The sequence below is a fragment of the Saccostrea cucullata genome, unplaced genomic scaffold, assembly GCF_032062105.1.
Source record: "Saccostrea cucullata isolate Sc308-1 unplaced genomic scaffold, CSIRO_AGI_Scuc_v1 ctg748, whole genome shotgun sequence".
NCBI classification, from domain to species: domain Eukaryota; kingdom Metazoa; phylum Mollusca; class Bivalvia; order Ostreida; family Ostreidae; genus Saccostrea; species Saccostrea cuccullata.
This window is the reverse complement of record NW_026924513.1, coordinates 1-128,681: the sequence shown is the minus strand read 5'-3', so window position 1 is coordinate 128,681 and position 128,681 is coordinate 1. Positions and strand designations below refer to the sequence as shown.

Sequence of the window (128,681 nt, the reverse complement as noted above, 5' to 3'; positions counted from 1 at the left end):
AGTTTACATTCTTATTTCTGACTTTAGATTCCCCACGGGAAAAAGAGGCGGGAAAAAAATCAGTCATACGGTTTTAATGATGATCTGAGAGAAACCGAACAGACACAGAAAGAATTGGAAAGCAGTAAGTCCTAAATCCTGGGATTGAATTATTTCAATCGGGATCTGCAGCCTTTAAATATCTTCTCCACAAAGCCCACTAGAACAATATTGTGTCCTGTAAGCATCACCTGTAGGGGATCTTCATGGATTGGATGCTATTTAATTGATATTGGAGATGGTGTGGAGAGAGGGATTTGATTGATTGATGATACAATGTGAACGCTACATGGCTTTGTAAAAAGTTTTTTTAGTTGTTCTATGAAGATAAGATAGGCCGTTCGTTTACTGCAGACGTCCATGTCTTTTCTATCAGTCTGACAATTTTAATGACCTGTTGTACTTGGCTACAGACATTGCAGGGGCAACGTCTTAGATTTATGAAATGAATGACTGGCTAGATTTTATCAGGTCTTTCAAAGTGGCAATATCTGTCAGCTACGCTTCATAAATCCAATGTTATTGTTAACATGTTGATATTTTTATGGTTTCATTATTATAAGTGCATTGCCTGTACAAACAAAGCTTTGTCTAACTATATGCTCATCATTGTGTGTTTTAATTATCATTTTTTGTATATCACCAATGTTGATTTTTTTAAATCACCTTAAACTTGAATGATGATATATTAAAAAAAATATCATGCTTATGTGTCTTGAGCAAATCATTCACAGATCTTCGTATATTGACAATTGATTAATAGTAAGAATACATGTAAATATTGATGTCAATCATAATCGTCATAATGATAATAATTATTAGAATGTCGATATATGACAGCCAATATATATTGATGGAAATGTGGACTCATGTAAATCTTTGCACATTTGTTATTGATTTTTTGGACCCACATAATTTACAATTTGAATTTGCTTAAAAGAAGTAAAATGTCAAACATTAGAAAGTGCAGTTTGTTATGCAATATTGCATTGTATTTGATTTTAGAATCAATAGGAGTTCCTAGTACATTTGTAAAAATCTAATTAAATGCTATCTATATAAATTAAACAAAGATAACTTAAGTAAAACATGTTAAAGAGCAATGAGAAGTATATATTTTCCTCTTTTTAGTAGAAGAGAAATTATAAAAGAATTAGAAAGGCTTCATTATTAAATTTTCGTTCTATTAAACAGTCTTTTTAATTCATCTTTGCCTGATTCTTACAGAGTCATATACTTATGAATAAAAACTTCTTAATCAGGTAATCTATATTTTAAGGGGACAAAGGATGTATGGTCACATGACTCAGTTTAATTACGTCATAATCTCTGATTAAACATGTACAAAACAAGATTGAAAACAGAGTTCGTGTATAATTTTTTGACTGTTTGTTAGCGTTCACCATCTTGTAAAAGAATATTTAAAACATTCATGTTTTCTTGCAAATATTATCAAATTACGGAAATATATTGATCCACTCTTCTGTTTCCTACACTGCGCGTCCAATGACGTCATAGTGGATCTCTTATTGCAGTAAGATTATACACGGTGAAACATGGGTAGTATGATATCATACAATCTATAGATATATATCTATGGATCGACCTCATCAAAGGATTATATTTATATAATAATACAACTCCAGTCAACGGGCATAATTTATTGTAATATTGACAATACTGTATCATCAAATATCCCATTTATAGCTGATAACCAAATTAAGATTCTCAAAACCTTTAAAAGTACCTTTTACTTGTTAACAAAAAGTGAAAATGTAAAATATTTATATGGAAAGAAAACGAATATTTCCCATTTTATACAACCATTACTCACACCAAAGAATTCATTTTGAAAAAATTGTAAATATTCACTTTATGTGATTGGTTGTCTATATTTAAATTCATTTAATTATGTTCCTTTTTAGACCTATTGCCATCCGTTTTTACCGTCGTTGTGCGCTGTGCGTTCACATTTGAACATTTTCAGCTTCTCCTCTGCAACCCTCAACCAAACTGAACCAAATGTGGCATAAAGCAATATGGGTGAAGGGGAACATTAATTGTGAATTTCATGGTACAAGCCCCATGGGGACTGAGGGGTGGAACCAAAACCACTAAAATTAATGCAGTCTTTGAAAACGTTCTTCAATTCTCCTGGACATCAAGCAGTCAAACTGTTGGCATGAATATAATAAGCATTGATTCCTCTACCATAGTTGTGAAATTCGTGGCCTCAGGTTCTGGGATTCTAGTGCTAGGGCGGGGTAATTGATTATATACGAGGGGTTATAAAAAAGTTCGTGGACTGAGGCTATAAAATTAGTACTATGTAGTCTGTGCTTTCAAAATCTATATGGAACATAAAACAACAAAAAATAAAGAAATGTTGAAAATTTTAGCCTGATACGTTAATTATTTTCCAAATTATTATAAAATGAAAACGACAATATATGATCACCCGGCGCTGTCGTCGTTTATTTTCATGACGTCCGATAACGTCATTGTTTTTTCATTGTCCGCTTCTTCAACCTCATACACTTTCTTGATGAGAAACCCTGGAGCTGAGTAAGGACTTAAACCCGCCTTGTTTATATGACTTTACAATGTCGTGAACAGTGGTCTTCAATGAATATAATATTCCAAATGGATTAATACATTGGGAGAGATCCGCGCTTGATTGTGCCGGCATATTTTTGCTTTTGAGAGTTCAATATCTACAACGCATGATCAACGTCATTTTTTGACGTGATTGATTTTTCACACCTTGACTGCACATCGTCATTAACTGTGTATCCCTTTTCTCTCTGAATCTATTTTGACATTAAAAGACAAGTACTCTGGATTCATTTTATTTCTCTGTAGCCAGTTTCAACATATTTTAGGTCTATACCAGTTTTTTCAGGGCCAAAACTTAATAGAATGTTGGAAACGGAAACCCCTCCCCCCTTTTGACGTCATTTTCAAGGCCTCATTTGTTTGGACATTCCGTGTAAAAATTGCGATAAAATTTCATAGAACTTCCAGAATGAAGTGAAAATTTCGTATTTTATGGAACAATTTTGTCCAAACACATACCTGTTTTAACGGGATTTTTGGATGTCAAATGACCATATCAAAAGAGTTTTTCTCAGTTACACATAGGTCGCAAAAACGTCGTGTTCGAGGTTGCGCCGCCTGGACATACCATTGCTTACAAAAACATCGGTAATTTATTAAAAAATACGATTTATGATTTATGGTTTATTCTTTAGATAGAAAAGATTATGCTTACTAGATATTTTAAAATTCATTGATGTGCTTAAAGCGGTTTTAATTTTATGACGCTAGTCCACGAACTTTTTGATAACCCCTCGTAGTGAAAGTGCAGAAATTCTTTGAAAATCTTCTCTGCTCCTCGGAATTAAATAAACTAAATATTAAGTACATAGTTATAATGAGCAAGAATGCCTCTTCCAAAATTGTGGATTTTATGTCCCCGGGGTCAGGAGTTCTGGTGTTAGGGTAGGGCTTTAGTGACTATATAGTGAAAATACATTAAATCTTTGAAAAGCTTCTTCTCTACTCCTAGTTTTTAAATAAAACAAGTACATAGTTAAGAGGGGTGATCAAAAAGTTCGCGAACTAATTAAATAACTTCCAGAAAAGAATTGATATAAGGATTCAGTGTTAAAAAATTTTCAAAGCAGTCCTCTTTTATTTTAATGGGCATCTGCAATCGTTCTGCCCATGCACGGATCATGTGATATAGGCAGTCACGTAACAAGCTCCTTGGCTTTCTGTCACAGAGACTAAAAATTTGTAAGTTATTTTTTGCAACAAAAACTGTCCATTTGTCAGAAATGGCTAATTATCAGCAATAGTATGGGTGGATAATAATATCCTTTTCCTGAATGGTCTTGGTGTCCATCAAGACTCCAGTCAACTGTCTTTGGAGCGTCGTTTATTCAATAAGAATAAAGTATGTGTGCCTTCTTTTTATCATATCTGATATGTTTTTAGTCTAAAGTAAATGATATTTTAGGGATTTAATAATATTAATTGTATTATTGTAAAGATTTTCAACTATTTTTCAAATTGTAAGTTGGCGATCTTTTATATCAAATTGCTTAACAAATGATACATCTCTTTCCCACCTTGGTTTATTCGCGATAAAACAAACAGCATTTTTTGACATCTCCCTTCCTTCACTTTAATAATTAATTCAACGTATGACTCTATGTGTGCCAAATTTAATTTTGATCTGAATTGTGGCTTTGTAACACAGGCACTTGTTTCTGTAATAAATTTTTGACCCATAGTATTATAATTACGGAAGCCCATTTAGGACCTATCAAAAGTATTTTTGAATTCGTTATAACGATTTTTAGAATTCGTTATAACGAATTTAATTTGTTATAACAAATTTTTAGAATTCGTTATAACGAATTTAATTTGTTAAAAACGATTTATTGAATTCGTTATAACGAATTTATATAATTTGTTATAACAGATTTATTGAATTCGTTATAATGAATTCAATTTGTTATTATTCAAGAATTTGGTTATAACGAATTCAACAAATCTGTAATAACAGATTAAATTCGTTATAACGAATTCAATAAATCTGTAATAACAAATTAAATTCGTTATAACGAATTCAATTAATCTGTAATAACAAATTAAATTCATTATAACGAATTCAATAAATCTGTTATAACAAATTAAATTCGTTATAACGAATTCAATAAATCTGTTTTATCAAATTAAATTCGTTATAACGAATTCTAAAAATCTGTTATAACAAATTAAATTCGTTATAACGAATTCCAAAAATCGTTATAACGAATTCAAAAATATTTTTTGATAGATCCTAAATGGGCTTCCGTATTTAATAGCACAAGGTATCCAACTCCAAATTACACGGAGTACCCACCTCCCTTAGAATCGCGCTCATTTGCACTTTCAAAGAAAAGGCAGTGGCAAGCTGTTTATATTATATTTTCCATAAAAACACTACGATATTTTTCCGATGTAATTTTAGAAACAGATTTTTAGCCAATCAAATTCTTTGCCCGGGACTAGAACATACCATTCTATGGTTGAGTTTCACTTTCCACTTGGCGAGCAGAGTTTTGAAGCTGATTACGGAGATAAAAGAAAACAAAGACAAGCAAGCCATATATGGTTGTGTAGATAAATTATTGTAGATGACATAGGTATTAACAGTTTGCCACTGCCTTTTCTCTGAAAGTGTAAATGAGTGCGGTTCTAAGGGAGGGGGGATACTCCGTGTAATTTGGAGTTGGATACCTTTTGTTATTATTATACTATGGATCAAAAATTTATTACAGAAACAAGTGCCTGTGTTTTGTAAATACAGAGATACTGTATACAGGGAAATTTTCGCCCCCGTTTTATTTTCGCCCCTTTCGCCCTTCCCTCAATTGGGCGAATTTAAAACGGGGCGAAATGAAATAATACAGTATAATTTCTTCAATAAAACTATGATTGGGCGAATTTAAAACGGGGCAAAATTGTTTGCAAGTGTGAAAGTGCGAAAATAACCCTGTATACAGTAATTCGCAAACTTTTTGATCACCCCTCGTGTTGAGTTAGAATGTCTCTTCCAAAATTGTGAATTTTATATCCCCAGGGTCAGGGGTTCTGGTGTAAGGATGGTGCTCCATTGAATATATAGTGAAAATTTATACATTAATTCTTTGAAAATCTTCTTCTCTGCTCCTGGGTATTAAGCCGATGAGCTACTTAATATATAGCTATGATGAACAAGGGCCGTTCTTCTAGAATTTTGAATTTCAAGACCCCTGGGTCAGGAGTACCATAGAGGGAGTGGGGCTATACTTATATTCTGAAAATGAATTAATTGTTTGAAATCAGCTCCTTGGTATTAATCAATAATTTTTTATATGTGGACCTAGGGTCATGGGTTCATGTGTGGTAGGGGCAGTACTGATATTGCTGAATATTACTGATTAGTTGAAATGCATTTTTTGTTCCCCTACCCTGCCTATGGGTATTAAGAAACCAAACTAAGCAATTATTAAGTGGATAGTTATGATGAGCAATGGTTCCTCTTTCAAAATTGTGAATGCCAGGCATCTTGTTTAAAACATGAACCAAATTCAATCTTTGGAAAGTTGTATCATGATGCTCAGGTGACCTGTGTCCCATGGGCATATTGTTTGAAGTAGTAGTTCAGATTGAGTTCGCTCCATATCCGTTTCTTTTGTGTTATAGAGGCTTGAATATTGTAGATTTCTAAAGATTTTTTACTATACTAATTTTTTGTCTTTAGCTCACCTGAGCTAAAGGCTAAAATGAGCTTTTCAGATCAAAATTTGTCAGTTGACCCCCGGGAGTAGTTCGGAAACATCAGAGTTTTGCATAGGTATATTTAGAAAAAAATATTTAAATCTTTAAAAGGTAGACTTCTTTTGTTCAAATCATGACCCACGGGGGTATGGCGGGGACAGTATTGAAGATCAATCATTTACATAGGAATATATATTGAAAAAGTCTTCTAAACTACCTTTTCCCAAGAACAGCAAAGCCATAATTGCTCATATTTATTTGGAAGCATCGTTAGGTTGTGTAGATTAAAGTTTGTTCAATTTTGTTCCCCAAGGTATCACAATGGACCCACGGGGGTTATTTTTTTCATTTTCCGTTTTCCTAGCCAATTTGCTCAGTTTGGCAAAATGATCATTTTGATTTGATTGATTCCGGGGTGATCGTTATTAATGATAAGTTCTGTTTATTGATTATTAATTTTTCTCCTGAACAGCAAAGCCATAATTGCTCATATTTATTTGGAAAAAGCTGTTGATTAATTTTTACGCTTCAAATTTTTGGTTGTGTAAAAATAAAAATCACTGAAGATTTTCATAAGTTTGTTTCACATCATATGCCTCCCCGAGCAACGTGGCAAGATATTTCAAAATAGCTCCGAAACAATTTTGACAAAAATACAAAAGGATTTGCACTGAAAACAATTTCTTAATCAATTATAACAAACATTTTAGAGGTTGTGTATGCCTTTTAACGTATAATCATATAACTAATTTTCTGAACGTTTGGAGTATTTGGAACTTTCTAGTAAATGCACTATTTTCGCCCGTGTTGATACACGGTTTTTTTCTCTCTTTATTGTTAATTGATGAAAATAATTAAAAACCTAGCCAATTTGCTCAGTTTGGCAAAATGATCATTTTGATTTGATTGATTCCGGGGTGATCGTTATTAATGATAAGTTCTGTTTATTGATTATTAATTTTTCTCCTGGCGGAGCTGCGTCTTAATTATTATGGCCCTGATTCTAAACATCAACTTTTCTTAGCTGTCACTGATTTGTACAGCTAGAAAAATAGCCCACTACTTAACACACCAGAAAACAAGGAAATATAAGCATGTCTAACCAAAATTTGTATAAAGGCTTTTGAAGCATTAAATGTTATAGCTTTATTTTAAATTTCTGATATCACAAATGTTAAAGATAAATTCATACAACAATGTCTTGTCCTCTATGTTTATCTTGGTATGGTACCGAGAGGAAGAAATACCACTACAGAACGATACAATGAACTTAATGAAATAAATCAGCTATCATTACACAGCTAAAAACGACGTTTTCCCGAAAGAATTTCCCGGCCATCATATATCAATTCCTTAGACAATTATTCAAAAGATTTCTAAGACAATTAAGTCCCAAATCAGCTTCAATTTGTTTAGAAAGTTCCTCTATCAAAATGAATGGTTCCTCTGCGACAACAGATGAACAAGATTAATCGACCTGGACCATCGTCAACTTCTGTCAAAAGTAGGCCTTTATATGATGGAGTTCTGTGTTTGCTTCATTCTCTAGGACAATAAACAACTACAAGGGTTGCTTAAGCAATGTATGCTGTGTATATCTTGGAATCATTGGCTTCAGAATCAGCAAAGTAAACTCTGTATCATTAACTTTAAATTTTGTTTAAAGTTCTAAATTTATGTTTCCTGGTTTTTGTTTATTGAAACTTATTCATTAAGTCAGAAATGTCTCCTCAAAATCAAAAGGATGCCAATTCTTTCTTTTTAAATCATAAAAGCTGTAACTCTTTGTGTATATTAAAACCACATTCCTGCGTAGATTAAAGTCCTTTTTAAAAAATTGAAAATTCAGAGATAACGAACAGTATTGAAGTTCGAACATCCATTGTTCAAAATAGGAGCAGAGCGAACACGGACCTTGAAAACATTAGAGTTGGGATACGATGCAATAGAGGAGTAAGCATCCCCTGCTGACCTGTCACACCCACCATAGGCTCCTTGTCATGATTGCGATATAACGGGAAAATCTGTTGTCAATTCAGTGTAAAAAAAATAATGGACTAACAATTAGTATAAAATATGGCAGCCAGCATTTGACTCAATGTTAAAATGGAATTACTGACAGGGTCATTGTCTCGACCATAAAACTTACGAAATAATGACTTAAAACGAGGCTGCTAATATTCTTGTTTCATCATATTTTTGTCAATAATTAATCTCGTTTTACAAATGTTTATTCGTAGATCATGTTCTTGCGTGTCGAATCAAAGGAGACGTATAAACTCCTTATGCAGGTGACGAAGGTATATTGTACGGGAAGTTGACGATTGAAAAGTTAAAGCAACCAGTTTATCATAGAGCTTGGTTGTTAGATTACCATTAACGTCTTTTTCAAGTAATATATCCAAATATGAAACAGATGTGTCAGACTCTGTGGCATCTTCTATCTCAAGCTCACCAGAAATATCGCCTTAGAAACTCAATTACATATGCAGATCTTAATTAGAGTGTTAACAAAAACCTTGTCTGAACGCCCCACAAGTTGTAAATAGCACTTTTGGTAACACAACAAATTGGTAATTACTTGCATTATGATAATGCATACCTATAGTACCCTTCAATACTTTTTTAAAGATATATTATTAGAAATACTCCAACTTCCTTTGAAACAGTGCATTTTTAAAATGAAGTTTCTGTTTTTCCCTCACCGCTCAAATGTCTAAAGTGCCCACTACAGGCCTTAATCAGCTAGTTAGTCTGTAGTCCCCCACCAGTTAGTTGTGGCGCTTCTATATGAGTGAAAAGAGCTCGTCGAAGAGGATGTTTTTATAAACAATGGTAAATAGGCTAAACGCTTTGAAAGTAAAAAAAAATTGCTTTATTTCCAAAGAACTTAATCCAAATTCTCTTTGGGATAGCAGATTTCTTCAGGAAACTTCTTTTACCCACCTCGTTAAGAATAGATGCAATATATTTGAATAAATTATTTCAAATACATGTACTACATATAGACTTTGAAACAGAGGAGTATATTTGTTATGCTCTCTTGTATGCCAATTATCAGTTATCTCCGATATTCGGGAACGTATATTTCAAACGAAGATCCATTTGTCAGATTTTAACGATCTGAGGCCTCCCTGTTAATGCTGAAATCTCGTCTAATTGATCAAAGAGGTATCGATGTATTCTACCACAATGGTTCATTACTCAGTAATATTTCAATGTATGAAATGTAAATCGATCAAAAATTTGCAATTCCTCAAGCTAGAGATAAAAAAAATCGATTTATTTTCTTTCCAAAGTTCTTTTTAGCAAAGGTTAAAAAATGTCAATAAAATTGAAAGATTTCTTAGTACCAACCATTACGTTTTACAATTTCTAAAAATACAATTAATTTTTAAGTCAAATGTTGACTGATGCTTTTCATACATGATAAGGCAAGTATATTCACCAAAATTGTATGGAATTGCGCATTTTACTGTAGCCTGATAATGTCAAGGAGCACACGACCGGCGTGACTGGTTGACATTCTCCATGTTGCGTTTGTTCCTTAGTTGTTTTGTTTCAGAAAACTTCGTGCATGATTTCAGTTTTTTCCTATTTCATCTGACACATGTACTGTTTATCTTAATTATGCATAGAAATGATGCTTAATCCCTATCCCAGGATACTGGTAAAAGTTCCTGTTTTATTTTGAAATCAATCGAGGAACAAGGCGTTTGTTATGAATTTATTTTCCATGACAAAGAGAATACCATTACCTACGTACTCAGAGTGAGTAGCATATCTGACAAATCCTGTCCAAAAACGTTTGATATTCTGTCAGATAAATGAAGAAACGTTGTGCTATTGCTCTGAAGTAATAATGGCAGTTAGTTATTGGCACTCTATGGAATTGTCCTTTACAGATTCAACATTGTCATCTTTAACCCTTTTCCGTCTGAAAAATAGTACTGTCTTTTTTAAAAGCAGTCTTATATTTTATGTCTATCTGAGTAGATTTGCAAAGATTGTTCCATATCTGCCAGTAAAAATGGTTAACAAGAACAATTCCAATTACATTTGTAAACAATTATTCAATATGAAAAAGGTGGAGATGCCGAACAGCGATCGATCTCCATAAAACTATTATCATTAAATTGAATACTGCGCGTTAGCGCGGTATGATAATTTATCGGCACGGCCAGGTGTGTTATAGGACCGAAGACATCCAAAAATATTAATTCAATGCTTATATTTACATTCTCGAATTTTCCTTTTTCATAATTTCTTATTTCGTTAATCTTAAATGTGAATTTAGTGCCCTTCAAAACTGCCCAGGTTAATAGATGTAAGAGCCGTTTGTGACGTCAAATGACGTTAAATGACGTTTCAAAGTTATATAACGCAATCAAACATTGCGAGGAAAAAAAGTGACAAATTAATTCTTAATGCACATTACGTTAATTTTTACGTAGAGTATTGAAAATGCATGTAGTTCCTACTGTGTATTCTAATGCGCGGTGACAAGGTTTCGCGTATGTTATAGAAATTTGAACGTCGTGGATTTCTAATAGATGTCGTGGATTTCTAATAGATTTCATAAGGAAAATTACACTGAATGTAAATATAATTCTGTAAATAGGGCATTAACACAGATCAAAAAACTCCAGATTAAGGATCAGGTTAGCCCAAATCTGTACATCAACAAAAGTCTAGGAATTGGCATGAAAAAGGTAGCCAAAATGCAGCCCTGTGACAGGTAACATTTTCTAATAAAGTCATAAAAATCACCATAAAACTACAAATGTTTAATTTTTTTTCAATGACATTAAGCCTCTTTGATTGAATGATTCATTCCTTGTTGTTTAACGTCAAATTCGAGAATATTTTTCTCATATTAAGACATATTTTCCGATGAAGGGCTTCAAGTTTTGACCTCTACTCAGCACTTAATGAGTTTGAGAAGAAGGGATCTTTATCTTGAAGCGAAACCTCGATTTTACGGAAGGTCTCCTTAGAAGGACCTGCAACTTTACTTAAAAGTGCCGAGTGCCTGGCAAAAGAACAGATACTACCTATTTTTTCTCGACTTTTTTCAGACGAGACCGAGATTCGAACTACTGATGTTTCTAACACGGAGCGAGTGCTCTACCGACTGAGCTTCTGTTACGGTTAAAGCTCCTTTGAAGAGAAATCCACGAATCTCATTTAAATTCAAAGAGAAGGGTCTGAAATACAATACCTGTCTTAGTTTTACACACTTTTTTTCAGAAACTATAAATTTGGCGTGTAAATGTGAATGGTTATAATGATTCATTGGACTTTAAAGTTTTCGAAGAATATCTCAAATTTGTATGAACATCTTAATGGATATATTGGAACAAGAGTTACATGTACACTTTAAAGTCCGTTTTAATTAATACCAAAAAAAAATGGAACCTTCAAAACGGACGTGGGATCCAGGTGCCATGTGAAAAAATAAGCTGTATGGTGGAATTTCGTTCGAAATCTTTGTTCCAGCTCTCCAATATACAACTTTGAACCCATTGATTGGTTTTGTATAATACCTTCAGGTCGTGCATTTTATGGCCTGTCTGATTTTATTCTATTAATTGGATACTTTAGCCTTCAGAAACAGATCGAATCCGATACAGATTTCATTGGAAGTTTGGAATGAGTCCCATTTGTAATTGAATTTCATTTCTATTTCTCTGAGGAATTCAAAATAATTAGAAAAACTAACCAGCAAATTGTTAAAAAGAAAAAAGACTTTAAAATAAATTGAAGTACTCTCTACATCTAGTATAAAACACAATCAGTATCTCAATTAAAAAAACAAAACAATCGTTGTTTGGTCGTATACTTTTAAATGGGTGCATGTCAAACTCGTACACTGAAAGAAAAACCTAGTGAATTTAACTAGTGTGTTTCGTAAAGCGTTGGTCGTGATTAGTAAACTTTCAGTTTACTGGTTAAGATAATGAGTTGTGGAGCGGGGGTCGTAAAGATACTTAGATACCTAGTGAAAGTTACACATCAACTCTAAATTTACTAATCTTATCTAGTAAATATACCAATATCTGGTAAAACTACTATTAAGGTAGTGATTGTATGGACAGTGAATCTACTAGTTTTCTTCGTGACATTAACTAGTTATTTTTTTACAGTGTATTGTCTCTTCTTATCACCAATTAACTGTCGTCCGTCCGTTTATCTGTCCGTCCGTTTGACCGTCCGTCTGTAAACTTTTCACATTTTCAAATTCTCATCGACAAGAATCATAACGCCAATTTTTACCAAAACTTGATACAAAGCACTTTTGGGTGAAAGGGAGTTTAAATTGTTAAAATAAAGGGCCAAGTTCATAAGAGGAGAATTTTTTTTTTAAAAAAGGCAAAAAATATTTGTTCATTCAAGAATCATCTACGCAAGAACCACTGAGCCAGAAAAGGTGAGCCTTATATGGAGGCACATTCAGGTAGTGTAAATTCTATTGAAATATCTATACGTAAAAAAATTAAATATTTTCCTCAAGAACTACTGGGCCAGGAAAACTGAACTTATGTGGAGGTATCTTGGGATAATGCAAATTTTAGATTTTTCAAAATATTACCCCCACCCCCGGGAGTAGGGCGGGGTAACAAAAGGGAATCCAAGTTTTACACTGAAATATATATTGGAAAAATCTTCTAAAGGCCACTGAGCCAGAAAAGCGGATATCTTTGTGGGAGCATTCTTGATAAATGAAGATTCTAATTCTTTTATAATTGTTTTAAAAGTTATACTCAGGTCTCACCGCTCCATGGTCCTCTTGGTATAATGTTATTGCTATTTTTATTGGATATTTCCTGCAAAGAAAATCATACACGAAACGTTCAGTGTAGTTACATGTACTACATTTATACATTTAGTTCATTAATGAAACAACTTACTTTCAATTTGATATTGTAAGCTACATGCATAATGGTGTTGATTCGTCATGAATTTTGACACCGAAACATTTGCAAAGGTTAAAATAAAAATACTGTCCCTTTAGCATATCTTTAGGGATTTGGTATTTGAACCAATAGGTGATACTGTCTTCTGAAACAAAAGCCATGCTTAATAAATATCTGCAAATTTCAAAGATGCAAAACAAAACAAAAACAACTTATCTTGTCACGAAATTTGAAATTTGACCACAATGGTAATCCATATTCTACGAGCAATCAATACATTTACCGTGACAAAATATTTCTAACTCTTATATCTAGTGCTAGGTCTATACTGTTTTATGTCCCTAGTAATCAAAGATTCGGGGTATAAAGTTTTTGGCCTGTCCGTCTGTCTCTTTGTCTGTTTATCTGTTTGTCCGTAAAAAAACGATCACCTTGTCCATAACTGTTAAGTGGTTTGGGCTATGGCTTTCATTTTTCACAGATATATTCCTTGTGACAATACATTTTGTTGGTACCATCGAATTTGACCTCGTGATCTTGAATTTGGATTTTGATCCACTTTAACCCAAACTTTCCGAAACATTAATTATTGCATGAAATGTTGAATAATTGGATCAAAGGCTTTCATACTTCACATGTGTATTCAATGGAAAAAGATCTTTTATTTGGTATATAAATATTTGACCTTGATATTTGAGTTTTGTCCACCATAAAAGACATAAAACCCGACCATAACTTCTGAGCCATATAGCATAAGAGCTTTATATCTCACAGGTGTATTTCTTGTTACAAGTCCTTCCTTAGAATATCAACAATTTGGGCCTTTAGGCCTTGACCTTAGAGTTTGTCCCACTTAAACAAAATTTTAACCTTGACCATAACTTTTGAATCTTGAAATAACTTTTGATATTATGAATATCATATTTCACATTCAAATGCCTTGTAAAAGACATTTTATTGGATACATGTACAAACAATTTCAACCTTCTAACCATGGCCTTGGAGTTTAACTTTCATTGAGAAATTTCAACCCTTACAATATGCTGCCGTATTGGGGATTCAGTGTTTCATAAACAAATCTCCTTTAGAATGATAAAATTAGCAATGTTTTTTTTATATATAATGATTGTGCCTTGACGTTGAATGATATGTTTTCTTCTTTATATGCAAATATTGTTGGCGATAAAAGGTGTCTTAAGCTAATGGATATTCAGAGACAAAAAAGGAAAGATGAAAACCTGTTTCAATTTTTTTTACATCTATAATTAAACTTAATAATTAGATCTGTATTCAAAAAGCGCGAATATGAATCCTATATGTCAGTAATGTGTGTTTTAGAAAATATTTATAGTAGTATGGTTATTTTATGATTGCAAGCAATCCAGACTCAAGCTGACACCAAAATTGATCGATTTTTAAATAACATTTTTATATATATCCGGGTTTCAAATAATGGTAATTTCAGTTTATGATTTCAATTATGACGGCACCGTTTTACATGTGTTTTATCTTTATACATGTTGTACTTGGACTAACTGAAAAGAGGAATTTAGGGAATGATTCAGAAGAGCTATTGTCTCAGATTCAGGACCTAAACAGAAAATATGAAGATTTGTTATCCAAATATTCCGATATGTCATCAAAGTATTCGGAAGTGTCAACAAAGTATTCGGAAATGACAACAAAGTATTGCGATATATCCATGAAATATTCCAATATATGTAAGGAGTATTCAAGCATGTCGAAAAAGTACTCAGAAGTTGTGACAAGGATAGATGAATACGATGTGAAATTTAATGTTACGTCTCCAAAATCTCAGGGTAATGTACATTTTCAGATATACGTTATAATTTTAAGCTTCTAGAACTCATTTGAAAAATCTAGTTTTTGTTTTATAAAGGACAAGCAATTATGATTTAAAGGTTATCTTCAAAGTACATTGCGCTCTATAAAAACTTTTATTGCATCGGAAATTGGGATAAACTGCTTAGAGATGCCTCTACCCTTAGAAGGGAAAAAACAACAGAAGTTTTCGGATCTTTTTTCCGGAATTGATAGTAATGGCTTTGGTTGAAAAACACATCATTTTTAAACTTACCCTCTTCAACATGTGCATAAGCATAGGCCAGGCCTTTGCATTAAGATACCTAACGCTATCAAACTGCTAATCATGGAGGTATTTTGTAATTTTTCCTCCAGATTTACATTTCGCTAAGCCTGAAAATATCAGTTTTGGAACTGGTGGCATGTGTTTTCTTTTGAGCTGCATAGCATTCATGGTTCTATGCCTTTCTGGATTTTTTATCAAACGATTTTAACTCCATAGTGTTTGATATTCTTCTCTTTTTTATCATGAAATGTTTTTAATCTGCCCATATTATCGATAATAATTGGATTCGATGATACTTAAATAATTTGAAAAAAGACTTCCTCTTAAAAATACGCTTGATGTTCAGGAACACCTAGACAGGAGCATGTATTTAAAGTTTCCATCCTTAACTTATTTATAGTTTTCTGAAAATTATCATAAGATTCTGATAAATGTATTAAAATTGATCCTAAAAATTTGTCTGATCATAATATTATTAATTTTTAAATTAAGTATCAGAATCAGAACTAGAAAATTTGCTATTGCAAGCAATAGCTTATGTCGCCCTGAACTGGACAGGACTTTCATTTTTTCATCACTTAAACAATACCCATTAGCAAAGCTTGGACAACCATCAACTCTTATCAGTCCTTTCAGTACTTTGATTTAAAAATCAAAGTCAAAGAATTTTCACTTTTCCCCTGTTTCCAAGGCAACTATTGACAATTTGCAATTTTAAAATGCAATGAGCACAATTACAGATACTAATCATTACATCAATAAAATTTAATGACGAATGACCAAGGAACCAGAGAGAACACTCGCGGACAAAATTCGTCCCTTTTTGCAGGTTTCCATAGCAACGGTAGATATTTTGAAACTGAATGACAACACAACACATCTACAACCAGTGATCGTCCTTTGAGGAAATTTTCAGGAAGATTCTCCCAGCCATCAACGAGAAACAGCCTGGAGAACAAAAACATGCGTACAATCGCAATATGTCGCCCGACTTCGTTCGGGGCGACATAATTAGAAAAAAAATATTTAAAATCGGATTTTTAAAACAAGTATCATAATAAAGTTAAGCTTTGTAAAGCTTTTAACCGACATAAATCAATGCTTTTACTAAAATAAATCAAAGTAAATTTGGAATATTTACATTTTATGTTCCATATTTTATCATTTGTATAGATGTGCATTACGAAACATTAAAGTTCTAAATCTTCAAAAAAAGTGCTAGAGCAACGCGTCATAGTAAATCATAGTTTTTAATTTAGTTAATAATTGTAAATGTAAATATAGCAAAAGAGTAAAACAATTTTGTTAGGATAACAACAGATAGAAATACAGCATATACAGACGTATTTTTTTTTTTAAAATTACGACTGGAAACAGACACAATCTAGTCTGAAAGTCATCAGGCTGCAAGAAGTTGTGCCCTTTACAAACAAAAAAGGGAAATTTTAAAGAGATTCTTACTTTTACGCTGGTTGTCTTTTCCTCTGCAATAGCTGCGCCATTAATTATACTTACAAACAATGAAAGCATTACATTAATTAAATGTATTTAGATTTAAGTTAAAGATCTTTAGTAAACGAGATTAGACCGTCCTTTTAGTCTTCATTATGAAGTCATTAATGATTTAATTTTTTTACTATATATTACGACAGCAATAAGATTATGTAGAAAAAAATTCTTGGAATTAAACCTCATGTAACTAACCCCGCTTCCTATCATCATGTTAATACTATTTAAGAAGAATCAAGAAGATAAGAAAAACCGTTTCCAACTTCCGAGATTGAAAAATAATCCCAAATTTTCTTTTAGATTAGATTGGCTATTTACACTATTTATTTTCAATAAATTAAGTCATAACGATGCAACTCACATTTGTAAAAGATCATCAGAAGATTTTGTTTCTATGTTTTGTAAAATCTGTAGACACCTTTCATTCACTAGATTTGGGCCTTGGATGGGCCTCATTGAATAAACTCCAAAGTTTGTATATTCTGAATATTTTTAATGGCTCTGTGACTTTTTGGCAATCGCTTTTGATAGAATCTTTCTTTTTTCAAAGATATTTGATTACCTTTAGAAAAAATAATTATATACAAAACTTTTCATTAAATAGTTTACAATAATTACAGCCAGTGGAGTGTTTGTTCGATGGGGACGTAAGGACTGTCCTTCGGATAACGAAACAGAACTGGTTTATTCGGGTAAGTTGAGAGAACTTTTATCATTTTATCACCATATCCATGATTAGGAACAGGTGGTACAAACAAAAAAAGGATGCCTGGATTGACAGATATTTCTGGGCCTATTTTTGTCGCAAATGATGCAAAAACAAGTTTCTCAAATACTAAGAGATGGTAAACTTTCGATGTTGTTTACAATTCTACTTTTCTGCAACTATCCTTATCAATCTTCACAAATATTTTTATCATTTTAAAATCCCATTTTTGTGAAACTTTGAATGAAATATAAAAAAGAACCAAGCAGTGAATTTTGTCTATTTTATTCATTAAGACATGACGTAAGTTGTCATTTTCATTGTTTTAGAAAAAATTCTGACCTTAAGGTTCTCTTTCTGTGAAATAAATAATTTTTTTCTTTCAATTCTGAAAGTACATACAGTGTATAGATTAAACTGATATCAAAGTATGTTAAATAATACAGTCATATATATGTACATTGCTCAGGATTTGGTGGTGGATCTTGGTACGACCATATTGGCGCTGCAGCTGAGTTTGTTTGTCTACCACGCGATCCTAACCTGACTACAAAATTTACAACCTCCAATGCATTCATGTATGGCGCAGAATACGACTCCACTGACTTTGATCATCAGAATGGGGACGACTTGCCTTGTGTGGTTTGTAGAAGGAAGACGCAATCCAGCGTATTGATGATTCCAGGAAAGAATAGCTGCTACTCTGGGTGGACCGAGCAGTATCGTGGATACCTGGCAGCGGGATACTATGGAAGTAAAGCTGCCTCACAATACATCTGTTTGGATGAACACCCTGATGTTCTTACGGCAGGACAACGTAATGACAACGGAAAATTGATTCATCCGGTTAAAGCGGTATGTGGGGCATTGGCCTGCCCTCCGTACCACAATAATATGTACCTAACATGTGTCGTGTGCACAAAATAAACACAAGGAACAGAAATGTCAATTATGTATAGTTTACATGTAATATGAAATAAATTTATGAAAACTGAAGCTTTCTAATTACATTTATTCTAAGGGGGCTAAGTAGCTAGACTAGACGTGCCAGGTAAGCTGGTAATATTTCTATTGAAATCTAGTTTCTTAATGCAACCAAGATTTCAGATGAAGTAAAAATCCATGCCTTCAATTGTGTACATCGTTGCTTGCAGTCTTTCTTTTTTCATTCCCGGTTTTTGTAAAGAAAACATGAAATCAAAGAAACATCTACAGTTGCAAGAGGCCTAAGAGAACGTCTAGAAACTGAAGCAGAATTAGATACCATGTCCTCTGCAATTTCAACAATACTTCCACGGTAGATAAACAGCGTAGCAAATGAACTTGATGTTGATGCTCCTTTGCATGGAGATACATCTATCAAAAGACTTGCAGTCAACATGAAGGTGTCGAGTTATAAAATATTGATGAATATTGCATTGTATTAACTTTTTGGGTTTTGTTTTAAATTCTAAATATTATGAACACCGTATCAAATACATTTCCGACATTTGAATGTCATAAAAGTTTACAATTAGGAAATTTATTGACAATGCTTTATTCATAGGCAAACTGTGTCACGGAATCGAAAAGCAATATCTTCAATAGTTCTGCAACCACAAATGTAAAAGTTAATAGTTGTAGAAAAGAAATTTTTCAATTATTTTTATGGATTTTTTGTGATATATTTGAATGTTCTGTTTTTTCTCAAATAATATTCGTGTATTTTTTGTTTAAGTTAAAATAAATATAATGGGATATTCGCCAAAAATAAAGGAGTAACAAACAGTAATCTAGCTCAAACCTCCAGTACAAAAACGAGCGGAACAACCACAGGCCTTTGAAAACATCAGAGGTGGCAGCATATAGTGTCAGGTGTCATGGAGCAGTAAGAATCCTCTGTTGACCGGTTGAACCTGTCGTTGGTACCTTGTCATGATCGGGCAAGTATATTTTAATCCGTAGACAATCGGTGTATATAAACAATGGCTTAAATATTCGTATGAAAAACATAGGTCACAAGCCAACTTCAGGAAGTTTACATGAGTTTTTCATCAACTTGTATGTCAGCATTTTGGTTTGTTTTAAATATTGTTCGTATACGGAGCGTAAAGGTCCTTTCACAATTGGCGCACGACCACTTTACAACACTTGGCGATCGGAAAATTTTAGCTTCGCACGAGCTATTGCAAACGTTGCAAGATGTCTCGCATTCATTGCATGTGTTTTAGTGGTCGCATCAAGTCTCCTCAAAATAGTCAACATGCACACTATTCACACGCGACCAAATGTGATCAAAATTATCGCAATTCAACGCAGGAAAACATCTTACAACGTTTTATGTTGTCGTAAGAGTGATGCACGATTTTTTAAGATCGTACGATGAATCGCAGCTGTCTTTGGGTGTGTTCTGCGACCATGAGACTGTTGCTCAACATGTCTCATGTAAACTTGCAACGTTCTACTATCATTGCTTGATTTATCACCTTAAATTGCCATGCTTTGCAACAGGTATATATACCGTGTATAATTATAAGCATCTTAACTATGTCTACTGAATAGCGTCGGAAACGGGTTGTATATATACTCGGCCCTCTGACTCGCACGAACATTCGTACTATGGAATGCATGAGCGCACGAGCACCGCACGTCCAATCGTTTTGTCGCACGTTAAATCGTCCGATTACCTGATCAGTCGTGCAATCCTATCGCATTATCTTACAACACTCGCTTTCATTCTACAACAGTCGCATATAGACGCAAGATATATCGCAAGATTTAATGCACAACAGTCGCTTTAGATCGTACAAATTTCGCACGAACACTTTTTTCATATGCGATTATTTTGGCAACAGTTTACGATCCTAACCAAAATTATTAGGTCGCACGAATATTTTGTCGCTTCTGCTCGTGCGCCAATTGTGAAAGGGCCTTAAGGAAACGATATGAAGACAATAGCGTCCAAAGCGACGATTGAAAAAGCTGAAACAATATAAACTAACTATTATTCGCTTCATCTTGTATTCGCGATTTGTCAGTTAGAAATCAATCTACGACGATTGATTTTCACTACTGAGGAAACATTTTATCAACATACGTACACTTAGCTAAATGGTTGTTTCTCAGCGAATAATATTCGTGAATAAAAAAGGTCGCGGAACTCGTAGATCTTTCTTGCATGCGAATAATAATTGTTTTCAGTAATTACATTTGCTTTATAAAGTTTAATTGTTAAGTTACAACTAACGTCCTTCTCCATTAAAATCTCTTAGATAGAAACATGTGAAAGACTGTGTTGCATCTTCTGTTTCTTTTTCATTTGATATGCATTGACAAAACGATCCTGGTTCAAATTTTGCAATCTAATTTCAGACAATACTCCTACTGAAAAAAAGAACAGTTTGAGGAAAAGTTCACTTTAAGTCAAATGAAATAAATTCTCAAATTTCTTCTAATTGCATAATACATTTATTGACTGAGTTCGAGGGCAACACGCGTTTTGTCGGACCCAAGAACCAAACTGTTTGTCTGAGGCCATAAGGCCGAATCCAGATAATTTGGTTCGATGGTTGACAACCCTTTTTGCATGAAAACCCAGTCAATAAATGTTATGTTACGTATATCTTTCATTTTAATATTGTTTGAATATACATGTATATACATTGAATACACATGTATCCTGTACTGTTTTCCGAGATGTAAACCTCAGATTTAGCTTTGCCCATTTTGTGAAGTAAGAGGTTCAAAATCATATCAGGTCTAACATCTCAATGAGCGGTCAAATATCGATTTCTTTTAAACCCGCTCAGTAAAATATTATAAATGTTAGATTCTTTTGGTAAAGATTTGTATTGGAACAGATCTTAAAGGAATAACAATTGTCATCGCTATACTGTAGTTATATAAATACATATTTTACTGTTCTTATGTTAACATATTATCAAAAGTTTTTATCAGTGCTTAGTAACCTACGAATTCACAAGTAACAGTACATAATCGGGAAATACACTTTTCGTTGTCTTATCTGTCATTTGTGCACATTTCTTTCATTTCGGCTGATCTGCGTTATATAGCCCGATCGAAGACATGAAAAACCTTTGCTCTTTATTCCTCCTTATACAATTTCTAATCGGACTCGCTGAGAAGAGGATTTTACTGAATGACCCAGACGTGATCCTGTCTCAGATCCATGACCTGGAGAGAAAGTATCAGGACATATTAGTAAAGTACTCTGATTTATCTACAAAGTACTCTGATTTATCATCAAATTGTTCCCATACGTCAACAAAGTATTCCGATTTAACTACCAAGTATTCCGATATGTCGACGAATTATTCAGATTTAACTACCAAGTATTCCGAAATGTCGACGAAGTACTCAGATTTAACTACCAAGTATTCCGATATGTCGACGAAGTATTCAGATCTAGTGGCCAAAACATCTGATCTTACTATGAAATATGATACTTTGTTGCCTAGATCTACTGGTATTTTTTTTTCTTTAACAATCATCAAATACTTATTTGCATTCATCAAGGAATGGCAGTTTTTCAAAAGAAACTGATTTTGAGTTTGATAATAAGGATAGATGTGAAATTTGGATTCTATTCAGCTTATGTCTATTCGTTTAGCGCTTCTGTGTTCAAGACTCTCAATTCCCTTGAAATTCTTATGAAATGTCAAAGCAACTAAGTGATACACTGTACCCCTAGCAATTTCTTACTGTACACTAGTGTATAAGTGTTTATGTCTCATGCAGACAAAGGAAGTTACGATAACTGACTTATCCCCAAGTACAGCTCTTAAATTCAGTGGCATAGTTGCAAGTAATTTTGCAATAAATGGCCCACGGATAACGACCTGTATAAACGGTGGTTAGATTACCTGTAGATATCAAAGAAGGGGATATTCATGGCGATTGCCTGCCTACTTATTATACCCGCACTTTCTAAAGAAAGTTCGGGTATATTGTTGTTACTCATGTCCGTCCGTCCGTCCGTCTGACACACTTTTCTTCCCTGAACTCCTCCTACATTTTACACAGTAGCCTAATCATCTTTTGGGAGATGGTTGGTGGTGTCATGTAGATGTGCAATAGGTTTTTTGGAATTCTGATTTTGCCCCGGGGGGTCAAATGGGGGTCGAAATATGACGGTTTTTTAATGCAAAAAGCCCCGTCTTCCCTGAACTCCTCCTACATTTTACACAGTAGCCTAATCTTCTTTTGGGAGATGGTTGGTGGTGATATGTAGATGTGCAGTAAGTTTTGGAATTTTGATTTTGCCCCGGGGGTGAAATGAGGTGGAAAAATTACGTTTTTTTATGCAAAAAGCTCTGTATTACCTGAAGTCATCCTTAATATTACTCAGATTTAAATATTTTGAAAATTAGATAAAACATCAACGTCAAGGGGTAAAAAAGCATCGCATGCTGGGAATCATCTTGAATTCTTATGAGTAATTAATGTACATGTCAAATGTGAGAGTCATATTTCTTCTCAATCAAAAGTTATAAGCAAATGCAACATTTTTGAAAAGTAGGTTAGGCTTCAAGGTCATGGTCACAGAGTTAAAAGTCATGATTTATTTGGAAAGGTCTTATCACAGGTAATGATATACATGCACTATAATATGAATGCCCTAACTTTTCTCTTTCAAAATGATGAATTTATAACAATTTAATTTTTTTGCTAGTAGGTCAAACTTCTAAGTCACATGTAAAAAAAACCATGCCATTCTCACAGGTAAATACATGTACTAGTACATAAGTTTAATATGAATGCCTTGTCCCTTCTCATTCAGTAGATATGACCGTGATGACCAAGGTTAAATTTATTGAGACAGATGGACAGTCTGACATACAAATGAACATATTTCTATATGAATTGGGTAAAATTGGCCCAGTGGTTCTAGTGAAGTTAAAAATGTAAAAAGTTTTCAGACAAACAGATGGATGACACATCACAACAGACATTATATGATAAGGAAACCAGAAAAACTCAAATGAGTGTTTTGAAAGGGTTACAATATGGTTACAGTATTTGAAAAGCTTTTTTTTTTTTTTTTTTTTTTTTGCAGAGATATGCATAACCAACATATTCATGTTTTACATTTTCTTTAGTAATTTGTTTGTTTGTTGTGAATACATCTCTCTCGGAAATTTTTCCCTCATATGGAGACACCACCAAATAATAATGAAGACAAGATTTTGTGTTTGTGAAACACTGATGCCCCTGTATGGAAGCCTATGGCGAAGGTGGAAGTTTCTCAAATATATGTCAAACTCAAAGGTCAAGGTCAAGTGGTTCAAATTGTTGGTATCAGAAGAAAGTCTTGTCACAAGGAATACACATCTGAAATAAGTAATCCCTAGTACTTCCTGTTCAAAAGTTAATTGCCAAGGTTAATGTTTTTTTTAAGTGGTTCAAACTCTAGGGTCAAGGTAAAACATATTTATACCTGTTGTCAGTTCACAATGAATACACATGTTAAGCATGAAAGCCCTAGCACCTACTGATCAAAATTTAGGCCAAGTTTAAAGTTTGGTATTTTTCTTGCAAAAATGTGTAAAAATCCTAGGTCAAGCGATCTGTGAAGAGGTCAAAATTAATGGTACCCAAATAAAAGGTCTTGTCACAAGAAATAAACCTATGAAATGTGGAAGCCATGTGTATAGCCCATCCCACTTAAAACTTATGGGCACGGTTAAAGTTTCTGCAGACAAATAGACAGACATATATAAACACAAGAAACAAAATATGTATAATTAGTCAAATGGGAAAAATCTACTATTTAATTGGAATCACAAAATAGATTGTTATTTCAGGGACAGGGAGTGGGTAGGGATATTGGACACCCCCCCCCCCCCTGGAATTTGCTTTGTTATTTAAACAAGACTATATATATACTGAAGCAAATAAAAAATGACTTTGGACATCCTCCCCCTAACTTAGAAAACATTGACCCCACTGTCGTTGTTTTTATTTTGTTTATTTGTTTTCAGTTTTTTTTTCTTCTGCTTGTCAGGAAATTCTGGGCTGGATTTTTTTTGACTGAGATGTGAACCCCCCCTCCCCACTCCCGAAAAAAAATTCTGGATCTGCACCAGTATTGGCAGTAACTGAATGTCACATCGATAACGGGAGATAACTTCACAATATGAAATTCGTCTAGTGTGGCATGCGATGATCTTTGACCCTTTTTGAACTTTAACCCAGTCGTTTGGGTTTATTTTACCCCCAGTTGTACTTACCGACTGTCATGGGTCATGTCAACTTCATGAAATATAATCCCATTATAACACAAAAGGAATAATCCAATGCACACCAGACTGCAGCATGTGCTGTTGCTGTCCCATTCGGCAAACCTTATCAGATGAAGTGGGAATCGGCCGAGGTGTGCCGAATGGTGTTTAATCTAAGAATATGATAATATGGGTCATGCAACCCAATGTGATGTTAGAAATTTTCCAAAAGGTGTTTACATGTTAACATGTATAGTACAAGAACAAATTTTAAATTAATTCATAACAAGCAATGTTTTAACAAAACTTTTCCATCTAGCCTATTCCCAAAAAAGTATGTGCTGTGTGTTTGTGGTGTCGAGGGGGGATTAGTAAATTAAAAAAGGTCCTATTATGAGCAAAATTTATCAAAATCTAATTTACATCATTAATTAAATTCAAAATGGTAATGAATTAAGCATGTAAAATACATATAAGAGGTTCTGAGTCATAGGTCAAAGGGTCACAGGGTCTGAGAATTTCATACTCAGTTTTACGAATACATGTTCCGTGTAAATTATAGAATTATTTTGACTTCCTTGGAAAGCCGCACAATATGTAGGAGTATGTATTTAGAGGGAAACACCTTAGTGCGGGTATTACTGTCTCATGACACATCTAGTTTATTTTTTATTGTGGATTCTTTTTTTTCTTTTTTTTTTCTTTTCTAGTACTTGTTTGTAGTAATTGTTTATTCCTTGGGTCTTAAATGTTACCACACATTTTAGTTTATGATTGTACGTCAACGAACTAATAAATATTTATCATTACATGTATATATGCATTTCTATATCTTCATTTTTTCTATAATGAGGATAAAACATTTTCAAAAATTATGTAATTGAATGAACCATTTTTTAAGTTAGCGGAGTGTTTGTACGTTGGGGGCGAAAGGATTGTCCGGCAGATAACGAAACAGAACTTGTTTATTCGGGTACGTAAAAAAAGAACACAATTTTACATTATTTGTTATTAATAAACGTAACCTAATACATGTACCTGAGATTCTACAAGCACCTGCATTTACATAATTGTCTTTGGCAGAATTCATTAGTTCAATTTCTTTTATTCTAGACGTTAACTCTTTTTCTATCATCATATTTAATCATTCTGTTTTTAAATGTACATTGTTCAGGATTTGGTGGTGGTTCCTGGTATGATAATACGGGTGCTGCAGCTGAGTTTGTTTGTCTACCACGTGATCCAAACCTGACCACAAACTTCACTTCCTCTGGTGCATTCATGTATGGCGCAGAGTACGACACAACTGACTTTGGTCATAAGAATGGGGATGACTTGCCGTGTGTGGTTTGCAGAAGGAAGACACAATCCAGCGTATTGATGATTCCAGGAAAGAACAGCTGCTACTCTGGATGGACAGAACAGTATCACGGATATCTAGCAGCAGGCTACTATAATTCTCCAGCTGCCACACAGTATATCTGTTTAGATGAACACCCCGATGTTCTTACAGCAGGAGAAAGGAACGACGATGGGAAATTGCTCGTCCCTGTGCAAGCGGTATGTGGGGCATTGGCCTGCCCTCCATACCATAATAATATGTACCTTACATGTGCTGTGTGCACAAAATAAACGCGTGTAGCAGAAATACATAAGTTTCTTTAAATTTCAATTAAATACTTATAAATTCTTGACATTTATCGCTTTTCTTTTTATATTTGTCCTATTCGACATCGCAAGTATTATTATAGATGTCAGACGTTAGAAAGCATTTTCTGACAAGACAAATAATTAGTACACAATACTAGCAGATTCAGCTTTGAAATGGACTTGCTCCTTGGGTTCATGACCCTGAATATTAAAAAGGTTGGGAGGTATATATATATATATATATATATATATATATATATATATATATATATATATATATATATATATATATATATATATATATATATATATATATATATATATATATATATATAGTCTCTCCATTTTGTTTAAAACACAATCAATTTTTTTTAAAAAACTGAAGTATTTCACCCTTGTGTAGAGCCGTATACTTTTAAAGTAAGGACATGATATAGTTTTTTTTAATGTTATCGCTAATTTTCATTGGATGTTTTCTAGCAAAGGAAATCATACATGAAACGTGCTATATAGTTACTTTATATTTAATAAATAATGAAACAGCTTACTTTATATTTGATATTTTAAGCAACATGTACATGTATAGAGCATTCTCTACTTATGAACAAGTTCTAAAACAAGATAAATTATTGATAAACAAGTTGATGAAACAAGAATATCAACTACCTCGCTTTAAGTCATCATTTCGTAAGTTCTATGGTCGATACAATTACCGTCGCGTTGTCATCAAATACAATTAATCATTGAGTCAAATGCTGACTGACGTTTTTCATACTAATTGTAACTCCATTGATTCACTGAATTAACGACGGATTTTTTAGTTGTTTCCCGATCATGACAAGGAGCACACAGCAGATATGACCGGTCGGCAGGGAATGCTCACCCCTCCATGGCACCTGATCCCCCCTCTGATTTTTTGGAGGTCCTTGTTTGCTCTGCTCCTATCTTTTATTGTTTTATGGACATTGATATTGATTACTGTTCGTCATCTTCATATGTTTCATTCACAAAGCTTAATTATATATTAAATAAATTAATCGAGACTGAGGGCGCACTTGATTTGTCTACACCTTACTACACCCGGTGTAGACGATTTACACCTTATTAACAAGTGAAATCGGGTGAAGTGTATAGCAAATTCAACAGGGACGTCAAAATTTCAACCAACTGAGTGGATCCTATTTGCAGAAGATTTTTCAATAAAATATTTGTTGCGACTGAGAACATTTTTAAAAATCCATTTAGAAACAAAACCTTTTATGAAAAGGCAAAGAATTTTTGTATAAAACATTTTCCTAGCTACCCATAATTACCCATATAACTAAATTTCTAGCCATAGTCAAAAATATCTAGAGACTTTATCACCCAAATTTGCCAAATTTGCTCATTTTTTATTTTACAAATTTTGAAGTTTTTCATTTTCCATAAAATGCACAAAACACGGTCCACTAAATTACTAAAAACTATTCATCACAATCAACCTATCAAATACTTGACAATAAACTCAAATACAGAAAAAGAAATATTACCGTCTCGTCAGCGCGCTGGCCATATTGAATTTTCGGTGCAATTCCGTACACAATACCTGTACAGGGTGTAGATGGTGTACACCTAAAGTGTACACTTTTGCACTTAATTATGGAAAATTGTACACCGGGTGTATGGTGTAGACAAATAAACCGCGCCCTTTATTATTTCCAACTATTTTATATTCAGTGATAAACTATTTTATGCCCCCGTAATCGAAGATTCGGGGTATGTAGTTTTTGCCCTGTCCGTCCATCTGTCTGTTTGTTTGTCTCTTTGTCCACAAAATCTTTAACCCTGTCCATAACTTCTGAGTAGGTGGACTTAGGTTTTCATATTTCACAGATGTATTTCTTGTGACAAGTCCTTTCTTTTTTGTACCACCAAATTTGACTTCGTGACCTTGAACTTGGAGTCTGACCCTTTTCTACCAAAAATTTCCGAACTTTAATCATAGCAATAATTTTTAATTGTTGCATCTAGGACTCTCATGCTTCACAACCATATTTACTGTAAGAAGACTTTTATTTTGTACATAAATATTTTACCTTTTGACCTTGACCTTAAAGTTTGGCTCCACTTAAGAAATAATTAATCATTACTATAACTTAATTGTAAACCGTAAGTATTAGGGTTTTCATATTTCACGGGCGTATTTCTTGTGACAAGTTCTTCGCTGAGATACAAATAATTTTGGCCTTCTGGCCCAGACCTTAATTAGAGAATTAATTGTTGACTCACTTAAACAAAACTTAAACCTTGACCATATCTTTTGAACCGTTAGTATTATCATATTTCAGATGTGTATGCCTTGTGAGAAAAAAACTTCTATTAGGTACAAAAAAAAATTACTAGTTCTAAGGCTTTCATTTTTCACGGTTGTATTTCTTGTGACAAGTCCTTCCTTTGGATACCAACAGTTTTGGCCTTTTGGCCTTGACCTTAATTAGAGGAACCTTAATTATCTTTTGAACCTTTAGTACTGTGGCTATCATATTTCGAATGCGTGTGCTTTGTGAAAAGACACCTTTGGTACAAAAAAAATCTTTTGACCTTGACCTTGGAGTTTAACTTTCATTTGTGAAATGACAATGACAACCCATAAGCTGCCATACGGGGTCATCAGTGTTTAACAAATACATCTTGCTAAATGTTTTTAAATAAAGATTGTGCCTCGACATTTTATGATATTTTTTTCTATATATGCAAATATTGTAGAGAATAAAAAAAGGTGCCTTAGGCTCATAGATATAAAGAAACAAAATAAAGGTGAAAACCTATTTAAATTTCTCTTACATATTTCATTACAGTTAATGATTAGATCTGTATTTAAAAAGAGCGATTGCGAATCCTTCATATTGTGTGTTTTAAAAAAATATTTATCGTGGTAGGATTTTTCTTGATTGCAAGTAGTCCAGACTCAAGCTGACACCAGAATTGATCGTTTTGTTTTAATCTGACATTTTTATTTATCCTGATTTGAAATAATGTAAGTTTTAGTTTTTGATTTCAAATATGGCGGCAGCGTTTTATGTGTGTTTTCTCTTTATACATATGGTACTTGGACTAACTGTAAATGGGAATTCAGAGAATTATCCGGAAGAGAGATTGTCTCAGATTCAGGACCTAAAAAGAAAATATAAAGATTTGTTATCCAAGTATTCTGATATGTCATCAAAGTATTCTGAAATGTCAACGAAGTATTCTGAAGTTTCAACAAAGTATTGCGATATATCCATGAAGTATTCCAATATATCTAAGAAGTATTGAAGCATGTCGAAAAAGTACTCAGAAGTTGTGACAATGATAGCTGAATACGACGTGAAATTTAATGCTACGTCAACAAAATCTTACGGTAATTTAATTTTTTTTAGATATTCGTTATATTAAGCTTTCAGAATTCATTTGAACATTTCATAAGGGAAATGCATTGTAATTTAAAGTTAATCTTCAATGTTCATTGCGCTCTAAAAACATAGTAAAACACCTTAGAAGTACCTCTACCTTTAAAAAAAGAAAAACAACAAAAGTTTTGGTATCTTTTACGGATTTGACAGGAATTGTCTGGGTTTTGAAAATTTTGAAAGTTACTCTCTTCGCCATGCCAGAGGTCAAGCTTTGTCAGCTAGGTTACCTTATACTATCAAGCTGTTATCCATGGAGGTTTCCCATATTTATACAAGAAATTAAGTCTTGATACACCTTATATAACAAAGTTGCATTTGCAAACGATCATTAGAAGAATTTGTTTTTAAGAAATCTGTAAGCGTCTTTCGTAAAATAATTCTTGACCTCAAATTGGCCACTTTGAATATACTCAAAGTTAAGTGGTTTGAGATGAATTGTGTGTTTTCCAAGTAAATATCTAATGTTGTGCGGTGTTGTAAAGTGATCGCCTCAATTGCTAATCCATGTTTATTATTTTTTTAATTTGCTTTTCATTCATCTTTTGCAATTTTGAATACATTTATCAAAGTAATATCATCAGATATAATGATAGAGAGCTTCTTTCGTTGTTCAACCCTGGCTGCGACTGACAAAGGTCAATACAATGTACAAATATGTAACAAATGTTCCTTGTCCAAGCTCTTTGGGGTAAAAGTTGCATATCTTTTGATTGATCGATTTTGTATAGTTATAGAATAATCATTCGAGATTTTTTTCATTGAGATATAGATACGTTATCTTATGTATTGAAGGGCTTCAATTTATATGTAAACTCTGTACTTATAACCATTTAGCAGTAAGGGTTCTTTATCATGCTAACGCCTTGTTTGACATGGGAATCGGTTTATAAGGTGTCATCCGATAGACCAGCGGTATTCCATTTTAGTGGCGGGCGCTTGACAAAGAAACGTCTTTTCCTTTATTTACGTCTTTGGTTTTACATGTACGTGGCTTCTCGAACCTGGGACTCCCGATCACGAAGCAAACGCCCAACCACTAGGCTACATGTACCATGATTGGTATTTTAAGGTGAAACAAATTTACATGTATCATCAAAACATCTTAATTCAATTTGTTTTATTCAGTGTTACATATAATATAAATATACATATTTTGTGATATTTTAATGTATATGAATCATAAATTTCTCCATATTCAACACTCCTTTATGTGATTTTGAAATTCAATTGCAAGATTCACTTTGTAATGACAACAATAAAAAAATCATTTTCTTTAAAGGTGCTTGATTACATGTACAATGATATATATTTCAAATGATTATTTCAATTCAAGTATATTACCATTATTCAAACTTAATTTATGCAAAATTCTTTCCAGCAGAATTAACAAGCAACAAAAAAGATTATGCTTTTCTGTGTAGCTAAAAACTATAGAAAGATTTATATTGATTCTAACAAAACAAATGGTTGATTTATTAGTTTACAATACTAGAGTAATTACAGCCAGTGGAGTGTTTGTACGATGGAGACGTAAGGACTGTCCTGATAACGAAACAGAACTGGTTTATTCGGGTAAGTTAAAAGAACCTTTTATTAGTTCAATACTTTTTATCATCTTGTCACGATACTAATTATTAAGGTTCCATTTGGGAAATGATTTTAATTTTCTCTCAAAACTTACGTGTATATTTAACTACTATCAAATGTGTACTATTTAATGCATATGTACATTGTTCAGGATTTGGTGGTGGATCCTGGCATGAACATCGTGGTGCAGCAGCAGAATTTGTTTGTCTACCACGTGATCCTAACCTGACCACCAAATTTACCTCCTCTGATGCATATGCATTCATGTATGGCGCAGAATACGACTCCTCTGACTTTGGTCATCAGAATGGGGATGACTTGCCGTGTGTAGTTTGTAGAAAGAAGACACAATCCAGCGTATTGATGATTCCTGGAAAGAACAGCTGCTACTCTGGGTGGACTGAACAATATCATGGATATCTGGTAGCGGGATACTATGCAAGTAAAGCTGCCTCACAATACATCTGTTTGGATGAACATCCAGATGTTCTTACAGCAGGACGACGTAATGACAACGGAAAATTGATTTATCCTGTTAAAGCGGTGTGTGGAGCACTGGCATGCCCCCCGTACCACAACAATATGCACCTAACATGTGTTGTGTGCACAAAATAAACACATGGAAACAGAACTGTAATTTTTGTCTAGTTTACATGTATAATGAAATAAATTTATGAAAATTGAAGCATTTCTTATTACATTTTCTCTCAGGGAGCTAAGTGACAAGACTAGATGTGCTAGGTAAGCCTATAGTATTTTTATTAAAATCCAGTTTCATGTTGCAATTAAGATATTTCAGATTAATCAAGAATTAAGAATTCATCTTTTATAATGCCGTCAACTGTGTACATCGTGACTTGCATTTAATTCAGTATTTCTTTTCCCAATCCTGGTTTCTGTAGGGAAAAAATGAAATCAAAGACAAAATCCACAGTTGAGATATAACAGATCTTAGAGAGAGGCTTGAAACTGAAGTAGAATTGACATCATGTCTTCTGCAATTTCAACAATACTTTCACAACAGATAAACAGAGTAGCAAATGAATTCGAAGTTAATGCTACTTTGCATGGTAATGTAGAAAAAAAATTCCAGTCCGACTAAAGTGATTGGTCAAAAAATATTAATGAATACTGCAGTGTATACACCTATTGGTTTTGTTGAAATTCTAATAATATTATGAACATCATATCTATTATGTTTCCGACATCTGAATATCATAAAAGTGTACAATTAGGAAATTTATTGACAATGCTTTACTGGTGAGCAAACCGTTTCACGGAATCGAATAACAATATTGTCTAGTTCCGCTACCACAAAAGTAAAAATAAAAAGTTGTAGAAAGCAAGTTTTTTCCAATAATTTTAATGGATTTTTTGTTATATGATTTGATTTTTTCCCAGTTGTTTCCCATGTTGTGTTCTTTCTTAAATAATATTCGTATAGTTTTTTGCGTAAGTGAAAATAGATTAAATATTATAGGATATCCGCCAAAAATATGGAAGTAACAAACAGTTATCCAGCTCAAAAATCCAGAACAAAAGAGAGCAGAAAAAGCACAAGCCTTTGAAAAATCAGGGATGGGATCAGGTGTCTGGAGTAGTAAATATCCTCTGTAGACCAGTTAAACCTTTCATTGGTCCCTTGTCATGATCATGCAAGCATATATTAACCCGTAGACAATTGGTAATGTAAACAATGGTTTAACTATAAGTATCAAAAACGTCGGTCACAAGTCCATGGCAAGGTTTTTAAGCATTTCTAGACAAATTGATATTAAGATTCAATTCATTTTTGGGGCATTTCTTGTAATTTTTGTATAAACCAATGCATAAATATTCTGAAAGCAGGTATTGCATAGTTTCTGAAAATAATTATTGAAATATCATTTCAGTTGCCATGGCAACGAAATACACCTGTCCATAATCATGCTAGAATTTCCACTTATTTAGGAATGAGTTTCATTCCAGTTTTTTTTTTTGCTTAGTTTAATATATTAAAAAATATTTTATTGTTGTATTGAAAATCATAAGCATGTTGTACATTTTTTTTTTTACAAACCAATTTTAAGTATTTGGTGGGAATGGGGTCGGGTTGGGAGGTAATCACCAGAATTTAGCTTTTTACATATAACGTGTTACCAACGATTGATTCTGATAATGGCAAAATCGCTCAAATAGTTTAGTTCAAGCTAGCAAAATACTGGTACAACCAATGAAATTTTTTTTCTGTATATTATTTTATCTTAATTATTTTCTCTTTCCAAGGTGCAAGATTTATTCTGATATATCCAGTATTAACGAAGTTATGAATGTTTTTTCACATTATGCTCGTTTTACAAGTCAGATGCGTAGAAATGCGTATATGCCATGTAAGGGGATTGTATTTGCTGATTTGAATTGCAAAATGATGCAAAATGATAAGACTGTTTATAAGTCTTTCTTCAACTTGTCTGTCAGTATTTCATTGTTTTAAATATTGTTCGTATACGGAGCGTCAAGAAACAATTTGAAGACATAAACGCTAATTATTGGTCCTTATTGTATAAGCGACGATTGAAAAAGCTGAAATAATCACATCTGCTTTATGATGTTTGTTAGGTTAACACAAACGTCCCTCTCCATTAAAATGTCCAGATAGAAAACAGATGTGTTGGACTGTAATGCATCTTTTGTTTTCTCTTCAATTAGGGTGCATGCATGCACATATGGAATAAAGAAACTATTGTCAGTAACATTTTGAACACCAATCGGAGAGGAAAAAAGGTTTTGTACACTTTGATAGGATAAGGTCGGAATAAAGTTCAAACCAACCTACACGGCAAAAGTGTTTGTTCATTGATAAATCGATCCTGGTTTAAATTTTGCAATCTAATTTCAAACAATACTCCTACTGAAAAGAGAATAGTTTGGGAAAAAGTTCACTTTAAGGTAAACCTTTACTCAGACGACTAAAAATTCCACTGATAAGAACGAAAAAACCCCTATGCCACATTGTACAACTATGACTCTTGTGTTTAATTTCAATTTCAAATTTTTAGGTCAATGACCCACTTTTCATGCTGGTGGCACTTGAGTATTTCTCGGAAAATACCTCAATTTTTCACACGATGACCTTTTTCCTTTCCTTACAAAATATTACAAGCAACACAGCTCTTTAAATAATGAAATATTATAGCAATGGAACAGCGTTGTTTTATAAAAAGAAACAATTAGAGTTTGGGCCATAAATATAAACTTAATAATTCTTTCAGTCCGAATTTCCTCAGTAATAATTATATTTTTTCCCAATTTTTAATCGAATATTTAAAAAAAAACTAAATGATAAGAACTTTAAATTATTTATAGCATCAGGTTACGTTTGTTGCCCTAATTCTCATGGTAATAATATTATATGGGATCAATGATCAAATATTGAGATATATTGTCTGGAATGGTTTCTGTGTATATTTTTGAATTTCTTTATTTCATAACATTCAATTATTTGAAAATATTTATGAGCATTAACACATATATTATTTTCAAAATTATGTTTAAAAATACGGGTAATCTTTACATTGTAATTAAAATTGCAAGAAATAATAAATTTTGACAAAAATGAAAAATTTAGTCCGAATTTCCTCTGCATTACCATACATTGACTTTTGTTCCTGTTTATTTCCTTCGAATAATTAACAATCAAATTTTTCATTGATATGAGTTAAAACTTTGTTATTTTATCTATTTAGAACAATTGTTGATGTAACATATTATTCTCCATAAATTTCTTTTCCTGTTTTCTGAAACCTAAGTAAACGTCCCTTAAGTCAAAATGTAAAATTTTCAAATTTCTTTTCTCGTCAAAGATAAAGAGAAATTGCTTTTCATTTTTAGGTCTCACAATATCAATTATTGTATATTAATTCAAGAATATATTGTTCATGTTGTTTCTGAAGAGGAATATTTAAAACTAACGTATTCTCGACAGTGTTGTTCAACTCTTTAAGCTTTAAAAAGAGAATGCAGGTTGGAGATTGCATTCTACAGTTATTGACCGAGTTCGAGTGCAGCATGCGTTCTGTCGGACCCCAGAACCAAACCTTTTGCCTGAGGCCGTTAAGTCGAATGCAAAGAGTTTGGTTCGACGATCAACAAAACACAATTTGCCCGAGAACACAGTCAATAAATGTCTTGTTATACCTTTAATTTGAATTTATTTTTGATATACATGTATTCTGTGCTGTTTCCCAAGATGTAAATCTTAGACCCGTCACTGTTGAATATAACGAATGCAAATGAGATTTAGCTTTGCCCGTTGTGTCACGTAGGAGTAAAATACAAAATCTCACTCAGTGGTCAAATATCGATTTCTTTTATGCCCGCTCAGTAAAATATTAGAAATGATAGACTTATTTGGTAAAGATTTGTATTGGAACAAATTTTTGAAGGTGTAACAATTGTCATTGCTATACTGTAAATATATATAAATACGAGGGTTGTCCTGTAAAATCGTGGACAAAGCGTTTTTCTCGAAAAGTAATGGGCGCACTAAGCTGAAAATTTCAGTAAATGTTTATTTATCATATTTAAGTGCATGATAATTTTTTGATGAAATAGAGACAAAAATAAAGATTTTATTATGCTTGAATGTGCACGAGGTATTGTCCTACGGCGCACGGTCAAAAAATCAAGGGTTTATTAAAGAATACACAAGTTTGAATTCAAAATAAAAGTTTTAAATACATAAGATTTGGATTGAAATTATCCTAATTCAATTTCACAATCAATTTTGTAGTCTTTGTAAAAATTTTAAGGCATTTGCTTAATTTTTGGCAGTTTCTTGAGCATTCGAAATGGGAAAGTTGTAAACACAACACACGAAAAATGGCGACATTTTATGACGTTAACGGCGCACCGGAGAACAGTTCAGTTTTATTTCGATGTTTTAATGACACCTTTAGAGACTTGAAATGACCATAGAAGAAAAAAGATTATTAAAATATCACCATATCTTAAGCATACAAATGAAATAGGAGTTTTCTTAGCGAAGTTTTATTTTGATCGAATCCCCGGGGAGTACAAAACATACGGACAAATAGCAAAAGATGTTTTGAGAAAGTATCAGGATATATTAGTGAAGTACTCTGACTTATCTACAAAGTTTTATATATTTTTGATATTATTAATTTCAGACAAAATATATGCATAAATAAACAAATTATGAGATTTTATGCCATGTATTGTATCACCTTACGGCGCATGGATTATAACGTCAAAGTGGCTAAAACAGCGTCACGTTTTATTTCTGCTGAAAATGAAGTTGGATGAGTCCCACTTAAATTTAGGAATTTCATTGATACACATTCTTTAGTCTCCGTAAACAGCCGAAGAACCATTTGGCACCCTCATGCGATCTTCTGAAGATTTATTAGTAAGTTACGGAAAATATTCTCACCATCGTTCAACTAATAGCTTTTAGGAATACTGCTGTCAATGATGAACAACTGCTCAGCTTTTAAATTTAATTGTATTGCAAATAATTTTACAATAAATGATCCACGGATAACGACCTGGATAAAACGGTAGTAAAATTACCTGCAGATATCAAAGAAGGGGCTATTCATTGCGATTGCCTGTCATGTTCTTTATTTTTTATTGTGTATTTTTTTTTCTGCTTTTCTAGTACAGTTGTAATTGCTTATTCTTTAGGTTTATTCTTAATTGTTTATTCTTAAATGTAACCATTTTGATATACAGTGGACCTTCAGATATCCGGACGCCAGATATCTGGATGCTTCAGTATCCGGACAACTTTTCATCGGAACGGAATTTCAATTTCTAAATGTTATTTTGTCTTGTTTAACTGGTAATCCAGACATCCGGATGCTTCACATATCTGGACAAATGGACTAGGAACCAAAGCGTCCGGATAAATGACGCTCCACTGTATATGACTGTTGGTGAACGAACTAATAAATGTTTTTCAGTATACATATTTTTCTATATCTTTCTTTTTTCTAAAAAAAGGATAAACATTTTCAAAAATTATTTAATTAAATGAACCATTTTTAAAAGTTAGTGGTGTGTTTGTACGTTGGGGGCGAAAGGATTGTCCTTCAGATAACGAAACAGAATTTGTTTATTCGGGTACGTAAAAAAAAAGGAACAATTTTACATTATTTGTTATTAATAAAAGTAACCTGATACATGTACCTGAGATTCTACAAGCACCCGAATTTATGTCGTTGGCAGTATTCATTAATTTAATTTCTTTTTATTCCAATCTCTTTTTCTAACATCATATTTAATCATTCTGTTTGTAAATGTATATTGATCAGGATTTGGTGGTGGATCCTGGTCTGATCATCGTGGAGCTGCAGCTGAGTTTGTTTATCTACCACGTGATCCAAACCTGATCACAAAATTCACCTCCTCTTATGCATTCATGTATGGCGCAGAATACGACTCCACTGACTTTGGTCATCAGAATGGGGATGACTTGCCTTATGTGGTTTGTAGAAGGAAGACACAGTCCAGCGTGTTTATGATTCCGGGAAAAAATTGCTGCTACTCAGGATGTACCGAGCAGTATCATGGATACCTCGCAGCAGGATATTTCAATCATCCATCTGCCACACAATACATCTGTTTGGATGAACACCCTGATGTTCTTACAGCAGGACAACGTTATGACAACGGAAAAGTGCTTCATCCTGTCAAAGCGGTGTGTGGATCATTGGCATGTCTCCTTACCGCAACAACATGTACCTTACTTGTGTTGTGTGCACAAAATAAACACAAGGAACAGAAAGTAAATTTTCTCTAATTTACATGTATTATGAAATAAATTCATGAAAAATCCAGCATTTCAGATTACAAGTTGTCTCAGGTCAAGGATCTGCATGTAAGTATCTGACGACTAAACGTGCTAGGTAAGTTGATGCTATTTTGATGCAACCCAGATTCTTATTGCAGCCCATATTTTAGCGTTGGCTATGTGATCGGTTGGCCCGATCGAATAGTTACTCAGAGGATCAGTATCAAGTAAATGATATGAATATAAATAGAAAAACAGCAAATTTCATTCAAAGAAAAGAAAATAAGGTTTGTAAAAATTAAAGTCAAAAGTATGTGGGAATTTTTTTTTTAAATCGTGATAGCCATTATTTATTATGCAGTTCGTTTAATATTTTTTGTGAATAATAGAGAAAGAAGTTTATATACTCACCGTCAATAGAAACGCAACACCCTAATTTTAGGATGAAAATTATATACAGGTTATAACTATGTACCAAAAAAGTTAGGACATCTTTTACTTTGCCAAATCAGTTATTCAACGGTTGAATGATTTTTTTTCCATTACCGGAAGTTGCTTTTTAGCCCTCTTAACAGAATTCAAAATTTTAACAATATTTTGGGTTTCCAAGGATTTGAAACTGTTAATCATAAGTATTGTACTTATTGGTATTGGTTTTTCTATGAATAAAGATTCCATATTTTCATCAAATAACAGGGATTTTTCCACTTCTTGCAGTATCTCCAAAATTTTACAATTCGTTGAAAATTGTATACATAGATATCCCCAAGTAGCATGCCCAACAAAAATCTGTCACAGTTTTGGGGGATTTCTTTGTCAATAAATATAGATAAAAGACACAGCTATGTGCATTTTGAGAAACAAAATAGTATGCCATGGAAATTTGTGGGAGTGGGGTTAGGACACTCGGTACACGTAATACTGCTTTCAATTCTGAGCAACTACTCAGCTTTTTCATTCTTTGGTATTGCAAGTAAGGTTACAATTAAATGATCCGCGGATAACGACCTGGAAAACACAGTAGCTATAAATAGTTTTATTTATATGATTTATTGTGTAATTTTTTCTGCTTTTCTAATACAGTTGTAAGTATTTATTCTTTAGGTCTTAAAAGTTACCATACTTTAACCTAGCACGTTCTTATATATATGATTGTTGGTGAACGAACTATTGAATGTTTTTCAGTATACATGTATTTCTGTATCTTTCTTTTTTCTAAAATAAGGATAAAGCATTTTCAAAAATTATATAAATGAATGAACCTTTTTTAGTTAGCGGAGTGTTTGTACGTTGGGGGCGAAAGGATTGTCCTGCAGATAGCGAAACAGAACTTGTTTATTCGGGTATGTAAAAAACAGAATAATTTTACATATTAATAAGCATAACCTTACACATGTACCTGAGATTCTACAAACACCCGCATTTATGTCTTTGCCAGTATTCATAAATTTAATTCCTTTTTATTCTATAGGTCAACGTAAACTCGTTTTCTATCATCATATTCTGTTTGTAAATGTACATTGATTAGGATTTGGTGGTGGTTCCTGGTATGATCACACTGGTGCTGCAGCTGAGTATGTTTGTCTACCACGTGATCCTAACCTGACCACAAAATTTACAACATGTATGGCGCAGAATACGACTCCACTGACTTTGGTCATCAGAATGGAGACGACTTGCCTTGTGTGGTTGTAGAAGGAAGACACAATCCAGCGTGTTGATGATTCCTGGAAAGAACAGCTGCTACTCTGGGTGGACTGAACAATATCACGGATATCTAGCAGCGGGTCAATATAATACTCAAGCTGCTACACAATACATCTGTCTAGATGAACACCCCGATGTTCTTACAGCAGGAGAACGGAATGACAATGGAAAATTGATTCATCCGGTCAAAGCGGTGTGTGGGTCGTTGGCATGCCCTCCGTACCACAACAATACGTACTTAACATGTGTTGTATGTACAAAATAAACACATGTAGCTGATTTTGCATTTGTATTTTTCTGATATTACATCTTATGAAAACTATGTTGAGATGACATAAGATAAATAGTAGTTAATGAAATTAGAATGAATGATAATATTGTGTAAAAAGGTGGATTTGAATACAAGTATTCGGCAGTTTCTACCTCATTTTATAAATCCATCACTGACTGCGAGAATTAGTAGAGTGACGTCATACATTAATGCAGCTTCATTAGTATAAGGTGAAGGTAATGAACAACTGTGTGAATGAAAAAATTCAAGTTGTGAACATGGCAGAAACAGTGAAGTTTTAAAACACTAAAAATGGGATCAAGTTACGATGAGAAGTAAGTCACCAATATCGACCGTCTACGCATTGGTCAGGAAGAGTGATTTATTGGTCCTCTGCCACCCAAAGCGGAGGAGATTCTGTTTCGTCTGTCATCATCCAACTGCGTATCTCTCTGTTCGTCTGTCCATGTGTTTGTCTGTCAGTCTGTCTCACTTGGTTTTCTACACTTTTTTCTAGTAAAGGCTTTCAGATAATGAGCTGATTTTTTATATGTGAATGTATCTTGATGACGTTTGCATTTCCTTTTTGCTTCAATGATTTTTAAGGATTTACGACATTTTCCTTAGTAAAACTAAGAGGGGGGGGGTAAAAGGCCTATGATTTCCAATACCCATAAAAACTGATTCGAGCATATACATGTATTCTGATGTTGAAGAATGAATAAAATGGCTTTCCTTGGCCTTTTCAAGAAGACTATTTAAAAATTTTAAAGGGATAGAGAAAAGTTTGGTGCAAATATGATTTAGTCCTACAGTTTAACTGTTGTTAACCTAGCTGTTCATTAACATAAGGTAGTAATGAATCAAGAGAGGCATCGTGTATTATTGATTGGTTGATTGTACATTGTTTGACGTTCCTCTCGAGAATTTTTAACTCATATGGAGACGCCACCACATGCCCGTGGAGAGCTACAAATGTTGACCTTTACTCAGCACTTATGGCCATTGGGCAGTGAAGGATTTTTTTCCTTGCCAGCACCTTCTGCGACACGGGACCTCGGTTTATACAGGCTCATCCGAAGGACCAGTCTCCACGTCCCACAGTTGGATTGGAACCCGCGACGTAAGGTTCAACTAATTTTGCGACTCTAGACCAGATAATTCAAACCACTGCGCCACGTGGACTATTGAAAGACCGATGCCCATTTCTGTGTATTGTTAAAAAGTCCCATCACATTTACGCTGTTATACTGTGGACTGTAAAGATATCGAACACTATCGACATTGGCATTACATTCACAGGAAAATGATGTCCCAATTTTTCTAATCCAAAATTCTTTTAATTATCTACGAAACGGTGTACTTATTGATGGCCTGTTTGTGTGGTTCTATTTTTCCCCTAGAATTCTAACTTTTATAGACAAAATAGAATGATAAGGTAAAGTAAAATGTTTGCATAAAAGCTGCTGACTCCCTTTTTTATTTGAAATGTATGACTTGATATTCTTTTATCATGTGATTCCTTGGTTTCACCAATATAAACAACTTCACATTCTAAGATTACAAAGATTAATTGTATTCCGTAGACAACATTAGATGATTTGCAGTTCAGATTTTAGCCAGTTTTGGTATTGAAGCTCTATCCAGTAAGATTACTGGTGAAGAAAATGTTAGCTATCATAATATCACAGGTTTAACAGTTTTTCGCAGAACATTTTGAAAAGAAGACATGGGATAGAAAAGGAGACTTCAAATATACCTTTAAACAAAACAAAAAAAAACCAGCAGCGAAGAATAGGAAATATGACTTTTAGACTGATCTATTTCATTTTCTCCTAGTGTTAGATCGCAATATATTTTTTTATTACATAAAATATCAATTTTGTATTCACCTCTAATTTTGGAAATTACAAAGATTTATCAAGGTTTATCAAGGCCACAGAAGGTGTTTTCTTCTTTTCACACAAAAGACTGTAAACAAATTGTGCTTCATATGAATACAAAATAGGTCTACTAATGACGGGGCGTAATTGGTTCCCAATGAAATTCCAATAGATTGTTGGAAGACCTGGTGTCCAAAAAAACAAAAAAAAAAAACAATGATATTGACAATCAAAAACTCAAGCATCTTTTTTATGTCAACTTCAGAGTACTTGTCTGTACGTTTTTCAACAAAATGAAATTGCAAATAACCAATGACAAGGTAAGTTAATTTACGAGTTCCACTTTTATTGAAAAGGCAGTTGTCAATGATATCAAAAAGCCTGCTGGACTTTAATTTATCGTGGGGAATGGTTGTGTATAAAGTTGAAAAGTCAAAAGTTTTTAAGCTGTTGATTTTGGTTGATTTTGGTAAGGTCTGGTGATTTCAAATTGTCCAAAAGTTCCTTTGAATTTTTAAGTATCCATATCTGATTTACAACTACTCTTGAAGTTTCTCCTTCACTACTCGTAATATTTTAGTGAGGAGTAAAAAAAGAGATTTGGTTGAACATTTACTGGAACCTGCTATGTATTTTTGTAAGGATTCTAATGAAGTCTCGGAATCCAATATATATATTTGGTTTTTTGGAATATTAAAAATATTCAAAACTAATTACAATGTGTACAAATGATTTTGAGAACATCATCGGTTTACCTGTAGGTTTCCAATTTGTAATCTAAATATGTGAACGTTTGACATTGGTGAAATGTTTTAAGTAAGTTAAAAGTTTCAAACTGACTCTTTTCGGCGCTAACGCGCCTGGGACCATCTAATTTCTCATATGATGTACAGTTTCTGACTTATGAACACTATTTACAGTGAAGATATATATTGTAGGACCATTTTATTTTAGAAATCAATTTGTAAATTAATTATTCAGCATAGGTCATTGATTCTTTCTGAAATTCTTATTTTCTCATAATTTTTTAATTAAGAGCCATTTTTGGCTTAGAATGTAAATTCTATAACAACAATATTAAATTAGTATAAATAAATCAAAATTTTTTAAAAAATTATAACTGTGAAATCACAAATTTTCGTGGGGGGTTAATTTTCGTTGTTTTCGAGGTATGACCAGACCCACGAATTCATGTTCACAACTAAATGTAAAATATTACATACATAAGTACTCATTAATTATTGATCCACGAAATCAAATCCCCACGAACCAAAAGATTTTCATCAAACCACGAAAATTTGACCCCACGAAAATATGTGATTTCACAGTAAATTACTTTTTACATATTTAACAGCCGGTGGAGTGTTTGTAAGATGGGGACCAAAGGATTGTCCTTCTGATAACAACACAGAATTGGTGTACTCTGGTAAGTAAAGATCATAATAAAGGTATGAAGTTGTTTTTTCTTAAAGCATCAACCCATCTACTAGCCGTATTTGCCATTTTCAGATATTATTTAAAGTTTTAAACTTGCACTTTAATTCCCTTGTCGAGCGATTGTTTCTGATTTTCATCATTAGATTGTACTCGTAGTAATTCATGAGGGTAAACTGATATTTTGCAGGATTTGGTTGAGGATCTTGGCCTACTCACACAGGTGCTGCAGCTGAGTTTGTTTGTCTACCACGTGATCCAAACCTGACCACCAAATTCACCTCCTCTTATGCATTCATGTATGGCGCAGAATACGACTCCACTGACTTTGGTCATCAGAATGGGGATGACTTGCCTTGTGCGGTTTGTAGAAGGAAGACACAGTCCAGCGTGTTGATGATTCCAGGAAAGAACAGCTGCTATTCTGGGTGGACTGAACAATATCACGGGTCAATACAATACTCAAGCTGCTACACAATACATCTGTCTAGATGAACACCCGGATATTGTAACAGCAGGAGAACGAAATGACAATGGAAAATCTTTCTACCCTGTGAAAGTTGTGTGTGGAGCACTGGCATGCCCCCCATACCACAACAATATGTACCTAACATGTGTTGTGTGCACAAAATAACACAGGTATCTGATAATGCATTTGAAATACTTGTTAAATCCTGAAATTTGTCGTTCTTCTGTTAACATTTTGCTTTTTTAACATGTCGTATTATACAGATAGAACGTATGGAAATAATGAACAGTATTCAATCTCAAACGTCCATTGAACAATTGCAAATTTTGGAGCAGAGCAAACTTGAACCTCGAAAACATCAGAGGATTGGATCAGCTGTCATGGAGGAGTGAGCATCCCATGCCGACCGTCACACCCGCCGAGTGCTCTTTGTCATGATCGGGAAAAACGGAAACAATTTTTTTGTAAATAATGGCTTAACGATTAGAATGAAAAACGTCTGAAAGAAAAATTGTATTTGCTTACAAGCTCATTGTGATAACCATAGGACTTACGAACTGATGACTTTAAACGAACTGCTGATGCTCTTAATTCATCAACTTGTTTGTCAATTACTTACCCCGTTTAAGAAATTGTTCAATTCAATCGTAGAGTTTGCTTTTGCTTCTCGAATCAACAGGTAGATATAAACCATGTTTGCAGTGGATGTTGGAATATCGCTGCATAGATAAGGGAAGTTGATGATTAAAGCAAGCGCGTTTATCATAAAACCTTGTTGTTAAATTAAACGTCTTTTTCTAGTAAAATATTCAATTATCAAAAGACGTGTCAGATTCTTTAGTGTCTTTTATTTCAGTCTCACCGAGATGTATCGTATCGACAAAATATAGCCATCGTTAAAAAGGACATCGCAGGTTATCTAAATGTCGAGACTAAGGACATAGCAAGTGTTGTCTTCTTTTCATGTATAAGATATGATTTTAAAGGGACAGAGTAACATTTGGTGCGAATACGATTTAGACCTGACTGTTGATTTATATAAGATAGTAATGAATCAAGAGAGACATCGTGCATTAACAGTTTATTGAAAGACCGATGCCCATGACTACGATTACGTCTCTGTGTATGGTTTAAATATCCCATCACAATTACATTGTTAGACTGTGGACTCGAAAGATTTCCAACACTATCGACATTGCCATTACATTAATTAATAGGGATATGCTGTTACAAGTGTTCTAATCCAAATTTTTTTCTCATTGTCTTCGGAAAGGTGTACTAAGTGCTGAACTGTTTGTGTGATGATAAATCCTTTCTACAATTCTATCTTCCATTGACAAAATAGAATGATCAGGTAAATTATAATGTTTGCATAAGAGCTCGCTGATCCTCATTATTTATTTGAAATGTATGACCTTATATTCTTTTATCATGTGATCCCTTGGTTTCACCAACATATACAAGTTCACATTCTAAGATTACAAAGATTACATTGTATTCCGTAGACAACATTAGATGATTTGCAGTTCAGATTTTCCCAAGTTTTGGTTGACATGTAGAAGCTCTGTCGAGTAAGATTACTGGTGAAGTGTTAGCTATCAAAATGTTACAGGTTTATCATTTTTTAGCAGAAAATTATGAAAAAGAAGTCATGGGATAGAAAAGGAATCTTCCAATATACATTTAAACAAAAATATCAACAGCAGCAAAGGATAGTATATATGAATTTTAGATTAATCTACATGTATTTCATTCTCACCTAGTGTTAGCTTGCAATATCCTTTATTATCAAATCAAACATATGGATATAACAAACAATATTCAAGATTGAAAATCCATAAAACAATACAAAATGGGAGTAGGGCAAGCATGGACCCCCAAAACATCAGAGAATTGGATCAGGTGCCATGGAGGAGTAAGCATCCCCTGCTGACCGGTCTCACCCGCAGCGTGCTCCTTGCCATGATCTGGAAATAACGGAGAAATCCGTCGTCAATTCAGCGTTTAAATAATGGACTAACAATTAGTATGAAAAACGTCAGTCAGCGTTTGACTGAATGATAAATTGTATTTGCTGACAAGGTCATTGTATCGAATATAGAACTTACGAAATGATGACTTTAAACGAGACTGCTGATATATTTGTTTCATCAAATCTGTCAATAATTTACCTCGTTTTAGCATTGTTCATACGTAAAGCATGCTCAAGATTGCGTATCGAATCAACTGAGATACTGTAAAATCACATATTTTCGAGGGGTCAAACTTTCGTGTTTTGTATTTTTTTCATCATTATACAAGTTCTAATCAGACACGCTGAGGAGAGGATTTTGCTGAATGACCCAGACGTGATCCTGTCTCAGATCCATGACCTGGAGAGAAAGTATCAGGACATTTTAGTGAAGTACTCTGATTTATCTGCAAAGTATTCTGAATTATCATCGAAGTGTTCCGATACGTCCACAAAGTATTCCGATTGAACTACATAGTATTCCGATATTTCGACGAAGTATTCAGATCTTGTGGCCAAAACATCTGATCTAACTTTGAAATATGATACTTTGCTACCTAGATCTACTGGTATTTTTTTCTTTAAAATGCATCAAATACATAATTATTTGAATTTCTCAAGGGGTTGAATTGTTTCAAAAGATACATATTTTGAATTTGGTAACAAGGATAGATTTTTTATTATGGATTCCATTCACCATATGTTCGACTCTTCTGTATTCAAGACTCTCAATTCCCTAGAAATTTACAAGAAATGTCAAAAGTAACTTAGTGATGTACTGTACCCCTAGCAATTTCTTAATATAGTGTATATGTCTCATACAGATCAAGGAAGTCTTGATAACTGTCTTATCTTTCCTGCATAAAAATCCCCCAAGTAGCCTGTCCAACAAATACCTGTCACAAATTTTTATTGGATTTCTTTGTCAACAAATATAGATGAAAGGCACAGCCATGCGCATTTTTAGAAAACAGTAAATAGCATGCCCCGGAAATTGGGGGGGGGGGCTTTTAGTAATACTGCTGTCAATGATGAACAAGTGCTCAGCTTTTAAATTCAATTGTATTGCAAATAATTTTACAATAAATGATCCATGGATAACGACCTGGATAAAACGGTAATAAGATTACCTGCAGATATCAAAGAAGGGGCTATTCATTGCGATTGCCTGTCATGTTCTTTATTTTTTATTGTGTATTTTTTTCTGCTTTTCTAGTACAGTTATAATTGTTTATTCTTTAGGTCTTAAATGTTACCAATTTGATATATATGACTGTTGGTGAAGGAACTATTAAATGTTTTTCAGTATACATATTTTTCTGTATCTTTCTTTTTTTTCTAAAAAAAAAGGATGAAACATTTTCAAAAATAATATAATTGAATGAACCATTTTTTTAAGTTAGCGAAGTGTTTGTACGTTGGGGCCGAAAGGATTGTCTTTCAGATAACAAAACAGAACTTGTTTATTCAGGTACGTAAAAAAAACAATTTTACATTATTTGTTATTAATAAACGTAACCTAATACATGTACCTGAGATTCTACAAGCACCCGAATTTATTTCGTTTACATCTCTTTTTCTATCATCATATTTAATCATTCTGTTTGTAAATGTACATTGTTCAGGATTTGGCGGTGGCTCTTGGCCTAATCATTATGGTGCTGCAGCCGAGTTTGTTTGTCTACTAAGTGATCCTAACTTAACCACAAAATTCACATCATCCCATGCTTATATGTATGGCGCAGAATATGATACCACTGACTTTGGTCATCAGAATGGGGATGACTTGCCTTGTGTGGTTTGTAGAAGGAAGACGTAATCCAGCGTGTTGATGATTCCAGGAAAGAATAGCTGCTACTCTGGATGGACTAAGCAGTATCGTGGATACCTGGCAGCGGGACATTATAATTCTCCAGCTGCTACACAGTACATCTGTTTAGATGAACACCCGGATGTTCTTACAGCAGGAGAAAGGAACGACAATGGCAAATGGTTCTACCCTGTCAAAACTGCGTGTGGTGCACTGGCATGTCCCCCATACCACAATAATATGTATCTAACATGCGTTGTGTGTACAAAATAAGCACATGTAACAGAGTATGCATAATTAAATTTAAATTTCAATGAAATACTCATTAGTCTTGGATTTTGACGCTTTTCTTTTTATAGTTTGCCTATTCAACAGTGTCTGTATTATGGATATTTGATATTTCTCTCAAGACAAAAAATAAATACTCAATACTATTAAAGTTAGCTTTGAAATGGGCCTGAACAAATTGATATGCAATATGTATAGTACGTAAATACATGTATATGTATCAAAAGACATAGAAAGACAAAGGATCATTGCCCTTTGCATTTTTAATAACATGATGCTTATATTCTATAAATGTATATTCAATGGCGAGGTAAGGAAAACCGCATTATTACCAAACAATTATCGAAATGCAGGAAGAGGGGATCATTCGTAATAAAATTAAGAATAAAAAATAACTCTTGGTAGAACATATCAGACCAAACGATTGCTTGTACTTTTATTGTAACAAATGACATGCATTTTGCATGTAATTTGCTTGATTTACATGTAGGAAATTGAGTCTATCCAGGATATGTTTAGGCTAATAAATACATAAACAACTAGATGCAGGCGTTTTTTTTCAAAAACAAAAGTAATTGGTTACGTTAGTTATTGTATGGATGATGTCTTCGAGTTCGCCATGTGGTTTGGTGACTTCTTTTCAATCCAAATATTCAATCAATGTAACAAGTTCTATGATATCGATTTTGACGAATAAAGGCGTATAAAAATCAGTAGGCTTTGAATGGAAACTAGTGCAAATTCAAAAACGTCTTTCATTTCACATGATGTTCAATTGAAGATTAAACCAGGATTTTTTTTAATGAGTTCTGCTTTTGTACAATAAAATTGATCGACTATAATTAATTCTCGAGTGCAACCCCTTTACATGTAGTACGACTGAAAACAATTCTGACAAATAAATCTCATTATACTTTAAATTGTTTAACAAGACTTTTGCAGTTATATCAGTACTAATAGAAAAGTCGGAATTTGATATGTTTTGTCCACAAATTACAATTTACTTATATACCGATATTACTGCGGAGCCCTCGTGTCAAGGCAAAAAAAATCTTGATCAGTCCCTAAGAGGAGTAAACAATCCCAGGCACGCCCGCCATAAGCCCTGCGGAATGATCAGCTGGACAAAATAACAGTATTATTTAGTCAACGTTAGTACTAAAAAGTAGGGATGCTAATGATTGGGATGAAAACGTCAGAAAATCAATGTTGCAAATCAGTAGGGTTATATTTGCTACGAAGGTTAATACGCCATAGAATGAACGATATTCCGACATTAAACGAGTCTGTTGAAACCTCGTAACACGATTTATTTTTCATTACAAATCCATATAATTAGAGGACAACCTGTCATAATCTGCCATAGACTCCGCATCAATTTTACGTTTAATTTATACAATACTGATTTCTGATCAATATTTTTTAATCATGTTTTGACGGATGTTTTGAAAATAGCCTAAATATCATATTTTATTTGCGTGAAAACTTCAAATAAAATAATTGTTTTGCATTCCATGGCAATTCAAGCTTTGTAAAAGGAATGCAATTTATGGTCATTCCTCCATGACAACTCCTCTGTTAAGAGGTCTGTGTTTGCCCTGCTCCCGATTGGTATTATTTATATGAACTTTGAGCTTAGATACCGTTCGCTATAGTCATCTCCTTGTTTCTTTCAAATTTAAAGAATCTAATTTTACTTATACTCATTAATCCTTTTCTACGGAAGAAATTCTTCAAAATCACATATCAGTTTTGGATATCTTTAATATCCCGAAGAACCCAAATGATTATGAACTACCATACATGTATATATATTGGATTTCAAATTTCCCTACGAATCCATACAAACGAAGATATATTGCGGGTTGCAGTAAATGTTCAACCAAGCCTTTTTCCTTTGACCTCACTAAGATATTGACAGAAGTGAAGGAAAAACTTCAAGAGTACTGTACAACAAAAAAGAAAGAAGTTTTGTGAATTAGATGTGGACTCAAAAATTCCAAAGAACTTTTGGACAATTTGAAATCGCAAGATTATCAACAGCTTTAAAACTTACGACTTTTCAACCTTATACACCCATTCTCCACGATAAATCAAAGTCCAGGCTTTTTGATTTCAATAACACCTGCTTTTTCAATAAAAATGGAACTCGTAAATTTACTGACTTGGTCATTTGCAAAATTATTTTGTTAAAACGTATACTGATTGCACTCACAAGTACTCTGAAGTTGACATCAAAAAGATCCTTGAGTGTCTGATTGACAATATCTATGCTGTTTTTGGAGACCAGGTCTTCCAACAATCTGTTTGAATTTCTATGGGTACCAAATGCGCTCCATTATTAGCAGACCTTTTTTTTATTCATATGAAGTAGAATTTCTGCAAAGTCTTATGACTGAAAAGGAAACACTTGCTGTGGCCTTCAACTCAGCATTTAGAAATATCGTCGACGAAGCATTGTCAATTAACAATGGTTATTTCCATTCCTATGTCGATACGATATATCCTGGTGAGCTTCAATTAAAAGATATCAAATAGTCTGACACACCTGTTTCATATTTCGATATTTTACTAGAAAAAGGCGATAATGGTAATCTAACAACCAAGCTCTTAGACTATGATAAAGGTGATGACTTTAATTTTTCTCTCGTCAACTTCTCTTACTCATATATATAGCATTATACCTTCATTACCTGCATTCGGCGTTTCTAATATCTCAGTTGATTCGATATGCAAAAGCATGCTCTACGTATTAACAATTTCTAAAACGAGGTAAATTATTGACAAACAAATTGATGAAACAAGATTATCAGCAGTCTCGTTTAAGGATCCTCTCTACACCATGGCAAAATATTTTTTGGACATTGAAAAAAATTTATTGCACAAAGGAGCTAATATTGTGCTTATATATCTAATTTTCAATGTATGGAGCGTGGCATTTACCCCCGGGAAAAATGTTCAAAGACAACACAGTATTAGTGAATAGATATCGCTGTTAATTACTTCAGTAGAGAAAATACATGTAAATAACATGTTCAGTTTATTTATTCTGGCCTTTTAAAATGTTAAGAATATTTGAATTGATTACAAATTGGGTAAATTTCTATTTCTTAGAATTTAGTTCTAAGGGCAGATCACTCTAACTGCAGAAAAATACCTTAGAATCAGAACTCTTCAGTGTGCAGAGTAGAGAGGTTTCTTAAAGTCATCTTTTCAGAAGTTGTTTGGTCGATACAATGACCTTGTCAGCAAATACACATTATCATTGAGTCAAATGCTGCATGACTGACGTTTTTCATTCTTATTGTTAGTCCATTATTTATACACTGAATTGACAACGGATTTTTCAGTTATTTTCCGATCACGACAAGAAGCACGCGGCGAATGTGACCGGTCAGTTGAAGATGCTCACTCCTCCGTGGCACCTGATCCCACTTCTGATGTTAAGAGGTCCGTGTTTGCTCTGCTCCTATTTTGTATTGTTTTATGAACTTTGATATGGTCTTTATCTTCATATCCTTCATTGAATACATTAACATGTATATCAAAGACTAAATTAATTTCTAGCAATATCTTTTAATATTTCATAATTTTCGTGGTATGAAATAAGAGATCTAAGCGTTGATGTTTTCATGCAAGCTAAACATCCTATGAGGCCATTAACTATGTAAAAGAATGCTTCATGAATATTAATTAGTAGATTATGCTGGGAATTTATCTTATATTTCTGATTTCCAGCAATGCCTTCAGAAAATAATATAATAATTTACCAAAGGGTTCAAGTTTTTACTTTAATAAGTCAAAGGTTATGCTTTATTATTCATATTCAAATATTTAAAATTGAAATTGATTTATTTCATTTTGCCCTAGACTTAAGTTGCTTATTTTTGATATTATTATTATTATTTTGATATTATCATTTTAGTTTTCAAATTATTTTTTTTTAATTTACATCACGGCGGGAAATTATGAAACTTTATCTTAAAATAGCTCAAGCATAATGAAAAAAAGTACATTCAAGTAATATTTACACCGCAAAATGTGCCACGTACAACGTACGTGTGCGTTAAATATACAAATTAACTACCACATTTACACATACATGGCACAATTAGCTTGTATAAATTTCGCTATACATAACGTATTAACTAAGTTAAATATTGCATATTTTTGCTAAGGTAAATAATATTACAGCAGAAAATGTATACAATGTAATTTTCTCTTGAAAGCCTTGTAAATATATATTCAACAATTTATATCTACCAAATGTTTAATAGTGGGTAAATATTCGTACTTAGACCTGATCACATATTTTATCTATCCGAATTAGACACAACGTCGCACATAGATGAACTTTAGTTACAAGTTCACAATTTTTCTTATCTATCGTTTGTGCATATTTATTTCGTTTCAACAGATTATGAGTTTGTCATGACTACAACGATGGTAGTGCTTTGCATTTCGTTCATCTTTATACAAGTTCTAATCGGACACGCTGAGAAGAGGATTTTGTTGAATGACCCGGACGTCATCCTGTCTCAGATGCATGACCTGGAGAGAAAGTATCAGGACATATTAGTAAAGTACTCTGATTTATCTATTAAGTATTCTGATGTATCGACGAAGTATTCAGATCTTGCAACCAAAACAGCTGATTTAACAACAAAATATAATTCCATACCATTAAAAACTTCCGGTAATTCTTTTTTTTTCAGAAACGTCTACCAATAACTGTCTATTTGCATTTATCAAATTATAAAGAATGAGTTCAATAAAAAAAATTTACGAACCTTATCCCCTTCACAAAAGTCCTTCGGGGTATGACAAGGAAGGTATAATCAAACCTTAGACAATTCTCTGAAATAAACAGCTGGTGCTAGGTTATGGCAACAAAATTCAAACGACTTATTTTAGCATACAGGTAACGGTCAAGGTCACAAGGTAATTGGTGTCATTTGAAAGAACATAATTAGTAGAGTATGCATACCAAATATAGAATCTATACCTCTCATGGTTCAAAAGTTGTGGTAAAAAATCGAAAAAAGTATTTGTAGCATATAGGTCAAAGTCAAGGTTACAAGGTTATTGACCCTCATATCATTTGAAAGTTTATCAGTGGAGTATATGTATACCAAATATGAAGTATCTATCTCTCATGGTTCAAAAGTAATGGCGAAGGTTAAAGTTGATAACAGACAGACAGACAAGCAAAGAAACAGACAATCAGATAATCAAATAAACAAACAAACAGACAAACAGACAGGACAAAAACAATATACGCATCGGATCTATCGATCCGGGCGCATAAAAATACCCACCTTTTAAGCATTTCTGGTGTAGATTTTGACAATGCTTGCTTTAATATCCCCATGCCATGACAAGAGCACAAACAACATGCAATTCTGTACATTTTTTAAAGGGATTTTCATCCTAGAGATGAGATTGAAAACCGCAGGTTCCAAGAAAGAATTTAATTTCAGAAAATCGTCATATATCTACAACTCCAGCAAGAAACCATCTTAGAAGTAAAATACTTTATTAATTTGATCGATTATATCATGTTTAACCAATCTTTTGAGAATTTGTCTCACATATAAAAACGTCTAATGCCCTGAAAGACTTTTAACTTCATCGAGAATTGAGGGTTCATCGTGTAAAGCCACTTGTGAAAGGGTATTTTTTCTAAGGTCTTATACCAAAGACCTGTGCCTTTCAGCGCTCATATCGAGCACTTGGTAAAGGAGCAGTCATAACATTCATTTTTGTTAAAGTATTTGTTTGACTCGGCAAGTCCAACAAGAATAGAACAGGGGTATCCGGATACAAATTAAAGCAGACGCACTATCAATAAGCTACCCTTCCCAGGTAGAAAAGAATACCATGTAGAGGAAGCTGAGAATTAGAATAGTTACAAGCGCCAAAACATGAAACTCTGAAAACACCGCAGATGGAAGCAGGTATGCTTTAAAGGAAAAAAAAAAGCATCCCCTGTTCAATCGTACATAAAGTGTGTTTATGTAACCCGTGCAGCGTTTTAAGTAATGGATTTATGCCGAATATTGTTCTATATGTAAAATCATCAGACTGTTTGAAGCCGTCTAATAATTTAACATAAAGAATTTTGTGAGACATATATCATACATAGGTATTCAAATTACCTGGAGGAGTTCGAAAATATCACAGCAGGAGTTTGGGCTTCAATAGTTTCTACCTAATAAATAGACTTAATAGAAGTTTTTTCCTTCAGATAGTAAAACTAGTGATAATCTAAACACTGCTCAAGAATGAACATCGTCAAGGTTGTCAGATGATTCTTTCTCCTATTACATGTAAATCATATACAATTGTACCTGATTTCGTCTCTGTGAAGACTTTATGTTTTATAATCTATCAAATAATATTTAAAGGGTACAAGGATTTCCTTTAATTCAATACAAACTTTTTTTTTCATTTAATGAAAAGTCTTCAAAATCTATGAAAATAAAGTTCTTCCAACATGTACAGTAGAATCCTGTCAAGATTGTATATAAATCCATCGCATTTAAATTAAACAAGAAAAGATATCAAATATTTTAAATTTTATCCAAGTAAATAAACTTATAAGGACAATTGAACGAGGTATTTGAAACAAATGGAAAATTGGAAAATTGTTTGTAATATGGTTACTTTCTTGAATGATTTTGATCTTCTTCCCAATCTATATATAACGCAAAATTTGACGTATAATTGTACATTTCAGCTAGTGGAGTGTTTGTACGATGGGGGCGAAAGGATTGTCCTTCTGATAACAACACTGAACTTGTTTACTCAGGTAATTTTGAAAGTGCTACGATTGATTGATTGTATGTTACTAAACGTTCTTAGTTTGAACATTTCACGCATAAATAAACCTTACCTGAACCGGTAAATGAGCTACTTTTACACGGAACCTACAACCACTGAGCAGTGAATGAACTTATTACATGTACTGAGATAAGTGGGCATCGGTTTTCAAGACTCATCACGAAATACCCATAAATTTCAGTTTGAAATACCCAGTGCTTGAAAAAGGAACGGTTACTACCTTTTATAAGACTTAGCAGGTGCCTAGAAAAAGGATGTGAAGAGGTTCTTTATGGTGAAACATAATGATAATTAAGGAATGTAATCAAGCTCGAAAGTCAAATAAAACAATTCAAATCGAGGGCAGAGGAAACACAGATTTTTAAATTATTTAAAAGTTATCATCACTTTTATCAAAAAACGATTCAATTCGATGATAGACATCAAAATTCGAATATTGTCATAATTATTTTTAGATAACTTGGTTTTTGGCCTTTGTAGGATTTGGTGGAGGATCTCATCAAAGCCACACTGGTGCTGCAGCTGAGTTTGTTTGTTTACCACCCGACCCAAACCTGACCACAAAATTCACCTCCTCTTTTTCTTATATGTATGGAGCAGAATACGACTCCACTGACTTTGGTCTGCATGATGGAGATGACTTGCCTTGTGTAGTTTGCAGAAGGAAGACGCAATCCAGCGTCTTGATGATTCCAGGAAAAAATAGCTGCTACTCGGGATGGACGGAGCAGTATCATGGATACTTAGCAACCGGATACTATGCAAGCAAAGCAGCTTCGCAGTACATCTGTGTTGATGAACATCCCGAGGCCCTAAGAGCAGGAGAACGTAACGATGACGGAAAATGGGTCCACTCCGTCAAAGCGGTGTGTGGCTCGCTGCCATGTCCTCCTTATCATAATAATATGTATCTAACGTGTGTTGTGTGCACAAAATGAACATCTTTAGCAGAGCATCTTTAAAATTAATCTTCATTTGAATTTCATTAAAATGATGAATCTGTTGCCTTTCTTTTTACATTTTCAATCTTCTCGTATTGCGTTGGAGAGTAAAATAATACTTTTAAATACAGGCAATTTCATCTTTGAAAAGGATTTTGGCATGATCAGATCCTAGAATATGCAATATATAGTACATAGGTATATCTATTATATAAAGAGTTCATTAACTTTATCATTTTTGAAAAGAAATTGTTTATCAAGAGAAATGAGGCTGATATCATATATATGCATTTGCAAAATTAGGAAAATTGCAATAAACTTTTTTGTGAATATAGAATTTATAATATATTAAATATAATATATATTATATAATATATAAAAATAATATATTAAATAAAAATTATCTTAAGATGAAAAAAAACGAAAACCTAGTCTAAGAGAACGTAATCATATTGCATTATAATATTGTATGAAAAGGCAGAATCGACCTTGACGAATGACGACACTCTGCATCTCATGTATAAATTCAACACTGAACTGTTGAGGTTTAAAGGTCGTTCATAATGAAGCTTAATGAGAAAACGGATAAGATATCTAACTTTTCAACTTATAATTCTAGTAAAGAATATATATTGTGAAGAGAGAAAAAAACTGAACCCTAAAAATACTAAAGGTGGGATCAGATGTCAAAGACAAATAGGACTTCTATGTTAACTTTTTGATCTGACACTAATTTCTGGTCTCCCAGTTCAAAACATAAACTTCGTCATCATAATCATATAGGAGGCAGTGGTATCATTTTGCGAGCTCAGTGTTCTCAGCACCTTTATTTTATTTTTATATCATTTTACGATAAGTTATTGTTCAAATTGTTTATTACGGTAAGGGCAAATTAAATGACAGGAAAGATTTGTAGACCAATGAAAATAATGAGGACACACTTAAATAAGAAGGCGAAAATAACGACCAGTGATCCAACTAAAATAATCTGCTAACAAAACAAATCTGTGAACACTGGGCATTAAAAATGGGCTAAGGAAATTTCAGAGGTGGGATCAATCCCTAAAAGGAGTAAGCACCCCCTATTGACTGGTCATGCTCCCAGTGCGATTAGGTAGACAAAACATTCCAGTGTCAAATTTAGCAAAAGGAGATAACGAACACTATTCGAGCTCAATAGTCCATTAAACAATACAAAATTGGAGCAAAACAAACATGGACCTCCAAAACATCAGTGGTTGTATCAGGTGCCATGGAGAAGTGAGCATCCTATGCCGACCGGTCGCTTTCGCCGTGTTCTCCTCGACATGATCGGGAAATAACGAGAAAATCCGCTAGAATAGTTACTTAAGTAAAGAATCGGAATATATTCAACAAAATATATTGATGGATGATTTATCAAAACATGTACATATTTAGTGTTGTTTAGTGATATAGTAGCCAAAATTGTCATATGAATAAATAAATGAACATCAATAAAAAACTGGGGAAAATCGGTTCTTTTAATTTTGAAAAAAAACTCTATGGCGTCACGATTGCTTACTGTTCCTTTAGTATAGGATTTTTTATCATCAAAATTTTGTAAATACCTCCATCGAAAAATGTTGGGGCGTAGTTTCGTTAAAGCTTCCATTTTTTGTGTTACTGTTTAAAATAAATGTTTGATAAAAGTTTTCTGGAACAAATATTATATCTGATCTTTATTATTAAATATTTTCATAAATCATAGGAATTCCTCTTTTAATATCAAACCTTCAAGTTATTTAAGCGCAAATACATCAATGTGTTCAGTATACTAATGATGCTTTCCAATTCTGCGCCGTATAACTTAATATGTTCCCACATGAATATACTGCTGTTAGAATATCAGACTGCCAGGTGACAATACCATTATCAGTTATACGTTTTTTTTTTTTTTTTTTGTTTTTTTTTTTTTTTTTTTTTTTTTTTTTTTTTTTAAATTTCTTCTCCCCAGACTCAGAAAATATTTGGTACATGTAGGCTTCTCTCCATTATCTATCCACTTAGGTTTAGTTCTAGAAAATAAACTTTAAATATATTCTTCATCTTCTTCTTTCTTCGAGCTTAGTTTGTGCTTCTTTTAATTGTTGTTTTCTTTTTTTAACTCTAGCACAAATCGGACTAATTGGTTTTTGAAATTAAGATGAAAATATTTCAAACTTCTTATCAATAAGAAGCAAAGATTGTACACATATTTTTTCTTTTGTAAAATTAGCTGCATTTGTAATGATATAGTGTACAGTTTTATATGAGTATAGTATGTAATTATAATGCAAAAAGCAAGGATAGGGGATATAATTATCACAAAGTTGTGAGTATCATGAAAAGAACCTAATTTAAAATGTTTCGTGCTCAAGGCTTAGGATAGGCAACAGATGAAGTTTCTGAAATTGAAAAGAAAGATAGAAAAACAATCCAACTTATTTTTCGGTTGTCGAAATTAGACCTGTTTTCGGCATGATTAGGGGATTGTCAGTGAAGGGGAATCTATAAGCTGGGGTTGATTGGGAGAAGTTGGTGATACAAGGCGATTCTTAAGATCACTCAGGATTCAATTAGCACTACATTCTTCATGTTCTTGTTTGTTTTTTCTTCTCTCTCGATAACATGTTAAGAGGAGGAAAATCAATGGTTTCGTCTCTCCAAAGCACTTCAGAACCACACAAATACCGGTCTCTGTCTAATTACAAAATCAGCAACATCTCTTTAGAGGTTTTAGAAACAGAGAATTTATCCCCGAACACAAATCCTTAACTCCTTATATTTTGTTAGAAAATTTAGAATAGTGTCCGGTCAATAATATAATCGGTGTTGAACAGCATAATTTCCTTAACCAATTAAATTTTTGTTTGGCTCCATTGTTAGTTTGTTTCCCTAAATATCCAAATGCATAGACCCAGTACGCAAATATTGTAGAACTAGGGATGCTAGAACAGATACTGAAATACGCAATACGTACCGTAATAGTTACCCAAAATATTGTCAAACAGGAAACACTATGCACACTGAATGTTGTAAGGGTAGTGATCGATCATCCAGGCCCCAAGATCAATTAGAAACAGACTTAAACTTTTAAAAGTCAAATTTTCAAACCCTGTAAAATATTTATTCATTATTGAATTAATATTAAAATTTCTGAATAACAACACTTTTAATTGTGAATCAATATTGAATGTTTGAAACATATTTTAATTTGGGTCTGCTTGTCTTCTAATATATTTAAGTATAATTTAAAGATTTTGACTTAAGCTTATAAGATGTTTCATGATCCCGGGGCCAGTATACAAAGGACTTAAACACTTGAGACCCCACACAAAACACTGCCTAGGAGAATAAGAGTATAAAGACATTCAACACATTAAATATTGTAATACTAGAAGTAAAAGCAATTCAAATATTGTTAAACTGGAAAGAAGTATTAAGTATAATGTACACTAAAAATGGTAGGTTTGGAAAGAAAACATTGAACACACTAAATATTAGAATTATAATACTAGTAATTGAAACACATTGAGCTCTCTACATTTTGTGAGACTGTAGACATCCGCAAGAAACTTAATTTTGTAACACTTGAATTTCATTTATTACAATATAAATTTTAAAACTGAAAACACAGTAACACACTAATTACGGTAAGACATGAGAGACATTGAGCATACATGTAATAAATATTGTGAGACTTGAGACACTTTTAGCACATAAAGTATTGTAAGACCGAAAACACTTTCTGCACACTAAATATTGTAATTCCTGGGACACATTCACACTAAATACATGTATTTTAACAATGGAAACATTTTCAGCACACTAAATATTGAAAATCTGACGACACTTTCAGTACACTAAATATTATAAGAATGGAGACCCATTCAACACAGTAAATATTATAAGACCGGTTACACATTCAGTACAATTGTTATTGCAAGAACGGAAACACTTTCACTACACTTAATATTGTTAATTCTGGAGACACATTCAACACACTAAATATTGCAAGACAGCCGACACATTCAACACACTTGATATTGCAATAATGGAGACACATTCACATTAAATATTGTACTACTGGAAACACTTTCAATCACTATATATTGCAATACTGGAAACATTTTCAGCACACTATATATTGTAATACTGGAAACACTTTCAGCACACTAAATATTGTAATACTGGAAACACTATCAGTACACTAAATATTGTAAGACTGGAGTCACTTTTAGCACACTAAATGTTGTAATACTGGAAACACTTTCAGCACACTATATATAGTAAAACTGGAAACACTTTCAGCACACTAAATATTGTAATACTGAAAACAGTACTTTCAGTACACTAAACATTATAATATTGGAAACACATTCAGTACACTAAATATTATAATAATGTAAACACAATCAGTACATTATATATTGCAATACTGGAAACATTCAGTGCACTAAATAGTGTAATACTGGAAACACTTTCAGCACACTAAATATTGTTATACAGGAAACACTTTCAGCTAACTTAATATTGTAATACTGGAAACGCTTTCAGCATACTAAATATTGGAATACTGGAAACACTTTCAGTACACTATATATTGCAAGACTGGAAACACTTTCAGTACACTAAGTATTGTAAGACTGGAAACACATTCAGTGCACTTAATATTATAATACTGGAAACACTTTCAGCACACTAAATATTGTAATACTGCAAACACTTTCAGCACACTAAATATTGTAATACAGGAAACACTTTCAGCTAACTTAATATTGTAATACTGGAAACGCTTTCAGCATACTAAATATTGTAATACTGGAAACACTTTCAGTACACTAAATATCGTAAGACTGGAAACACATTCAGTACACTTAATATTGTAATACTGGAAACACTTTCAGCACACTATATATTGTAATACTGGAAACACTTTCAGTACATTATATATTGTAATACTGGAAACGCTTCCAGTACACTTAATATTGTAAGACTGGAGTCACACTTAACATACTAAATATTACAATACCGGAAACACTTTCAGCACACTTAATATTTCATTGGAATTCAAACTAAATATTGTAATACTGGAAACATTTCAGTACACTATATATTGTAATATTATCAAATTACTTTTTATATATTTATTAATTAACAGCTGGTGGAGTGTTTGTAAGATGGGGACGAAAGGATTGTCCTTCTGATAACAACACAGAATTGGTTTACTCTGGTAAGATCATAATAAAGGTATTAAGTTGTTTTTTCTTAAGATCAAACGCAACGTAGTTTGGACTTTATTGGATTCTTCCCTGGAATTGAAGAGTTCCACTAAATGAAGGACCTATGTGCAATACTTTTAATGTATATATATGGATTTGTACACCTCTGCTAAAACAATTTTTGATGAAAAAAATCTGTAATTTATGTTTTGTAATTTTTGTTTATTTTTCTTTGAATAATGCAAAATTTTTCAAAATTTGATACCTTTTCAAAAATGTCAAGGAACATATAATACTATTATAAGTTTAAATTTAGACAATCTTGAAAAATTATCAGTTGGTAAGGTACCTTGCGTATGTCCTTAAAGCATCAACCCATCTGCTAGCCATATTTGCCATTTTAAATATTATTTAAAATTTTAAACTTGCACTTTAATTCCTTTGTCTAGCAATTGTTTCCGAATTTCATTATTATATTGTACTCGTAGTAATTCATGAGAGTAAACTTATATTTTGTAGGATTTGGTGGTGGATCTTGGCCTACTCACACAGGTGCTGCAGCTGAGTTTGTTTGTCTACCACGTAATCCTTACCTGACCACCAAATTTATCTCCTCTTATGCTTACATTTATGGAGCAGAATATGATACCACTGACTTTGGTGTGGTTTGTAGAAGGAAGACGTAATCCAGCGTGTTGATGATTCCAGGAAAGAATAGCTGCTACTCTGGATGGACTCAGCAGTATCGTGGATACCTGGCAGCGGGACATTATATATAGTGTATAGATTAAACTGATATCAAAGTATGTTAAATAATACAGTCATATATATGTACATTGCTCAGGATTTGGTGGTGGATCTTGGTATGACCATATTGGCGTTGCAGCTGAGTTTGTTTGTCTACCACGCGATCCTAACCTGACTACAAAATTTACAACCTCCAATGCATTCATGTATGGCACAGAATACGACTCCACTGACTTTGGTCATCAAAATGGGGATGACTTGCCTTGTGTTGTTTGTAGAAGGAAGACACAATCCAGCGTGTTGATGATTCCAGGAAAGAACAGCTGCTACTCTGGGTGGACTGAACAATATCATGGATACTTAGCAGCAGGAAACGCCAGTTTTGCAGCTGCTTCACAATACATATGTCTGGATGAACACCCGGATGTTCTAACAGCAGGAGAACGGAATGATAATGGAAAATCTTTCTACCCTGTGAAATCTGTGTGTGGAGAACTGGCATGCACTCCATACCACAACAATATGTATCTAACATGTGTTGTGTGCACAAAATAAGCACAAGTATCTGATAATGCATTTGAAATACTTGTTAAATCCTGAAATTTGTCGTTTTTTATTTACATTTTGCTTTTTCAACATGCCATGTTATACAGATAGAATGTATGGAAATAACGAACAGTATTCAATTTCAAACGTCTATTGAACAATGCAAATTTTGGAGCAGAGCAAACTTAGACCTCGAAAATATCAGCGATTGGATCAGGTGCCATGGAGGAGTAAGCAACTCATGCCAACCGTCACACCTGCCATGTACTCTTTGTCATGATCGGGAAAACGGAAACAATTATTTGTAAATAATGGCTTAACGATTAGAATGAAAAACGTCTGAATAATAAGTTGTATTTGCTTACAAGTTCATTGTGATAACCATAGGACTTACGAACTGATGACTTTAAACGAGACCGCTGATACTCTTAATTCATCAACTTAATTGTCAATTACTTACCTCGTTTAAGAAATTGTTCAATCGTAGAGTTTGCTTTTGCTTATCGAATCAACAGATAGATATAAACCATGTTTGCAGGGGATGTTGGAATATTGCTGCATAAATAAGGGAAGTTGATGATTAAAGCAAGCGCATTTATCATAAAACCTTATTCTTAAATTACTATAAACGTCTGTTTCTAGTAAATTATTCACTTTTTAAAAGACGTGTCAGATTCTTTAGTGTCTTTTATTTCAGTCTCACTGAGATATATCGTATCGACAAAATATAGCCATTGTTAAATAAGACATCGCAGGTTATCTAAATGTTGAGACTAAGGACACAGCAAGTGTTGTCTTCTTTTCATGTATAAGATATGATTTTAAACGAAAACAGGTATGCTTAAAAAGGAACTCAATTTATAATAAATTGTTGGAAGACCTGGAAGCAAACGATAGAAACGTTAAATGTAAAATTTATGTTAAGGACGAAAAAATCCTGGCAGCGTTATCTTTGACAACGTTATAGAAAATTTGCGTGAAATCTATAGTACGTGAAAAATGTATCTAAAGATATTGGTACTTGTAACACCAAAGTTCATAATTTTTTGGAATTTTAAATCATTATTTTTTATAAATTGAAATAATACTGATATTCTGTAATCAATCGCAAAGTAAGGAAAATCGCAAGATACCAAACCATTTTCGAAATACAGAAGTTATTATACATCAAATGATAAATAAATGTTGAAATGACAAAAGATGAAATAGGAGTTGATGAAATCAGAATGAATCAAATATCGTTTTGAAAGATGTCTACATTTCAAAATTCATTACTGACTGCGAAAATTGCTACGGTCACAGATTGTGCATTATGAGGTTTCATGTGTATAAGTTGAAGGTAACCAACAATTATGTAAATGAAAAAATTTAAGTTATGAACAGAGCAGAAACAGTGAAAATTGAAAACACTAGAAATGGGATCAAGTAAGTCATCATGTCGACCATCTACGTATTGGTCAAGAAGAGGAATTTATTAGTCTTCTACCGGTCAAACTGGAGGAGACTATATGTTTCCTCCGTCTGCATCCAACTGCGTATCTCTCTGTCCGTCTGTCCACATGGCTATATGTAAGTCTGTCTGACTTGGTTTTCTTTACTTTTTACTAAACACTTTCATATATTGAGCTGATTTTTGGTATGTGAATCTTAATTGGTGAAGTTTGCATTTCGTTTTAGCTTGAATAATTTTTTGAGGATTACATTTTCCTTAGTAAAACATGGGGGTTTAAAAAGCCTATGATTTGCAATATCCATAATCATAGATCCGAGCCACTACTCTGGTGTCGAGGAATAAAAAAAGAATGACCTTTACTTGCCTTTTCAAGAAGACTATTTAAGAATTTTAAAGGGACAGAGTAACATTTGGTGCGAATACGATGTAGACCTAACTGTTGATTTACATAAGGTAGTAATGAATCAAGAGAGACATCGTGCAGTTTATTGAAAGACCGATGCCCATGACTACGATTACGTCTCTGTATATGGTTAAAAAGTCCCATCACATTGATATTGTTAGACTGTGGACTCGAAAGATTTCCAACACTATTGACAATGTCATTACACTAATTCATAGGGATATGCTGTCCCAAGTGTTCTAATCCAAAATTCTTCTCATTGTCTTTGGAAAGGTGTACCCAGTGATTGACTGTTTGTGTGGTGATAAATCTTTTCTACAATTCTAACTTTCATTGACAAAATAGAATGATCAGGTAAATTATAATGTTTGCATTAGAGCTACGGATCCTCATTATTTATTGAAATGTATGACCTGATATTCTTTTATTATGTGATCCCTTGGTTTCATCAGCATAAACGAGATTACAAAGATTACATTCTATTCGGTAGACAACATTAGAAGATTTGCAGTTTAGATTTTTCCAAGTGTTGGTTGACATGTAGAAGTTCTGTCGAGTAAGATTATTGGTGAAGTGTTAGCTATCAAAATGTAACAGGTTTACCATTTTTTAGCAGAAAATTTTGAAAAAGACCTTTAAACAAAAATATTAACAGCAGCAAAGAACAGTAAATATGAATTTTCGGTTAATCTACATGTATTTCATTTTCACCTAGTGTTAGCTTGCAATATCATTTATTATCAAATCAAACATATTGATATAACAAACAGTATTCAAGGCTGAAAATCCATGAAACAATACAAAATGGGAACAGAGCTAACACGGACCGCCAAAACATCAGAGGATTGGATTAGGTGCCATGGAGGAGTGAGCATCTCCTGCCGACCGGTCTCACCTGCAGTGTGCTCCTTGCCATAATCTGGAAATAACTGAGAGATCCGTCGTCAATTCAGTGTTTAAATCATGGACTAACAATTAGTATGAAAAATGACAGTCAACATTTGACTCAATGATAAATTGTATTTGCTTACAAGATCATTGTATCGAATATAGAATTTACGAAATGATGACTTTAAACGAGACTACTGATATTCTTGTTTCTTCAAATTTGTCAATAATTTATCTCGTTTTAGAAATTGGTCATACGTAAAGCATGCTCAAGATTGCATATCGAATCAACTGAGATATATAAACTCCGCATTCAGGTTATGAAAACCTTTTTGATCATGAGATCTAAAGGTCAGTGTCATAAACTTAAAACTCCAGTCTGTTTAAACACGGTTGTTTTTCGAGAAGTCTTGGACCCTTTGCAATTTAATTTTATGCAACAACTCTATGTCCTAAGACTCCTTTAAATTTAAAGTTAGAAGGTCAAAGGTCAAGGTTCTAACTTAATATTTTTTGTCTGTTTGTAAAACATTCATTTATTTCATGCAATAGGTCCAGAAACTTTTGAGCATTTTCATAGAAATTTCATCTCATAATTCGCTGTGGCCTCGCCCACTCCTCTTAAAGTGCCCTAACGTCCCCCAACCCCCCCCCCACCCCATCGCAAACCCCCTCTAGATCCACGCTGCTATTCTTTTTCTTCTGAACTTCATTGTAAAGTAATTTACGGTCTCCATATTTTTTTAAAAATTAAATATCGTAACTATATATTTTTTAATTCTATAGAATAAACGTCCCTACAGCGCAGCAAATATCTTCTTTAAGTAATAAATCGTTTAAGTCATGTAAAAATACATCCATTTATTATATCTAACGAATGTTTCATACTAGCACAACATTCGTACTATAGACCTGACTGAATTTTTATCAACCAATTAAGACACCAACTGGCACTTAGTTACGAACAAAGTCAAAATCTTTTCTTACCTATCATTTGTGAACATTAATTTCATGTTTGACACATCTTGAGAGGTTTTATTCAGATCGAAAACAATGAAAGCCTTTCACAGTTTGCCAAATTTCATACAAGTTCTAATCGGCCATGCTGAGAAGAGGATTTTCCTGAATGACCCGGATGTGATCCTGTCAGAGATCCATGACCTGGAGAGAAAGTATCAGGACATATTAGTGAAGTACTCTGATTTATCTACAAAGTATTCTGATATATCGACGAAGTATTCAGATCTTGCAACCAAAACGGCTGATTTAGCAACAAAACATAATACCGATCCATTAAAATCTTCCGATAATTCTCTTCAAGATACTTTAACCAGATATTGTTAACTTGTTTATATCAAATATTACAGAAAATTTTCTTTAAATGGTTTTTTATTGGAACCTTATTTGCATTACAGAAGTCCTTTAAGGAGTATTGCAATAGAGGGTATAATTATTGCCTAGAAAAATCCCTTGAAAAGGTAAACAGTTGTAAAAAATTGCCACCTTTTGATTATTTCTATTTGTTTCGAAAATCCTCTTTTTGAATGTACAATCCTGTACCCATGTCATGACTGCTGCGTAAACTGCAAGTAATACAGAAAATGCCAAAGGATTTCCATCCTAGAGATTAAATACTGTAGGCTCCAAAAAAAGGCTAACAGACAATCGTAATACATATAGAATTTTGTGAGAAATATTATACTTATAACATAGTTTCGTTGTAGCTATTCAAATACCGAAATGTTATCTGGAAGAATAAAAAAATATCAAAGTATGAATTTGGGTATCAATAGTTTCTACCTAAAGTCTTTTAATAAGTAGACTTGACAAAAAAAAACAAGTTTCTTTTTTTTTTTATAGTAAAACCATTGATACTTTTAACATTTCCCAAGAGTGCACTTCGTCAAGGTTGTCAGATAATTCTTTCTCCTACTGTAGATCACTAATTTTTCGCGACACTTTATAGTCATTGTCATTGACTTTTGATAAGCGAGACAAAATTTTCATGAATTATGGTTATTCCTTTTTATAATCTTAAGGAATACTACTATAAGCAAGAATTAGATTTTTGCGAGGATACTGTCTCGCGTAATTATTCTAAAATAACGTTCTCGCGAATAAAAAGTGACTTACAGTATAAATTCTTGTAACAACTGTCTCTGTGAAGGCAATTTTATGTTTTACCATATATCAAATAATAATGAAAGGGTATAAGGATTTTCTTTTAAATTAGAAAATGTAATTGTCCTTAAAAGCAAATGATAAAAAAGTCTTTAAAATCTATGACAGAGTTTGTTTTGACATTCTCTCAACGGCTAATATGAGTATATAGTTGAATCCTGTTGAAAATGTATATCAAGCCAATATCACAAGTAAATTTAACAAAAAGATATTTATATTTAATCCAAAAGATAAACTCATTAAACAAATTGATAGAAGACTTTGAAAACAAGCGCTACCTTAAAAGGCTATAATTTGGTAACTTTCTTAAATGATCTCTTAGCATTACTTGGCATTACTTGATGCATAATTATACATTTCATCTAGTGGCGTGTTTGTAAGATGGGGTCAAAAGGATTGTCCTTCTTATAACAACACTGAACTTGTTTACTCAGGTAATTTTAAAAAAGCTATGATTTATTGTATGTTGATAAACGTTCCGTTTGAGACCTTTTCACGCATATATAGACATCACCTGAAACTTTACATGTAAATAACCTACTTTTACTCGGATCTTAGGATCTTTCAGCAGTTAAGGATCGTAATTGTGCAGTCGCTTATTTATTAAATAATATTTTAGGAATATCTTAAGATATGTCCTTAGGTGTAAAACGAAAGCATCTAAGGAATATTGTAAGTTAAGATGTCCTAAATTCCATCATACATTTAAAAAAAACAAACAAACAAGCACTACTTAAAGTTCCAATTTTAAGTTTCCATCGTATACATCTGTGGATGTAGGGGGACGGGATTAGGTCTCCCTGAGTTCTAAAAATTATCTAATAGTTAACACCCCTCCCCAAACCAGGCGAACAAATTCACAAACAGAAAACACGGATCCAAAGTAATGCGGCAAAAAAGCCAAACACATGAACATGCTTTGTATAATTATAAAGGCAAGCGCCCTCCCCCCCCCCCCCCAAAAAAAAAAATTCTTTCAGGTTTGGAGACAATTATTGTTTTTGATATCTTTACTAGTCAAAACATTTCAGAGTCTGTATTTTTAAGTGGGCTAATGGACTTGCCCCCTCTTTGCTTTTGGAAAAATGAATCGATTAACGAGTGATACACAAATATATGTTATAGTATTTGTTTTTCAATTCAATCTATGATTTGCTTATAAATTGTGCAAATTCATCGAATTCCATTGCATATTTTTAGCAGTTTAGTCCAATTTTTTGTCCAGGTTTGTGTATAATATGCTATAATATAATAGAAATACTTGTTTACAATTTGAGGGTAGCAAAATATAAATAGAAAAGCTAAATAATAAATCATTCTCTATTTATAGTCATTCATTAAATAGTAATGCTGGATCAGCACTTTAGAAAAAAGAAATAAGTCAAAAAATCATTTCTAGTCGTTGTTTGTGCCCTGTTGATCGTTGATAAAATAAACCCTTCTCTCTCTGGGAATGGGAGGGGAAGAGGAAGTCATGATTATAAACTTTCTTTAAATATTTCCAATTATGTTTCTTCTTTACTTTAACTCCAGCTACTACCAATAAATGCATTAATTAGATGCAATATACAGATATTTAATGATGAACTTGTACTTACTTGTATAACTCTAGAGATAACATAAAAGTTCCTATCCAAAGATATTTTTCTTACTACTTTTCCTTTTGTAGCATAAATAACAATCAAAGTAATTCCCAGATTCTACTCGGTCAGCAAAATCAGGTGGGGGTAATACTAGTTATAATCTTTAATAGCCCAAGACGTTCATCTTTTAGCATTAAGTAAATATAACAAACACTAAAATAATAGGTTGTGTGGTGTGGTAATAATTAAACATATGTAGTGTAGCATATGATGTTAGATAGTAACAAACTTAAACAATATAGAGTTTAGCCAAATACTTTAGACAGAAAATGATTTTATGACACTTTCACGTACTTCAAAAGCATGATGGAGGTAAATACCTAAATTTCACAATTCCTTATTTTTTTTACACTAAGCAGCTGTATGTTTTTTCCAGTAATATTTCTTAATGTATCGTCATCTAATATCACTAAATTGAGGACATTTTAGAATAAAATGAATTTCATCCTCAATATCTAAATGGCACATTTCACAATATCTATATATTATTCGCTGGTATATTACTGTGGCGATCACATTCAGTAGCTAGGATATGGGACGACGTACGTATTTTACTTAATTGCTTCTTATATTTGGAAGGAATAGGTTTTGTTCAGTTATATTGGAGAGAAAAATTATCAATGGTGTGTTTATAAATTTTGCATCTTGATGAGCAATTTATTTGCTCAAAACTTGTTTGGATAAAAATATCTACAATTCTCTGTTTAATGATAGGGAAAATAATGTGTTTTCATTTTACTACTTTCCTGATTATTACTAACTTCACCTAGACCAATTTCAAATATTTTTTCTTTTATATTTGTTACCCAATTATTTATATTTTTTAAATTCCTTTCACATTTCTCTAGTAGCATATTGTAACAGGCTAAGAGAATACAATTTTCATTATTTGACACCCTGAACCAAAATTTGATTATTTTAAGTAACCTCACTACCTTCAATATGGGAGTCTCCCAGTTTCACAATAAATCATTACAGAGTTTGTATTTTTTTCTTACACCTGGAACATATTTTAGATATTGCAAATGCACACTTTCTATATCTTTTGCATTATGAAAACCCCAAATTTCACATCCATAGTTTAAAACACTAGCACCATGTGTCAAACTAAATACTAATGGTATCATGTGACTTCATCCTCCTACCCCACCCCACTTTTTCCCAATAAAAAAAATTGGTCGTACATGTACATTGCCTATTTCGAAAGGGTTTTAATAATTTTTCTAGAACGTTTCACTTTTAATTTAAAATGGCTAGAATGTTTGAATGGAACAATTAATTAACACATTTTTATGAATTACTTTCTCTATTTCTTTTGTATATGCGTTTGCCTTCAATTTCCAAGGTACGTAAATAAATTTATTTAGATACTAGGGCATGTAATAAAAGAAATTAACAATTAACAACAAATATTGTATTTACTTACGTAAACACATAATTTTTAGTTGTTTTCCTGGCACCAGCGCTTCTTAAAATCACCTAAGATATGCTATACGACAAGATCGTAGTTGTCTTAAGGTAGGATTCTTCTCTGGTTTCTGAGTAGATGAAATATTCAATGTATATTTGCTTATATTCCTTATATATTTAGGTGAAAAGATTTAAAAGACCATATTCTTCTTTCCTCATCACAATTGTACAACTTTAAATAGAAATAGTAAATTGTGTTCGAAAACTAGCAGGTACTATAGTTTTGGCGGAATGGTGGCGTATGAAAATATCTTCTTTTCTGCCTCTCAAAATTATTATAGAACAACCGTTACCACTCAAGTTCAAGGCCGGAAATAAAAACTTACGGAAATGTAGCATAACGTATTGTGGGGGATGCTGACACACATGCTAATCAAGCCGGTGCTGTTGGCATCCCTTCATAATTGATTGTTAACATGTTGTCATTGAAAAATACAGTTGTTGATTTTGATGTTGATGAAAGACAAACTGAAAGTCATTGAAATATTGACAATTTGATGTTGATGTTGATAATACAATGAAGTTATTGATAATGTTGAAAGGTTGATCTAACGTTGATTGTTGATGTAATTTGTCATGAATATCTCATAAAATGTAAATATGTTGTGTGCTTGGGGCTTGCTCTTGCTAACTAGCATCCCCTTGCAGTTGTATGTTGTTTCAATTATAATCAATGTATTTATTTCCACCGCGGCCAAAAATCTTCCACAAGTAAACATTAAACTTTTAATTTGTTGTGTCATCTTTGCATACAAGTTCTGCGATAATTAAATGGAACAATTAATTAACGCATTTTTATGAATTATTTTCTCTATTTCGTAATATATACATGCATTTGTCTTCAATTTCCAAGGTACGTAAATAAATTTATTTAGACACTAGGGCATGTGATAAAAGAAATTAACAATCAACAACAAATATTGTATATTTACTTACGTAAACACATAATTTTTAGTCGTTTTCCTGGCACCAGCGCTTCTTAAAATCACCTAAGATACTAGTATGCCATACGACAAGATCGTAGTTGTCTTAAGGTAGGATTCTTCTCTGGTTTCTGAGTAGATGAAATATTCAATGTATATTTGCTTATATTCCGTATATCATCACAATTGTACAACTTTAAATAGAAATAGTAAATTGAGTTCGAAAACTAGCAGGGACTATAGTTTTTGTTGAGATGGTGGCGTATGAAAATATCTTCTTTTCTGCCTCTCAAAATTATTATAGAACAACCGTTGCGAATTTAATTACAATTTTTACATAATCAAAGACTAGAAGAATTTTTCAAATGTAAACTAAATTAATAATAAGGATCTTAAGTTCTAAAATATATCAAATAAATATGAATTTCCAAACAAACTACAATTATTTTAGCTTTTAATAGCTTCCAATCTGAGTACAGATATGAGCCAAAAATTCAAAGGAAGTATTTTTACTCTCTTACTAAACGGTCGAAATTTTTTGTTTTTGTATCATTTTGTATCTCTATATGACATCTTTACCATATGTGAAGGTAAGAAAAAATGAAATATAGGGCGCATATAAAAATAACTTAAATATCCGAAAAATTGAAGAAAAATAGAGGAACTTCGAATTAGCCAAAATCAATTTTTGTTAAACTATTTGTGTCAATTTGATAATATCATTTTATAGACCCTATATGGTAATATCTTTTTATGCAAAAAGAAAAACATTTAATATTTTGAAATAGAAGATCCTAACTCATGATTGGATGCAGTTATTTTTATTCTTAATGACCAGGGAAAAGGTAATGATCTTGACCTGACCTTGACTCTAATATAAAACGGTCAAAACTAATTTAACTAATACCATCACTTAGTAATATTGTCTTCTTGATTCTGTGAAAATTTCATTAATTTTTAAATATAAGAAATACAGTTTTGTGTGAAAAGAATCCTACCTTAAAGTTAGGACTAAGATTAGGAATTCTCCTAAGATAGGACAACTTTTTGGCCCCACTTAAGACTAAGATATGTCGTAAGTTTGTCTTAAGATATGTCTTAGTCCTAAGATAGCTTCATAATCATGACAGCTGGTGTACAAAAAGGGTGGGGTACCAAAGAGTCAATTTACGAAGACTGAAATAGGATAAGCTTTGAATATTCTCACTGTAACATTGTGTATAGTCAGGGACACTGTTATATGAATGTTTTGATTCTTGCTGTAAGTTTAATTGTACTTTTGATATATATATATATACTCACAATCAATAGAAACGCAACACCCTAATTTAAGGGTGAAAATAATGTACGGGATATAACTATGTAACAAAGAAGTTAGGACATCTTAAACATTGTTTAACTTTGCCAAATCAGTTATTTAACGGCTGAATGATTTTCATTCCATTACTTGAAGTTGGTCTTTATCCCTCTTAACAGAAATCAAAAATTAGCATTTTTAATAAAATTATTGACAATATTTTGGGTTTTCAAGGTTTTGTACCTGTAAATTTTAAGTATTGTACTAAAATCCCGGAAAAAATATCCTTTTTTCTCTTCCGTATATGATGCCTGTATTTCCTCAAAATAACTGAAGGCACGCATTTTCATTGCTAATGCTGGAAATTCTCAAAATAAATAAAAAGGAGAGCTACAGATGCAAATAAACACTACATAACGACTTTTCGGGCTCATGTGTTTCAAAAGCATGAATGGCAGTTCCTTGACCGGAAGTCTAAGGGTTACTACACTACGCAAGGCTATAGAAAATTCGACCTCAGTATCTGAAAAATAGGCTTTTAAAAATGCCCAAGAATATTTATTTCGCTCAGATAAAGAAATTGATAAACCTAATGCATGGTAGAAATCGGGCTGCGTATGTTGTACATGGCGGACTAGCACGTTTTAATAAAATGGTCGGAAGGGGGGATGTTTTAAAAGTTATCTGTTTAGAGGGCTAACAATCAACTTCCGGTAATGGAATGGAAAAAAAATCAACCGTTAAATAACTGATTTGTCAAAGTAAAAGATGCCCTAACTTTTTTGGTACATAGTTATATCCCGCATATAATTTTCACCCTAAAATTAGGGTGTTGCATTTCTAATGATTGTGAGTATATATTACTGTAAATAAACCCTAGAATTAAGTTTTCCAGGCATTTCGGGTTACGTATATAATTTGACCTCCTTGTGCCTCGATATTTAATGATGAATGTTTTTTTCTTCTTTTTTATGGAAACATTGTAAAGGATAACAAGGTTCAAATAAGTCTAAGGCTCAGATATATACAAAAAATATGATAAGTCATAATTCTATATTCAGAAATATATTTATTATTTAATTTTTTAAAGCAATCTTAAAATTCTTCAATGACGTAGATATCAGTGCCCAACACCACTGTTGTATAAAAATGCATTAAATACAATAGTACATAGAGTAATGAATGTAGTACATTTTCACTTTTGCTATAAACGGATACTAAATAAATATCTTCCTTTGGCTTGAACACAGTTTTTGTATTCTGTAAGGTAACAAAACTAGAGTACAGTTCTGCAATATTAATTTTCTTATAGTAGGTTTTACTTTAAATTAACATATAATTTTTTCTGTTGTGATATTTTGTTGAGCTTTTATCCATACTTTTTTCCTTATAATTATTTCGAATTCAAACCAGAAAACTAATTACAACTTTTTCTTTTCTTTTACATATGATTTTTAAATGTCCTCATAAATAGTTCTCAATCAATTCGGCAAAGAACATTTTTTGTTCCTTCCAGTTCAATTGTTTGCAATATCCATAATGGAAATAACTGTTTAGCCTTAATGTCGACAGGTTGATGCCTTTTTAATCTTTTTTAAACTTTAATTGTGAATCCAACATATTAATTAAGTACCTTGCGTTTCAAAAATATTTATTACAGCATGATTTTTTCTATAATAGCAAGTAACACACACTCAAGCTGACACCAGATGTAAAATAATATTGATTGATTTTTTTTAAATCTCACATTTTTATATAACCTTGTTTGAAATTAAAGATAGGATTAGTTCATTTTTACCAACATGGCGATAGAGTTTTATATGTCTTTTTTCTTTATGCATATAGTTTTTGGACTGGCTGAAAAAAAATTTGGTGAATGATTCAGAGGAGCTATTGTCTCAAATCAATGACCTAAAAAAGAAAATATGAGGATTTGTTATCCAAGTATTCGGATATGTCAATGAAGTATTCGGAAAGGTCAACGAAGTATTCTGAACTGTCGACGAAGTACTGCGATATATCCATGAAGTATTCCAATATATCTAAGAAGTATTCAAATGCATCTAAGAAATTCTCAGAAGTTGTGAGGAGAATAGCTAAACTCAATGTGAAATTCAATGATGCATCTCCAAAATCTTATGGTAATTTGCTTTTTTAGATATCCACTCTTTTAGCTTTATAATTCATTTTATTTTATAAGGGGCATGCAATTGTGATTTTAGGTTAAATTTGTTCATTGCGCTCTATAAAAACACCTTTTAAATGCCTCTACTTTGAAATGAGGAAAAGAGGGAAACAATCATTGACACAGTTTCCAAAAACCATCAAGCTGCTAATCATAGAGGTATTTTATTTTATCACTTACTCTACGGAATAACATTCCGCTAACTAAGGTCTGAAAATAACAATTTTGGAACTGACGTTGACTTATAATGGACTCATCAGTTAGCTTTTTTTTTATATACCTCATGCAGTTGATTCGATACGCAAGAGCATGCTCTACGTATGAACAATTACTACTACGAGGTAAATTATTGACAAGCGCCTTGATGAATCAAGAACATCAAATTAAAGTCATCATTTCGTAATTTTTATGGTCGATACAATGACCTTATCAGCAAATACAATTTATCATTTAGTCAAATGCCGATTGATGTTTTTCATACTAATTTTTAGTCCATTATTAAAACACTGAAACACTGAACTTACGACGGATTTTCCCGGTATTTTCCCGATCATGACAAAGAGCACGTGGCGGATGAGACCGGTCGGCAAGGGATGCTCACTCCTCCATACTGGCACCTGATGCCACCTAAGATATTTTGGAGGTCCGTGTTTACTCTGCTCCATTTTGTATTGTTTTATGGGTATTGGATCTCGAATACTGTTCTTTATCTCAATATTCTTCATTGATTAATTGTATGTTGTTAAACGGTTTTCTGAAGAATTTTTCACTTATATGTAGACCCACGTCTTGCCGATGGAGAGCTACAAATTTTGTCCTATACTCGGCACTCAAGGCCATTGAGCAGTGAGCGTTCTTTTTCGTGCCAACACCTACAATGTATTGCGACACGGGACCTCGGTTTAAACGGTCTAATCCAAAGGACCAGTATCCACGTCCCTAATATTAATTGTGGAAGAGGTCATGAAGATAAGATCGAAAACGGTTTTTTGAAAAACTGTAGATAATACTGATACACTGTACGTTTCCATTGCCTGAGATTTCCCATATTTATACATGAAATTAAGTCCTACAAGCTACATTAGAAGAATACGTTTTTAGGTTTTGAGAAATTTGTAGGCGTCTTTCATTTACAAGATCTGTGCCTTAAATGGGCCACATTGAATATGCTCAAAATTAAGTGGTTTGCAATGAATTGTATGTTCTCCAAATAAATTTGTAATGATTGTAAGGCTTTTTAAAGTGATCGCCTCAAATCCATTTGATTATCTTCTAATTTGCTTGTCATTCATCTTTTACAATTTTCGAAAAATGTATTTAAATCATGTCATCAGACAAAAGAAAATTACTCTTGAGAAAAAGGAGATTAAGATACTAGATAACGCGTAAAATGATAAATAATTTTAATGATTATTTCAAATTGAAGTATGTTACATATACCAGTATCCAAGCTTAATTTAGCCATGATACTTTGTAAACAAAATATATGATGTCAACAGAATTAACAATATTCAAAACAAGTAATGTTTATTTTGAAACAAATACACATGTAGAAAGATTAATATTGATTCTTTTCTTTAAATGTCATTTATTAGTTTACAATAATTACAGCTAGTGGAGTGTTTGTACGATGGGGACGTAAGGACTGTCCTGTAGATAACGAAACAGAGGTGGTATATTCGGGTAAGCTGAGAGAACCTTGGTACAATATTATTATTAATTAGTCACCATATACATTATTAATAACAGATAATACAAACAAAAAATGGATGCCTGGATTGGTATATATTTTTGGGTCCATTTTTGTTGTAAATGATGAAAATCATACATCTAATTTTCAATTATTAAGTATAGAAAACAAGACAATTTCTCCCTTAAAACGTCTTTAAATTGTTCATATTTTAAACGTAACGTCAAGCGAATTGATACGCTTTTGACGTAAGTAATTGTGATGTTGGAAACTCAGGTTATACAATTAAAATAAATCTTTTATCCAATCAAATGACGCGTTACAACTAAATTCAAAGTACTGGATTGTAAATTAAACCTTTTATGATATTCAAAATTCTACCTTTCTGCAACTATGTTTAGTATCTATTTTTCATTTCAAATCCCATTATTGTGAAACTTTGAAAGAAATACGAAAAACTATGCAGTGAATCTTGTCTATTTTATTCATTAAAACATGAGCAAGTTATTATTTTCAAATTTTAAGACGAAAATCTCTCCTTAAGGTTTTCTTTCTGAACAATTTTTTTTTTCAAAGTCTTAAAGTACATATAGAATAAACTGATAACGAATTATGTTAAATAATACATATGTACATTGTTCAGGATTTGGAGCTGGATCCTGGAATAATCATCATGGAGCTGCAGCTGAGTTTGTTTGTCTACCACGTGATCCTAACCTGACCACCAAATTTACTTCTCCAGTGCATTCATATATGGCGCAGAAAACGACTCCTCTGACTTTGGTCATCAGAATGGGGATGACTTGCCTTGTGTGGTTTGCAGAAGGAAGAGACAGTCGAGCGTGTTGATGATACCAGGAAAGAATAGCTGCTACTCGGGCTGGAAGGAGCAATATCATGGATACCTGGCAGCGGGACATTATAATTCTCAAGCTGCCACACAATACATCTGTCTCGATGAACATCCGGATGTTCTTACAGCAGGACGACGTAATGACAATGGCAAATGGGTCTACCCTGTTAAAGCTGTGTGTGGATCATTGGCATGCCCACCATACCACAACAATAAGTACCTAACATGTGTTGTGTGCACAAAATAAACACAAGGAGCAGAACTGTAATTTTTTTTATAGTTTACATGTAATATGAAATAAATCCATGAAAATTGAAGCTTTCTAATTACATTTTCTCTAAGAAGGCTAAGTAGCTAGACTATACGTGCTAGGTAAGCTGGTAATATTTCTATTGAAATCCAGTTTCATAATGCAACCAAGATTGCAGATGAATTAACAAGATGAATCAAGAATTCATCCTTTTTTAATGCCTTCACCTGTGTACATCGTGACTTGTACTAAATTCAGTCTTTTTTTTCATTCCGGGATTTTCTAGGGAAAACAAAGAAAAATCGACAGTTGCAAGAGGCTTAAGAGAGAGTCTAAAAACTGAAGCAGAATTAGACACCATGTCCTCTGCAATTTCAACAATACTTCCACGGAAGATAAACAGCGCAGCAAATGAATTCGTTGTTGATGCTACTTTGCATGGTGATATCAAAAGACTTCCAGTCAGCATGAAGTGTCTAGTTATAAAATATTAATGAATATTGCATTGTATTTACTTAATGGGTTTTGTTATATAATCATGAACACCGTATCTAATATATTACCGACATTTGAATGTCATAAAAATTTAGATCTACAATTAGGAAATTTATTGACAATGCTTTATTCATAGGCAAACTGTGTCACAGAATCGAAAAACAATTTCTTCTAGTTCCGCAGCCACTAAGGTAAAAATTGATAGTTGTAGAAAGCAAGTTTTTTTTCAATTATTCATATGATATATTTGAATGTTGTGATTGTTCTCAAATAATACTCGTATATTTTTTGCTTGAGTGAAATAAATATAATAGGATATCCGCCTAAAATAAAGGAGTAACAAACTGTAATCTAGCTCAAACTCCAGTACAAAAACGAACAGAACAACCACAAGTCTCTGAAAAATCAGGGATGGGATCAGGTGTCTGGAGTAGTTGATATCCTCTGTAGACCAGTTAAACCTGTCGTTCGTCCCTTGTCATGATCGGGCAAGCATATATTAATCGGTAGACAATCGATTATGTAAACAATGTATTAACTATAAGTATGAAAAACGTCGGTCTCAAGTCGACTTAATGGATATTGTTTTTGCTGATTCGAATTTATATACTATTTGCAAAATGATGACGTTAAGTAAGACTGTTTATAAGCCTTTCTTCAACTTGTCTGTCAGTATTTTTTTGTTTTAAATATTGTGAAACAAATTGAAGACAGAAACGTTAATGGTTGGTCCTTAGTGTATAATTGATGTATGAAAAAGCTTAAATAACCACATCTGCTTTATAAATTTTGTTACTAGGTTACCACAAACATCCCTCTCCATTAAAATGTCGAGATAGAAAACAGATTTGTAGGACTGTAATGCATCTTTTGTTATCTCTTCAGTTGAGGTGCGTGGAGTCTACATGTACATATGAAATAAAGAAACATATTTTTATTTAATGTCAATAAATTTTTGATCACCAGTCGGAATAGGAAATAAGGTTTTGTAGACTAGGATATGATAAGGTCAGAATAAAGTTCAAACCGACCTACCGACCTACCAGGCAAATAGTTTGTTCATTGACAAATCGATCGTGGTTCAAATTTTGCAATCTAATTTCAGAAAATAGTCCTACTGAAAAGAGAACCTGTTTGAAGAAAAGTTCCCTTTAAGTCAAATAAAATACATTTTCAAATTTCTTTTCTCGTGAAAGATAAAGGGAAATTTGTATTCATTTTTAGGTCTCACAATATACATTATTGTATATCAATTCAAGAATATATTGTTCACTTTGTTTCTGGGGAGGAATATTTAAAACTAACGTACTACCGACAGTGTTGTTCACCTATTTAAGCTTTAAAAAGGGGATGCAGGTTGGAGATTGCATTCTCGTACATTTATTGATCGAGTTCGAGTGCAACATGCGGTTTATCGGACCCAAGAACCAAACCTTTTGCCTGAGGCCGTTAAGCCGAAATCATACAGTTTGGTTCGACGATCGACAAAACGCAATTAGCCTGAGAACACAGTCAATAAATGTTTTGTTATACTTTTCATTTTATTATTTTTTTTTTTGGATATACATGCATCCTATACTGTTTCCCGAGATGTTAACCTCAGGCCTGTCACTGTTGAATACATCAAATGCAAATAGGATTTAGCTTTGTCCATTGTGTGACGTAAGCGGTCCAACATCTTATCGACAGGTCCAACATCTCACTCAGTGGTCAAATATCGATTTCTTTTATGCCCGCTCAGTTAAACGTTAGATATGTAAGACTTTTTTGGTAAAGATTTGTATTGAAACAAATTTTTAAAGGTATAACAATTGTCATTCCTATACTGTAAATATATAAATATATAAATACCCCCGGTATATAAATATATATATATTACTGTTTAAAACAGGAAAATAATCTAATGCTACATGTAGCATAATATCAAAAGTTTTTATCAGTGGTAGTAACCTACGAATTCACAACTAACAGTACATAATCGGGAAATATACTGTTGTTTTATCTATCATTTGTGCACATTTAATTTGGACTGGCCTGCGTTAGTCCGATCGAAGATATGAAGAACCTTTACTCTTTGGTCATCTTTATACAAGCTATAATCGGACATGCTGAGAAGAGAATTTTGCTGTATGACCCAGACGTGATCCTGTCTCAGATTCATGACCTGGAAAGGAAGTATCAGGACATATTTACGAAGTATTCTGAGTTGTCTAGAAAGTATTCTGATTTATCCACAAAATATAAATGGTTTATCGTCGCAGTGTTCCGACATGACTACAAAGTATTTGGATCTTACGAGAAGAACAACTGATCTGACTGTAAAATATGACGCTTTGTTTTCCAAAGCAACTGGTATTTTTTTTTTCTTAAATATATTTGCAGACATTTCACAAGCATTTATCATGTGATCTAGATTTCATTCTAAAAAGACATATTTTGATAAAACGTTCAGTATTATACGATATCTGTCAGTCAAAATTATGTACTTTTCGAAAAACAGGTCTTCCTACATTCTTTTGGGATTCCCAATTGCAATCTGTTATAAGCAGACTAATTTTTGAATTCATATTAAGCAGAATTTATTCAAAAGTTTCTGTAAGAGAGGATAACACTGGTAGTTGCCTTCAAATTGACATACTCATCGTTAAGACAGTTTTCACTCAGACACTAAATAAACGACGGATTTCCGGCGATTTTCCAATCGTGACAATATTACACTGTACCGAGCTGCTGGGGATACTCATTCTTTCTTGGCATCATAACCTCCGAAGTTTTGGGGGTCCGTACATATCTATTTGCTTTTCTCCTGATTTGTATGGTTTAAGTGAACTTATCTCAATGTTTTAACTTCCCTGCATTCAGAATTTTAAAAAAAAATGCCCCTTCAACATTTAAAACATACAACACTTTCTATTAACAATGTCAATATTTTCTTTACTGTTAATATATTTTAGCTGGTGGAGTGTTCGTTAGATGGGGAAGAAAGGATTGTCCTTCTGATAATAGCACAGAATTGGTGTACTCTGGTAAGTTAAAAAAATTGAAAAAAAAATTAACAGTTCAATCTTATTTTCTAAATTCTGTGGAAATAAAGTCGATTTCGATATCAGCATTGTTCTGTTCCATTTTCGAACATTATCGATTTCTTTTTATTGTGTACAAGGGTTGTCCCAAAAAGTCGTAGACAGGGAAAATAGTTTATTTTCTCTTTGTTGAATTAAAATTCTTTTCTTCTAATAACAAAAAGTAACATTTTATGATCATGTATTTCAAATTTCATAATGACATCACATTTAATAAGAAAATTATGAAAAAGTAAAGAAAGCATGTAAGTGTACATCGGCGCTCGAAAGCAAGCGTAATTTACGTCTCTTATAATGTCATAATCTCTTTTTATGCTTCACGCGTTTGTTACCATTCAATATTTTTTCTAAAAGTGAAAGACCACTCTTGACTAAGGGACTTATTTATATTCACTACTTTCTGGGGTTTTGTTGTTGTTGTTGTTGTTGTTGTTGTTGTTGTTGTTTTTTAAGCAGATTTAAATTTTAGACGAAATTTATTCGAAAGATCGCCATACATTGTTGGTAGCAGAGAATGCACATTGTTTGACGTCGTTCGTGACCCAGATTGTTTCCCCTTGTCTGCGTACCTTAACAAACAGTACTCTACTTCTTACATGTTGTAACTATTTTCGCTATAGCGGAAAAACTCTCATTGAATTTTATGCCATTTAAAAATAACTTTCCAATTAAAATCTAGTGTGTAATGTCACTTCCGTACTCTTTTTCCCGTCTCTGATGTATACAAACCATATTCAAAACAAGTTATTATATATCCGTGCGCCGGTTACGCGTTTGACGACGTCATTTTCACCAAACTCAATTCCAACAACACTTTGAAAATCATGATGACACCAATCGTCTGTTTCCAATGCTATTATTATGAAATTTTGACACATTATTAAGATTTTGATTCTGATTTCACTGATTTAAATTTCAGTTCAATGTTTTTCATAATACTGAAGAAATAAAAGCAAATGTAACAGTTATATGTGTGAAATATATTCCGAATTTTGTTCGTGCGCCGACAAACCTTATCGGCCATCATATGAATCGTCCTAATATTATTAATTTATGAAAGATATATATTTAAAAATCCACAATTTTAAAGAACATTGAATTTATTATGTCTATGCAAAATTTGGGTAGTATTGGTTGCATGTTTAAAAAGTTATAAACAGTAAAAAGTAGATAGATGTTCAATTTGTTTCAAACGTAAATATACTTAGGATTTGCTGGTGGATCTTGGTATGATCATTCTGGTGCCGCCGCTGAGTTTGTTTGTCTCCCACCCGATCCAGATCTTACCAACAAATTCACTTCCGGGTTTGCTTTCATGTACGGCGCTGAATACGATTCCACTGAGTTTGGCCGCCATACAGGTGACGATCTTCCTTGTGCCGTTTGTAGAAGAACAAAACAGTCCAGTGTGTTGATGATTCCAGGAAAGAATAGCTGCTACACTGGATGGACTGAACAATATCATGGATATCTTGCAGCAGGATACTATCAATTTGCATCTGCCACCCAGTACATTTGTCTTGATGAACATCCTGATGCTCTTCGAGCAGGAGAACGTAATGACAATGGAAAATTGGTCCGTCCCGTGAAAGCGGTATGCGGATCGCTAGCATGTCCACCATACCACAACGATATGTATTTAACATGCGTAGTGTGCACCAAATAAATAATATAACCTAATGATTGTTACTTTCATGGCAAATATCCCTTACCCAGAAATGAAACTCTGAAATATTTCAGCTGTAGTAGTTTTGGAGAACAAAATCCCCAGTATGTGAAAAACAGGCACCTAAAATTTCTAAATGTATTCGAGCTCAAAAGTCCATTAAACATTACAAAATAGGAGCAGAGCAAACACAGACCTTCAAAACATCAGAGGTAGGATCAGGTGCCATGGATGAGAGAATATTCGCTGCCAATTGCTGGAGCTTTACATCAAACGAACTTCTGACTGAAAGTTGTAAGGACTATGGGATAGTGTGCTCCTTGCCATATTCTGAAAATAACGGAGTAATCCGTCGTTAATTCAGCGTTTATAAATAATGGACTAACAATTGGTATGAAAAACGTCTGTTAGCATTTGACTCAATGATAAACTGTATTTGCTGACAAGGTCATTGTATCGAATATAGAACATACGAAATGATGACTTTAAACGAGACTGCTGATATATATATTTGTTTCATCAAATATGTCAATAATGAACCTCGTTTTAGCATTGTTCATACGTAAAGCATGCTGAAGATTGCGTATCGAATCAACTGAGATACTGTAAAATCACATACTTTCGAAGGGTCAAACTTTCGTGTTTTTAGGAAAAACTCTTGTTTCTTGGGAATTTGATTTCGTGGATGAAGAATTGTTGAGCAGTTATGTATGTAACATTTTATATTTCCTGACGGACATAAATTCATGGGTCTCTTCATACCTCGAAAACAACGAAAATTAACCCCCTCGAAAATTTTGGATTTCACAGTATATAAAATCAGCTTTCAGGTTATGAAAACCTTTTTGATCACGAGATCTAAAGGTCAGGTTCATAAACTTAAAAATCCAGTCTGTTTAAATACTGTTATTTCTCGAGAAGTCTGGGACCTTTTGCAATTTAATTTTAAGCATTAACTCTCCATGTCCTAAGACTGCTTTCAATTTAAAGTTAGAAGGTCAAAGGTCAAGGTCCTAAATCAATATTTCTGTCTGTTATAACACATTCATTTATTTTATGCGATAGGTCCAGAAATTTTCAAAGAAATTTCATCTCATCATTCCCTGTGACCTCGCCCACTCCTCTTAAAGTGCCCCAACGTCAACCAACCCCAACCCATCCCAAAAGTTTTCAATAGAATTTCTCAAAGTGTCAAAGTTTTCGATAAAGTTTTTCAAAGTGTCAAAGTTTTCACCAAACATTATCAAAGTGTAAGAGCTTTTGCCAAAGTTTATCAAAATGTCAAAGTTTTCGCCAAAGTTTTCACTAACTGTAAAGTAATTTACAGTCTCCATATTTTTTTTAAATTAAATATTGTAACTACTAGTATATAATTTTTTTATTCTATAGAATAAACGTCCCTACGTTCCTACAGAGCAGAAAATATGTAAATTTTTTTTCTTCTTTATGTAATAAATCGTTCAAGTCATGTAAAATACACCCATTTATTATATCTAATGAATGTTTTTATACCGGCTCACCATCCATACTATAGACCTGGCCGCGTAATTATCAACCAAATAAAACACAAACCTGCACTTAATCACGAAAAAGTCACAATCATTTATCAGGTCTGGACGATTTCTAAATATGGAAGTCAAGAACGATAACCGAAAGTTGCTATAAATGCACATCAAGTACACGTAATTATTTTTCTGTCCAATCAGACAACAGCATTTTTACGCACCCCAAAACATATTTTAAAAGAACAAAAAGATAACACGTGTTTTTGTTTTTTTCCTCAAAAAGATTTTTTTAACAAGAAATCTGTAAAAGTAAGATGAAAACTTTTGAAGAATAAGGTATTCCCCACATTTTTACCGTAAACAACCTTGACATTTTTATCTCGGTAAAGAAAAAACAATAATGCACGATAGAATGTAATCGTTTACAGAGGTATAGATCGCACCAGCAAGTTTTAATCGAGTTCAATTATAACATTTACCAGAATATATTATATGATGGTAAATATAATTTTGCCGTCCGATTTTCATCGTTAATGCTTAAATTCCATGTGAATAGATCAACTCACACAAGTGTTTATCGTATGGAGTATACACATATACATGTAGTTTTGCATTATCACGAGTTTCATGAGCGCCGAATACTTAGCTATGCAGAGACTGCTATGCAGACTTTAAATAGGCATAAGGAAAGGCGATTAACGTGGAGAAAAGAGAATCCTGTAATTATACATGAATGCGTTTTATCCCAATATCTTACCTCGCATATCAGAAACTGCATGGACTACTAGTATTCTGTAATAAACACTCAAAAATAATAAAGACTGTTATATTTTCGATAAGATTTTTATGTCAGGCTCTAAAAACTGAAAGTTTACCGTATTTATATCAATTTTTAAACGTAAGTAAACTTTTGGGATTGCTAACTCCTAGAGACAGATTTATTTATCCCACTTAAAATATTTCAAGTCGCGTTTGTTCACGGTAGAATTGTCATAAATATTATATTATTCCCAAATGCGCATAAAGTTTACAAAAAGTTTGTTCTAAAAAAATCTTTTGAGCAAAAAACTTAAAAACCACGTGTTTTATTTATTCTCTCATGGGTTTGTCTAAACGCTGTTATCTGATTGGTCAAAAGGATTAGTGCCTTGTTTATTTTGTGTATTAATAGCAATTCACGGTTATCGTTCTTGACTTCCTAATTTAGAAATCGTCCAGACCTGTTTATTATCTATCATTTGTGAACATTTATTTCATGTTGACAGATCTTTAGAGGTTTTATTCAGATCTAAAACAATGAAAACATTTTACGATTGGTTATTTTCATACCTGTTATAATCCCCCATGCTGAGAAGAGGATTTTGCTGAATGACAGAGACGTGGTCCCGTCTCAGATCCATGACCTTGAGAGAAAGTATCAGGAAATATTAGTGAAGTACTCTGATTTATCTACAAAGTATTCTGATGTATCGACGAAGTATTCAGATTTTGCAACCAAAACAGCTGATTTAACAACAAAATATAATTCCATACCATTAAAATTTTCCGGTAATTCTTTTTTTTTTCAGAAACGTCTACCAGTAACTATCTACTTGCATTTTCAAATTATATAGAATGAGTTCAATAAAAAAAAATTCAGAAACCTTATCCCCTTCACAAAAGTCCTTTGGGGTATGACAAGCGAAGATATAATCAAACCTTAGACAATTCCTTGAAATAGTCAGCTGGTTGCTAGGTTAAACAAGATGTGTTTGTGAAACACTATGCGCCCGGCGGCAACAAAATTCAAACGAGTTATTTTTAGCATATAGGTAACGGTCAAGGTCACAAGGTCATTGGTGTCATTTGAAAGAACTTAACTAGTGGAGTATGCATACCAAATATAAAATTTATATCTCTGATGGTTCAAAAGGTATGGTAAAAAAAACGGATCTATCGATCAGTGCGCATAAAAATACCCACCTTTTAAGCATTTCTGGTGTAGATTTTGACAATGCTCGCTTTGATATCCCCATGCCATGACAAGAGCACAAACTACATGTTTCTGTACAATTCTCTACATTTTTTAAAGGGATTTTCATCCTAGAGATTAGATTTAAAACAGCAGGCTCCAAAAAAGAATTTAATTTTAGACAACCGTCATATATCTACAACTCCAGCAAGAAATGGTAAAATACTATTAATGTGATCGATTATATCATGTTTAACCAATCTTTTGAAAATTTGTCTCACATATAAAAACGTCCAATGCCCTAAAAGACTTTTAACTTCATCGAGAATTGAGGGTTCATCGTGTAAAGCCACTTGTGAAAGGGTTTTTTTTCTAAGGTCTTTTACCAAAGACCTGTGCCTTTCAGCGCTTATATCGGGCACTTGGTAAAAGAGCAGTCATAACATTCACTTTTGTTAAAGTGTTTGGTTTGACTTGGCAAGTCCAACAAGAATCGAACAGGGGTATCCGGATACAAATTAAAGCAGACGGTGAGATGCACTATCAATAAGCTACCCTTCCCAGGTAGAAAAGAATATCATGTAGAGAAAGCTGAGAATTAGAATAGTTACAAGCGCCAAAACATGAAACTCTGAAAACACCGCAGATGGAAGCTGGTAAGCTTTGAAGGAAAATGCATCCCCTGTTCTATCGTACATAAAGTGTGTTTATATAACCGTGCAGCGTTTTAAGTAATGGATTTATGCCGAATATTGTTCTATATGTAAAATCATCAGACTGTTTGAAGCCGTCTAATAATTTAACATAAAGAATTTTGTGAGACATATATCATACATAGGTATTCAAATTACCTAGAGGAGTTCGAAAATATCACAGCAGGGGCTTGGGCTTCAATAGTTTCTACCTAAAGCCATCTAATAAATAGACTTTAGTTAATAGAAGTTTTTTTCCTTCCGATAGTAAAACCAATGATAATCTAAACACTGCTCAAGAACATCGTCAAGGTTGTCAGATGATTCTTTCTCCTATTAAATCATATACAACTGTACCTGATTTTGTCTCTGTGAAGACTTGGAAATTTTATGTTTTATAATCTATCAAATAATATTTAAAGGATACGTGGATCTCTGCCATGTCCTCCATATCATAATAATATGTTTCTAACATGTGTTGTGTGCACAAAATGAACACATGTAGCAGAACATCTTAAAACTTAATTTTCAGTTGAATTTTATTAAAATCATGAATTTGTTTCCTTTCTGTTTACATTTTTAATCTTTAAAATCCTATTGCATTGGAGCAATCTGTACCTAGAGTTATTGTTTTCTTCGCTACAACACCTCTGTCAACCTCTAAATGACAAGATTCTTGGCAAAACTTACTTTTGCCTATTGCATCATAATATATGAATGTAAAACTTCTATATTCCTGCTGAATATGTTAAATGAAAGTTTATTTACGAGAATATTAGAATCAGATATCGCCTTTTCACCATATCTTAAAAGGGATATTACTGTTTAAAATAGATGTTTGATAAAAGTTTTCTGGAACCAATATTGTATCCGATCTTTATTATTAAATATTTTCATAAATTATAGGAATTCCTCTTTTAATATCAAACCTTCAAGTTCTTTAAGCGCAAATACATCAATGTGTTCTGTATACTAATGATGCTTTCCAATTCTGCGTCGTATAACTTAATATGTTCCCACATGAATATACTGCTGTTAGAATATCAGACTGCCAGGTGACAATACCATTATCAGTTATACGTTGTTTTTTTTTTTGTTTTTTTTTGTTTTTTTTTTTTTTGTTTTTTTTTTTTTTACAATTTCTTCCCTCCAGACTCAGAAAATATTTGGTACATGTAGGCTACTCTCCATACTCTATCCTTTTAGGTTTACATCTAGAAAATAAACTTTATTCTCCATCTTCTTTCTTTGAGCTTAGTTTGTGTTTCTTTTAATACTGTTGTTTTCTTTTTTTAACTCTAGCACAAATCGGATTAATTGGTATTTGAAATTAAGATGAAAATATTTCAAACTTCTTATCAATAAGATGCATATATTGTATACATATTTTTTTCTTTTTTGTATAATTACCTGCATTTGTAACTATATAGTGTACAGTTTTATATGAGTATAGTATGTAATTATAATGCAAAAAGCAAGGATAGGGGAAATAATTATCAAAAAGTTGTGAGTATCATGAAATGATCCTAATTTAAATTGCTTCTTGCTCAAGCCATAGAATATACCACAAATAAAGTCTCTGAAATTGAAAAAAATGGAAAACTTGTTTTTCAGTTGTCGAAATTAGACCTGTTTTCGGCATGATTAGGGGATTGCTAGTGAAGGGGAATCTATAAGCTGGGGTTGATTGGGAGAAGTTGGTGATACAAGGCGATTCTTAAGATCACTCAGGATTCAATTGGCACTACATTCTTGTTTGTTTTTATTTCTCTCTTGATAACATGTTAAGAGGAGGAAAATCAATGGTTTCGTCTTTCCAATGCACTTCAGAATCACACTAATACCAGTCTGTCTAATTACAAAATCAGAAACATCTCTTTAGAGGTTTTAGAAACAGAGAATTTATCCCCGAACACAAATCCTTAACTCCTGATATTTTTTTTTAAGAAAATCTAGAATAGTGTCCGGTCAATAATATAACCGGTGTTGAACAGCATTAATTTCTTAACCAATTAAATTTTTGTTTGGCCTCATTGTTAGTTTGTTTCTCTAAATTTCCAAATGCATAGACCCCGTACGCAAATATTGTATAACTAGGGATGCTAGAACAGATTACATACTGAAATACGCAATACGTGCCGCAATAATTATATTGCCAAACAGGAAACACTCTGCACACTGAATGTTGTAAAGGTAATGAACATCCAGGCCTCAAAGATCAAGAAACAGACTTAGACTTTTAAAAGTCAAATTAAATTCTCAAACACCTGTAAAATATTTATTCTTTATTGAATTTATATTAGAATTAAGGAATGAATCTAATTTCAACTTATGTTATACGATATAACATAACTTGGGGCAGTTTTTGCTTTTGAAACAGCGAAGCAGTTTATAAAAAAGCGTAAACTGCCCCAAGTTATGTTATATCGTATAACATAAGTTGAAATTAGCTTCATTCCTTATAATTTAATTTCAGTGTAGACAACGAGACAACTTTTCCTCCGGAAAAAGGATGAAAAAGGCTTCAAATATAGCATATTTTAAAGTAACGTCATGCGGAGTAATACGTTTTTGACGTAACTCATTGTGACGTAGGCAAGTTATGTTATACAAAATATTATATGTTCCTCTGAATGATTCAGGCAATGAAAATGCTTGATACAAGTGAAATTAAATTATTTTGTAAATAACAACACTTTTCAATATTTAAAGTTTGAAACATGTTTTAATTTGGGTCTGCTTGACTTCTACAACATTTAAATAATAATTTAAAGATTTCGACTTAAGCTTATAAGATGTTTCATGATCTCGGGCCAGTACACTAAAGACTTAAACACTGGAGACCCCACATAAAACACTGCGTAGGAGAATAAAGAGTAAAGACATTCAACACATTAAATATTGTAATACTAGAAATAAAAGCACTCCAAATATGGAAAGACGTATTAAGTACAATGTACACTAAATATGATAGGTCAGGAAAAACATTCAACACACTAAATATTAGAATTATATAATAATTGAAACATCTTAAGCACTCTATATTTTGTGAGACTAGAGACATTCGCAAGAATCTAAATTTTGTAACACTTGAATTTCATTTAGCGCGATGTAAATTTCAAAACTGAAAACACAGTAACACACTAATTACGGTAAGACTTGAGACACATTGAGCATGCAAGTATAAATATTGTGAGACTTGAGACACTTTTAGCACATAAATTATTGGAAGACCGAAAACACTTTCTGCACACTAAATATTGTAAATATTGCTGTGACACATTCACACCAAATATTTTAACAGTGGAAACGCTTTCAGCACACTAAATATTGAAAATCTGAAGACACTTTCAGCACACTAAATATTATAAAAATGTTACAATTTTCATTTTCAGCATTCAACATTTACATTCAACACAGTAAATATTATAAGACCGAGAACACATTCAGTACAATTATTATTGCAAGAATGGAAACACTTTCACTACAATTAATATTGTTAATTTTGAAGACACATTCAACACACTTAATATTGTAAGACTGGATTCACATTCAACACACTTAGTATTGTAAAACTAGAGTCACATTCAACACACTTAATATTGTAAAACTGGAGTCACATTCAACACACTTAATATTGCAATATTGGAGACATATTCATATTAAATATTGCACTACTGGAAAAACTTTCAGTATACTAAATTTTCTAATACTGGAAACACTTTCATTACACAAAATATTGTAATACTGGTAACACTTTCAGTACACTAAATATTGTAATACTAGAAACACTCTCAATACACTAAATATTGTAAGACTGGAAACATTTTAAGTACACTTAATATTATAATACTGGAAACACTTTCAGTACACTCAATATTGTAATACTGGAAACACTTCCAGCAAACTTAATATTGTAACACTGGGAAATCTTTCAGCACAATAAATGTTGTAAAACTGGAAAAACTTTCAGCACATTAAATATGGTGAGACTGGAAACACAATCAGTACACTAAATATTGTAATACTGGTAACACTTTCAGTACACTAAACATTGTAATACTGGTAACACTTTCAGTACACTAAATATTGTAAGACTGGAGTCACATTCAACACACTAAATATTGTAAAACTAGAGACACATTCAACACACTAAATATTATAATGCTGGAGAGACAATCATTACAGCAGAAAAAATATTGTTTTACTGGAAACACTTTCTGCACACTAAATTTTGTAATTCCTGGGACACATTCAGCATACTAAATATTGTAATACTTGAATCGTTTTCAGAATATAATTTATTGTAAGACTGGAAACACTCTCAGCTCACTAAATTTTGTAAGACTAGAAACACTTTCAGTACACTAAATATTGCAACTCTGTAAACACTTTCAGCACACAAAATATTACAATTTTGGAAATACTTTCAGTACACTTAATATTGCAATTCTGGAAATATTTTCAGCACACTTAATATTGTAAGATTGGAAACATTTTCAGCACACTAAAAATTGTAATACTGGAAATACTTTCAGCACACTAACTATTGCAATTCTGGAAACATTTTCAGCACACAAAATATTGCAATTTTGGAAATACTTTCAGTACACTTAATATTGCAATTCTGGAAACACTTTCAGCACACTTAATATTGTAAGATTGAAAACACTTTCAGCACACTAAATATGGTGAGACTGAAACACTTGCAACACACTTAATATTGCAAGACTGGAAACACTTTCAGCACACTAAATATTGTAAGACTGGAAACACTTTCAGCACACTAAATTTTGTAATACCGGAAACACTTTCAGCTCACTTAATATTATTAGACTGGAAACAATTCAGCACACTTATTATTGCAATGCCGGAATCACATTCAGCACACTAAATATTTTTTAATTGGAAACACTTTCAATACACTAAATATTGCAGGAATGAAAACACTTAACACAGCTCACTAAATATGGTGAGATTGGAAACACTTTCAGCACACTAAATATTGTAAAACTGGAAATACATTCAGCACATTAGATATTATAAAACAGGAAAACCTTTCAGCACACTAACTATTGCAAAACTGGGAACACTTTCAGCTCACTAAATATGGTTTGACTGGAAACACTTTCAGCACACTTTATATTGTAATACTTTAAACACTTTCAGCACATTAAATATTGTAATACTGGAAACACCTTCAGCACAAAAAATATTGCAGTCCTTGAAACACTTTCAGCACACTTAATACTGTAAGATTGGAAGCACTTTCAGCACATTAAATATTGTATTACTGGAAACACTTTTAGCACACAAAATATTGCAATTCTGGAAATACTTTCAGCACACTAAATATTGCAAGTCTTGAAACACTTTCAGCACATTAAATATTGTAATAATTGAATCACTTTCAGCACATAATTCATTGTAAGACTCGAAACACTTTCAGCTCACTAAATATGTGAGACTGGAAACACATTCAGCACATTAAATATTGTAATAATTGAATCACTTTCAGCACATAATTTATTGTAAGACTCGAAACACTTTCAGCTCACTAAATATGTGAGACTGGAAACACATTCAGCACATTAAATATTGTAATAATTGAATCACTTTCAGCACATAATTTATTGTAAGACTCGAAACACTTTCAGCTCACTAAATATGTGAGACTGGAAACACATTCAGCACATTAAATATTGTAATAATTGAATCACTTTCAGCACATAATTCATTGTAAGATTCGAAACACTTTCAGCTCACTAAATATGTGAGACTGGAAACACATTCAGCACATTAAATATTGTAATACTGGAACACTTTCAGCTCACTAAATATGGTGAGATTGGAAACACTTTCAGCATACAAAATATTGTAATACTGGAAACACTTTCAGCTCACTAAATATGGTGAAACTGGAAACATGTCAAAGAGATTACATATTTTAAGATTGGACACTCTCAGGATAGTAAAGTGGAAGAGAGACAAAGGCACATAACTTTTATGAGACAGGAGATGATTACATGAAGCACACTAAGTTATTAAGCGATTTTTTATGCCCCCGTAAACGAAGTTTCGGGGGTATATAGTTTTTGTCGTCTCCGTCTGTTTGTCTGTCTGTCTCTCTGTCTGTTTGTCCGCAAAAACTGTAACCTTGTCCATAGCTTTTGATTTAGTGGAGCTATGACTTTCATATTTCACATGTGTATCCTTTCTTTAGGTACCACCAAATTTGACCTTTTGACCTTGATCGTGGAGTTTGACCCACTTCTACACAAAAATTCTTAACTTTTACTTTGGCCATAACTTTCCAACAGTATAGGCTAGCGCTTTCGTTCTTCACATATTTAATTTCTGTGACAAGACCTTTCATTGGATACCAGCAACTTTGACCTTTTGACCTTTACCTTAGAGATTTCCATGTCAATATCTTTTGAACGGTAAGGGCTGGGAATTTCATACTTCACACATTTAATTCTTGTGAAAAGACGCTTTATTGGATACCAAGAACTTTGACCCTTTGACCTTGACCTTGGAGTTTAATCTAAATACAACGTTGAACATAATTTTTGAGTGATTAGGACTAGGGATTTCATACTTCACGTATTTAATCATTGTGACAAGATCTCTCATTTCATATCAAGAATCTTGATCTTTTGACCTTGGCCTTGGAGTTTAACCCATTATTACAGAAAAAACCAAAACTTTCAGCGAATTTTTTAGCCCTAATTTTAAATCGGTAGATACTAGGCATTTCATATTTTAAATATCAATTCTTTGTGGCAAGACCTTTCATTTGAAATCAACACTTTTGACCTTTTGACCTTGATATTGGAGAATTCCGTGCTTACGAGAAAACATTAACCTTGGCTATAACTTTTGAACGGTTAGGGCTAGGGCTTTCATACTTCAAAATCTGTAATCCTTGTGAGAAGACCTTTCATTGGATATCAACAACGTTGTCCCTTTCACCTTGACCTTCGAGTTTGACCTGCTTTTTTAAACTTTATTCGTTGCCATAATTTTTGAACAGTTAGGGCTAAAGCATTCGTCCTTTACATATTTAATCTTTGTGACAAGACCTTTCATTGGATATCAACAAATTTGACCCTTTGACCTTGGAGTTTGACCTACTTTTTACAAACTATAATCTTGGTCATAACCATTAAACGCTAAGGACCAGCGCTTTTATACTTTCCAAATGTAATCTTTCGGACAAGGCCTTTTTTTTAAATAAATGAACAACCTTGATTCTTTGACCTTGACCCCGAAGTTTGTTCTACCTTTAAAAAACATTAACCTTGGTCATATATTTCACATTTGTATTTCTTGTGAAAAGGCCTTACTTTAGGTCCCAGCATATTTGATCTGCATTTGAGAAAACTTAACCTTCGCTATGTTGCGATACGGGTGCATCTGTGTTTCCCAAACACATCTTGTTTTAATTGAGTTACACACCGAGGTCAAAACGTTAAATATGTTGATACTCTTCCAAAGGAAGATCCTGGGACAGGGAATACACATGTGAAATGAAAAAGCCAAGCTCAAAATAATCAAAAGTTGTAAGCAAGGTTAAAGGTTTTGGGGAAAATACACAAATTCATTAGAAACACTGGCGGATGGAAGCACGGGGGCAAAAACTATATACCCAGGCACGTAGCATCGTTTTTGAAAGGGGGCAACCACAGAAATTTTTTTTTACTTACCTATAAAAGTTGACAAGCAAAAACCGACCTTTCAATGGACATTTTCAATAGTAATGGTAATGTTGGAAAAAAAAAGTGCGGGGGCCAAAAAGTGTTCAAACAATAAAATTTAAAGAATTGGTTTGAACATACATGTATTTTATTGTATAAATTCTATACAATGGTTTGAACACAAGTTCTAACAACTCCCGAGGTCCTCGCCATAGAATTGTGCCCCCTCCATTTTTAATGTTTTCGAGGCTGAGATGTCATGATATAAGGCAACCTATGTCGAATATGTTACTTTATATCTTATCATACATCATTCAAAAGTTTTCACCAAAGTTTTTTTTTTTTTTTAAATTGAACATGTTGAAATTAAAAAAAAAAAATCTTAAGATCAAGGTAAAGCTAGGGGTCAAAATTCATAGTGCTCATGCTCAAAACATCTTGTCACAGGTAATGCACATGTCATATTTGAAAGCCTAATATCTTCTTCATCAAAATTTGTTTCCAAAGCATTTTATTAAACCAGGTTTAACTTCAAGGTCAAGGTCACATGGTCAAAGTTCATAGTACAGTATATTTGAATTAAAGGTCTTGCATGTCATGTTAATTATGTACATGTTTAAAATGAACCCTGTCGTTTCTCTTTCAAAAGTTTGACCAATTCAAAGTAATGTATTTTTTTAAAAAGTAGGTCAAACTTCAAGGACAATGTGAAATAGTCAAAAAAAATCATAGTATATCTGGAAAGGTCATATCATAATAAACATTATTGTGAAATTATGAAAAGCCTATCTTTTCTCACTCACAAGCTGAACAAATTTAAAGTTTCTGTGGCAGACGAGTGTCCTCTCCCACAGCTAAACGTACTCACGAAGAGATTTAATGTCCCCTTGCTTTCGCGAAAGCAGGACACAATTAAGTGCGTCAATCCGGAATTAGTAACGTTACATTTCAAAAAGTAGAATCAGTCAGGAAGATCGTTAGGAACGATCACTCTAATGTTTACATTCGTCCTTGATTGGGACATGAGACATTTCTATGTACCGTGACCTCAGGTTAAAGATAAAGGATGAGAGAGATGAATACCGTCATTGCCCACGATAGGTTTTATTGCTGTAGTCATCAGGATTAGACGGAAAATCTGAGGTGAGTGAGTTATTCGGATGTTTATTTTTAAAATATTCATGACCATGACGTGGTGAGATGAGAAAGATACATCATGATCTTGGTGTAAACAAATGTTGTTATGTATTATTTTTTTCCTTGTAGTAAAACTACGCAGAAATGGACTTGCCATGCTTGGAGGAGTTTCTTAAAAAAGCTGCATTTGTGTGATGTCTTTGTGGTTGTTTGTCTTCTGTAATGTTGATGAAACGAGGGTAGGCCTAAGGATTAATATTTTTTCTCATGAGAAATGTCTTTAAGTTGGAATGCTCTTTCCTAATGTTTGTGTCATTATTTTTTTTTACTGCTATTTGCAGTAAATCCCATATGCAATTTGATCTTTTCACAGGGACTTGCTCCCAGCGTGTAATAATTATTTATTAAAAAAATCATATACCGTAATAATAAACAGTCTAGTCGAACCCTCAAACCGGGGTATACCCTCAAACGAGGGTTTTCCTTCCCTAAATGCAACGCTCGAAAGCGGAAGAACGATAACTCTTCTTATTTAAAAAATAAATATTTTTTTTAAAAATCATAAACATACAAAAATGAATTGCCTACACCTTTGTTTTCAATTTAAAAAAAATAATAAAAATGTTTTTGTCTTTATTTACGTCATTTCTGAGACACAAAAGTTTGTTTACAGGACAGAGGAAATTCGAACATGCACAAAGAAAGTGTCGAAAAATAATAAATAACACGCTAATTACACAAGATTTTTATTACCGGGGAAGGGAATTATATGTAGTTCAACTTTAAACAAGCAATTGTTTGTTTATAAATCCGTTTTATTAAATTATGAATAAAAAATCAAGTTGTATCAAGCATGGAGGTCAAGGCACAGAATACGCTAACTTTGGGGGAGAAAAAGTCTCGATTTTTACAATAAACATATACTTTTTGACAATACAATCTCTTTAAACATCTTTAATCTATCAAATTTGAGTACATACAGAGCTACGAAATAATCCATCACTTTGCACGAGCATATTTTGTGGACCACACGTTTTCCCGTGAAAACGGCACTTTTTGAGTTTCTGCGCATGCGCCGTACCCCCGTTTGAAGGTACGGATATCCAACATCCGTTTACCCCCGTTTGACGGTTCGACTAGACTGATAAAACTATTACGGTATATGATTTTTTAATAAATAATTATTACACGCCGGGAGCAAGCCCCTTTGATCTTGTTATATACTTGTATGGTAAAAAACAGTGAATTTTATTTTACATGTATCATGTTTATTGCAGATTAAGAGTGTGTTTCCTTCGTGCAATATCATTGCCTAGGGCATCAGTGAATACTACGCCTCGACACAATTTTCAATCTTCATTAACACAATTCTACACAACAGTAAATCCAGGGTCAGTATCATTGAACCTCACCATGCCATCAGAAAAACACAAGGAACTCAGGGACATACTGGATGCAGCCATATCCTCTGTTCTACCTTCAGAGATGATTGGAAGGTAATGTTGTAATGAAGGTTGAAATAAAACACTTGACTCTGAGTTACATGTTACATGTTACAGGCAAATGAATTAAGATATACCATATAAGTGGAAATTTTAGAGAGACGCAAATTTAGTGATTTCTTCCTAAAATCTGGTATTTTATTTTTAGCGAGAAGTAATTTTAGTGATTTTAAAATGCTAACTAAAGAAGCTATTACATATAATATGCAATTAATTTTTAGTGATATTCAATTTTAGCGATGTCAGCACCCTCGCTAATAATGCCAAAATTAAATCCTCACTAAAAATTCTACTTATACGGTAATAATAATTTGAATTGTTGCTCATTTTCAGGGCCCTGAAGGTGGAAGATAATAGTTTACATGTGGGAGGTCAGGAGTACAGTCTGGATAACAATGTTTATGTGGTGGGCTTCGGTAAGGCGGTGGCAGGAATGGCTCGGGCGGTAGAGGACCAACTACAGAACCACCTCATTGGTGGCATCCTTAGTGTACCACATGGTCTAGGCCAAACTCTTAAAGAACTTGGAAAGATGTTAGTCCCAGTTTTCCTCTTAACAAATCTCATTTGCTCAATTTTACACTAGCTTCATGATCAATTTATGCAAGTTATTCAATTGAACCAAACAATACATATATGAATATGATGCTTATAAAGTCAGATGACACGTTCCTCTAATATATGCCTTGTATCTCATGGTATTACATAAAAAAATATTCATGTTTGTCATTTTCTTAAGATTTCTACATTGTTTTCAAAATGTTTTTAACATAAGTACACCAAAAATTGTGATATAGGCCATTCAGAAGATTACCCATAATGGTTATCTTGTCCTAATGCCTGGTGAGGTACCCTAATTTTTTGTGAGAAATCTTGTTTAAGTACCTATTCTTCAATGACAAATTCCTATAAACAATTACAGCAAAACTCGTTTAGTACACAGGATATTGCGAATTTACGGATATAGCGAAGTCATCTTGGATCCCCTGCAATATGAATTTAATTACTTTCTTATATGGTTATAACGAATTACGGATATAGGGAAGTAACTTCACAGGTCCCAGTGACTTTGTTATAACAGAGTTTTACTGTATATATTTTTGAGGAACTTGTTTTCTGACCTTAAGTTTTCCATTATAAAATTTTTGATTGATACTTTTCATTATTGTTACATGTACTTCCCAATAAACTGTATATCAGTGTACCTGTTGGTCAGGAAATATTCAGTGGATTTTTACTGTACCATTGTTAGAACTTACTTGTACCATCAATAATCATACATTTACATGAACAAAAAGCAATACCTTTGATCTTTGTTTGTGTTTTTGATTTTAGGGATCTTTGGCTGAGGGAAAACACCAAGTTGAAGGTCATGGAAGGAGCTAAAAATAACCTGCCGGACCATGACGCCCAGGCTGCAGCAGTGTCCATCAAGAAATTAGTGTCCACCCTGACCGATCAACATATCCTTATAGTTCTTATATCAGGTACTTATATCTAGGACACTGGGCTGGTACATGTTTTTTATACCCAGAACATTTTTTCTGTTTTTCCCATCAACTTCATTTTGAGACTTCTTTCTCTGTAAATTGATGTTATATAGGCATAGTATTGTATAGCTCTTTTGCTCTAAATACACTCCTAGGTAATTTGCTAACATGTTTGCATTGATCATTTGGAGAATGTTTTTTTTTCATTGACTGCAACTGAATTTAGAATGAATGAACTTTATTTTCATAACCATTATAACTGACAAAGTAGTGTAGAGAACTACATGTACATGTATGTACATACAATATAATAAATAGACAATATTACATGGCTGAAGAAGGAATAGCAAAGTGTAAAGATGTATAAAACCAAGAAAGACAAAGCATTTAGATTTAATTGAAAGTTAAAAAAAGAAAAGTAAACATGGTAAAGAAAGTAAAATACCGGTAAGTGAATAATTATTGAGTTCTTTATTTAGTAAATTGAAATAAGTAATGAATTTTTTTATACACAGACAGTATGAATTTTTAACTTTAATCCTTGACCTTTTGACCTCAAAATCAATAAGGGTTTTCCATAGGCCATTGGGAGTTGTGATTTAAAGTTTCATTGTAAAAACTCAAAAACTTCTCAAGATATTACAGGGAAATGGAAGTTCTAAAACAGTATTTATAAATTTATTACCTTGACCTTTAACGGGCAATATCCCTCTGCTCCAAATTTCACGATTTTTTTTTTAAGTTCCAAACATTGATTTTCATCAACAACTGTAGCATTAAATTCAAATGGAAAATAGTTTGAAGTATGAAGCTTTGCTTACTTTTCCAGAAATTAATAATATGTCAAATCATGATGTGAAGAAAATTTGATATGGTTAATAGTAAGATCAATTATTTCTTATCTCACAATAAAATTAGAAATATGAGGTATATATAGAAATAATACTTACTCTCATACCTATCTAATTCTCATTAGAAAACATACTGAAGCCTGCTTTTTAAATCAGAATATCAGATTGTTCTCTGTGCTAGTAAAATAATACGCATCAATCAACAACAGTTATCTTTCCATTATCGCCCTTGAAAATATTTTTAGTGAAACAAAATATTAATTAAATGTTTACAAACAATTCTGAAACTTCTGTAACAATTACTAGTAAATTACTTATACGTTAAGAGATAGAAATATCTCAATTTACACTGTTGAAAGGAACTGAGTGTAAATGTTTAAGGTAAGCTATTATAAATAATTAATAAAAATATTGGCAATAGGAACTAGAAATCAACATCCGAACATTAAAAGAGTTTTGATTGGGTTGACTATAAAATGGTCCTTATGAATGAAACCAATGAAATCTGACATGACAATTCATAGAATATCATGGGAAATTGTTTTCTGGAAGTTATCTCTCTTATCAGAGGGATATTGCCCCTTAAACTTTACACCTCAAAGTCAGTAGGGGTCTTGTTAAAGCCATAGGGTGCTGTTATGTAAAATTTCATCGCAAAACCTCAAAGGCTTTTGGAAACTCAAGATCATTATAGCGTTTGAAGGCATCCCATGAAATGGCATTTGGTAGCATTTTAATAGATACTCTTATGTACAGTTTCTACTGATATAGATTCCCTGAAATACAAATTAAACTTTAATACAATGTAGATATTTATCAATTGCAAAGAAAAATGCATACAATAAATACTCATTTTATAATATAAAACATGTGTTTTACTTTAAAAATTACGTGACAGTCAAAAATAATGTCAAGAAACTATGTTTGATAATAAAATTATGAAAGCAATACATGTATTTTTTAGGCAAAACAATTAAGGAATGAAGCTTATTTCAACTTTTATTATACGATATCACATAACTTGGGCCAGTTTACGCTTTATAAACCGCGAAGTTATGTTATATCGCATAACATAAGTTAAAATTAGCTTCATTCCTTATAATTTAATTTCAGTGTAGACAATGAGAAAATTGTCAAATATAGCATATTTTAAAAGTAACATCAAGTGGAGTAATACGTTTTTAGACGTAACTCATTGTGACGTAGGCAAGTTATGTTATACAAAATATTATATGTTCCTCTGATTGATTCAGCCATTGAAATTGCTTGAAACAAGTGAAATTAAATTATTTTAAAATGTTCAAAGCCAGGTACTTGTGGATAGGACCCCCACCCCCGATATTCAACCCCGGGGCTTATTGGACATTTTTTTTCCACCCGAAAGTAATCGCTCCACAAAAAATACCCCACTATACATTATCCTACTGGGTTTTTTTTTTTGTGGATCAGTTAATTTTCAGGTTTTTACGATTTTTTCCTATTGTAAACATGATGAATAAGTGTATAAATATAATTTGTGGGAAGAATATCCAATAAGCCCCGGGGTTGAATATCGGGGGGGGGGGGGGGGGTCCTGTCCACAAGTACCTGTTGTTGAAAAAAAGTATACATGTGTATTAATGTCGTGTTTATAATAATTAATTTAGATTGCCAAACAAAAAAATTAAAGAACATTTTGATCTGATAATAATTATACACTTATATATTCCTTGGACAAAATGTTACAGTGACTATAGATAAACAGACAAAACCATTATATGTTTCAAAGAGATCATAGTTCAGAATGTACATGAATGCAAGCCTAGGATGATGATGTTTTCTTTCATTTTGATCACACCAGAGAGACTTCACATCGAATCTATAAAAAAAAAATACATTTAAAAAAAACATACTCATACAGAAAAAAATTTCTAGGCAAATCTTATGCAGTTATTTACAGAGAAATATCGATAAATTAATGTGCAGTTTTTACTTAAAACGTAGTTGTATAGACTACTAGTTAGAGTTATGTCCCTTCGATTGTTCATTGCATTGTTCAACATCGTCCGATCATCATTTCAAACTGTAATTAATTTTTAAAAAACATACAAACATTAAGAATGATTCAGTTTATCTTAACAACTATATTAACATTTTATTTACAAAGTACTGCACTATTAATTTTTTTTTTGTTGAGGTGGCGGATCCGCTCTTTTACCGTTACCATGCCCGCCGATAACGCTGGAGGAGGAGGTCTCCTTAACAAAGATGTTGTCCCAAAACGGTGCTACTATTAACGACCTCAACACCATTAGAAAACACATTGAGGAGTTAAAGGGCGGAGGCCTGGCCAAGGCGGCTCTTCCAGCACAGGTAGGGGGAGGGGGGGCGGGTTCGGAATTTTCTAGCTGAGCTTTTTTTAGTTTACACACATGTTTTAAATAAAAACGGAATGAAACTGTTAATTTTCGATAAATGATGTGGTGTTTTTATTTTTGTCTATATCCTACCCGAAATTAAGTGACACTATATTGGGTTTCCTGTTCTATTTTTAGGTGATCTCGCTTATCCTGTCAGATGTCGTTGGAGACAAACTGGACATCATAGCCAGCGCTCCCACTGTATTCAACGTGTCGTCCCCTCAGATGTGCATGGACATCTTCAAGGAACTGAAAGTCCAACAGCAAGTCCCCAAGTCTGTCAAAGAATTCCTATTTAAAAAGTCCGTCGAGTTTGCAAAGATGCCGTCATTAAAGAAACCAGAGGCGGGATACACCACGCCATGGTCCGAATTCCAACATGTCAAGAATTTCATTGTTGGAAATAACACTATGGCAACGCAGGCCGCAGAAAATAAGGCAGAAGAACTCGGACTCCTGCCGTTTGTCATGAGTGTGTCTCTGGAGGGTGAGGCACGCCATGTAGGAGAAACCTTTGTAGATATCGCCCAATACATAGCACTGTTATATACTTACAAACCGTCACGTGACGGAGGCTCAATATCACTGGTCCAGTTAGAGTTAAAACTGGCGCAGTTTGGTTTTGAGAAGACAATATTGAATGAATTAAACTCTATTACCAGGAAAGCTTATAACTGTCGTAAAGGGGTCTGTGTCATCAGCGGAGGTGAGACCGTTGTTAAGGTCAAAGGTCAAGGTAAGGGTGGGCGTAACCAAGAAATGGTGCTGTCATTTGGAATATGTTTAGAAAAAGCCTTTGCAGAGGAAGAGAAGTTGAATAATTTCTCCATTGAATTTCTGAGCGGAGGGACAGACGGACAAGATGGACCGACAGACGCCACGGGAGCGATAGCAGACGACAAAACGGGTCAGAGAAGTGCTGAACAAGGTCTGAATATGGTTAGTTTCCTGGAAAACAATGACAGTTATAGCTTGTTTTCTGAGCTGGACGAGGGTTCATATATTGTAAAGACTGGCCTTACCGGGACTAATGTCATGGACATACAGGCTCTGATTGTCAAGCCTAAAGACTTCGACGACATTTAAAATGTTTCAAAGCTTTGTTGTAAAAAAGGTGCTCAGTGGTACAAAAAATCCAGTTTTAAAAGTGATAACTTCAGTGCTATTTGACAAATGATAAATCAAAACATCAAGATTATTGAATTGGGGTAGAGAAGGGGAAAGGGGGTTAGGGTTTGACGAACAGAGTGAAGTAATATTGTTTTTTTAAACGATTGCTAAAACGTTTAACATAGTGCAGTATACATCTGTCAATGGTGGTTCAATGCATGCGATATGTTTTGTAGTGAATATGTTGTGAAAAAAAAGCGATTATAAAGGAGGTGGTCATAAAAGCAAAGTAAATTTACCGAGTGTATTTTGATTAACGTTCTATTAAAGAATTTTTGTTTTGCTCATACAGAGATGTAAACTAAGATAGTGAAAATTAAATCTCAAAAAAATAAATGAATCGATGTTATTTCAAATCACGTTAATATTGCATTATATGTAAAATCTAACAAGAACATTGTAGGGTATATGCCGAATTTGGCCTAGCTCTTGTTTAATGTTAAAATTGGAACACAAATTTGTAATGGTAAACAACTTTGAATGTTGTTGCTTGTTGTAAAAGAAGTTTGGTTTGATTTTGATATGATATGGCATGCAATCAGACAACACAATAGAAACATAATTGTCTTCCATTGTTTTTTTCTATATTGATATAGTCGCCATGGTAACTTTAATTGACATTTCTGTAACTTTAATAATAATAATAATTGAAAAATCGAATCCTCCTTCAGTTTTAGTCTGATAGCAATCTTGCTTACGTTCAAATACCAAGAAGTTCTCACCTTTTTACCATTCAAGAATTTTTGACAATGATTTTTTTCCGTAGAAAAAGTTTTGTCATACCTTTCAATTATTAGAACTTGGCTCTTAATACTTACTTCACAAACTGGATTGTATTTTCACCTTTAGTTTTATGAAAAGTATACAAAAAAATCTCCGAAATAAAAAGACAACCGGTTAAAGTTCAAGCTAAAAAAACATAACATATCTTTGATTGGATATAGATTCTGGTACAAATGTAACATGGGAGATCCAACCCTTCTACATCAACAATAAATAATTCTATACTAAATTAACAGTAAGATAATATGCTAAGGAAATAAGGGGGATGCGGAGGATGGGGATGCCACGAAAATTTTGTTAAAAATAAATTTGTTTCAAAAAATAATTTACAAATGATCAAAATTTAATAAATACATTCAAGATAATTATATGGTAAAAATTACTATGTTTCAATTTTCTTAAATTGTTCCGATGAAATAAATGAATGAAATCCCACTCAATATTTTATTGCAATATGTTTAGAAATTAAATATAGCTATTATAGACTTTTCCCAAAAGCATTTTACCCAGTGTTGACGAAATTAACAATATTACATCGACAATGATATTATGAATGAGGATATTTGTAAACCAGAAGAAAAAAGCACTATAGATTAAGCAAAAATACGTAGGAATTTCTGGCTGATGTCCGATAGTGCAGCATCTTTTGAGAATACATAACTGATAGAGCAAAATGTATGTGACAAGTGGTTATGGGTGTAATTTAAAAAGTCATAAACTGTAAAAATCTTTAAAAACTTCAATGAGCGTGAAATGCGAGGGTTAATCCAAAAGTAATGTCACAACTTGAATAAAATTGCTACTAGTCGACGTACAACAACATAATTATAAATGATGGAAGCTATATTTATTGCAAATCAGAAGTGAAAATTTTGATTCAAGATAAATAATACTTTAAAAAATATAGAATTATATACAATGAGCGAATTTGGTAGTCGACACATCTAAATAACGTTAAGTTATGGATACTCGCCGTCATACTTAAAAACGTTTCCCAATAAAATTATTTGAGATTCTCGGAATATGCTCACAAATTTCTATTCTTCAATGAATTCTTGGTAGCCATTATGCATTCACTCTTTTCATAACAAAGTCCTTTGTCAAAATTCCTTGAACAATATAATAAGACAGTGTCCAAATACATTTACACAACAGATACACGTTCTCTTTTGACAACATCAGATACCGTGTTAAATGTTTCCTTCCGACCTCTCTTCTTTGAGCCTTCCTGTCTTCTGATAATAATTCAATGACCTATGACACTCTCTAAAATCTGTAAACGTGACTCTTCTTTACTTTTTTATCATTGTAAGTCTTTTCATTCAGTGTAACTGTCTACATGTATATTGGTAATTGCCCCAATTTGAAGTAAAAATGCATAACAGCTCGTTACAACCCCCCCCCCCTTTTCCTTTGACACTTCCTTTGTACAATGCATCAAAAAGAGTCCAGCTATCAAAATTTGCCATTTATAAAAATTTAACCTTAAGGGCCCTTTTCTCGTGACGGCAGTCATAACTAGTTAATTGATACATGTTTTTTTCAAAAATGAAACGATTTATTTTTGCAAGTATTTATTTTTTTACAACTGCACTTTGAGGGTGCTGCATGGAATTTTCTTGGGGTGTTATCTACATGTACCTTCGTTGAAAGTGTTCGAAAAAAGGGGTTTAACAGACTTTATGAGCTAAAAACTTCTGTATCTTCGATTCTCAAATTAATATACGTTACATTGTTTAATTTATAGTAAAATACAATACTTAGACACTTAACACAGAGTGCACACTCAAAAAAAAAAGAATGCTATTTATCATCCGATATAAGGAGATTTATATATCAGACATTATTGTTATTTATAACTTTAAAACCTAACCTAACACTTTTTATGCTAAGGAATTTTTAAATATGTCAACATTGAAAGATGAATTACACTAAAAAAAATATTAAACTAATAGCTACTTATCTATATGAATCAATGGTTTAGTTAAATATCTTACATTCTAGGGCCCTTCCTATCCCTTGCTTTTGCGAAAATTTCAGTCTATCACAAAAACTTGAACATTTTGAATTAGAGGAGATGGGCCTTTCGTATTCCGCACGTGTGAATTACCTGTGAATATTCTATGATTTTTGACACCGTTACTTTGAAGTTTGACCTACTTTAAAAAAAAAATAACATTACTTTTTAAAATTGTAATAAACTTTTGAAAGATTAAAGATAAGGCTTTCATACTTGTATACTAGTATTACCTCTGACAAGGCCTTTCTAAATACACGATGATTTTTAACCCATTGACCTTGAAGTTTGACATACATAATTTTCAAAGATGTTATCTTTCCAATGATTTTGCATTATTGTAAATTCTTGGTGAATTTTCCTACTACACTGTAAATCCCAAGTGGCTTTTTCAGTATCCGAGTGGCTTTTTACAACGATATGAAGTATCTTTTGATTTAACCTAAATGAAATCTGTTTTTTCCCTTTCATAATTTTGACTTTTATAGAAGTCAATTAAGCGTTTTATCCGTACAATCATCGTCTCAAACCACGGTCCGGAGGTCCGCATATATATAGCTCTCTCCAGAATGGGAGAGGAGCGTACATTTTGGCCGTGGTTTGCGACGATGCCGTACAATTAATATGCACCGCCCCTGTTACTTTCTTGATTCGAACACTGAAAAGAACACCAACTGTTGAACTTAATATAAGCTACATATACATTTATGTAAAAATGACAAGGTATTTTCATAGGTTTTATTTAACAGTTTTAAACATATCTTTATCAATGCAAGTGTAACAATGAAACAAAAAAGAGCACTTTGAATGGACTAGAGCAGAGAAACAGACAAATTCTAAGTTTTACCAATCAAAGTGTTCACTGCTTTTAATAAGCCTTACAAGTCATGAGCAACAATATTTTACATTGATTTTATTTGCTTCAAGCTGGACCTAAAAGAAAGCATGTACATTTTAAAATGATCTCTACGAAAACTAATCACAAATCCAGGACTGTGATAAGCACTTTGAACGATTTAATTGCCAACAGGCCGGAAATGAAATAAAATTTTATATTAAGAACTCCAACCACCGGGACACGCCAAATCACACACATGCGCACTCACATACAGAATGTTTTCCTTTACACATTCCTACACGGGAAGCATATTCTGATGTATTTCAACATCTCTTTCACTAAGTATAACTACAGTTTCTCGCATTCCTCCACCACGTTTCCTACTTTGTCATTAGCAAAGGATGCCGAGTGACGTCATGATGCGGTCAAATTCGGCAGTATGCACATTCTTCTATTCTAAAGTCAATTGTCTATCATACACTGTCATGTCATGAAAATCCCAGAACTAATGAAAATACCGACAGTAATGATAAAATTAATGTTAGATTTGGTAAGCAGTAGCTTGCTGTGTTTGTACCATCCCTCCCCTTTGTGCCGGATTGGCGGCCATTTTGTAACTGTGAAGGCGTTGTCTTCTGACTAGAAACCTGAAAATAAAAAAAAGAATTTAATGATTCTTAATCTTAAAACTCCTTCGTTTTTTTATGAAACATTCATTAATGAAATTCAATGTCTTTATTAAAAGTAGACAAAAATCAGCTGTTGGATGTGAAAAATCACTTAGGTATACGTTTTGAAAAATACTTGTGTAGACGGTATATGCAGTGGCATGACTACGTGTACAGTTTTAGACACCGAAAGTTTATTTATCTCAAAAATTTATCTCAAAAGATTTTCTGTTAAAAGTTGAATGAGTGCGCAATTTAAAAGAAAATCAAGTTAGTTTTTAGTGTGACTTCATGATTTTTTTTTTCATTCAATAATAGGATAAAGCCGGAAAAAAGTTCTGTTTCTTTTTGAAGACAATCGAGTCTTTCTTTTATAACCACTTTTTATAATTTTCAAAAACTTTTTAAGGAAATGTTGGTAAATGATTTAATTGTTTTACCTCTTTTAATTTCACCGATTTTGAGTGATCGAATTTGAACAATTTAAACAAGTTCAAAACAGAGTAAACCGCGGAAACAAGCGTGGGGAATATTTTGTATAGGTAATTGTGACGGATTTTTTGGTCGTTAATGGTATTTGTCAGGTGCAATAAACTTCGCTGGTTCTATCTTTTTTATAGCTCGCCCGTAAATGGTAAAAGCTAATGGAAATACGTTTTGATGCATGTCTTTTCTTTTGTTCCGCTACCACAGTCTGTCATAATAATCCAAATGTAGAATCTGTTTAAATATCAAGCTTTAAATGTTCTTATAAACTTAAAAAATAAATTTTCCCTGAAGGCCATAAATGTTCTTTTTTTCAACGTCTTACAACCGATAAAAATCAAGACATTCTCTCGACCAAGATCATAGTCTAAATCTTTTTACACAATTGTCTCCAAAAATCTCCTGCCCAACTAATAATTAGATAACAGATGACATTGTCAGTTGTTTTTATAGGAGAGGGAGAGATTAAACATGACTTCAGCTATTCTGTTTGGGGGGAGGAATTCATAAACAGCTCTTCATATTTTTCTGATATAAACGTCATATGTTTACACCGAGTCAATTTATTTAAAACAGCACTTATCATAAGTAAGTCATATATCTAGTTGTTATAAATGTATTTTTAAACATTAATTCTCAAAGTGTATGCCTTAATGCAGTCTTCAAGAAGGAAACTGATTAAAACGTCCACTTAAAGGATTAAATTAGCTTGTGTAACATACACTGTACTCTGTAAAATTAGTTTTAAATCCACTAATCAAAGTTATCTATAGAAATCATCAACTACTGGGAAATGGTCCCCTTCTTCAAACCTTTTCTTCCAGTCGCGTTCAGCTGGAAGCTTCAATGCTCAAAGAATATTATACAATTACAATGTATTGCTGTTTTTTTTAGGTCAATACACTGTACAATGATTTAGCCATCCGAGGAGTACCATATTCACCGAGCCCGAAGGGCAAGGTGAATATTGTACTTCGAAGATGGGTAAATCATTGTATTGACCTCAAAAACAGCAATAATTGTTTTATTTTATGATTCACTGATAAAATGATACAGCTCATTACTTGTTTGTATTTAATTAAGTCCTAGCCAAATACAAAAGAGAAGCAGAATTAAAATGTATTTAAACCTTACCAGTCGTATCAATTTGAAATGTTTTTATCAATTTTAATTGCCATGAAAAAATATATAATGTCAAGTCTTTTTCATAGGATAGATTTTGAAAGGAAGGAATATTATCAAGGAAAACCGACTGCCAAAAAAGTAAAAATTGTTGTTCAGTAAAAGTGTTGGAGGGGGTCCCTGCATCCCCTCTTACCACCCTCCCCGAAAATAATATATCCATTTGTTTACGTATTGTTCACATGAAAAAAAATTACAATCGTTTAAATATCTTTCCAAAACAATTTGTATGAATTTGGGATTTCCTGATCTATTTTTAGATCAATGTAGAGGAAATGAATCCTTGTATTCACCTGGAACGTCACGTGCAGGTCAATACAACGTAGTATTTTTCTAACATAGTTGGATCTCAGCCATCAGAGAGATGGAAATTATTCAATCATATAATAAACTGTATATAATACACTGTATTATTTTTTTTTATATTTACGTGTAGATCAATTACTCGGTGTAGTAGTTTGTTAGACACGTGTTTGCATTACAAGCTTTCAGTGTAGACATTTACATGTATCATACTCTGATATGTCTATCACAATCCTGCCTACACTGCATTTAAGACTACTAAATAAAGACTTATAAGGATATACCTTGGATAAAAGAATAAATGAATACAAGCAACCTTATATAGAGACAGACTTACAGTGTAAGCAGATTTATCACACTCCTGGCTACCCCGGATTAGCGGCCGGACCAGTTTATCTTTCTGAGTGATGGACTCCTCACTGCACTTCTGGGCGTGTAAGGCGTCACCTATACAACTTAACAAGGTGTCCACATTCCTAGATTCAAATAAAAATCGTTTTCATTTAGTCATACTCATAAACCATGCAATTAAACATCACAAAGATAATAAGTCAAGCATACAGTGCGTGTATTATAAAAATAACCGTTAACATCATTATATTTTATTGGATCTCCTAGTGTTATAAAGAAAAGTAAAATGTTTTTGTTTTTGCTACATTTTCAAAGGAAAATATTGTAATTTATCCGTTAATAAAAATTATTGATGTTTTCAAGTGTTTTATTCGTAATGCTTTGAAAATTAGAAAAGTTTCATTTTTCATATTTTTTTGAAATCAGTTTATGTATTGATGCCCCCATATGGCAGCTCAAGTTTAAAGTTTTGGCCAATTTGTTTAACCTTATGGCCTTGATCTAACAGCGAGACCTACTTTAAAAAAACTTTAACCTTTGCTATATTATTTGAAGGGTTTGCCTTTTACATTTCTGATGTATTTCTATATTTTTGATCTTGATATGAGGACCTTTGTATGGCCTATAGCTACTTTTGAAAAATTTTACGCTGGATCCCATACTATCTGATAGGGATGTGCGATTTTATCGGTATACCGGTATATCGCGATTTTTTGTTGCGTGATACGTATCGTGATACGGAGACCTAAATACCAGTCTGTAGGTACATATTATAAAGTCCTGAAATTATTCATTTATTTGTTCAATCTTTCAAATAACAATTACAGAAAGTATAAAAAAAATTGTAAAAAGTGAAAAGAACGGCATCTTACCGTCCAAACATATTTGAGTTTATATAAATAAAAATTTCAACAAAGTAAAATTTTGTTTTTCTAGCATATTGTTTAGAAAAATAATGACTTTTCATATCAAATCATTGTAAAAACTGCTTTTAAAAATATCATGGTATTATCATGATATTGTGGGAAAAAATCGTGATATATCGCGATACAAAATTTTTGGCGATACCCATCCCTACTATCTGAATAGTTGTTGTTAGGGCTTTATGGGTTCACAGAAGTATTATTGTAAATTAAGCTTATTTTAGATAACAACATTTGAAATTTGACCTTAAATTTGGTTTAAATCAGAAAAAAAACATTAACCTTGGCCTTTAACTGCTATGCGGGCGCATCAGTGTTTCACAAACACATCGTGTTCAATCTGAATTTTAAAAATAATTACATATAAAACAATAAATTATCACGCACAATGTAGTCACACGCGTAACGTATTGGTATGAGCGTTCACTTGAGATCTATGATAGCGGGGTAAGGAGTTGAACCTTTCATTCCCACTTCGGATAATGGAGATCGCTCATTTGGATTAAGTCTTTCATCTGAGGCCCCATGTTGCAGCAGGTGCTGGCAGGTAAAAGATCTCTCACTTATAAATGGCCCTAAATGCTGAATATAAAAGTTGCAGCCCTCCACCGACAAGTGGAGTCGTCTCCATATGAGTGAAAATCTCTCAAGAGGGACGTTCAACAACAACAAAAAAAAACAGAACAATACTCTGTATATAGTCTTTATCAAGTCAATAAACGACAATTTTTTAAGACTGCAGATTCTTAATCTTTGGAAGTCGCCCGCGTGGAACAGTGGTTAGAGCGTCTGCTCTAGAGTCGCGAAGTAAGGAGTCAATCCTTACGTCGCGGGTTCGATCCCACTGTGGGACTTGAAGACCGGTCCTTCGGATGAGACCGTATAAATCGAGGTCCCGTGTCGCAGTAGGTGCTGGTACGAAAAAGATCCCTCCCTGCTCAATGGCCCTAAGTGCCGAGTATAGGACAAAATTTACAACTCTCCACCGGCAAGTAGTGGCGTCTCCATATGAGTGAAAAATTGTCGAGAGGGAGGTTAAACAATATACAATCAATCAAGCAGTCAATCTTTGGAAAGTCCATTATTTTTAGTTCTTTAATTTAAAATTTGTAAGACTGAAAGTAGAAATATGATTTTGTCCTTAGGACAAACAGATTATACAATGTAAATAATGGTTTAAATATTGTCTTATTTTTACATGACTCAGAATGATGTAGTCTGTCCTCGTTTATCACTTTATTTTACTTTTGAAAAATAGTTGCCGTTTTCATTTGGAAGCACCTAATTTTATTCTTGTTGATTCATTTAATGACTGTAATTTATTTGTAAAAAGACAAGGTCGCATTATTCGTTCGGCAAAGAATTTTTTCCCATGCAAAACATTTATTTGATTTTTTAGATATATTATTATTTAATTTTTATTATTTTTTTTATTAAGAATTTATTGAACTTCTGCATATCATTTGAAAAGTTATCAACAAACCCCTTTATTTGGAATTTATTGACAGTAATTATGCTACGGAACTTGCATTCGTGTACATGTATCAACTATACATGTACATGTACATACGAATAAACGTATTTCTACTTGACATGCTGTACTTATGCGTCCATATATACATGTTTATCTATTAAATTGTTTATCAATTTATTTATTCATTTATTGATCTATTTTTTTAATTTATCTATTTATTTAGTTAGTAAGTTAAATTTTTAAAACAAAATATATTTTCTATCTCACTCAATCTTATAAGTCGAATCGGCTAATGAAAAGAGTAATTTTACAGCGATCAAATTAAGCATAGGCGTGTTCGACTTGTAAAAAATTTGCTTTGGAACACTTTTTACATCCACTTAAGGTACTCACCCACAAAATCCTGTGACAGACCTCTGGTCTAAATCCGTTATAATCCGGACAGAGGAATTCATTACATCTCGGAAACATTTCTCACTGGCTATTCCCGATTTCTCATAGCAATATCTATTTCGTGCATAAACTGAAATAAAGAAAATATGTTCTCATCAAATGAAAGATCTTTTTTTTTTTTTTTAGATTTATTGACCATATTATATACACTGTCTGACATAAGACGTAGTTATTTTAATATAAACTAAGTTTATATATAAATAAATTAAGTGGATATTATACTGAAAGGTTTATTTACATGTACATGCATCTGTTCAGATGAAAAAGAAGACAGGGATGGCTGTTGTTAACTTTTGTATATGACATTTTTATTATTGATTCAACTCCCAGTCAATTTTTCTAGCTACACTGTACAAAGAAATCATCCTGATAAAAAAAATGCTACATTTAGTACAAACATTTTTTTGTAGTGAACACTTTCTTTGAAAGAGGTTTGACCCCGAACACAGTTCGGTGTTTTTTTGGATAAACATGCAGAACAAGACATTCCAGAAATCGCCCTCATAACCAAATCTTCAAACACACTGTCTCTAATGATATAAATACATTTTTCTCTTTATGAAGATGGCGCCACAATTCATGTCTACCTAACGACTCCTTCTCCATGCGAGAGTTTGTATTAAATTCAGATATTTGACTGGACCAGTTTGTGTATGCTTCTTTCCAGCAATGCAAGGGATTTTTTTTTATCGGAGAAGGTTGTTAACTACCGGATCTGCTCATGATTATTACATTAAAAGCAGTGTTTGGCATTTGAAGGATGAACTTTGATTGAGATATATCAACGTTAAGTAGTCATACGCGCGATATTATCTCGATAATTACACGAGAATTACACGAGAATTGCATAACGTATTGAATTTTTGAACAGCAGCTCTTTTTAGAAGAAATTTGTGCTTTGATTCTGTAAGGTTCCAAGGCATCATACGTTTCTTTGTGACAAATCTATGTAAAGTAAAACAAAAGATATTTTCATAATCAAAGTTCCGGGAGGAGTAACGTAATTTTTTAAACTGTACCCTTACGATTTAGCTAAGCTTGCTCTGCATCAAAGAGCAAAGTGCGTTTCTTCATAACTGTGTGCTTTCAAAAAGAATTAATCTGTTATGAATTTTTCTTTTATTTAATTATAGGCGGAGAACACTGTAGAATGAATATTAATTATATTGGAAGATAAAAACAAATAGAACGCCTTCAAATGTTGGACTTCAAAGTTAAAGCGTTTGTAATCATTTAAATCATGTGCTTTGAGGTTACAGCAGGCAAAGTGCGCAGACATACATGCCTATCAAAACTATAATATGTCAAGGCATATGCATTTTAAATGAAATAAAAGCTGTCTAAGAGCATAACATGGTTAAATTGTACTGCAGAAAAAAAGCCATCAATCAAATTGTAGACAGTAAATCTGTATTTGACTCTAAATAGCAAAATGTTTTTGAAATTGAAAGATTTTTTTTTTAAATTATTGACAAAGCTCTTTACTATTCCATTCGTTGGGCTGGGGTTTGTTATTTAGGAACTTAAAGATAGCTGTAGAGAATTGTAACTTTTTAGAGTGTTCAAAAACTGTGCTTTGCTAACTGAAATTATTTAATCTGTACTCTAAAACTGACTTTGAAAACTTGAAAACCTGTAAAGAATTCCATGAAATATTGATATATCGTCAAACTTGACAACATTGCTTTGAAAAACAAAATAGAGTATTTAGTTTTACCATCATATAAGGAGTCGTCTCGACACAGGACTTTTAGCTCCTCTTCTGCTAAGGTCAGCTGGAGGAGCTCCTCCTCTATGGGGGCCGAATCCAGTGGACATTTTGATTTCAAATTAGCAACACAGGCCTCTCCATATTTAAACCCACTAAAAATAGACAAATTCAACAAATTTGTTGTTTTTGTTTTGATCATATTTTATTGACAAGCAAAAAGATAAGAAACAAAATCTAACATCTTACTAGTTCTTCTCCTTAAAAAATCACAGTAATTGTCATGCAAAATGGTAGCAAAAACGTGTACAAATAAGAGTCAATAATATATATAGCTAAATCAACAAGATTCATTTATAAATTTATGAACAGCGGCAAAAATGCCAATGTTTATTTCAATGAAAAATTTTCGTTGCCCCCTAGCCCCAAATTTGTTATAAATTCAATTTTTATTTTAAAAAAAAAATGGTTAAGACTTAAAAAGACTATGAAAAAGATTGTAGAGTATATTGATTTACATATGATAGTGACCATATAAAAAATCGTACAGGAGATGTTATTAGATTGTATTGTGGTGGTGTCTTTGGATTGTAGTGTATATTGTGGTGGTGTTGGATTGAAGAGTATATTGTGATGTGTTTGGATTGTAGTGTATATTGTGGTGGTGTTGGATTGAAGAGTATATTGTGATGTGTTTGGATTGTAGTGTATATTGTGGTGGTGTTGGATTGAAGAGTATATTGTGATGTGTTTGGATTGTAGTGTATATTGTGGTGGTGTGTTTGGATTGTAGTGTATATTGTAGTGGTGTGTTTGGATTGTAGAGTATATTGTAGTGGTGTGTTTTGATTGTAGAGTATATTGTGGTGGTGTGTTTGGATTTGTGGTGGTGTGTTTGGATTGTAGTGTATATTGTGGTGGTGTGTTTGGATTGTAGTGTATATTGTGGTGGTGTGTTTGGATTGTAGTGTATATTGTGGTGGTGTGTTTGGATTGTAGTGTATATTGTGGTGATGTGTTTGGATTGTAGTGTATATTGTGGTGGTGTGTTTGGATTGTAGTGTATATTGTGGTGGTGTGTTTGGATTGTAGTGTATATTGTGGTGGTGTGTTTGGATTGTAGTGTATATTGTGGTGGTGTGTTTGGATTGTAGAGTATATTGTGGTGGTGTTTGGATTGTAGTGTATATTGTGGTGTGTTTGGATTGTAGTGTATATTGTGGTGGTGTGTTTTGATTGTAGAGTATATTGTGGTGGTGTGTTTCGATTGTAGAGTATATTGTGGTGGTGTGTTTGGATTGTAGATTATATTGTGGTAGTGTGTTTGGATTGTAGAGTATATTGTGGTGGTGTGTTTGGATTGTAGATTATATTGTGGTGGTGTGTTTTGATTGTAGAGTAGATTGTGGCGACGTGTTTCGATTGTAGAGTAGATTGTGGTAGTGTGTTTGGATAGTAGAGTATATTGTGGTGGTGTGTTTGGATTGTAGAGTATATTGTGGTGGTGTGTTTGGATTGTAGTGTATATTGTGGTGGTATGTTTGGATTGTAGTGTAGATTGTGGTGGTGTGTTTGGATTGTAGTGTATATTGTGGTGGTGTGTTTGGATTGTAGTGTAGATTGTGGTGGTATGTTTGGATTGTAGTGTATATTGTGGTGGTGTGTTTGGATTGTAGTGTAGATTGTGGTGGTATGTTTGGATTGTAGTGTATATTGTGGTGGTGTGTTTGGATTGTAGTGTAGATTGTGGTGGTATGTTTGGATTGTAGTGTATATTGTGGTGGTATGTTTGGATTGTAGTGTAGATTGTGGTGGTATGTTTGGATTGTAGTGTATATTGTGGTGGTGTGTTTGGATTGTAGATTATATTGTGGTGGTGTGTTTTGATTGTAGAGTAGATTGTGGTGACGTGTTTCGATTGTAGAGTAGATTGTGGTAGTGTGTTTGGATAGTAGAGTATATTGTGGTGGTGTGTTTGGATTGTAGATTATATTGCGGTGGTGTGTTTGGATTGTAGAGTATATTGTGGTGTGTTTGGATTGTAGTTATATTGTGGTGGTGTGTTTGGATTGTAGATTATATTGTGGTGGTGTGTTTGGATTGTAGTGTATATTGTGGTGGTGTGTTTGGATTGTAGAGTAGATTGTGGTGGTATGTTTGGATTGTAGTGTACATTGTGGTGGTGTGTTTGGATTGTAGTGTATATTGTGGTGGTGTGTTTGGATTGTAGTGTAGATTGTGGTGGTATGTTTGGATTGTAGTGTATATTGTGGTGGTATGTTTGGATTGTAGTGTAGATTGTGGTGGTATGTTTGGATTGTAGTGTATATTGTGGTGGTGTGTTTGGATTGTAGATTATATTGCGGTGGTGTGTTTGGATTGTAGAGTATATTGTGGTGTGTTTGGATTGTAGTGTAGATTGTGGTGGTGTGTTTGGATTGTAGATTATATTGCGGTGGTGTGTTTGGATTGTAGAGTATATTGTGGTGTGTTTGGATTGTAGAGTATATTGTGGTGTGTTTGGATTGTAGAGTATATTGTGGTGTGTTTGGATTGTAGATTATATTGCGGTGGTGTGTTTGGATTGTAGAGTATATTGCGGTGGTGTGTTTGGATTGTAGTGTATATTGTGGTGGTGTGTTTGGATTGTAGTGTATATTGTGGTGGTGTGTTTGGATTGTAAAGTATATTGTGGTGGTGTGTTTGGATTGTAGTGTATATTGTGGTGGTGTGTTTGGATTGTAGTGTAGATTGTGGTGGTGTGTTTGGATTGTAGTGTATATTGTAGTGGTGCATTTTGGATTGTAGAGTATATTGTGGTGGTGTGTTTGGATTGTAGTGTATATTGTGGTGGTGTGTTTGGATTGTAGTGTATATTGTGGTGGTGTGTTTGGATTGTAGTGTATATTGCGGTGGTGTGTTTGGATTGTAGTGTATATTGTGGTGGTGTGTTTGGATTGTAGTGTATATTGTGGTGGTGTGTTTGGATTGTAGTGTATATTGTGGTGGTGTGTTTGGATTGTAGTGTATATTGTGGTGGTGTGTTTGGATTGTAGTGTATATTGTGGTGGTGTGTTTGGATAGTAGAGTATATTGTGGTGGTGTGTTTGGATAGTAGAGTATATTGTGGTGGTGTGTTTGGATAGTAGAGTATATTGTGGTGGTGTGTTTGGATTGTAGTGTATATTGCGGTGGTGTGTTTGGATTGTAGTGTAGATTGTGGTGGTGTGTTTTGGATTGTAGTGTATATTGTGGTGGTGTGTTTTGATTGTAGTGTATATTGTGGTGGTGTGTTTGGATTGTAGAGTAGATTGCGGTGGTGTGTTTGGATTGTAGAGTATATTGTGGTGTGTTTAGATTGTAGTGTATATTGTGGTGGTGTGTTTGGATTGTAGTGTATATTGTGGTGGTTTTTGGATTGTAGTGTATATTGTGGTGGTGTGTTTGGATTGTAGTGTATATTGTGGTGGTGTGTTTGGATTGTAGTGTATATTGTGGTGTGTTTGGATTGTAGTGTATATTGTGGTGGTGTGTTTTGGATTGTAGTGTATATTGTGGTGGTGTGTTTTGAATTGTAGTGTAGATTGTGGTGGTGTGTTTGGATTGTAGTGTATATTGTGGTGGTATGTTTGGATTGTAGTGTAGATTGTGGTGGTATGTTTGGATTGTAGTGTATATTGTGGTGGTGTGTTTGGATTGTAGTGTAGATTGTGGTGGTATGTTTGAATTGTAGAGTATATTGTGGTGGTGTGTTTGGATTGTAGAGTATATTGTGGTGGTGTGTTTGGATTGTAGTGTATATTGTGGTTGTGTGTTTGGATTGTAGTGTAGATTGTGGTGGTGTGTTTGGATTGTAGAGTATATTGTGGTGTGTTTGAATTGTAGATTATATTGCGGTGGTGTGTTTTGATTGTACTGTATATTGTGGTGTGTTTGGATTGTAGTGTATATTGTGGTGTGTTTTGATTGTAGTGTATATTGTGGTGGTGTGTTTGGATTGTAGTGTATATTGTGGTGTGTTTGGATTGTAGTGTATATTGTGGTGGTGTGTTTTGGATTGTAGTGTATATTGTGGTGGTGTGTTTTGAATTGTAGTGTAGATTGTGGTGGTGTGTTTGGATTGTAGTGTATATTGTGGTGGTATGTTAGGATTGTAGTGTAGATTGTGGTGGTATGTTTGGATTGTAGTGTATATTGTGGTGGTGTGTTTGGATTGTAGTGTAGATTGTGGTGGTATGTTTGAATTGTAGAGTATATTGTGGTGGTGTGTTTGGATTGTAGAGTATATTGTGGTGGTGTGTTTGGATTGTAGTGTATATTGTGGTTGTGTGTTTGGATTGTAGTGTAGATTGTGGTGGTGTGTTTGGATTGTAGAGTATATTGTGGTGTGTTTGGATTGTAGATTATATTGCGGTGGTGTGTTTTGATTGTACTGTATATTGTGGTGTGTTTGGATTGTAGTGTATATTGTGGTGTGTTTGGATTGTAGTGTATATTGTGGTGGTGTGTTTGGATTGTAGAGTATATTGTGGTGGTGTGTTTCGATTGTAGAGTATATTGTGGTGATGTGTTTCGATTGTAGAGTATATTGTGGTGGTGTGTTTGGATTGTAGTGTATATTGTGGTGGTGTGTTTGGATTGTAGAGTAGATTGCGGTGGTGTGTTTGGATTGTAGAGTATATTGTGGTGGTGTTGGATTGTAGAGTATATAGTGGTGGTGTGTTTGGCTTGTAGTGAATATTGTTGTGGTGTGTTTAGATTGTAGAAAATATTGTGGTGGTGTGTTTGGATTGTAGAGAATATTGTGGTTGTGTGTTTGGATAGAAGTGCATATTATCGTATAAACTAAGCTTGGGTGACGATTAGGTCCACACAAAGGTCTTAGTATACACTTTTTTATACACTCATATGGAGACGCCAATACGTGCCGGTAGAGAGCTGCAAATTTTATCTTATTCTTGGCATCAAGGGCTATTGAGCAGTAAGGGTTCTTTTTCGTGCCAGCACGTACTGCAACACGGGACCTCAGTTTACTGGGTTTCATCCAAAAGACAGGCTTGGCGGCCTCCACGTCCCAGAGTGGGATTCGAACATAGGGACCAACTCCTTACTCCGCGATTCTAGAGGAGACATTCTTACCACTGCTCCACGCGGCCGACTATCATATACTGAGTTTGGTGTGAAAATCTTAAACTTTAAATCTGTTCGACTAATTTCATGATAATTTATCATTGAAAGTTTTGGATTAGAAAGTAGGGAAATATTTTGATGAATTTAATGAAAATGAAACCATGATCAATTGGAAAGTACATATAAAAAGATACAATTCATATTCCTTGAATGTTTTTAACATGTGAAGTATGATATTTCATCATTAAAATTAATGCAGAATCAAGATAGAGAGCCCATTATTCAGCAACTTTGTCAAACGAAGTATGCAGGTTGCACAGATATGTCAATTTGATGGATTGAATTTATACTAAGGAAGAGCATTCCTTCAATCTTGGTCATTCGTTTTTAACATGTCTTCCCATAATCTTTCTTGGAGATATTTTGTCAGTTTGGGCTGCAAGCTTTCGGTCCGTACTTGAGAATGGAGATGGGCCGTAATAGTTTTTCTGTAAATATTTTGGTAGTGCCTAATGTTTTGTAAGTTTCATCTAAAATAAAAACCCATTATAAACGATCCCTTCCTTTCAATATGCACCACAACCCAGTCATCTAAATTAAACGCCTTTTATCTCTGTTTACACGAATCACTTTCGTTTTCTTTTCTGAAATAGTTTTGTTAACGTTTTCGTGTTTTAAAAGAACTCCACCAGCGCTGGGTTGGAGAGAAAACCGGTGACAAACTTGTATCTTAGCGTGGAATTATTTGGTTGCGATTTCGAGTTCAAGTGCACCCGGTGTTGACCAAGAGCTCTTGTAATAATGCGACCGAAATATGCCAGTAAAACGCACGTTTTCGATGTCTGACAGCCCGTAATGGTAAAGATCAATTTGCCCGTAGTTAGAACGTGCACGAACTCTCACGAATTTGTCAATTGCTTTTAAGGATGGTGAAATTATTTAAAATTATTTTTTTTATTTTATCCCAATTTTTGGCGGTGCGTTCTAGCATTATTTAAACTTAATTTTGTGGAAGTAAAAATATTCAAAGAATCGGCTGCAAAATAATAATAAAACAATTAACTTAGGGCATCTTAATTAGATGACTAGGCACCCACCTCCCACAATCTCAATATTGGTTTGGAATTATTTTATAGTTAAACCAGTTCTCCAGATAGACGTTAATGCTCAACTCCCGCCGTAAACTCAGTAAACGAGCTTAAGCCCCCAAAGACATTTGTCTACGGATACATCAAAGTGCATTAATGAGGCATAAATCAAAAAATAAAGTTATATAACCCAGCGTTATTATAGTATCGATGATCTCTATAATGTCTGATGAAATATTAAGTTCTCAACGTGATTTGCTGATGATAAAGATTATGTAATGCACTCAAAATGAAATACGTCTTCTCAGGGTGAAGTCCGACTAACCATACATTTAAGGACATATAAGTCATATATTTTCATTTCATTGTAAATAAAATGGTAGATTTAGACTTTAAAATTGTAGACATAGACTTAAATTTCCATGCCAATTTCAGTAATCCTCATGACGTCAAACACCTAGGCAGCCGCACGAGATTTACATGCACATTTTGCCTCCTTAGCGTCAGACACAGAGACAGATGCGCACGAGATTTACATGCATTTTAGGCCTTCTTAACTTCTGACCTATCGACCTGCCTAATTTACATTTCGGCAGAATTATCAAGAAATAAACTCCGACAACTTTCAAAGAGTTATCGCAGAGAAAAAAATTAGAAATGGAAATATATAAGTCATATACTCATTTATATGTAGTAAGTTATCTAGCTTAGATATACTTGTGCAATTTGTTACAGTTTAATTTTATAAAAGTTAGGTTGTATAGAGAGTTTTTATTTTTATAGGCATTTTTAAATGACTATATAGCAATTGTTGATTTTAATCAAATTGATGATTCTTAGATGGAAACATTTGTTAATCTATTTTTAAAATAAATTTCAAGTCTTCGTGTCGTGTCAAGGCTTAATTTACACCTCCTTTATCACCAGATAAAATCTTTAATGTTTTGTACACGTGCATACCATACCCTTTTTTGTCTATCTTGCATTAATTTCACGCAAAGTTAAAATGTAAAATGAAAATAAGGAATCATTCTTAGAACACAAGGAATTATCCATAATATACATGCAGATTTTTACAGATTTAATTATACATACGTGCAGAGAAGACGAATATTCTCGGCGTCCACCCCCGATATGATAGAATTCCCGGGGGTTAGAATCCCCGCTATTTTCGTCTCATAATCCCCGAAGCAGGTTTTGGTTTGACTTTTGACGTCATCGGGACAAGTACCAGATGCAAAGTAAGGCAGACCTGAAAATTAAAAATAAATAATCACCCATTGTCAATAACTGAAAAATTACAAGGAAAGTGTGAAAAGTATTTTCAATTTGGTATGTGAACATGTAATTTTATCCGTAACGACGTTATGTTTTAGTGTTATTATGACCATGGAAATTCTTTATTTATAAAAAGTAGACATTCAAGATTTTTTTTTTTTTTTTGGTATCCTATACACTGAGCTGAAACATCATTCAATTTACCAAATTCGGCTATCGCTGTTTTATTTTGTAAAATTTGTACTTTTGAAAGAAGGCGATGATTTATCACTATGTATATACTAGTATATATATACTAGTATATATTTGACAAAGCTAGTTTACATTTACCTTTAAACTGTTATCTAAACTTGTAATTTTGGCGTCAAAAATATAGCAGATACGATTTTTATGTACACACACACACGAGAGAGAGAGAGAGAGAGAGAGAAAGAGAGAGAGAGTTTATTACAATATTATTCGTCCATTTTTCAAAATTAAAGCAACTCAGTAGTAAGTGAAGGTCGACATTGGAAGACACTGCATTTCGTTTGTTTTTTTTCGTGAATATACATCTGCCGTCAGTAATGCCATATTTCCGTCTTGATCATTGTCAACAATGTACAGCATGCATTATAATGATACGTGTCATTCTAAATAAAGCCATCTAAGTCAGTAGCAACATGATTTATAGTACCATCAAATGTTTATTCACTGTTAACCTTTACACTAACTTAAATAGATATTTACCTTGTAGCAATAACTGATATTTATATAATAACTGATATGTCAATAAATTGTGCATATTGTGGTTTGTAGTATTATTTCAGAGAACGATTGATAAAATAGTCCCCACCATTTTGTTCATATTTTTCATACTAAAAGGGTAGCAGAAGGTTGTATGAATTTTTAAAGTCTGAAGTTCAATTTTTTTAATTTAATTATTTATTCATTTATTAATTTATATGTATTTTTATTGTCTCTCTGTAATTTTGTTGTCTGTTTGCATACCTGTTTCCATAAATATTTATTACTGAGCTCATTTTTATCCTGTAAGTATGGTACGGAATTGGATTTTGTCCACCAGGATAGAACCTAGAGCCCCTTCCCCTTCCATCCATTTTTTTTATCTATTTAATTTTTTGTACAAACAAAATTAAAATCTATAACTTATTTAAATTATGACCACTTTTTTTGGCTTGTCAAGAAATGTCAACCTCACCACTTTGTCCTCTAGAACTTTCTTTGGGTTTTAGTTCTTTGTTTTTAAATAATTGAAGATTTACTTGATAACAATAATAGTAAAAATGCATTTCTTTTATATATGTATCGCCACTTAGTCTAGTCGTGGGCTTGCTAGACTAGTTTATGTATATCGGAGCCCGGTATGTTATATGTACAGATATTTGATTTTGTTTTTCCCGTGGTTGATCTGCAGACGACATGTCTTGTGACCCCTCGTGAACTGTCAGGGTCTTACAAACAATGCAATGAATTAGGTGGAAGAGTGTTTCCGACATTAATATACAAGGACTGTCACCACTGTGTCAAGCGAACAAATCTGACGCCCATATCTCAGCTCAAAATCAACCACGGGGAGCTGTGCTATCAGTACAGGCCAATCAAAATTCATTTTTCTATTTTAAAACACCAGTGAAAATTTATACATTGATCTATAATTTATAAATCTCATTAGCAAATTTTGAAATTTGGGGGAGGGGAGGGGGGCTTCCAAAATGCTTCTGAGAAAAGAGCCGACAAAGCAAATAAAAGAAAGATTAATAAACTGAAAAATCGAAAATGTTATTTCCTCAGCTCAAACAGGTGCGGGTTTTCTTTCAGTTTTTTGGTACACTTTTGTTCTTATCCTGGAATTTATCAGAAAAGAGAACAAATGACATATAACTATCACTTTAACAATATATTATATTTTAAAAAAGAAGGACCACTCTGTTCACCCTCTCACTGGGTCTGGATATCAAAGTTATTTTCAAATGTTCCAATTTTTTCTCAATTATTTACGATTTGCTTTCGATAAAAAAAACTGAAGAAAAGATTAGACTTTTTGTTTGTTCTCTTAAAATTTTTGTCAAGGTTTCGCGTGTACTTCTACAGAATTGGGTCTAATGTGAAATAAAGTTATATTGGAGAATTTCCCCCAAAATAAATCAGTATATCCCCGTGGGCTCCTGGATACGAATTAAACGGCCATAATCCACTACGTGCAGTAGATACACATAGTTCTTTCTTTTTGGCATACACTTTAAATGCGCAAAAGAAAAGACTTAATTCTCATCTTTGAAATTAAACAAGGCGTAAGGAATAGGTTCATTTTGATAAATATGACTGGGGGGTTGGTAGAACATTGTATGAACTATAAGAAGGTCGTCAGCTGATTCCGTAAATACTGGTCTAATTCCCGCTATCAGACGAAGCCTGGATTAAGACTGGACGACGTCCCCCTCAAGTGGGGATTAACAGGGCCAAATGATTAGTGAAGTAGAATAGTCAATGCTCCGTCAAGGCGCCGGTATTATTACTAAATAGTAAATACTAGGCGCGGAATTAATGGCCATTGACAATATTTAGACAAATAAAAAGATTTTGAATACGGATGCCATTGCAAGATTATTTTGTATTTTTTAGAAAAGCAAAGATTGAAAAACGTAAACCGAAATGATTACATAAATCTAAGTTTATCAAAGATGATCAAGGGAATATTGCAGATATAGACTAAATCTCTTTTAAATGGAACTGATGTGAATATACCGAGAGGGTAGGGGTAGCGGAGAGTGTCAAAGGTACATGGGGGGGGGTCTGGTTTTAAAGAAGCTAAAAGAAGAGAGGACTCAAATGATGAGTGGAGAGCGGAAATTTGAATGTATTCATGCTTGTTGCAAAGTGAGGTCTGTCTGTTTTGAGGGTAAGGCAGAAAGGAAAGAGACCCGGTGGATTCCCTCTTCCACTTTTTATCCGAGAATAATCTCGGACTCCAGTTAGTTTGGAATTTGTCCTTGAAAACCTCCTACACCTGTACTTCTGTTGTAATTCTCTAATTGCTTTAATGTATCCCATTTTATGTCGAGAATAAAGAATAAGGTTTATGCATAAGGGGGACTCTCTCTCTTCTCTCTCTCTCTCTCTCTCTCTCTGCTAAGAGCTACAATTAACTTCTATTCCTCAATTAATATGCATACAAATCGAGTGAGGGGGAAGTCTATTTGCAATCTGCAGAGCACTTGATTGATTGTTTTGAACTGATAGATCGATTTATGTACAATAAAGAGGTTATGTTTAATACATAACAGGAAATATCAGTGAATAAACTGCTATGGATTCTTCTAAAATTCCAGTGCTTATTGTTTTGTAGGCGTTCAGAGAGACAAAAAGTGATAAATTATCGTGTTGATAGAATTTTGAAACAGAATTACGTGAATCGCATTGAATAGTTTTTCTGCATTCGTTTTTAAAACGATAGTTTGGTTATATCTCAATAGAATTATCATATAAAGTTACAAAAAATATTTCTAGCAATGCATGCATTAAGATTTTTTGAGATTATATAAAACTGATAAAAATAGTGCGGATGGATCAATTTGTAATTTATTTCCATGGGTGTTTTTGAACAGAAAACTGAAGGAGTATGAAAATTCGACTATGGTATACATATTATGATGCACAATACTTCTTATTTCCAACTATTAACTAAATGTATGGAAGACCCTTAAACCAGAGAGAGAGAGAGAGAGAGGAGAGAGAGAGATATTTTCAATAAAGACAGACACATACAAAAATGAAATGGGCAATAAGTACTTGACGGACTCCGCTACCTAGCCTGCCTGTCTACTTGAGAGCTTATAAACAGAACAAGCCCACAGTCAATTCGTTTGATAAAATCCAGGGCCCGGGAAGTCGGAGCTCTGTCGTGATAAACATCGATCTGGCTGAATAGTAAAAATTTTATATAAACTGAATTAAAGTAATCACAATCGAGTATAAAGCGAGGCATCTGTGTTGCGTGCTTTTAACGCAGGATCCCAATATACAACAAATATTTTGCGATTAAATGTATGGAAGTATGGGGAATGTGCTTGTACGATTACTTTTATACAAAAAAAAAAACAAGAAAAGAAGAAACCCGACATTTATCTGTTATTATGTTCTTTGGCAAATATGAAGGGATATTAATAGACGTAATATTGCTTTTATGTTGTCGAATACTAACATGCTTTAATTTGCAGCTATTCTGGGTATAGAGATAGAAGCGCGGGATAATACAATTGGACATGATTGCAGACATTCCAAAACTTTAATTATTTTATTAAATGTAGACAGGGTGGCCTTTAAGTTTAGTCTTTAAGGTACATTTGCCCCAAGACAGGCTAAAAATTTACATCTGTTGCAAATACTCTAAGATTGAGACCAGAGGAAGATTGACTTAATTCGTTAATTGGGTGTTCGGCAGAAATCGATTTCTCTGTACATTATATAGACACAGAAAATGAAGAAACTTTTCATTTATTAGCTGGGAAACATCGATTTTAGAGAGGGTTTATATATACTCCAAGGGCCACCATAATTGCAATATGGACCCAGAGGTATACGGACGAAGTGTTCAAATTGATATGTATCAATTTGGAAATGAAATCGTAGTACGGAATTCAGTAAAGAGAACTAAATGGTAAACTGCTTCTCTGGATACGTGCAGGACTTGGTGCCTGGGATATTTAAACAAGAATTAAAAGTTCTATTAGAATTCATTAAACTAATTCAAATAGCAATTTATAAGTTAATGAAATTCATAAATGGCAAAATGATTGACGACACGGAAGAATGCCATTATGTTTAAAAACGTATGATCCCCTAAGTTTACATAATTATCATGTCTCTATCGGGCAACACAAGGCTGTCTTCTTTCAAAAAATGACTTGTGATTTGTGAATTAAACAAAATGGAAAAAATATTTTCCTCGTCAAAGTAAATCATACAATTTACAACAATTTGTCCTGAAAGATTTAAATGGCAACTAGGTTTTTTGGTGTAATTTGAAAAACCACTTATTGGAAATGATGTGTTAAAGATGACAGATCCATTCTATGTCATTTCTGACTGATCAATTATTGGTTTGAAATTTAAGAAAAGGCATTTCGTGATAAAGTCATTTTTGCAAACAAACTTAATAACAGCAAATATTTTAATAGAAAAACTTGGCAATTTCCTAGGGTATATGAAAATTTTCCACCGTCGACTGACGAAATGACTTTCTTAATGAAGTATGATAAAGTTTCAAAATATTCAGTTCGATGGTAGAAAGTTAGGATCGTAGGATTGGGGGAAAATTAAACAGAACCGAAACTTATTTTGCTTGAATTTGAAGACTTAACCAAATTACAAAGCATCAGAGAACATTCTTAGATATATATCAAAAATTGTTCTATTTCGAAAAAAAAAATCGTTTAGCGCGTTTCATCAGCTTAAGTGCCTAGATTGACTACTACGGAATAAACAGAAAAATACAGATAAGAAAGAGATTATTTGTGGAATTTACATAAACACATGAATTTGCCAGATGAATTTCTCAGGTACAATAAATACTTACATATGCATAAGAAAAGGAACTTGAGTTTCTCCCAGACAAAATTTAAATCCAGCAATTGTGTCATCCTTTTTAGAAAAATTATCACCGTAATTTTTAATTTTCAGCTGAATTAAATTTAGGTTTCATCTCTCATTTCGCAGCGATGGACCGACATGGTATTTTGGTCGTCTGTTAATGTTAAACTCCCAGGTAAAAACGGCGACGATACGATCCGACAACGTGTTCCGTGAACCGTGACGAGCGCTCGTGAACCGCCGGTGCTGACTTGCTCTGTTGACGAGTAAATAAACAGCAGTGGCGCGTGGCGTTTGTTCATGCTAAGTTATTTCAATTTTGAATTGCCCAGGCGCGTGGCGTTTAAATGCATAATGCGTTGATATCGTAGTGTAATTCTTTTAATGCGATTCAAGAAAGGGGGAAGAGAGAGAGAGAGAGAGAGAGAGAGAGAGAGAGAGAGTTTATAAATCTTTGTAAATTTATGTTTATTAGCAGACAGACAGATTGGCATGCCGTAGGACTAATGGAATGTGGATGGTTTTAATTATGGGTATTGTTTGATTTAATCTAATTTTCAAATATATAAGTGAATATAACATGTGATATCCTGTGAGGATTCCAGACCCAAATTTAATAAATAAGAAGAATGGTTCACTTAAATTGGAGTTGGGACAAAAAATCCTAAAAATAGCTAAATCTATATCCGAATAAAAAAGAATACAGGTAATGATTTAAAAAGAAAAGGAATTAAATGACTGTTTTTTTTTCTGCTTTTCATCATAAACATTTGGATACAAGCACATCAGATATGACAGAACTTACTGCCAAAAAAGTCCCTAGATTGTCTTGGATTGGCGCATTCCGACCCCAACCCCTCGGAGATAGGGGCCGGGAGAGATTATATGGGAGCAAAGTTTTCTTTCCCCGAGATAAAATTAATCTGCTTGGCGAACAATCGGTAAAGAAAGAATCGTTGTGTAGAAATTGAGATTAGATTAAAGCCAATGTACAGCCATACTTAATTAACATTTACTAATTAGTTAAAGTTAATTGAGTATGGGGAAAGCATACATGTATTACTTTTAAAACTTCTACTTT

The 128,681-nt window shown here is 33.1% G+C and overlaps 7 protein-coding genes and 2 pseudogenes across 8 annotated transcripts; 8 read left to right on the top strand and 1 right to left on the bottom strand.

The window, feature by feature from the left end:
- The first annotated feature begins 14,846 nt into the window (after positions 1 to 14,846).
- On the top strand, positions 14,847 to 26,445 carry LOC134266609 (short-chain collagen C4-like). 2 transcript variants are annotated; one of them, XM_062748829.1, is made up of 3 exons: positions 14,847 to 15,088; positions 17,508 to 17,579; positions 25,988 to 26,445. In XM_062748829.1, the coding sequence occupies exons 1-3, from the start codon at positions 14,902 to 14,904 to the stop codon at positions 26,443 to 26,445; spliced, it is 717 nt and encodes a 238-aa protein (XP_062604813.1). In that variant the 5' UTR covers positions 14,847 to 14,901. The 2 variants fall into 2 exon arrangements, with proteins under 2 accessions (XP_062604813.1, XP_062604812.1); XM_062748828.1 differs by lacking the exon at positions 25,988 to 26,445 and adding an exon at positions 18,063 to 18,525.
- A 3,052-nt stretch (positions 26,446 to 29,497) lies between these two features.
- On the top strand, positions 29,498 to 32,102 carry LOC134266610 (short-chain collagen C4-like). The gene is made up of 3 exons (XM_062748830.1): positions 29,498 to 29,845; positions 31,401 to 31,469; positions 31,636 to 32,102. The coding sequence occupies exons 1-3, from the start codon at positions 29,764 to 29,766 to the stop codon at positions 32,097 to 32,099; spliced, it is 615 nt and encodes a 204-aa protein (XP_062604814.1). The 5' UTR covers positions 29,498 to 29,763; the 3' UTR covers positions 32,100 to 32,102.
- A 5,291-nt stretch (positions 32,103 to 37,393) lies between these two features.
- Positions 37,394 to 38,255, top strand: LOC134266601 (uncharacterized; annotated as a pseudogene).
- Positions 38,256 to 52,577: 14,322 nt separating this feature from the next.
- On the top strand, positions 52,578 to 55,938 carry LOC134266608 (short-chain collagen C4-like). The gene is made up of 3 exons (XM_062748827.1): positions 52,578 to 52,846; positions 54,890 to 54,961; positions 55,474 to 55,938. The coding sequence occupies exons 1-3, from the start codon at positions 52,582 to 52,584 to the stop codon at positions 55,929 to 55,931; spliced, it is 795 nt and encodes a 264-aa protein (XP_062604811.1). The 5' UTR covers positions 52,578 to 52,581; the 3' UTR covers positions 55,932 to 55,938.
- A 3,656-nt stretch (positions 55,939 to 59,594) lies between these two features.
- On the top strand, positions 59,595 to 62,458 carry LOC134266600 (short-chain collagen C4-like). Its single transcript, XM_062748821.1, has 3 exons — positions 59,595 to 59,616; positions 61,096 to 61,167; positions 62,001 to 62,458. The coding sequence occupies exons 1-3, from the start codon at positions 59,595 to 59,597 to the stop codon at positions 62,456 to 62,458; spliced, it is 552 nt and encodes a 183-aa protein (XP_062604805.1).
- Positions 62,459 to 66,246: 3,788 nt separating this feature from the next.
- LOC134266599 (short-chain collagen C4-like) lies at positions 66,247 to 77,697 on the top strand (annotated as a pseudogene).
- Positions 77,698 to 80,236: 2,539 nt separating this feature from the next.
- Positions 80,237 to 82,929, top strand: LOC134266597 (short-chain collagen C4-like). The gene is made up of 4 exons (XM_062748818.1): positions 80,237 to 80,397; positions 80,483 to 80,532; positions 81,135 to 81,206; positions 82,472 to 82,929. Exons 1-4 carry the CDS (start codon positions 80,237 to 80,239, stop codon positions 82,927 to 82,929), a joined length of 741 nt encoding a protein of 246 aa, XP_062604802.1.
- Positions 82,930 to 95,768: 12,839 nt separating this feature from the next.
- Positions 95,769 to 103,893, top strand: LOC134266607 (glycerate kinase-like). Its single transcript, XM_062748826.1, has 7 exons — positions 95,769 to 95,920; positions 96,044 to 96,153; positions 97,192 to 97,410; positions 97,750 to 97,950; positions 98,752 to 98,903; positions 101,934 to 102,109; positions 102,292 to 103,893. The coding sequence occupies exons 2-7, from the start codon at positions 96,137 to 96,139 to the stop codon at positions 103,240 to 103,242; spliced, it is 1,716 nt and encodes a 571-aa protein (XP_062604810.1). The 5' UTR covers positions 95,769 to 95,920; positions 96,044 to 96,136; the 3' UTR covers positions 103,243 to 103,893.
- Positions 103,894 to 106,850: 2,957 nt separating this feature from the next.
- Positions 106,851 to 127,854, bottom strand: LOC134266606 (uncharacterized). The gene is made up of 6 exons (XM_062748825.1): positions 127,587 to 127,854; positions 121,826 to 121,982; positions 114,522 to 114,667; positions 112,745 to 112,874; positions 109,941 to 110,079; positions 106,851 to 107,611 (listed from the first exon to the last, which is right to left on the bottom strand). Exons 1-6 carry the CDS (start codon positions 127,648 to 127,650, stop codon positions 107,453 to 107,455), a joined length of 795 nt encoding a protein of 264 aa, XP_062604809.1. The 5' UTR covers positions 127,651 to 127,854; the 3' UTR covers positions 106,851 to 107,452.
- Positions 127,855 to 128,681: the final 827 nt, after the last annotated feature.

Coding starts and splice junctions, on each gene's coding strand:
- LOC134266609 (XM_062748829.1), top strand. CDS start 14,902: ATGTCATCAAAGTATTCGGAAGTGTCAACAAAGTATTCGGAAATGACA. Junction 15,089..17,507: donor TACGTCTCCAAAATCTCAGG/GTAATGTACATT, acceptor CAATAATTACAG/CCAGTGGAGTGTTTGTTCGA. Junction 17,580..25,987: donor AACAGAACTGGTTTATTCGG/GTAAGTTGAGAG, acceptor TACATTGTTCAG/GATTTGGTGGTGGTTCCTGG.
- LOC134266610 (XM_062748830.1), top strand. CDS start 29,764: ATGTCGAAAAAGTACTCAGAAGTTGTGACAATGATAGCTGAATACGAC. Junction 29,846..31,400: donor TACGTCAACAAAATCTTACG/GTAATTTAATTT, acceptor GAGTAATTACAG/CCAGTGGAGTGTTTGTACGA. Junction 31,470..31,635: donor AACAGAACTGGTTTATTCGG/GTAAGTTAAAAG, acceptor TACATTGTTCAG/GATTTGGTGGTGGATCCTGG.
- LOC134266608 (XM_062748827.1), top strand. CDS start 52,582: ATGACTACAACGATGGTAGTGCTTTGCATTTCGTTCATCTTTATACAA. Junction 52,847..54,889: donor CATACCATTAAAAACTTCCG/GTAATTCTTTTT, acceptor TGTACATTTCAG/CTAGTGGAGTGTTTGTACGA. Junction 54,962..55,473: donor CACTGAACTTGTTTACTCAG/GTAATTTTGAAA, acceptor TGGCCTTTGTAG/GATTTGGTGGAGGATCTCAT.
- LOC134266600 (XM_062748821.1), top strand. CDS start 59,595: ATGAGAGACATTGAGCATACAT. Junction 59,617..61,095: donor GAGAGACATTGAGCATACAT/GTAATAAATATT, acceptor ATTAATTAACAG/CTGGTGGAGTGTTTGTAAGA. Junction 61,168..62,000: donor CACAGAATTGGTTTACTCTG/GTAAGATCATAA, acceptor TACATTGCTCAG/GATTTGGTGGTGGATCTTGG.
- LOC134266597 (XM_062748818.1), top strand. CDS start 80,237: ATGAAGAACCTTTACTCTTTGGTCATCTTTATACAAGCTATAATCGGA. Junction 80,533..81,134: donor TTTGTTTTCCAAAGCAACTG/GTATTTTTTTTT, acceptor AATATATTTTAG/CTGGTGGAGTGTTCGTTAGA. Junction 81,207..82,471: donor CACAGAATTGGTGTACTCTG/GTAAGTTAAAAA, acceptor AAATATACTTAG/GATTTGCTGGTGGATCTTGG.
- LOC134266607 (XM_062748826.1), top strand. Junction 97,951..98,751: donor CTTAAAGAACTTGGAAAGAT/GTTAGTCCCAGT, acceptor TTTTGATTTTAG/GGATCTTTGGCTGAGGGAAA. Junction 98,904..101,933: donor CCTTATAGTTCTTATATCAG/GTACTTATATCT, acceptor TTTTTTGTTGAG/GTGGCGGATCCGCTCTTTTA.
- LOC134266606 (XM_062748825.1), bottom strand. CDS start 127,650: ATGACACAATTGCTGGATTTAAATTTTGTCTGGGAGAAACTCAAGTTC. Junction 121,983..127,586: donor GTTCCTTTTCTTATGCATAT/GTAAGTATTTAT, acceptor TTTAATTTTCAG/GTCTGCCTTACTTTGCATCT. Junction 110,080..112,744: donor TCTGTCACAGGATTTTGTGG/GTGAGTACCTTA, acceptor ATTTGAATCTAG/GAATGTGGACACCTTGTTAA.